Here is a 131,825-nt window from a genome sequence, read left to right on the forward strand (position 1 = left end):
GTTGTAAAAGTAACCATTTCTAAAGAAATAAGAATGTTAAAATTAATTTTTCATAGTAAACTGTATAGATTATTGCACCTAAGAAAAACTCATATTTTGCAATGTATGAATCTCTTAAACTAAATTATATAGTAATAGTATCGTAAGTTTGAAAAAACTTGGAGTCAAATAACAAATTGGATGGCTGCCTGGTCATGTGGTCATATGTGCTTTTGACTGTCATCATGATGGTCCAAGGTTCAGACTCCATCAGCTACAATCCCCCATCATTCAGTGGGAGTTTTTTTGCTAAGATGTAATAATCTTCCATTCTGATGAAATATCCAAAACATGTCAAACAAACAAAAGCAAATCAATTTTAACATTAATTACTTGATACCTTTTGCTAAGTCATGTTCACCACACCAAATCATTATAGCTTTTACCAAAACTGCGTTAAAAACCCTGCTTCTGGGCACCATGGAAAACACAACTTAATAGCCTACTATTTACATTCAGAGATAAATTGTGGTATTATGTTATTTACAATCAGTGATAAATTGTGTCTTATTTTCTTTACACTCAGAGATAAATTGTGGTCTAATGTTACACTCAGAGATAAATTGTGGTCTAATGTTACACTCAGAGATAAATTGTGGTCTAATGTTTTTTGCACTTTGACTAATAAATTACCATATTGTATTTAGCACAAGATATTCATGTACATTGAAAAAAAAAATGCTATGTACTAATACAAAAATGTTTTTCTTTTTTAATATTCTTACTGTATAAGTAGAATTTGGATAAAATTCATTCATAATTAATTTGTTTACCACAAGAAGTATTTTCTCTGCTTTTGCAAGAGAACATTTGGAATGAGTTGCCCACAGCATTAAGTAAGGGAGCCAGTATAAGACAAGTCTGACAACTCCACATGTCAAGAAGTAGCCAATGTAGGTGAGATAGACTTTACATTTGTTGATTCTGTAAGGAACAATTTCCTGTAGAGAACAATACAGTGTACTTACTGTCACTTTATAAAAAAAATGCTAGTGTCAAGGTCAGGTCAAGGTCAGGTCAACAAAAAGTCAATTACCTGTCTAAATCATAAAACAATTTTTAGATTAAAGAAGTAATGATAATGCTATTTTGTTTATTTCAATATGTTCTCTAGGCTTGACTAAAAATAAAACAACAACAAAGAAACTTATTTTACAATGTAAAAACATAATCTTAAAAATACTAAAACTGGGATAAGAACTAAAACAATATATTATGAATATAAACAAGAGGAAAAATCTTTAAAAAACAAGACAATTAATACAGCCTACATCAGACAAAATGTTCAGTTATTTAAAATAAAAAAGGACATAAATCATAAACATACGAGACAAAATAAAACATGCTTTAGGTTGAATATCATAATTTTATCATTTGCCAATTGTAAGTAAAAAAAAAATGAAATTGTGTTACCATCTGGTCTTCTTCTCCATAGTTAACATATAGTTGATTTTTAGATTTCTGCTCCATTGGAAGACACAAAGATTGGATTCAGTTATTTATTCAATTCTGTAAATTAAAAATGATTTTCAGTAGCACTAGTAGTTTTTAACTTTATCTTGCTATTTTAAAAAGCTTACTGAATAAGGTCAGATGCTTATGATAATACACTGAGAAAAATATGAAGTTATATTTCTAAAAAGTAGTTAACTAAATACAAAGATAACTATAGAATCGCTAAAACCATAAAATTTTATCACAGGAATAATGTGTTATTAAAGATAGAGTCTTTAGAAAATTGTATGTTCAATATAAAAAACATAACTTTACAAACTAAAAGAACTAATCAGTTCAAAATGTTTATTGTGTTTGCAAATGTCATAACAAAGAAAACTTAATACATATGTGTCATCATACCTCTTATCAAAAACTAGGAGGTGTGTTCAAGTGTGTGAAACAAGTGCAAAGCTTTCTATTAAAAGGTGACAAATTTTATCTCATTACTTTCATTATCTTAAGTAACCAAAGTACAGCTATTACCAAGTTGAAGGTCAAAGGCTGATTTGAAATATAGGTCTATTTTTTTTTTCGTTAACCCAGTACATATACATTCTGGCTAGTGTCCTTTAATTTTTTTTATTTTATTGATACATCTATTTTTATTTTGGGGTAAATTTGTTAAGAGTTTTGACAACTTTACAGCTATGTTTGCAGAGACCTACATCGCCATTAGCAATATCAATATAAATATCTTGGTTATTTCGGAACCATTTGTTGGTTGAAATAGAGAGGGGCTGCATCAGTTTATAATGTCCCTTTGATCAGCCACTCTTACAATTAGAAAAAAAAAGGTTATATGGTATGACAATGTCAAATGGCTATAAGGGTGGGGCTTCTTTAAGAAAAGGCATGAGTAACATTATCTGGCATCAGTTTTATAGTGAAGACTGGCATTTTGTATTTTGGGATTTTTTAGGGCGCCCCTGAGGCCACCAAGCTCAAATGGGTAGGCCTACTTGAGTTTAATTAGGGAAAGTAAAAGCGGTTGGTTGTTGTGCTGGCCACATAACACCCTGATGGTTGGCCAAAGAAACAGATTATCTAACATTATCTGCCCTATAGATCGCAACGTCTGAAATGGGAGCTTTATTTTTTAAAAAGTTGTATGTATACAATTGATTAGATTTAGATGTTTTGCTAACTGACTGAATATTTTCTATCGTCATTTCTTATAATCAGAGAAAGATTTTTGAACTACAATGGCAAGGGTTATTCTTTTCTGGACTTAACCCGCATGACAATATGATTGGCGAACATAGAAAACAAACCTCAACATGCAGTAGACTTCCACAATGCAGAGTTCATTGTACATGGAGAGGAAGAAACTCACTAACCCTTGTCCCATCTGGCAATTCTTTCTTCATTAGGGCCACTCACTCTGGTAGCAAACTTCTCATGGTTTGTAGTAACCAGTGCTTTTTTTTGTACAAACAAAAATAGGTGCCGGTACTCAGTGACGGATTGTTTAACTTTTAACTACTCATAAATTAATCATAAACGTAAAAATACAAGAAAGGTAATATTTTTTGCCCACATTGAAAAAAGTGCCGGTACGCCGACCGGTGGGTACCGTCACAAAAAAATACACTGGTAGTAACATATCGTCTAGAAATATGAAAAGTTCCTTCATTGTTCTTGGCCTATAGCCTTACATGGTCAGGGGGAAAGAAGCAGGCAGAGACTTTCAGAGTAAGCCCACATACATGACCCCACAAAAAGTATGTATTTATTGATCATCTAGTTGATGGGACAATCTCTTATAATTATTCCTGGCGTTTGAGTGAAATCTTTCCTTTTGGTCAAGGCTATCACAATCTCATTACTTATCACAAGGGAGTGAACAAAGATAAAGTTAGAATATGACTTAACTTTTACCTTTCCCAAGGGGAATACAAATTTTACTTATTACAACTAGATATCTAAGGTGACCAGATATTTGGGAAGCGAAAGCGTGACAAATGTTGATTATGGCACCAAAATGAATAGGCTCAGATTTTTTTCGAGTTTTCAACAACTTAGACGTTATTACAATACATCCACATGACATGTCTAAGAAAAATACTGAATGTGAAATAGTGAAACAAAATACCAGATACTGAAGTCCTTCGAAGAGAGGGTCTGCAACGCATACACACAATCATGATGCAGTCTCAGCTGCGATGGGCAGGACACGTCTGCAGATGGGAAGACCGCCGCGTCCCTAAACGACTCTTGTATGGTCAACTAAGCGAAGGAAAGCACTCGCAAGGTGGTCAAAGAAAACACTTCAGGGACACCCTCAAAGCTTCTCTGAAGGCGTTCAGCATAGACCCAGCCACCTTGGAGACAGAGGCATATGACAGAACATCATGACGTCGCGTTGTGAAAACTAGCGCATAGTTTGCTGAGGAATAGAGAACAATGCTGGCAGAAGAAAAACGCCAGAGACGAAAAGCAAGGCCAATGACACTAGCTCCAGCTGGAATAACCTGCCCAGTGTGCAGCTAAACATTCCGGGCTCACATAGGTCTCATCAGCCACATGAGGAGGCATAAAACCCCAGTGCAAAGCTCTCAGCCCCCTGGATGACAAAGTGGTCATCATCGAACCACGATGGACGAACTATATTTATAAATACATCACAATGTACACATACAATAATTAAAACAATTGCAGGCTTTCTGAAGCGTTTTTCCAAAATTGATCATCTTTCTGTGCGATCCATCTGACAGCGTCAACTTAGAAAGTCGCAAAGGTACTTCTTTGGGAAGGAAACTGGTCAAGTTTTGATGCTTCTTTTCGTGCTTTCCTAAACTGATTCGTCAGTGGAGGAAAATACTTCATTCTGTCTCTCAATAAACAGAACTTCTGCATGGAAAACTGCTGCAATGTTGTGTGCAAATGAAACCACAATGCAGCACACGGGTTTTTAAAGAGGTTTTTGATTATGGTGGAACACTTCTCTTGTAAAAAGAAATACGATTTCAAATAAGGATATAATATTTAGTCCTTCCACTTAAGGCTTTAGAACTAAGCACCTGGTCTTTCCATAGCCCGAATTCTGCTACATTCTAAATTGACAAATTTGCTTTTTCCTTTTCTTCTTGAAATCCGCTAAGAGTGGCACAATGGCTTAATCCACATTTGCAACAGAAAACTGTGATCGACATTTCTACTGTAGTTGTTGATTTTTTATGCCCTCTTTCTAAACGAGAGCTCTCTCTGTAGGTCCATATGAAGTTGGATGTTTGTTTTGTCCCCGATATTTCTTACCCTGTCATCGACTTGAACAGAAGAGAAAGCCAGTCAAAGAAATTCTGAATGCTGGAATTAATTAACAGAATCATCGAGAAACTTGCGGAAATGAAAACGTGCTGACGGATGTTGTAAAGTGCTGGCAGGATGTTGTAAAGTAAACACAAACCAATGTCTCTCAGGAGCCTGCGAAGCAACGAACATAAAATAAAAAATCAAGAAGCAAACGCGGTAAAAGATAAAGAAAAATAAAAGCGTGACATTAACACACTTTTTTGGTATGAAAGCAGGATATTGGTCGTCCCGCCAGGACATTTTATGGTAAGCGTAACAGGCGGTCAAAAGTGAGACTGTCACGCTTAATAATTGATTGACTAATTGGTTAATTTTGTAAGTGATTCATGTTTTATTTGGTACAATAAATAATTGTTTAAATTGTCTACTTAATCCAAGATTGGGTGTGGGGAAATAATGTGTACAATCTAAGGGGACTGCCGTGTGCGCGTGATGTTTTCTTTTTTTGTTAATAGTTGTGTTTTTTATGTATAGGAAGTAGTTTGTATTGGGAGTGTTTTGTTGCCAAGAATATGAGCGCTATTAGAGCATGGAACGGGTTGCCTGAGCCAGCCAAGAAAACCAGTGACTTTGAAGAATTTAGGTCATTGGTTAACATGCATGACTAAAAGCAAGACGAGTAGGACGAAATCATCTTCTTTTTTGAAGTAACGTCTATATTATATAAGATAAAATAATATTGTGTGGAGCCGTGACTGATTCTTGATTCGTATTGTAGTAGGGCTATTTGAAGCTACCGAGCAGCATGGCCGAAAAGCATGCTTGAGATGTGTTCCCTTATAGGGCAGATGATGTCAAGGTCATCTGTTTCTGTACTTTCAGTATTTGTATATGTTCGGAATATTATTTATTTCTATTTAGCTTTAGTATTAAATATTGTTCTTGTTCAACTATCGTTGACCATTTATTCATTTTTCAGTATTATACAACTTGCTTGCTGTTGCTCTGTGATTACTGCATTAGCCTGTTAAGGTGGGGAACTTGGTTAACTATATCATCCCCTAGATAAATTATTGACTAATTGTTTAATTTTTTCATACTAAATTTCGTAAACCAAACCATTTTAGCTCTCATCTCAAGTATTACTTACTCAAGTAGATCAAGAGACTAATGAAGCGACTTCAAAGACGAAGGATCTCGATAATGCAAACTTTATAGATCAGGCAATGGGTGCGCTCCGATGAGTATTGTTTTAGCCGCTTAGCAGCAGCACCAGAGTTTTCATTCCGGGGCCATTCCTGGGCCTTAAATAAAGGGGTCATGGGTGGTCCATGCACCATGATCCATCTCTTGACCTTACTGCTGAGATCCAAAGGAACGCATCGCATTACATTTGGCACCAGCTCAGTTGCAGAAGCTGTCATAGTTGCCTAAGGGGCTTCACACCTTATTTTTCCTCGAGGTTGTCTCCAAGGCAGCGGGGGTTTGGAGTCAGAGTACCCCTCTCCTAGATGAATTGCCTTACTAGGCTGACTAGCTCCATCTGCCCGAATTCGAAAAGGGGCTTTTAGTAGTCAGAAAAGAGAAGTAATTCATACAAATTTGGAACTGGAGCAAAAGCTATGTTACTTCCCCTGTCCATAACTGCACGAATTCAGAACTCTCAAAACTGATTCGTATATTAACATATACATAAATTACATTTAACACGTTTTTAAAAATATATTTTTCAGTTTAAAATCTTAAGTGATAACAATCAAGATGCTTTATTTGCCTTTATTGCTCCATTTTCGCCATTAAATCCTATGTGGGACTGAGAAAGTTGGACTCTATTCAGTTTGATTTTGTTATAACTACAGACCTATATAGCTCTGTCCCTGCGCTGGTAATATGGTGCGCACAAGTGAATCATATAGAACTGGGCAAGACAGCAATCTTTGTAGAAAAGAAGTTTCTTTCCACCCAAAAGTGTCAAGAAGGAAATTAAAGTCTGCTGTTCTGGAACGAGAGGAAAAAAACGACATCTGTCTAGTTACTTCGGAGTTTATTGTCGTGTACAGGAAATGTGTTTTTGGTGCTGTACAGCGTGTGCATGAAAAGTAGACAGGCAGAAGGGACAGGTGAACCTAAGAACTAGGCTCTGTGTGGAACGCTGTGGTAGAACCAACGTGGGTGGCGGAAGTGAACCTAAGAACTAGGCTCTGTGTGGAACGTTGTGGTAGAACCAACGTGGGTGGCGGAAGTGAACCCAAGGCTGAAAGTCGATGCTTTGTGTTCCATTGTGATCACCTCACCATACACGTCTTCTTTATAAGTAAACATCCGTTATCTAACCTTACCTTGCTCCTTTTTAGGGTGTTTTTTAGGACTTAATTAGTGTTCAATCAATAAAATATAATCTACAGGGCTGCCGCGAGGGTTGTGGCCGCCTGTGTGCGAAATAAAAAATGCCGCCCCCCCCTTCTTTTTTTTTTCTAGATAAAAAAAATACAAAATTACTTTAAGACTGAGCTGGACACTGTTCCAAAAGTTCCCTTTGGTTTAAATTCATTTTTTTGTAGACCATTCCATTTTTTTTCTTTCATATTCGCTCAGTTGTTGTATCCCTCAAGGCCTCGAGTATAACTAGGAATGATTGACTAAGAACAATTACGGAGATACGCACTTTCTTTGTGATCAACATTCAAAATTGATTTCGTTCTCGCTTATGCGGCAGTCTGTGTAAACATAAATTCAGATTCTTCGACCATCAAAGGGTCCATCCATGGGTCCATCCATCCATAACTATGAATAGTGTAAATGATCATGATCTATATACAATTTCTCAATAACCATGACTGTTCAACAGTGTTATGGTCTGGACGTGAATGTTATTGTACGTTAAAGCATAATCCGAAAAAAGGAGCTCGATATGTAAAAGATATTGACAATGAAACTTTTTCAACGTTCCATACACTTTCATAAAAATTATCACGTTTGTAATTTGGAGAAATGTGCATCCACAATCATCTGATATACACGGTTTCAGAGTTGCCTACAAATTTATCCAACAACTGAAGCAACTCAGCGCTGAATATTTTTCTTGAGTTTAATACAAAGTAAATAATCCAAAGTAAAAGTCATTTATACAATGACTTGAAATAAAACATAGTAAGGCAGTGTTTCTCACATTCGCGGGTAACGACTCCCTATATAGCAAAATTTTCGTTCGAGCCCCCTATAGAAGCTGAAGCTGAGAAGAGCGATGTAGGCTTCCACAATGAGGTCCGTGAGTTTTTTTTTTAAGAATGTAATAAAAAAGAAAAGAAACTTAGTCACAACTTTTAGGTTTTATTTTTCATTTACATTAATTGAACACTATGTAAAGATTCCAAAGCTACGTCACGAAAGTGCATTAAAACTTTGTTGTCTTTTCTGAAATTGTATTGTCTACATAATTTTTAAGTATTAAAAAAGTTCTTCCTTGAGATAGAATTTAAGATGCGGTAGGTTTCCGTTCAAGTCGGCAAGGGGTCTGAACATTTTTTTTGCCGCCCCCCGCACCCTGTTGTTTGTCGATTGTTGGCTTGTAGCTCCAGACAGCTTGTATAACTAAACCGATGAAGGCGGTATATATTTTTTTCGAATAAATAAACTTTAAATAACATGAACACACTTCTTTGTGGACAAAAACTCAATAGGGCCTATAACTGTTTTTATTCATGATTTAATTTGAGATGAGATCTAGATCTAATAGTCATGAAATAAACTGAGATTGAAACAAAATCTAGCTCACAACAACAATAAAGTCGATGTCTTAAGATCGTCTCACTTTTGCAATAAGTACGTTAATTTCAGCATTGTCACTGCATAACCAACGATCAATCGCTTAACCTCTTCTCACCGGGGCTTAGGAAAAACACACTCCATAACACCTCTTTTTGTCAGGACGTTACGCCCCTTTTTGTCAGGACGTTACACCCCTTTTTGTCAGGACGTTACACCCCTCCATATGAAAGGAAATAGTGCCCCCCCCCCGTGAAAATGTTTTTAAAATTTACTTTTTTAATTATCGGTAAGAGATCTAGATCTACTTACAGGGCGGGCGATTCGATTCAAAACAAATATTTCAAACAACCCGCGAAAATTCAAGGCTAGAAATGGAAAAACCCGTGGGAATCCCTCGCACGCTGCTCTATTTTATTTGTTCTAGTTTCCAAAATAATCTCTTATGTACGAATATCGTTTATATTTTCAAAGAATAATTAAAATGTATTTAGAATATTTAAGTAATTTTTTTTAAAGTAACCTTAGAATAATGATTTGGTCGCCCCCTAAAGTCGGCCACCTGCAAGCAATGCACACATTGCACAATAGGTAGCGGCGGCCCTGATTATCTATTTTTCATCTTTATGCAAGCTTTCTTGGTGCTAGATGTCCCTTTAATACTAACTTCTGCTGGCATGTTAGAAAATATAAAAAGCGATGTGGCAGACTAGGTAGTCCGTCATTTGATCAAATGTCATTCTCTCTCAGTATCATTCTCTCTCAGTATCATTCTCTCACCCAATTCTTGACATTTCTCTATTATACATGTCAGTTTAAGAATGCTATGAAGAAGGCAGAGACTTTTCACTTCTAAAGGAATGTAGGATTTCTTGTATCTTCTCATGACACTTATTAATTGAATGAGTTGATACTGGGCTGGACTCAAAGAAAACAAACTGATAAGTTTAAAGGAAATGTTAACACTATGAAGGAAAGGATCAACTTATGCAGTGGCTTCAGACTGAAAGAAATTAGAATCTTTGAGAAAGTTATGATAATACTATTACTAAATGAGTCAAGGATCTAGAAAAGGGACTATACACAATGTGACTATACACAATGTGATTTGGTTAAAATCTGACTAAGATGAACAGTAACTTAAATTGTAAAGGTAGATCACTTTCCTGGTTTAGAAATGTGTAACAAAGTGGAGATGTCCTCCTTCTGAAATATAGGGCTAAATATAATAATGGAATTTTAACTAATTCATTCAGATATTGTATTTTGTTTTGCATCTAATATTGTTATTTTAAATCAAAATACATTAATTTCAAAACAACTTTAAAACAATTTAAAAATGTTTAATTTCATGATTTGACAAAACCCACAATAAATATTTAGCACCTAAACATGGGCAAACCTATGATATATTAATTGTAACCATATTAGTTGAGACAAAAACAAGTTGAAAAGTAGGCGAAACAAATCCAAACAGCACACTTTATTATAGAGAAAAATAAAGTTGAGCTGATATTATGACTGTTCTGATCAATCTCTATGAATTCAAGAATGTAAGTTTAATCAGAATACAATTTCAAGAGAACATTCTAAAAGTCTCCATTAGGTAAAAGCAGAAAATATCATAATACTTGTACATGATGTAGTATTGTTATTATTTTTAAACTAAAAAAATATAAAAATATCTTAAGCAAATAATTAATTTTGTTTAAATGTGCATACATACAGTAGAGAGTGCAGTCTATAAACTAGGAAAAATAACATGTGAGTCACCAAAAAGGATGCAATTGTTGCATTGAAAAATAAAGAATTTTTTTTAAAAACACTAAAAGAATGACAAAGAAATTAATGGAACATTTTGTAAATGTTGATCCTCACCCAACAACATATTTTAAATTTCTATTTCACATTAAAAACAAAATTCTAAGTAAAGTACCTCTTTCAACATTTAGCAAAATAAAGTCAAATTTTAAAGACAGTTCCAGTTTTGCAAAATTTTGCATCAATGTATCATGAGTCTTAGTTGTCCCTTCAGTCATAGAACGGCCATGGCTGCTCTTGTAAAACTTGTTCATGTGACTGTAGAGCTCTTTTCTGGAAAGGAATTCCTTTTACATGTAACACTGGTAAATGTAGCATTTGCTTTGGCAGTAAATAACTATATGTTTTTATTTGACTTGCTTTTCTTCCAGATATGAGGACAATGTTTGTGTCCACTGCTTTTTTTTTTGTAACCATCTCTCTCTACATGATAGTCTAAAACTATGTCTTCCCTGTAGTCAACATCAATGTCCACTACTTTGAGGTCCTGTTTGATTACATTCACATATCAGAGGAGGGGATGACCAGTTGTGCCTATTGCCAATTGTCCATAAATATGACTTTTGGAAAATGGTCATCCTCCATTGGACATGAAGATGGATGTTGGGAAGACCTGTTTGAGCAAGTATCTCAGTGGTACATATTCTTTCTGGCCATTGATTTTCAGGATCCTCCAGAATGAATTTAATTTTTGCTCTTCATGCAAGTAATCAGCAACTCACTGCCATACAATAGTGGGCTAAAATCACATGCCTTGTAAACTTCCATTTTGGTATTAGAAGTGAGCATCATCTAGCTTGTTTTTATCAATGAGAAGGAAGGGTGGTTTTGTAATAGATGGCCCCATCACATTTGTTTTCTTTATGCTAACAGTTAGCCAATACTTTTGCTGGCCTGAAAGAAGATGGACATTTAGTAACTGACGTTCCTCCTGCGTGTGTGCCACCAATGCTGTGTCATCCATGAAAAACATATCTCTTACAAAGTTGGTTCTGATTTTAAGAATAATACTAATAATAATAATCTTTATTGTCCGTATGGAAATTTGCCTTACAATGTGTGCATTGCACCAAACAAAAAACATTATAACTATAAGAAACCAAAATGTACATTCACACCAGACTCACTCATTTTAATTTACATGTGACAAAGTTTATAACAGATTGTTCCTATTTAATGATTTGATTGCCAGGGGAACAAAAGAGTGTTTGTGTATGTTTGTCATTGCTAACAGTGTCTTGTATCTCTTTTGTGATGGTAAAATCACAAAATCCTGACACAAAGGGTGATTTTCAATTTCTAGAATCTTTTTAGCTTTCGTTTTAATATTTATATCAAACAGCTGCCCTAATGTTGTTGATTTTTGCCAATGACTTTACCAGCAGCCATTAAGATTCTATGAAGTTTATTTTTATTTTTTATGTTCAGGAACTGACTAAAGAGCACAGCTTTATAGTGTATTCACCACATTGCTTCTTACTTTTCATAACAATATAAAGGCCAGTAGTAGGCATCCTTGGGACCCCGAGATAGGATCTGTCTTTGAGATGTGGGAATAGCATACCAATCTAAGAAAAGCAACTTTCAGTTTTGAAACACTTTTTCAGCAAGGCCATAATAAAATAGAATTATGACCTCATCTGGTCTAAACTAACATAATGGACATTTGCTAGACTTGGCTGTAAACCAAGTAAATAAGTCTGTAATTAAGTAAATGAGGTCTGAATAAGATATGTGATACTCAATAAAGAAAGGAAATAGATTCTGCTGGAATTTTTATATCACTGCTAGAGCCCTCAGATAAACATCACATCAACAAGTGGACCAGCTGCTTTATTGGCTTAATCCAAAAGTGTAACAAAGGTGTTTCTGTAAGGCTTTTAAAATTAGCCACTTCAGAAATATAAAATAAAAATCTCATTGTGATTATAATAAAAGAATACAATAGGTACATATACTGTAGTGGATACCTAAATATACATTTTTATCACATGGTCAATAAATTTAAATAGATCTTTTCCTTCTAAATATCAATAGCTAAAGGAACATTCATCTCAAAGTGAAGTGCTTGTTACAAGGCTGTACTATAACCCATAGAGTCATCCATGAAGGCAGGATTATCAATTGCTGAGTTTGATCTAGAGGTAGCACCAGGACTTCCATTCAACAACATCTGAGCACTCTGAAAGATTTTTACACACAAAAACCTGAATACTTTTAGTTATTAAAAGTAACATCAAATGAAATAAATGTTCTTTTTTGTGTGTGTTTAAATAAATTTTAATACACAAGTAAAATAAATGCATTTGTCAATTTATTTTTCTGAACACGCTGCTGGTTAGCAGATGAACTTATGTCATTATTTTAAATTTTATATATAATTTCATTTAATAAAAAAAAAACAGTGAATAAGCACAAAATTAAGAAACTTTAAGAGATGTCAATATTATTTAAATTGTATTCACTAACATTCTTATATAAAAATATAAGAAATGAATAAGGTCCTCTTCAACTAATTTCTGAAAGATTAAGTCCTCAAACAATTATGTTTATTTTACTATGAATATATTATGTAATCATGTGGAAGCTGAATGTTTAACTAATATAAGATAGCACTGAGCTCACTGACCAAAGCAGGTCTTTAGTTATTTTGGCATGCTGTTTTGTAAAATTATTGTTTTATGCAGAACTTCAGGGAGATAACTATTTTATCATTGAATCACTTCTGTTTGATTACACCAGAGTATTTCATATATTCAAAAAATTTAAATTATTTGTTACTAATGTCAAGGTCAAGTTCATGAAATGAATCATTTAGCTGTATCTTTTTTTTTTTTTACATTATTTGAAACTGAGGCAGCTAATTAACATAAACCATAACATTTTAGGGATTCTGTGATAGACAGTCTAAAATCTTACTAAAGATGCACTAAGGTAAAAGTAGAGAAATAGAAATTTGGCTTCTAATTTAAGCATCAATTAGACAGAGATATGATATACTTATTCTACCTAATTAGGTTGTAGACCTAGATGTATGATGAAAATTTTTTTTTTCTTTAGCTGATAGTTAAAAAAGCATCAGAAATCAGCACAATAACTGAATTGAATGTCAAGACTGGAGCTGGACAAGCTCTGGATGAGCTCAGGGATGTATTTAATATCTGAATAAAAATATTCTAACCTTAGATAGGACTGGCACACACCATATACAGAAGCTAAGCATAGCCCACACAAATACTCAGAAGTAAATTTATTTATTTAAAAAAAACAAAAACATGTATTCTACCTCATCAGTTTGACTGATGTCATCATTAAAATCTTTGCCCAGCACATCTTCCAGGGAATTTCTCATCTCTTCCAAATTATGTGTATCTTGTTGTACATTATCTTGACGTTGAAAAATTTCTGCTAAATCAACCTTTCAGAAATAATGCAAGAAAAAATGTTACTAGATATTGACATTGGCTGAGAAAAGTATGATTTGACTTCTACTACTCAATACTTGTTTCCAAAACAAACCTGTTTGTCAGAGACTGGAGGCCAGTCAGGATCATTATCAATTTCAGATTCAATGGTATTGTAGACCAGGTTATGGGAAGGTATACAATTCTTCAGACAATTGGAAATTTTACGTCTCAATACATCATTGTCAATTATAAATTTCTGAAGCATGAAAACAAATGCATAGTTGTGTTTTGAATGTATGAATACATTTTAAATATATTAAAGTATATGTATAATTAAAAATGACATTTTTTAATATAAAAAACAAATAATTATAGAGCACTTTTTGCACAATTAAAAAAAAAATGTTCATACTCAAAAACCCTTTTTAAATTGATGGATGTAAAAACAATAAGAAAAAAATCAAGTATAACATTCTTAGTGTCTTCCACAGCAGAACTCCTACAATGTGTGGTTGACAGTAATAATGAGATTAGCAAACATTGGATTATAAAAAGTTTCTATTTAAAGATCATTTTTAAAATATATAAAGAAAATCATAATATAAATCTAATTCTTCAATATATTAAAACACTAGACATATGTTACCCGCGACCCGCGGGTCTTTATTTGCGCATTACTGTCGATATAGTCACTGAGAGTGTTTTGTAAACAATTAAACGAAATAATAATGTAATAAGTAAAGCGAATGTGTCAATGTAAAAATAGTGTGAATGAAGCTATCAAATCAAAATAGCTAATAGGCTTAATTAAATCCATTTTTTTTTCAAATTAAAACATTTGCTTGTAGGCCTACATATATTTGATTAAAATTTGAGATGAATAGACTAAATTTTGTATGTTCATGTGTATAAAGTATAAAGTAGATCTTGAGGTAAACGTAGATCTAAATCTACACTAATCTAGAGTTCTGTGCTGCGCATGCGTGACCTTTTTTCGTGAATGAATATAGGCCTATCTCAACACGGCTACGCAGCTTTAGCGAACAGCGAACGAATGTATTAAAAATGCTTTAGAAAAACAAATTTGAATGTTAATTTGATTAAAATATCAAATGAATGGACAATAATTAGTATGTTTATGTGTTAAAGCATAAAACTATCTTTGCGAAAAGAAGTTTTATCATCTTAGAGTTCAGTAAGAGTTTTAGACCTAGGCCTAGGAATAGACTCAGACCTCAGAAGAGAGATGTGTTAATGTGTAACCATTAGGTAATGTCTAATGAAATAATGTTCGCCAGGAAATCTGTAGTCACAGATATCAGGAACTAATTTATGTAAAAAATGCTTTTGGGTAATCTAGTGGATTGGATTTAGATGTATGTTAAACGTAGCTAATGATCCTTTCACGTTATTTCTCTTTCGCTACGAAAATAAAATTAGTTTTGAGAAAATGGGTTTACCCGAAGTCGATACATTCTTATCTATTAAAAACGAAAAGAGCGATAGCTTTGTTAAATGAATGGGATTATAAAGTGAACAATTAAACGAAATAATTTTTAGTACGCGATTCATGAATGAATATAGATCTAGGCCTATCTCGACTCGGCTTCGCAGCTTTCGTAAACAAATGTAGCTTTAGAAAACCAAATTTGAATGTTTATTTGATCAAAATATGAAATGAATGGACTTTAATTAATATGTTTATGTGTTAAAGTATAAAACTATCTGTGTGAAGAGAAGTTTTATCATCTTAGAGTTGAATTAGAGTTTTAGATCTAGGGATGGGATTATAAAGTAAACAATTAAACGAATTAATATTTAGTACGCGATTCATTACGGAATTGTCTAATGAAAGAATGTTCGTCAGGAAATCTGTAATCACAGATATAAGGAACTAATTAATGTAAAAAATGCTTTTGAAACACAAAATTGAAGGTTAATTTTATTATATAATGAAATCAATGGATCTTCTTTTGTCTTTTCATGTGTCAAAGTAAAAATTTATATGCGCAAAGTGTATTTCTTAAAATTAGATCTAGGTCTAAATCCTTTCTATCTTTTCTCATGTCAACATTGTAGACATGGCCTAGATCCATAAAATACTATAGCTGTAATAGAGTCGGACAACTTTTTTTTTTTTGAGGGTCTTACATTTGTTTTAGGGCTACAATACATTCACTAAGGTCTAAGTTGGTACCCAAGGAACATTCCTGCCTAGTTTTATCAAGATTGGTCAAGCGGTTTTGATGTCTATAAGTAACATACATACATACATACATACATACATACATACATACCCCTCACATTCTACTTTATAATATAGATTTTAAAGAAGGTTTTGTTTGTCTCTTAAAACATTTTAAAAAGGGTTTTGTTTTAATCAGTTTAGAAAAAAAATGCATTGTTTATGTTGGATAAAAAGTAAATAAAGAAGATACCTCAACACTGTAGGCTAGAACAAGTTGAATGAATGCAATACCAATATACATGGATCTATATTTTATGGAGGGTAAGATGGCAAGCTAAAGAAAAAAGATCATATTTTATTTTATTACTATGATATAGAAAAAGAAAATATTTGTAAAGATTCTTTACATAATCTTGATAGATGTAACATTATACATTAAACTGATTAGTTGCAAACCTACTTTTTTAAAGAGGAATTTTTCTCTCTGAGTATCAAATCCCTTTTGTAGGTAAGTGAAGATTAACCCAAAAATTTTTAATTTTGCAGAAGGATAATAAAGGATAATGAGAGATTTGATAGATATGGTACACATAACTTGTCCTGAATAATAGTCATTAAAGAATTATGAGAATATGTTGTTTTTTTAAATTGAGAATTCTCATGTAAGCAGAGACAGATGGAGGAGAAAAAACAAAATAGAGAAAGTGGACTAGCATTTTAATGCAGACTTGTTGAGAACAGCTAAGAACAATTAATAGATATGGTGAAGATATGTAAAAATGAGCTTTTCTGGCATAATTATCGGCCCTCATAATGTTAGAAAATTGAAGAATTATATGTAAGCATTTTTTAGATAATTATTAAATTTTTTTTCTTAAGAAATTTAGGAAATCTATAATTTAATTAATTCTAACCCTTTTGTTAAAGACCAGCACCACTTTCTAGCAAGTTTTAAGGAATTAGTTTTTTGTTTAAATTTAATGGGACTTCCGTGACCTATTGGTCTATTTCTTTCATCTCAAGACATTTCCAAAAGTCAGATACAACCACAGTTATCGCATTAGAATGAGATGATATATTTTTCTAATCAATTTACTTATATTAGAATGTGGTTAACACATTCCTTGCATTAAGTTCTGTTTAGGTTTTTGTTTTCATTACTTACTCATTGTGGTCATTATACTGTTCACAATGAAGAAAAACATTTAAATTATCTAGAAGAAAAAAAAACTCTTACCAAATAAATAGTTCTGATTTAAAAGGTTTTAAAATTACAGAGAAGAATTAACTTGTTGGACAAACTTAAAACCATATTCAATATATTGTTGATGCTTTGATTAAATAAAAATTATACCTGGAAATGAGATGCCAAATCTTTATCAGGATCTATTGTTAGCCACATTGTTATAGCTAAAGTAATTATAAGATTTAACACAAACCACCCTGAAAAAAAAACAACATTGTTAAGTTAGATTCGACTGTAGGATTTTGAAGCACAACCTTGGAAGTCATCAAGATTATTTTGAAAAAAGCATTCAGAATCCAACTTAAAAGTTTAAAATGTTATTTTTTCCAAAAGGTCAATTGGGCAGGCTATTTAAACTTTGTTTCTAAGACAAACAGTAACTGAGCATGACAAGTAGACAGGCAACTGACTTTGTATATGTACAGCTTAAATCTCAGGAAAATTGGAAATGTTAAAAAATTCTAAATCAATCTCTCTTCACAATTTAGACTTGATTAGGCATCTAAATAATTAACCTATTCAAATATAATGCTTCATTAGCTGACATTTTATATGATTATTTCCTGTAATGAAATAAAAAATATTTTTCTGTGACACATCATTTTTATATTTGTTGATAAAAAATGTATAAATATGATTTTTATAAAATTAACATTGAGTCAACTAAAAGAGGCTGAGAGGGGACTTTACTGATGTAGCCCAAGAAATCTGAAATGTGTTGTGACATGCAGAATTATGTTGGCATAGCAAAATACTCCTTGTATATAGGTATAAGAAAATGTTGGTGCCCCCCTCCAATAAGACAAATTTAGTGTGTGGCCAAAAAAAAATCATGTGGGCCCCAATTGGTCAAGAAAGAGCCATTTGCCCAAACACAATGAAATCTAAGCCTGCCATGGTTAGTATGTCACATAATTTGGACCACTAATAGTAATGGGCGAATGTTCATTGAACCCCTTCATACAAGGATGATATGCCACTGGCTGACACATAAGTGTGATTGGTAGAACTGAGATGACTATTGTGATAAGAAATTCAAAAAGAAGAATGTGATATTGTTTTAAATACTATGTCATCTTTGTAGAAACAGAACAGCTTAAATCTAATCAGAATTAAATGTGATGGAACATGACTTGACTATAAACTGACTGAAATTTTATATTAAGATTAGTTTGTATATACTAAATTGTAATTGGTAATTGCAAGAATGTTATTAGAAAGCTAAATAAAAACAAAAGCATCTTACAATTGGTGAAAAATGCTTTTCTATATGGATATCCTTTGGCAAAGACAATGGCAAGGATAGTGTACTGATACATTGACATGATAAATACTGCTGAATTCTCATGACTTGTGTAGTCATTTTCAAGGTTAGATCTGAATCCAATAAACCTGCAAAAAAAGGAATATGTAAATTTATGCTAGGCAATGGTATTTAAATTATCACTAATTTATTATAGCTTTAATTCATGCTATATTTAGTAATTGTTATAACAATAATGTACATACAATGGCTTTTTTACATTCATTCACCATTAAATGTATGCACAAGGAAAAGTTTATCATTATATACTTCAAAAAAAATCAATGCTTAAGAGGGATAACTCAGAATGGCTATAGTTGACATTTGAAAGCCAAATAAACAAAGAAATATAACTTACCAAGGCTGCATCTGGACATGAAAATAGACAAAGACTTGGAAAGCAGTTACAAGACACACCTGGGTGATAAGGCTCAGAATAGGACCTGGACTTATTAAGCTGATCAGTGGACGATCCACCACTAATTCTTCATAGGGTGCAGTTCTGCTAACTTGAAATCAATCAATCAATATTTAGCATCAAAATAATAGTAATGTCTGAACATGGTTTTAGTTTAATTTTCAATAATGCATATCTCTCTCTCACTCTCTCTCTCTCTCTCTCTATATATATATATATATTTAATTTGCTTTTTTGCACTTTATCTTATGTAACAGACATTTCTTTTAGAAACGTCCTTCTGATATTCAAACCTTCATGCTACTGTTTCAATAATCAGAAGTGAAAAACCTATGATCCATTTGTACACCATTGCTTATGATTTTTTTTATTTTTTTTTAACAGCCTTAAGAGTTAAAAGCCTATCAAAGGTTTAGCATTTTCTGTAACTTTATAATTGTGTCAGACTCTTTTTTACTTTCTATTCTATAATTTGATGTTTGCACTTAAAACAAACTAAATGATAATTGAAAGTATTTTCTTGTATTTTCACTAGTATAAAAGCTTAATTTTAAGACTGACTCATATTTGAAGGTGCCTATATTCTATGTTCAAGAAATATTATTAGCTAACTAAATAACATGCATTATGATTCTCTTATGTAATGTTTGATATTTCTCCTGATATGAGAAGAACTAAAGAACTCAAAATGACTGAAGTACTTACAAGTGATGCTGTAGGTAGATGTCAAGAAGATATCAGCATACAGGAACTCATCATTGCTCAGGTTACAATTTTTCTGGTTCATAAAAAGTAGAAAAATTTGGGGGCTGTTGCTTATGTTGGCTGCTTTGTTGTGAAGGATATTTTTAAATATTTCAAATAAAAAAAATATAAAAAAAGTTTTACTATTAAATAGGACCTATTTTGATCTGTTTTAATTATATTAACAAAATCTTAAGGTAATTAATAATAGAAATTCTTTTATTGTTTACACTTTTTTTTTACAACATATTTACAGTTATTAGCCAGGATTTTTTTCAAAACTAAAGAGTACTGGCTTTCTTCAGTTATGAAGCAACTATTGATCATCTTTTAGAAATGAGATAAATGCTTAGCCATTAGCTATGGTCAAAATGATATACATCAGCACCCCCTCTCCATGCAGCTGATGTATGCAAAGGAAGGGCAAGTGCAGATACAGTTTAGAAATATGGTGTGCTACAAGCTCCCTAAGGGTTGCTGGCTCCTGATTTTTCTTCTGGGCTGAATTACAAAGTCTTTCCCTTATAATGTAATGTCATGTAATGAAGTAGTTGGAAAGCCTATTAAAACTTACCCAATACAGAATGAGGACAGAAATAAACTGTGTCATACTGTAACATGCCATGTACTTGAAGACACCAAATGCTGTGACCAATGAACATCGACCTTCCCTAATGACACGAGATCAAATGTTCTAAGTTCATCAACTGTTAATGTTTGGCTTTGGCAAAATAGATTTAGATAGCAAATGATGCATTTAAGCCTTTTTCATATCATTTCAAAACATATCTAGCGTTTGTGACTCTAGGGTGTCATCAACTCTTTACTTCTCTTAACCAGCACCACTTTCATAACATGTGACACTAGTAAAGTGGCTATGGTAAAGTGACTATGGTAAAGTGATTATGGTAAACAGGTAAAGTGACACTGGTAAAGTGATATTTAATCATTAGCAGATGAAGGCCTTTGGGGCAGAAAATTGTTTATAAGTCTAACTTTTTGAGTTTTATAGACAATCAAAAAAAACTAATTATAATGTGTTAATTGAAACTTTAAATGATTAATGGATATCTAATTTATAATGTTTAAATCCACCCTTAGAATATCTACTGGAAATAAAAAACTAATGGGTAATCAAAATTAGTCAAAGTTTATCATAAAGGTGAAGTGTTACTATCTTTCTTTACAATGAATGCTACTCCTTTGCATTATAAAATGGTAATAAATATTTGAAAGAATGAGTTGCTTCAAATTTAGTTTGTTTATTGGAATTATTATTTTAGGGTTCTTTGTAATATCTGGATTTTCAGTGCCTATCTAAAGGCCTTAGAACATTTTACTGAATTGCAATACCATCTTAATTATCAGTATATCAGTAGATGTGATATGTTGCTTCTACTTTTGCAGTTAATTGTAACACATCAGTCTTTATGACTTTTTACAATCAGAGATTTAAACACATATGAGGTTTAAAAAAGATGTTACATAAGTCTATACTGACAACACAAAGTTAAAAACACATTGCATTACAGAAATAGTTCAATCTGATGTTAATACTTGAATCATTAAGAACACTTTCAATGTTCTGGGGTAAAAGGGAAGACTGCTGAGTAAACACTTACTTAATGACAGTAGGAACACATTCAATGTTTGGAGTCTTTGAAGTGAAAGGGGAAGCTACTGATGCTTCAGCTTCAGATAAAGATATTCCCATGTGAGCAGTCTTAAGTGCACCACAGTCATTGGCCCCATCTCCACACATACCAACTGAGTAGCTGTAATAGAGAATTTAATTTTTATTTTTAGAAACTAATTAACCATAAAGTATGTGTATGTGTGAAAACTAGGTTCCAAAAGAAATAAAACAAACAAGGATGCAGACAAAAGGTCAAGTATGAAGTTAATAAAGATATTTAAAAAATATTGCTGCAGGAAACCTTGCAGAACCAAATGAAAATGAAAGCCTAAATCAGTTACGTCTGGACTGAAAGTTCATTTGTATTTTCAATGTTTTAGAATCTTGCTGCAATAATGAAATGCCAAAAATAGAAAATTCATTATTTCAAACATATTCCTATAAAAAGAGAAGAAAGTTTCCTTTCCCTGCCTTATTACCTGCTTTGTTCTCTCTGTCAGGTTTAAAATTTTGTGAAACCAGTCCCACCTGCTATCCATTTTCATAGAATCGTTTGGTTTTTATTTCTTATCACAAACAATAATCAAAAATATTTGGACTGAGGAGTTCTGGTTATTAGCTTACTTTGTGTTCATCTTTTCAGTGTTTCTGCAGCTGCCAAAGACTTGCTAACCAAATGTCCTATTTTTTTAATAATTTTATTATTATATATCATTAGATTGAAATAATAAATAAACACCTTAGTATAAATCATGAATTCATATTACAAGAAAAAAATTCAAAAGATAATTTCAATTGTTCTATCATTTGCATCAGTCCAAATTTATCTGGACAGAATATGATGTTGCACCCTGGAAGACCTTAATAAATTTTCTAGACAATTTAAAAAAGAATAATAAATTATTTTATAAGGGCATAGTTTTCAAAAGCCATACCCTATATCTTGTAGAACTTCTACAAGTTGACCTTTCTGGTCCGGTCCCATACGAGCAAACACAGTACCCTTGACTGCTATCTTTCTTAGAATGTCTGGACAGTATTTACGTAGTACAGCCCATGTCTTTCCTGTGACAGCAAAATGAAAACGTGGGTTGTCTAGATCTATATGAATCTTCTTTTGATCTTCCTGGAAAATTAATGGATAAAAATTAAAATTGGTTAACATTTAATATTTTCATGTAAATTAAAGTTTTAATGGCTAAATGCAGAGATGGGTTTGCAAGTGTGGATTGAAGCAAAATAAAATTACTAACCAATTCTAACCTTTAGCCTAATATACAATGATGACTCTATATGACACTATAGATTTGCAAAGGATATAAAAACTATTTTTAAAGATAGATACAATATTTAATATGATATGGGAAAAAATCATTATAGTTGTATAGTTATACAAATATAAAATATTTATTTTTATGAAGTGATCAAGATTTTAAAACCTTTCTTTTGGAGCCTTTTCCCTTTTAGTTTGTCATAAAATCTAAATAAAAATAGTCACCAGTGTAAATGCTTCATCCACTTTTGTATTCTTGTCATCTGCATAAACAAAATCAAAGGTGACATCTGAGTGATCTACATCAGGAGGGTAGGCTTGTACCAAGATGATTCTGTCACTTTTTTCCACCATATTGCATTCTCTGGCAACACTTAGTGCAGTCAACATGTTGTCTCCTAGATAGGAAAATGACACTGTTAGACATTAATTCTGATCAACAAAGTTTCTTTTGTGCATCGTATGAGAGAAAGAAAACAAACCCTTCACTACAATGCTATATCACTTTATCACTAACTAACTAAATCAATCTGGACATGGGAGCGTACTTTTTTTTTTTTAAATCTTTTTTTTTGTTACATGTTTTTTTTCTCTTGTACATACCCACAGTGTCTGCATACACAGCACTCATTTCAGTGAAATGTATATATTCAGTATGTTTATGTATGTATAAAAAATAATTGTTTAAATGCATTTCATAGATTTAAAAAAATCATTGTTTTTACCAAATACTGTGCTGTATTTGAATGCCCCTTCCTAATGCACCTTAGGCAGACCATCCTACCATTACAACCCAACATATTTCATAAGATAAGACATAACAACCACTCTTTATGGTAGTGCTGAAGAAAACAGCATACTATTTTTTCTTTGGCCCAGTCTTCAAAAGGGCTTTCAGCTCAGCAGCAAAAGGCTGGCTAGAAGAATAGCAGATGTTTACATTCTAATCAAATAAGTATTTAGAATTCAAACAGTAGACTGTTTTTATATGCTTTTGAATTTTTTTTTAAAAAAATTCCTTTTCAATACCTGTAGTCCTACTACACAGGTACAGCTAGAATTGGTAGAATAATGGAAACAGTTAATAAACAACATTGTTTTATTAACAGAAAAAATTGATTACATTACAGGACAGAACAGTAGTCCAGAATGTCAAGTCACTCAGAATATGAAATTTTTTTATACAATGAAAATAAATGGTTAGTCATCTAGCCTCTCAAAAGTTTGAGTACAGAGATGTCGTTAACTGATGACTGCCTGTATAACACTTATTAAACCTAACAATACAAATATGTTGATTGGGTTATACTGAAACATTCAACATTTTTTTCTAGATGATTTGTACTTTGCCTACCAAGAAGAAACAAATAAACAAAAGTATTTTTGAACAGGTAAATGAATAAGTCAGAAGATATTTTTTTACATAGCCATCTAATTATTTTAGAAGGCTCTCAAAATCTAACATTAATTTAAGATTATATCAATACAATGTGTGAGAAGAACAGGCAATAGCACATTTCCTAATACACACACTTCCCAACACTTTAACAATGCTGCAGAGATGCAGTAGCCAATACAAAACCCGAAAGAAAAATATTACTCTGGAATAAATGTAACCTAACACAACTACACCAAGCTGCATTAAACTTTCAACAAACATTCTTATTAGAAAAATACATTAACCAACCAGTCGATGACCTCTGGAATTTCATTAAAAACCATCTTAAAAGCATTATAGAAAACCATATACAAACTAAATACACATCAAACAAAATAAATAAATGCTGGTTTAATAATAGACTAAAGAAGCTTTGTAAACAGAAGGAAAACCTATATAGAAAATTTAAAGAAACCAAGGCCGAAAGAGTTTACAAAAAGTATATAAAAATTAAACACCTAACCCAAAAAGTAAGCAGACAGTTGCAGAGTGAATACATAAACAATTTAATATCTAAAGATAACAACAAAATCCTATGGTCATACATTATGTCTAAGAAAATGGAAACAACAGGCATAGCGCCATTAAAAGATGAACATAACATAATACATAATGATAATGAAACTAAAGCAAACATCCTAAACAAATACTTTGCATCAGCATTCTCAGCCCCAGGAGACAAACATATTACTTAATTTGAACCAAGTAGAAAACATAGAAGATTTAGTAGTACAAGAAAATGGAATTCAAAAACTATTAGCCAACACCAAACCAAATAAAGCATCTGGACCTGATGGTATTCCAGCTAGATTACTCAAAGAACTAAGCAATGAGCTAGCCCCAGTGTTCAAAATACTCTTTCAGGCATCGCTTAACCAGGGCAGAGTACCAAAGGACTGGAAAGAAGCTAATGTCACACCCCTATTTAAAAAAGGAGAAAAATCTGACCCAGGAAACTACAGACCAGTATCACTAACCAGCATCACATGTAAAATCCTAGAACACATAATATGTAGCAACATCATAAACCACTTAGACAAACATAATGTCCTCACCCCATACCAATATGGCTTTAGGAAATATAGATCATGTGAAACACAACTAATAGGACTAATTGATGATTTTTCAAAAGGTTTAGATAATAGTGAACAAATAGATGCTATCTTACTAAATTTTTCCAACAAGGCTTTTGACAAAGTTCACCACCATAGTTTGCTTAAAAACTTAAAATACTTTGGCATTATTGGTCCACTGCATCAGTGGATTAAAGATTTTCTGATAGGGAGAGAACAAACTGTAATAAATGGCTCTAAATCAACACCGATAACAGTAAACTCAGGTGTACCTCAAGGAACAGTCTTGGGTCCACTACTATTTTTAATTTACATAAATGATTTACCAAATTGCATTAGTTCAGGAACAAAAGTCAGATGATTTGCAGATGATTGCATAATATATAGAACAATAAAAAGAACACAAAACACAGATATTTTACAAAGAGAATTAGATGAATTACAGAAATGGGAATCAAATTGGAGCATGTCTTTCCACCCAGAAAAATGTCAGTTGTTAAGAGTAACAAAAAAAACTAAAAAAAATTAATTCCACTTATCTTATTCATGGCAAACCAGTAACACAGACTAAAAACGCATAATACCTAAGTGTTATAATAAATGAAAAACTGTCATGGAATCCACATATTGATGAAACAATTAAAAAATCCAACAAAGCATTAGGGTTTATTAAAAGAAATTTCTATAAATCAAATAAGAACATAAAACTAAAATGTTATTTAACCTTGGTTAGGTCAATAATAGAATATGCATCCTCCGTTTGGGACCCCTCAACTCAAGAAAACATTAAGAAACTGGAACAAACACAAAATAGAGCAGTGAGATTCATAACAAAGGAATATTCACATTTGACTAGAGTAACACCATTAGTAAAATCACTAAATTTAGAAAGCCTTCAGGACAGAAGACTCAAAAGTAAAGTAGCAATTATACCTAAAACACTGAACCATAATCTTCAAATACAAAAACAAAATTTAATAAAATACTCTGAAAGACACAAAAATAAAGGCACATTTCTCATCCCATATGCTAGGACAAATTTGTACAAATACTCCTTCTTCCCTAGTGCTATTAGAGCATGGAATGGGTTGCCTGAGCTAGCAAGGAAAACCAGTGACTTGGCAGAATTTAAGTCATTGGTTAATATGCATGACGCGTAGGACGTAATCTTCTTCTTTTTTGAAGTAACGTCTGTATTATATAAGATAAGAAGATAAGATGTGAAAGTTTTACCTGTCACCATAATGGTTCTAATATTAGCATCTTTGAGTTCATTTATTGCTGGTGTAGACTGTGGCTTCAGATGATTCTCCATCACTAGGAGACCCAGAAAGTTGAGTTCATTTTCAACTTGTTCTCTAAATGAATAGGAAAAAAAGAAATGAAATTTTTAAAAATAAAAAATTAATTAATTAAAAACAAGACCAGTAATAATTTTTTAATACAAGCGAGAAAAAAGATAAGAATTGTTGATAAAATAAATAGTTTCCAAAATCTTGAGTTTTCTCCTCATCAACATGTTTTCTATTTCAATCTAGTGACATGGAAAGAGAAAAGAGAAATTTATTCTTTAGAGGTTTACTACAAAAACAAAGAGAATATTGAAAATCATCTTAAAGAAAGCAGAGCAATGTGTCACATAATGTCACTTTCACACAATGTAATGACATCAGATTATGAAACACACAGTGACAGAAATACACTACATGGATGTTCAATTTCTTTAGTCCTATTTATGTGGTGGCAGTATCATCATACAGGTAAATATGATGTATATATTGTAATAACTTAAGTGAGGCAACTCAACGAGACATAGACGTTTATTTACACGACATCACAGGTACACAAAACAACATCTATCTTAGGCACAATCTCTCCATATTGGCTCTCTACTTGGGTGGAAATCGTTCTCCTTTCTAATGTTGACATACTTTTAGGTCTAGTCTATCACAGTGCGCACTTTCTAGCACTAGCCTGGATGGCGGTGCAAATTGCAGAGTTATAACAATATATATGATATATGATCACTAATAAGACATGCCTGTTGAGTCTTTGAATTTTGACAAGGTTCAGCTTACTGGAAAGTTCTTTCCATGCCAGAGCAATGACTCTGTAACCATGTTTTGTGTATGACTGTAAGACTTCTTGGAAGTCATGAGGAACTGAAAAAGTAATTTTTTTATATGCTAACATTTGAAACTAAAATTTAAAACAAGAAAAAATTACTTTTTCTTAAAACAAAGCTTATATTGAGCGTAACTGAATTAATTACTTTGGATCAGTCATGTTTTTAAATTAGTAATAGATATAGACTGACTGTAATAAAAATGTGCGATTACAAATATTTTTATCAATTGTTTTTCTTTAGCACAATTTCATTCTGAGATTAGGTCTGGGAGAAATAATGTGTACAAACTTTTTATCAGACAGAGTTTTGTAAAGCTTTGTAAAAACAGCATGAAAAATATAAGAATAAAAAAACTTTTTCTTTAACTCACTTGTTTCTGTTTTAGATAAACTTGTGATCATTTCTGGAGAGCCTTTCACATAGAGGTCAAAGTTCTTGGCCCCGAGCCTACGTGTAACAACAGACATTCTTTGTAGTGAGGAGGAGAATGGAAACTGACGCACAATGCCTATGTCTAGTCCTGACAACTGGAATCAATTATTACATAGAAAATCTTTAGTCACTTAGCAAGAATAGATTAAGAAAAATATATGTTGCTAATTATTAAACATAACAAATAAGTCATTGTAAGATAGATTGATATTGAATAGCTCCATTTGAGACTTAACAATAACAATCAACAATGACTTTAGTAAGGATCAGGCAATGACACAAGAATGTTAGGAATAAGAGAAAAAAAAGAATGAAGCATGTAATTTGACAGCTCCAAAAGTGTCAAAGAATTATTCAACATATTGAAGAGAACTGACAAAAATTGAACAATAAAAAAAATGTGCAAGTTTTAAACTAAATTAACTTATATCTGTTATAGTTTCATGGTTATAAAGTTACTATGTGATGACTGACTAAATTTAAAAATCACTCCTAGAAAGCTTTATTAACTTCATCAAAGAATTTTTTCCCATCTAAAGCTCATAGATTAGCTACACAGTTAAAAAGCCATTATCTTTTTTTTTACTTTTCTGTTTGGCTGATGTGTAAACTTTTACATATACCTCCAAATTTTAATTCTAAAAAAGTAAGAATAAATTATAAAATAATGTAGCTTATAAATGACATTACATGAACTGGTGAATATAGTTTTTCATCACAGATTAATAAGAAAAAATAATAACTTGAGTAATCAAAATATTTGTAATGTTCAGTCTTGTTGTTACTCTTTATCTCTGAAATAAATGTTGATTATGCCCTCCACCTAGTTGCAGAGTATGGGGCAAGTCATTAGATTCCATCAGGCACCATCAAGAAAGTTTTTAAAATCATCAGCACTGTTGACTTGAGCAAACTGGTTATCAACTACAAACCAGCTCCAAATGTTTTGATCCTTTTCTGTCAATCTAACTGGTTAGAGGTAAGAAAGGGAAGTTGATACTGTTCTTTCTAAGTTAATAAAATTTCATCAAACAAACCAACTCTTATTAGCAGATCTAAAATTAAAGACTTAACTGTTCCAATAGATGAAGAGCTTTTATCAACTTTAGGATGAACTATAGTTGGCGTCATCATGTCAAATCTTGTTTCATCTGGACCAGGTTCCTCTAAGTCCTAATAAAAAAGTAAGTCATCTTAAAATTTCAAATTGAGAGAAAAAAGGTTTAGCAATTTAGAAAAATAAACAAAATTTATATTTTTAGAGTATTTTTGTATATACTCCCTTAAATTAATATTAAAATACTGAATGTATTCATCAGATAATCTTATTATTTATTAATATATAAGTTCAGATAGCTGATAAAAAACAATTTAATATAGTACATTAATAGATCTCAAAGTATAAATATAAAGATAATTAAGAATAACAACAAATAAAAGTCAACCAAGATCATATAGTGAAGAATGACATATGGAGAAATGTTAGAGCCAAACTCAATAAAGAAATGAATGGTCCAATAAAAATAAAGAATAAAAAGAAATAGTCACTTAGTAAGAATGCATAATAATCCACCAGTCCTGAGGGTAAACAACATCAGATGCTCAGGAGTCAGAAAAGAAAAAAAGTGTTCAAATAAATGAAAGGTTACTTGTAAAAGTAAACAAAGTGTGTCTCATAAATAAACAAATTTACTGCATTCTCATCCATCAACTTGAGTTTTCCAATACAGTTACTAGTTACTAATATATTGGTATTTATAGTTACTAATATATTTTTAAGGAAAGAAAACATTTTGTAAAAAAATGACATGTAAATTTTCTAACCCAATTAGTTGCTTTGAACATAATAATATCCATGGGATCCCCAATTATTTCATTGTCTATGATTGTCAGTGAGTGACAACAAGCCATACAAAAAAACAAATCATCTTTAGGAAGCTGGCTCATATCTTTTAGTATTGACTCAAATCTGGAAAAATAAAAATTGTAGATTTATATAATTGTATATAATTTTAGCAAATATTTGTGATATTTTGTTTGTAAAATAATTTGTGCAATGAAAAATTAATACAAAACATAAAATACTATTTCAGTCTTTTTATTGATCAAAAATCTTTGAAAAAGTAAGAAATAAATTAAAATAAACATTGTTAGTATAATTTTGTATCAAGATATTAAGAACTTCAAAGAAAGTAAAATTGCATTTTAAAATCTTTTCTGCTTATTTTGATTAAGAATATATAACAATGACTGAAAGCCATTTCTAGACTAAAATATAATAAATGAGTATTACTTATTCTTTTCTGCTCTAACAACACCATGCATATTTAATCCATCTTCAGTTAAAGTTCCTGTCTGTGGGTGTAAAAGGCAATCAAAGGATGATATAAACAACTAGCTCTGAACTTTTTTTATTGATAGCCTATACAGTTTAGAACAAGACTATGAGAGATAGATTGAACTGGCCAGGGTCAGCATTTTCTTGTAAAAGGGATAACATGACCTTGAGAAACAATGCCTGGTCCCTTTCATGTGCTTCAAGAGGTTAATTTCTAACAAGTTGTTTACAATTTAAAGTGTATACCATATGATTACACCAGCAGTTCAGTTCTCCACCAGTGATGCAGTTGCTAAGAGTCAATTCTATAATAGTTGTTGAGCAAGAAACATACTATATTTATTTATCCACATAGTGAATTAATATAAAAGTTTAAATTGGTTTTCTGGAGTCCAAGAACAGAATAAAAGTAATGTACCCCTTTCAGACCTTAGGATCTATAGGGCAGATGATATAAAGATCATATGGTTCTATGGTTCACGAGGATGTCATGTGGCCAGCATAACAACCAACAGCTTTTACTTTCCTCAACTATGTTAGGTCCCATAAGATTTGGGTGGTCTCATAGGCCTCATAAAAAATTTCAAAATTCAAAGCATTAGCTACCCAGTTTGAGTTGTAAAGAAAAGTTTCTAATTAAATTTTTTTTTTTTTACCATAATATGTGGTATCTTGGAGAATTGACATAAACAGGGTTGTAAGTAAGTGGTTGCATAATTTTTTATAATGGCTAAAAATTGAAAAATGCTAAAAAAATAAATCAATTCGAACATTCTGTGAAAAACAGCTAGTCTAAATAGCAGATTTCAGGCTGAATCTATGTGTCTTTAGCACAAACAAATATCAATTTTAGCTTTTGTGAAATTAAATACAAAAACAGTTAATTACCTTATCAAAACAAACGGCATCAATTGTACCACAGATGTTCAAACTTCTTGGACTGATGCAGTAGATATTTTTAAACTTAAGTCGTCTCTGTGAGAAAACCATGCCCACTGCCAGGGCAGCCGGTAGTGCAGGGGGAATGATGATGGTAATGAGATCTAACACCCTGATAACTATTTCAGAATCTGGGTCTTTCCTATCTATCTGTTTTAAGGAAATATAACTAAATTAGTTATTTAGGCTATTTCAATATGCTGTTGTTGTTTTTTAACAATCTATTGTGATACTGAATTAGTAATGTGTATTTATTTTAAAGATCTTTGAGTTGATGGCATGCAAAGTATAGAAAAAGTAATAAAAAATAGTTTGAAAAAAAAACAACTATACATACAAAAGGTCAAAAGTATAACATATTGGTATTTATGTACATTAGCACACTAGCATGACAATGCAACACAGCTAGTGTTATGTAATAAATGGATTTCAAATTTGTCTTCTCACACAAAGGCATTTCTTTTTTATTGTATTGCATAATTACTTAACAGACAGAGAGGTTGCCTGAAAATGTGGTAACAGATCAATTTTGTAATACAATGATCTAAAATTTAAACAGTTTGCAAATAAATGAACAAAAAGATAACATAAATTTGAACATTTAAAATAAAGAAGGAAATGCCTGTATGAAACATTTAATATAAGTTGAGAAGGGGTAAACCTTTTATAACTTTTGGTATAACATAAAATTAAAATACAGCTTAAAAAAAAAAAAAAGAAAAAAATGAACAGAAAGATGAAATTGTTAACATGAGGGTTCCATTACAGAACACAATGGTAATGGTAGGAAGTGTGTCTCCTCATAGGCTTGCCCTACTGCCTCGTATGGGATGGGGGTACCCCTTACATTGGCTCAAATAATCATCATGTTTACAGGGGCCCCCAGACAAAAGGGTCTGTGGAGAGCCAAACCTTCATTCTGGCTACAGGATAACATCCTTTCTGGGGTCAGAGGTTCATAAAAGGGATTTATCTAAAACTTCTTTGAACACCAGGAAGAGGAGTTAAAGAGGAAAATTAAATTTTATTGATTTACTAGAATAAGATTTCTATGATCAAATTTTGAAATAAAGATTTTTCAAGCAATGGCTGCCTGGTTAAAAGAACAGATTGTAGTATCACTTTACTTACTTTCAAAACTAAAGTGTAGATCATACCACATAGTGCTATTAAAGCTAATATTCCTATGTAGTATAAAGCATGTCTTTGAAATTTGAAATCCAGTGGTTTTGGATACATGATAGATCTAACTAGTTCTCCCTTGGAGGTGGAAAAACCTGCAGAATGAAACAATGTAATCTCCACTTAAGAGATGAATGCAATGTTGATGTGAATATGTGAATTCTAAATATCATTTCTAGTTTGATATTCTTAGACTTTCTTTAAATTATTTATATAATTACATATTTATAATTTGACTTCTAACTTATAGCTTTGGGATATTTTTAGTTCTTCAAGCCATGCACATATATAAATCTTTTCAGGCTTGGTGGTTTACTTATTTATGATCATCTTTCAAAGAATTTTACCTTCCAAAGGCTGACAATATATATATATATATATATATATATATTAAATAAAGTATATGTTTTTGTTATAGTATAAATTAAAGTTTGTTTCTTGCTTTCTTTTTGCTAAATGAGTTAGTTTAGTTTAGCTGTGTTGTCTGCTTGTTTAAGCCACTCTACTCCCTTGGTCGAAAACTGAGGTGCACAGACAGACCCACCCAGTAGCTTAACCATCTGAATACTGTATAATTCTAGATAGCCCGAGCAAGACCTGACGTAGACTGACCCGCTAACATTACATTGGTTACAAAAGATCATTTTCATAGAGTTATTTGCTACATGACAAACATTAAAAGGATAAGAATCTTGAATCATTTTTAACACTATTTGCAATGACTTACACCTATGTCACCTATATGAATTTAAATGCAGCCTAACTGTAAAAATGTTTGGCAGAAAAAAAGGAACACAGAGAATTACCTGTCCTCAGTACAACTGCCTTGACTTTCTGATTGCCATAGAATCTTGTCTGGATAACATGTGTACCACAAAATAAAATATGTCTAGAGTGAGTTTTAACAGTCACCTCTGGATCATTCTCTAATCTCATACCATTTGTATTTGGTAAAGATGTTTTAGTCACTGGGACACTCTCACCTAAAAAGAATCACACTTAAGCAATCACATTAATTGGATTAAAAAATTCAACAAAAACAAGTATCAAGAAATAAAATTAATAGTGAACTCACCAGTCAACATGCTTTCATTAACAATACAGTTGCCAGTTATGAGTACAGCATCACATTGCATGTCACAACCAAAGCGTGGAATCTCTATTATATCCCCAGGTGCTAACTCGGAGGCAGGAATATTTTCAAAACCTTATCCAATAAAATCATTAAAGAAAAGAAAACAATGCTTTATTTGCAGAAAATAAATTTAGATGGGGTAAAATTATTCTGCAATGAAATAAATCTTACTTTCATTTGCTCTCATAACTATAGTATTATCTGTTGAAGTTATTGTGTTTCTCAAGGCTCTCTCAAACTAAGGGAAAAAAATTAAAGTCTGTAAATATAATTTCTTGATTACATACAAATTTATACTATAATAATTGTGCAAAATTTCTACTTGATCCGAAATTGAGTTTGGGAGAAATAAGGTGTACAAACTTTTTACCACACAGTCTAATTGAGTTGATTTAAGCTTTATAAAAAAAAATGGTTATCAATTTGTGGCCTTTTAGCTTGATAGCATAATGAAAAATGCTCACAATAAATTATTTAAATTTTCATTTCTTTGTGACTATGATCAAAATCTGTGTTAATTGAAAACAATTTCTTTTTAGAGAACATTTTCATAAATGTTAAATATAAGGATTAAGGTTTTAAAACTTCATAAAATGTGATTGTTACTCAAGAAAAATAAACTTTCGTAACAACTATTATAAGATATTATGAAATAAATATTTTAACAATTTTCTCACTAAATAAGACAAAAATAGAAAAGGTAGATTTAAAAAAAAATAATAATTTTATCATTTTAAATTTACCATTCTATCAGGGATTTTTAATTTTGGGATCTTTGTGCACCTCTGAGTCCACCCAGATCTAATGAGTAACTTAAATTATTTAGGGAAAAGTAAAGGTAGTTGGTCATTGTGCTGGCAACATGACACCCTCATTAACTGTAGGCTACAGAAAGAGATGACCTTTACATCATCTGACAAATAGACCACAAGGTCTGAAAGTGGAACTTTTGCTTCTATCAAGTAACTAGTATTCTGAGAAGAAGCCTAGTACAATACTCTAATCTGAAAGGTTGAACTGTACCTGTCTAGTTTGATAGATCTGTATAATAAGAGAGATGACAGTGATCACAATAATACACACAGCATAGATCCAATAATTCTCAGCAAACCATAGGCACACTGAGAATAACTGAAAGGTGTAAAATGGGGATGCAAGCTGGGGAAATAAAACAAATATTCACATTAAATCTTGGCTATTCTGATCATAATTTTTAAAGTGATAATAAGCAAAATATTCAGATAGTATAATATATAAGGATAAAATATTATATATAGTATAGATATCCAATTTTGTTAAAAACTAAAAGGTCCATGTAAAAGGATTAATTCAAAAAGAATTTCTTGTAAAAAAAATATTTTGTTATTTTCTTTTAATTACTTGGTAATGCTTACCTCTTTAAAAAGAATAATTATAATTGGTGTGACATGCACATCTATGACATTGGAGCCATATAACACACGCCTAGGGAGGTAGGAAAGATAAGATTGGTTTATGTGTAGATTCAACAGCAAAATAATAAACAACAAACACACACAAGTTGGTGCTTATGATGGAAATACAGTAGCTCTCTAATGGGGAAATGTACTATAAACATTATATAACATACAAAATCATGTTAGCATTTTTAGGTGATAATCTGACTCCATGATTTAGCAACCTTTTTATTATTTTTGAAGTAAGGAATCAATACAATCAATTACAAGTTTTGTTGACCAATAGCATAAAATGAATTAACAAGCCCTTTAATTAACAGTAACTGATCACCAATGGCCAATATAAATTCTAAAGCTCATATGCAACTAATAATAACATTAAGGCAAGGTGAAATATAAAAGAAGAAGTTGTTAGAATGGCTGATCAAACTAGAAATAGGAAATATTAACATGCAATCAGCTGCTTAGGGTAAAACACAGTCTAGCTTCAATGTCTTAAATTATATGAAATGACATCTATTGCATTTAAAGAATATTTACAAGGTATCACTACCTCTTACTCTGTTCAGCTATTGTTAATCCTGTGATATTGTGAAAATAAGATTGTCTGCAACCAATGTCAAGCCCTCTAGAAAACAATGAGAAAGAAATAAAGAAATGTACTGATATATTACTCTATACCATTCTTTAAATTTAGAAAAACTTACATACTTGATAAGAAATGTCTCTCATTTTTTAAAATTTCAAAAGTACAAATTTAAGTATAGTTATTATTTACAATTTAAAAAGATGTAAATATGTTACAACCAACCTTAAAGGTATATAACTAGCACTTTCAGAATCCCAAACATATTTCACTCTTTTACATACAAAGTACCGTAAAAGTGAATCATCATTCTTCAAAAGAAAAAATATTTTTTTAGTAAATGAAACATTTCTATTCAATAAATAAAGAACTTTAATTACAAACAATAATAGTTTACATAAATATAAACTGACCTCAGGTGTATTGTTAGTGTCATCATATTGTTGGGGTTTTCTAAACAATTTTCTTTTAGGTTTACGCACTTTAACACTGTAAAGAAAATCAAGTTACATTCACTAACAATCAAATTTTATATTTACATCTGGACTATTTTAATATATAAAAGTAAATAGAAGATACTATGTATGGATATCAAGTAGTTAGATTTAAGTATTTTGTTCTTACCCAGTTCCTTCTCTGGTCATAGTTTTAACTGTGACTACATAGTACATGTTGTAGGCATCCTGAAAGGTAATTGGTCATTACTGGCTTATAAGAATAAAAAGATATGTAAAGGACAACTAAAGTGAATAAAACACCATTCATGATGATGCAAAGAAAATGTTGAGGATGTGATAGAATCTCCTGTTTCTTTGCTCAACATACTTAAAGTCAGTGTTAGTAGATAATTTTTCTTCTTCTTCTAGCCAGCTTTTTGCTGATGAACGGTAAACTCTTTTGCAGTTTGTACCAAGAAAAATAGTGTGCTGAATTTTTTCAGCAGTTCCGCACCCGCATACAGAGTCCACACTTCCACACAGTCAACAAAGAGTCCACACTTCCACCAAGAGTCCACACTGAGTGTTTGTTATTCTGGGTTGTTGTAGTAATAGGGTCTACCTAGGGTGAATTCAATTGGGCATTCAAAGATTGACAATTTTTAATGGGTATCCACAGTATCTACAGAGAGGTGGATGTCTTTGTTTTATTCCTTTTATCAGATAATACCAAAATGTATGTAATTTAAACAAATGTAGTGATGGAAACTTAACTATTTCTTAGATTTAAAAAAAATGTCTTTTTGTAACGATATCTATATTTCTAATGCTTTTATAAATCCCTATATATAACAAGTACTAAAGAAAATGTCCTCTTTAAGTGTTATAGTGTTATCCCATGTGTATCTGATGAATTATTACGATCAGAAGATTGCATGTGTCGGACTATGCAGGTGTATTAATATCAAGTTTGAATATATCAACAAACAACAGAATACATCTCAAGAAAGATGAACGTCTAGATGTGAGTTCTAATACTTTAATTTAATATGAACAGTAGTCTGGACTCATTCACTAAAATAGAGATGAAAGTCTAGCATCAACTCTTTATCTCTAAGCTACACTTGGACTCAGTCACTAAATAGAGAAGAAAGTCTAGCATCAACTCTTTATCTCTAAGCTACACTTGGACTCAGTCACTAAAATAGAGATGAAAGTCTAGCATCAACTCTTTATCTCTAAGCTACACTTGGACTCAGTCACTAAAATAAAGAAGAAAGTCTAGCATCAACTCTTTCACTGTCCAATGCCTAATGTGCGTCATTATAATGAGTACAGTGAAAGTACAACAGTCTTGTCAATATTTTGCTTTGCTATAGATCAAGAAAATGTAGTTTTTTTTTAAGTTTGGAGATGCCTGCCTGGTTTGGCTAACTGAGCATACAAAATAATTACCAAAAAAAACCCCACAAAAATGCTATATTCTCTAATTCTGCTAGTAAGACTTGACCACAAACGAGCTTTAATTGGACACTTATTTGAGAAAAACAACCTTAAAGTTTTAAAAAAAAGATTCTGAATGAACAACTTTAGGGACTTGATCTAAACACTGTCCTATCACAGAGAAAATATGTACCTAGAGAGAGAAGCTACTGATAGAAGAAAATGAAGAACTGTTTCGTTAAATTATTGAATAAAAAACCAACGAGACTATTAGAAGAATGTAAATTTTGTTTATAAGTTTAGCATTTTGTTATGTGTCAAGCACTACTGTAAACAAATACCATCTAACATGATAAATATTAATAATGATTATTATTATTTTTAGGTAGAGTAATTTGATGAAAAGATTTGGAATAAAATGTTTATAGAATAAGTACTGTAAATTTACCTTTAACATGATTTGTTCAGCTTTTACAAGAGGACATGGTGAATGAGTTGCCTTCAGCATCCAGTGAGGCAACCAGTAGAAGACAAGTCTTAAGATACCACAGGTTAAAACATAACCTACAAATGTGGCATAGAGCTTGATCCTTTTTAACTTGTAGGCTGAAATTTCCTTTAAAAAAAAGACAATTAATGGAAATGATTCAAACCAACAAAAAAAAAAAAACGCTTATAATCAAATAGTTGTAAGGATGCACAACTAGCCAATACATTTCTCTACACTGATAGAATAAATATTAGAATCTAACAAGATTTTTTTTAAATTATGTAATCTTCCCCATACTCATGCTAGAATGTTGTCACGGTTGTGTTTGAAGACAAAACTATGTTGTATTTTCTGTACAATCATCATTACTAAGACTCAATGAAATGACAGTGTTAGATATGATTTTCTTGAGTTTAATACCTTGAAACTCAAACGTGAAACAAATATGATGTGTAGATACAATGTACAAACACTGAACGTAATAATGATTAATAGACTAACCAGCCGTGTACAATTACAAGCGACCAACTTTTTCTCTTTCTGATTCTGTGGCCCCTCGCTCCTTAAATGTTCCCGTACCAAGATGCTTTGTGTCTTGACCCTTTCTGTTGATGCAAATTGAGAGTGCCCGTCTTATAGCTCCAGAACAGGCTGGTTACAGGGCTGGAATGTTCGCTATAGACCAAGACAACATCTTTGTGCGGAGCGTAGCAGATGGATTCCAAAGGACCGAAAGCACATACGCAGTCTTCATTGACTTAAAACAGGCATATGATAAAGTATGGCGGCCTGGTTTGCTTCATAAGATAAGAGCCGTGGGGGTGCGGGGACGTATATATTACTGGATTAGAGACTTCCTACAAGAGCGTACAATAAGAACAAGGATGTACGGAGAAGTCTCAGGGGAAATGACCCTCGAGCACGGCCTCCCCCAGGGCTCCGTCCTGTCATGTGCCCTTTTCACGGCCTTCATAAATGACCTACCGGCTCTGCTAAAATGCCAAAAGCTGCTATATGCTGATGATATTGTCCTTTGGAAATCCGGAAGGAGCGCAACCTCTAAACAAAAAGTGTTACAAGAAGATCTCCATACGCTCTGATCATACACACAAAAATGGAGGCTAGAAATAAATACCTCCAAGACGGTCTATTCTCTGTTCACGCTCGGGACTGGCATTCTCGGGCAACCTTTCCAGCTCTCCCTCAACGGAGTGGCTCTCAGCATGGAAAAGCTACCCAAGTACCTTGGTGTAACTTTAGATCGCAAACTAAAAATGTGTGAGCATATCCAGGATGTTGTAAGAAAGGCCTCAGGGAAACTTTGCATTGTGCGGAAGCTGGCATCCACGAAGTGGGGAGCCCGAGCAGACATGCTCCGATCCCTGTATTTAGGAGCAGTCCGATCACAGATAGACTACAGCCTACCTGTGCAAATTTATGGCTATAGGACTGCTCTTGAACAACTTGATAAAATACAGTCCCAAGCACTAAGATTTGTCTGTGGAACCTTTAGGACAAGTCCAGTAAATGCGGCTGAAATAATGGCTAATATAGGTCCATTAAACCTTAGGAGGGAAAGGTCAGTACTGACCTGCTATGAGCGGTATAAAAGGCTGGATGAATACCTCTCAGCTAGAAAACTAGTGGATGGTTGGAGATGCAGAAGACGTATCCAGATGCAGTCTTTTATGCATCATGCCACTAGACTATCTGATGAAGCTGGCCTCTCCACAAACCGACAAAACATTCAACACTTTCATCCCCTTCCCCCTTGGTGTCGCCCAACGACCCCAGACATACGCTTGAAATTAGTAGACCCTAATGCCACTAAGCAAAGCGTTCATCTAACGACCTTCAAATCCTAGCTCTGGAGACCATTAATACCTTCAAGCCCAGTGCTATTTTTGCATACACTGATGGGTCGGCATCAATAGATTCTGGAAGAGCAGGCTATGGTGCCTACATCGACTTTCTTTGCTCTTGCACAGTCAAAATCTTTGGACCATGTGGTAGTGTTTGCAGTTTTGATGCGGAGACCATGGCAGTCTGTGAAGCCTTAAAAGTCATTGACTCTCAACTCGGCGAGGGACATTTGAGGGCAACACAGATTGTTGTGGTCATGGTCATTGACTCAAAATCTGTACTACAGGCTTTGCAAAGCCCCGGAACATGGCCCCCCAATATCAACACTGTCATCATGGCTTCACATAACATTAAACAACGATATGGCACCCCTGTAATTATGCAGTGGGTACCGAGTCACATAGGTGTGACTGGCAACACAATTGCAGACTCTTTGGCCCACCATGGAGGGCAAATTCCACCCACTGAACAGGCTATAAGCTTTCATCAAGCCCTGGCTATAATACAAAAAACAGAAATGGAAAAGTGGTTTGAGTGCTGGGACAAGTCCCAAAAAGCCCGTGGAGTCTGGTAGCCCATGAGGCGCCCTGACCGCACTTCCCCGTAGTGGAGGCTGTCCAGGCCTGAGCAAGCTATTATAGCACAGTGCAGGACAGGCCACTGTCCTGTTGGCTCATATTTCTCGCGGCTATGGCCAAATTTTGATTCACGGAGCCCCCGCTGCGGGGAAGAAGAGGAAACCGTGCCTCATATTCTGTTTGACTGTCCCAGACTTGCTGATCTCCGTCTCGACAGGTCTGGAAAACCCAAAATTCTCAACCTGTATGGCGACATTGATGCACTACGCAAGACAGCAGTGTTTCTGTCTAGGGCTTTTGCAAGAGAGGATTTGAGCCTCTCAAGCCCTCACTCTAATGGAATTTGATGATGATGATGATGATGATGCAAATTCTGGAAGGGTCTGTCGTCTTTTTGCCGCGCTTTTGTGACGTGAACTGATCTAACGCACATTTAACCTCCTACTTAAAACCAATCAGGAAATTCTTCCACATTTTTAAAGGAGACTAAAATAAGAATATTTAACTATGTCCAGGGCGTTCCACTGTATGGTTCTGAAACAAGGAAGACAACTGAAGCAACAAACTCACCAAAAGTAAAGAGCTTCATCCCCAGATGTTTCAGTGAAGTCTAGTGGTACGAGAAGAAGAACACAATCAACTGTGAGAGACGGGCAGAGAAATAGAGAGTTGCTGATCTTAGAAAGAAACTCTTGAGAAAACATGCCAACAACAGAGCTAGACAGACCTTAGCTTGGAACCTCCTAGGCACAAGACACAGAGGAAGACCAAAGAGAAAAAGGTGACATAGTGTACTTGATGAAGCAGAGAGAGCTGGGAAGCCATTAAAAACTAGCAAGAGATAGTGGAGAGTGTCGTGTTTTTACTGAGGCCTTATGCTCCATGAGAAATACAAAGAACATGAAGATGATTATGAGCTTCCGACTGATGAAGCGTGCCATCTCTCGTCCAACTTACACACTGGAGTGTGACTAATATACAAAAAATATATCAATCTCACGAAGGTTGCTGGACACTTTTTTTGAGACACACAGAAGTGCTAGAGACAGATACGAGGAGAGTCTGGGTACAGACGGCGAAAAGTAAATTTAGATAGACCTTTGGCGAACAACGGTTTTGTCTGCATTGGATGTGACTAAATGTGCTTTTCGCAACTGGGCTTGCACTTACCCTTGATTAATTTTCGAAATCGAAGACCTTATAGACTTATAGATCTAGATCGTGTAACCACGTAGGGACATCTAATTTTCGGAGGATAATTTTGGCGCCTAACTTCAAAACTCACTTTGGAATGCTCATTCTAAGATATGTTTTAAAATAACTACGTCGACGATTCTTTTGACAGCTAAAAGCAGAACATATAGAGATATAGTAGGGGCTAGTTGTCAAAATTTTCACATTTTGATGTTTTAAACATATAGAATTCATTGATTCTCACCAAACTTAGCATGTTGTAACTTAAACATTCAGACAACAACTAGAGCAAATGAAATGAACTTTATCTCTTTATTTATAAGAGTTATACAACAGAAACGTGGTTGGGTTAAGGTTGTGACATCTTGCCCCACACCGGGGTAAGTTGACACAGGGCATGGGGTAAAATGTTACACATTTAAAAATAATCGCCATATCTTGCTTTGTCTAAAAGAAATAAGATATTTAGTCAAGACTTTGTTCTTGTAGAAGTTTCCCTTGACTTGTCGTCGTAAAAGAATTATATATTATGTGGAAATTCTGAAATGTTTTGGACATAACAAGGAAAGCTGTAGGTTTTTCTTCCAAATAATGTTTATTTGTTTCTATATTTCTGTATGTTTCCGCGGGCCGCATAAAACATTCCGACGGGCCGCATGTGGTTGGCGGATCGTAATTTTCTCACCCCTGATCTAGATGATATGCATCTCTATCTTTTGTGATAAGGCTGCCAGAATCACCTAACTGTTTTATCTGTTCAATATATTTAGTATATATAATAGAAAACAAAAAGATGTCTAACTTAGAATTAAGAATATTGTTTCTCAATTACGTTGTTGCACCTCCTTTTCGGCTAAGGGGTCGAAGGGGGGGGGTGCTACAAGTTCCCCCCAGTGGGGTTCGGGGGAATCCCCGACGCCAAGCGTTTTCTTGCATTCTTAAATACAGAAAAACTTTCTTCTGACATCTACAGCATTTTTTTATCTTTTTAAAAAAGTGTCAAATTAAGTAAAATAAAGTAACGTGGGGGTCACAGGCCGATTCCGATGTTTGACTGACAATTAGTCATAAGTAATGGATGTCTTTATTAGGCGCATTCATCTTATTATTATCTTGATTTTAAGTGAGACCTCTCTATAGAAAACATCGTTTATGTAAATTAAAAAAAAAACTGTAATAAGAATGCCTTCAAACGTTCTTTTGAAGAAAAAAATTTCAATATTTCTCCGCCGACGGGATTTTACGTTTTAGTCAAGTTCAATTTCTCTAGAGCGTCGAAAAAATCGTTCTTTTGTCATCTTCTGCGTAACCAAAATGATAAAAGTTCTAAATCTCTATTTAGTTCTTCTGAAAGACGCAGTGTGATACAAGTGTTATTATTGAATAATTGCATTTTATTAAAGCTTTCGAAAAGGTATAAAGACCTCCACAAAAATCATGTCTCGGGGCCTCCACATATTTAAATCCGGCTCTGCGTTGGTCAAGTGTCTGAAACAATAACTTATTTTCAAAGCGTTTTTCGTAAATATTTTGTTCTCAAGCAGATTATTGTATTCCCCTACTTCCAGCTATAACTTGTAAAGTCATTTTGAAACTATTCAGTTAAAAAAAAGGAATTCAAGAACTTACCATTTCATCTTCGAGTCCCTTGTTTACGTAATGCACCGGTTCCTTCATATTTATCTCATATAGAATCCTTTCTGAAGTCTTTAGACTAACACTATTTTGTCTTCTGGGAATTTTCACCAAGACTTTATGAAACTATGAACTGCATTGTTTTATCTGCTATTCCAATCCTGTTATAATCAATCTTAAAAATACACGTCAATAAAATACAATATCCAAAGGTGAACACAGTATTAACATTTGACAACAGAACTAGGTCTGTCACTGGTGTACATGTACAATCATTCACGAATGTTTGCTTTCAATCTATCTAGACAGGCAAACACAGAGTGGAGATAAGTTTCTCATTTTGCAATAGGTACTAAGGTACCTTAAAGCTATGTCTCTAAATCTAGTAAGCTTATACTTACTGATGTCTTACTGCAATAGGCAATTAATTGTATTTCAAACGTCTACACAACATTGGCTCTTGATAGCCTGCTAAAAAGTTATTTAACATTGCAACCTAAAGCTTGTTCTACTGCTTTCCTCTAAATTGTACAAAAGATCAATGAACCGATAACTGAGAAAAGATATTAAACGTAAATAAAAGACTCGTTTCATTCAGTTCTTGAAGTTATTCTAAAATTGGACATTGGTACAAGAACTCGATTTTAGTTGTTAATGCTGTTAATTAGCATTTAATAACAGTTGAATTTGTTGTGTTAAAAAAAATACACTGACAAAAAGTATCCTATAAAGTCGATTATAGAAACACATCAATCTCATATACTGAGATATCATCAGGTCTACAAACACAACAATCTCATATACTGAGATATCATCAGGTCTACAAACACAACAATCTCATATACTGAGATATCATCAGGTCTACAAACACAACCAAAATTCGCTATTCTAGCCGGATATACCGTTACGCTCCGCTAAGCAACGTTCAGGTCGTCAACACATTCCGTGTACCTGGGTTTAATGTGTGTCATTAAAAAAATAAGACAAGGACTCTCACTCTCTAACTCATCATCCGCATTTGTAGCCTTCAATTTAACCCTCAACTCAAAATAGATTTCTGTTTAAATGCAAAACAAATTTTAAAAACCTTTACTATGTGTGTTAATTTTTTAGATGTACGAACCTAACACATTTACATTGTAATTTTTTAAATGTGTTTCTGTACGTAATGTACAAGCCACTGTGATGTATATTTAGCAGTGCGACTCTAAAACTTCAACAAAAACTAGCACTGAAATGTAGGTCAATTTGTAAGTTATCCTCAGCTGTGAAAAGACTAGACTGTAAAGTTCTATAGACTAAAATAAATGCATACACTCAGACTTCTTACCACTACTACTAAGATAATATATAGACTAAGTGACTAAGACTTCCTAACACACTCATTAAAATAAATAAATAGACTATGGCTTTCCAACACATAGTTCAAAATAAATATATATAGAGAGAGAGAGCTATAGACGAAGTCCTAGCTTGAGAACCTTAGAAATGATTATGGTAAATTAGTACTGACCTAATTTCCAGGAGAGCGGGGACTAGGAGATGTGTCTGTCCCTACATTCAAAGGGCGAATAATAGAAGTATATATTCATTCCTCTCAGCTAAAGCTTACCACACAAAATGTAACTATTAATCGTATCTATTTGACGTTGACTGTAATATTGATTTCATAGTAAGTGAACAGGAAACTAAAATTACCTTCATTTCATTTTTTTTTCGCAAACTTCAATAGGACCCATTAAGAGTTAATTGTGCGTAATGAGTGCACAAAAGCCAGACTAAATATTTAATAGATCCTCTACCTTCCAATGTTAAAAAGAAAAAAACACTTTTTTTTTATTTCAGCTTCTATAAATAGGCCTTCTATTTACAACTTTGTAGGCCTAGTAGGCCTACATACCACAGTCCTTTCAGAATTAGGTTTTGCTTTTTTTTTAATCCTAGGGCGATATAGCGCATTGCATTTAGCACACAATTCGATTGTTGTGTTTGGTCGGTGACGCAAGATGTTGCATCTTTGCTTCATTCTCTAAAATCCATTTAGTTAATATTTCTTGAGTTCTTCTAGAAATCTTGTTTACTAGTTAAAATGTCTACCTGTATAAGCAATGGACTAGACTCACTAGACAAGGGTTGGATCTCAATGTTCAATACAGAAGCTTCAAACTTGGGCGAAATAAAAGGATATATATATATGTCGCCATGACCTGAGCCTTGACTGCACAGACCGATTTTAAAATATCTTTCAAGCTGGATCCTATTGTCTCCCATTGCCTCTTTAGTTTTTTTTTTCTCTCATTGCGTTGGTCTCTCTCCAAATTTAACCTCACATTCTGTCTCTACTCACCCCCCCTCTCTCTCTCTCCCTTTCTCTTCAACATTGTCTACGTCTAAGTCATGAAGAGCAACAAAGAGTCATTGTGTGCGTGTATCGGTCCTACACGCTTGTCTCCTGCCAAACTTGCATACAAATAAATGTCAATAGGCCTACTACACAAGTCAGAAACTTGAGTCTCAATTCTACACAGAAAAAGATGTTCGCAGAAAAGACCGAAGTCCATAAGGCGATTAGTACGGGATCTATTCACTAGAAGAAAAAAAATGTCAATGAAAGGAAAAGACAATAAACAAAACATTGAGGACCGCCGAAGATCTAAAAAAAAATGTGTATAAAACGCGGATGCTTGCTTTGTCCTAAGCTATGAATGGATTGTGAAAATAAAAATACGTTTTATGAGAAAGTTTAACAATTGAAAAGGGGGGGGGGCTGCGGGTACTTAATTGCACGAGATAGTTTTCAGACTACGATTAGTGCTAACCATGCTATGAGCTAACTATAAATATAGAGAGATGTAATAACATACCACAATTTCAACATTATTTTCATACGAACATATTTTCAAGTAGTTAGTAAAAGGAAAATGAGTTTAAAACTTTGAAATCTAGCAGAAATCGGACTTGTTATAAGTTATGTCCCCGACATGAAATAATGGACTAGTATCTAGATCGAATGTCGGGCGATAATATATACAGTAAGGGGAGATAATAAATTACCACGTTTGCTTGAATGAATCTAATACATGGGAGCAGTGGTCTTCAACCTTTTGTGGTCTACCGCCACCTTCTCGTAATTTCTCTTTAAAAATATCCACCAGCGTCAAATGGTTATAGGAACCACATTGTCATGAGTTTCTTTCAAATCATTTTAAAGTTATTGAATATTAGGGCCTAGTAAAAGTACTAGGTTTAATTTAAAATTTCTGAAATTGAGCTAATGGGAACCTTCTGACAGTCTGACAAAATTAGAAATGTCTGGCTTTAAAGAAGCCAAAGTAAGTCGAAGGTCCAGTTTGACCATGTACGTTATGGAAACGCTAAAAATAATTCCATTTTCGACCACAGTTTTTTGGAATTTTACAGGAACATTTATTATGTTGTGCCTTTGTATTAACGTTCTTTGTTTTTACTGAAGCCATAATTTAGTAAATCTTTTTTCCTGCAATACAATTGGAACATCAGTTACAGATGTTTACAAATTTTTATTTATATTTACATTTTTAAATGTAATACTACCTAGAAGTTAATTGTCATTTCTTCATTGGGCGTTGTTAGTATATTTGCATAGATATTGATGTTCTTAGGCATTCATTTGTCAACAAACAAGTTATGTGAGATGTAAAACCCTTTAAAATAGATTTAATATCTCAATACAAGAGAAAATGATTTAATCAATGAATGGCAATTTCTATCCTTGCATTCTTTAGCATTAGATGCCTACCATGTAAAACACATTTTTTTAGCCTGCTTTAAGTCATTGCCAACCGTTCAATCTTCCTGTTTTTCATCGAAATTCCACAATTGTATTAAAGAGCTTAACAAAACGAGCATTATAAATCCCTTTCCAAATGCAGCGAACCTTAGTTTACAATAACATGCTGCTCATGATTTGTTGCACAAACAATGTTGAAAAATGATCTAATTTTTTTGCTTGGGTTTGAATTTATTTTAGAATTTTATCTAATGAGATGGAAATAGTAAGGAAATTGTGGGCTAAAATGTTAAGAAGATGTTGTCTGTGAATCACAACTTATAAGGTGAATGGTGGATAGATATGGATTCTATTTATTCTATGGCACTTATGAAGCCTTCGTAGCGTCCAACCACTGATGGTGGACCATGTGTCACAATAAGCTACATAACTACACAATTTTGAAATAATATTTCATCACAAACCAAAAAAAAAAAGGTATTTTTGTGTCACAGATAAATTTTTAACAATTTTAATTTAATTTTAATCAATTTTTAAACAACATCATAAGACTTATTATTATTATTTTTTTTTTTTTTTTGCAAAGGAAAAGCTATGCAGTTTTCTAAGAGGCCACTAAAACATTCTGCTTTGTCATTAAAAAAATAATGTTTGAATAGAAGATTTTTTTTTCATTGTTTATGAATATTCTAAAATTACTCTTTGGATATTGCTATATGGTCGTGAAGCCGACTTGGTTTCATAACCTAATTTAGAAATGTGGTCATTCAAAGTAGAATATTGGAATACTTTTTATCTCACGACCGACTATGTCATGCAGTGTTTTAATTTTTTAACTGTTTAAATTATTCTATTTGAATGTTAGCTTTAGCGGGTTTTTTAAATTAACAGTTACACATTAATATATATTAGCATGTAGATAAGATAAGCTATAATGTAAAAAAGCGTATTACCTAGTTTGCAAGGGCGTAGCCAGGAATTTTCCATCATTTGGGGGCCCGGGGGGTTTGACCTCTTTGGGGGCCCCTGCATTTTGCAATATTTAAATTTAATGTAAAAAAACACTAATTTGGGGACCCCCTGAATTGGGGGCCCGGGAGAATTTTCAAATTCTCCCCCTCCTCCCCTAGCTACGTCACTGCTAGTTTGTTTATCAAATCAAAAACGTTTAAGCGCGCATGAACTAAAGACGATCGATAGCCTAAAATTAACAGAGTATGAATTTAAACGCAGAATTGCAGTCAGTATTCCCGAACTCAAGTTCAAACGTTGCTCCTGAAGCAAGCTTATTATAATTTGTCTATATCTAGTTTGCTTTATATTTGTTTTGTTTTAGTGCGCCTCGAGTTTTTTTCTTTTATTCCTACGTCCCCCTTTTATTCCCCGCGCCCCCTACCGCCCGTTTGGCTCCCAGCGCGCATTGGGGGGCGCTAGCGTCCCCGTTGAAGAGCACTGCACTAGAGGAGCTAGATAATAAATGACCACGTTTGCTTCAATGATTCTGATACACTAACATGCTGTGCATTGCGTGTGCGTAGCATATGTTAGAGTAAAATTTTCTAAAGAATAAATGTTGTAAATAGAATATTGGCTGCATTTTCTTTTGTTTGTATTTCAATCATTTATTTGGGAGAAAAAGAAGTCTCGATACAACGACTTAATCCTAGCTCGTTATAGAGGAATCGGAAGATTCTCATTAAACTGAGAATCGAATAATATGTCGATCAAGTTTGTTTACTTAAGAATTTAATCCGTGCGATAGCATTAAATGACTATTTGAAAAATGTCAATTTATTACTGAATTTATGCACTTGAAATAGGTGACAGCCATAAAGGCTAAGTATTGTGGTATATTAAAATAAATAGCTTTACATTCTTACCCATTGCTGATTTCACTAATTCGAAAATATTCTTTTCAAATCGAAAGACACATTATTACTATTATCATTAATCTTTGGTACATAAAGCTTAGAAGTTAATAAAACAGCTATGTAGGCAGAGTCGGGCAATTGTTTTTTACTTAGTACACACACATAGACACATGTCTATGTACACACACAATAGACGTCACACTGCGGAAGAGGCTATGGTTACTCGATCTACTATCCCAGCCAGTCACCGCGGATACATTTTTTACAGCAATCCTTTGAATTTTGCATGGTTTCCGATGAAAGAAAACAAGTTACACTTGCCTAGGCCTGTGGTGGACTGATGAAAGAAAACAAGTTACACTTGCCTAGGCCTGTGGTAGACTGATGAAAGAAAACAAGTTACACTTGCCTAGGCCTGTGGTGGACTGATGAAAGAAAACAAGTTACACTTGCCTAGGCCTGTGGTGGACTGATGAAAGTCTGTACTCTATGTGGGAGTCTATTCATTAACAGGATTGATATTATTAATTAAACGTTGATTGCACAATTGTTATTACAAGATGGTTGCTTAATTAAACTTTATTATTGAAGAATGTGGATCATTAGGACGTCTACAAGTTCCCAATGCATGGGCCTAAAAGGATGAAGCAGTGAAATAAAGGTGTGTGAAATATAATGGATTAGGTCTATGTAATAGAGAATAATCAGGGCCGGATTTAGACTTGATATTTGAGATATGTGGTCATTTATTTATAAGTCCAAATATTATATATCAGTATAGAGTATGCTGTCCACATAAACCAGTTGGTGCAATGCCACAAAATGTTGAATGCAGTCACGGAATATTATTTGTAAGGGACGAGTACACTTTTTAAAACACAAGCCTACAGAAAGAAACAAACAAAAGCACGGAAAGTCGTTTGCACTTCGTAACATGTGTATCTCCATTAAATCGCTACAAGCCGAGATATAAGTATGGCGGGCATCAATTCTACAATGTAGCATTGTAACAGAGGTACACAATGTTTTTTCTCTGAATTTTATTTTTTTACCATTTATTAATTGGTATCAAATAAGATTCACTGCTTTAATATGCAATTCCTGCATTTGAGTGCCCTAAGTGTACAATATCAAACGACATTACGCTAATCACAAAAAGGTGTATGATACTTACACCGGGAAAATGAGGGATGACAAGCTACTGGAATTGAAAAATAGTTTTAAAAGGCAACAAACAGTATTTGTTAAACTGAACAACTCGAGTGAGTCTGCAGTGAAAGTCAGCTTCATTTTATCAAACTTAATTAACAGCCATAGCAAATCATTTATTGAAGGTGATTTTATTAAAAAGTATAATCTATTCAGAAAAAGTGAAAGCATTCAGAGAATAACGTTAACTAGGAGCACTGTGGCAGATTGAATAAATGACATGTCAGTCAGCTTGCGTGAACAATTAAAGAACAAAATAGCTGATTTTAAATTATTTTCTATGGCTAGTGATGAGTCAACTGATGTAACGGGTGTAGCACAGTTGGCTCTATTCATAAGGACATGTGACAGGAATGTTTAAATACATCAAGAATTACTTGAGCTCTGTTCTATACATACTAGGCTTACCACAACGAGCGAGGATGTTTTTGAGCAATTACAGGAGGAGATATTGCAGTACAATTTACCTTTTTGTAAAGCTAGTGGTCTAGCAACGTATGTCGCATCAGCCATGATTGGGGTTAAAAATGGTGTTGGTGCTGCTTGCAAAAATAAATTTGCTCATTTTAAGTGCAAACTTCACCAAGAAGCTTTACGCCCAAAGCAATCACACTTCCAACATGTGCTTAGACCAGTTTCAGTCGCTATCACTTTTATTCGTGCAAGTGGCTTAAATCATTTCCAATTTTCAATGTTTCTGTATGATATTGGACACGAATTGGATTGTGTTTCCTACTACACAGAAATCCGCTGGCTCTCATGTCATAAAGTATTGAAGAGATTTTTTGCACTGCGTGAGGAAATTGTATTGTTTCTGAACATGAAAGGTGAACCTGTTGAACATTTGCAAACTAACGAATGGGTTCAGGATTTGGTATTTGCAGTTGATCTTTCTGGTCACCTGCAAGACGTATGTGAAACTATAAGGTAAAGACAAAATTGTCACAACTGCTTGTGATGAAGTGAAGTGCTTTCAAGCAAAGTTACGACTGTAGATAAACCAAAAATCTAGAGAAAACCTTGTTCACTTCTCAACGTGCCAGGAACTAAAAACGTTTTCGTGACTTCGTTTTATACGAGCAAGAATTTTCATTGTATCTCCATTTTCCTGAAAATGCTGCTGATAATACGCAACAAGATCTGATAGAATTGCAGTCAGATACTTTGTTGAAAGCGAAATTGTTTTGCCAAACTTTTACAGTTATTTAACTGAACGGTAGGTTGAATTGCGGAAATTTGAAGCCAGAATTATTGCTATGTTTGCAAGCATCAGCAGTTTGAGTAGTTCTTTTCCAAAATGAAAGCTACAAAAACACCTCACCGTTCTAATACAAATTTGTCATCAGTATTGAAAGTCTCAGGGCCAAACAAACTTCAACCTGACATTAATAAACTTGTTTTTCAGAAAAGATGTCAAGCATCAGGACAACGAAAATAATGCGTAATCATATTAAATTTTTAATAGCACTATAAATTTAGCTAACCAAGGGTACAGGTATTTCGTTAATTTTTGTATTCTATTGTATCGTTTCAAATTTACATAAAACTAGTAGGCTAAAATTTCAAGCTGACTTTTTACTGCGGCCCTTCAAGTCAAAGTAAGTTTTTAATGTGGCCCATACACCTTTATGAGTTTGACATGCCTAATTTAAGGAGAAAAACATTTTAAAAAATACTTTTTAACAAGATTACAAAGACAGTTTGTGTGGAAACACAAACTCAAAATCGGCCCCCGAAGTGATCCACCCAGGCAGGATTCAATATTTTCAGAAAGAACATCCAAATGAAATTATATCAAAGACAAAGGAGAGATAAGCATGGAGAAAGAAGATTGACAGTTCTTGTGTAGTGCCCCAACGGTAAGGGATAGGTGAAAGTGAATGTAAAGTTAGATGTGAACCTGGCCTAACTAGTTCCCCTTTCAGACCTTGTGGTCTATAGGGCAGATGATGTAAAGTTCATCTGTTTTTGTGGCCTACGGTCACGAGGGTGTCATGTAGCCAGCACAACGACCAACCACCTTTACTTTTCCACAACTAATATCAGGTACCCATTGGAGCTGGGTGGACTCAGAGGTGCCTAAGGATTCCGAAGTTGAAAATCCCAGTCTTCACCAGGATTCGAACCCGTGGCCCCCGGTTCGGAAGCCAAGCGCTTTACCGATCAGCTACCGCGCCTCTACTGGCCTAACTGAAGTCTTATAATAGATATAATTGTTTTGAAAAGGATCAATCTCTTTTTTGAATGCTCAACAAAAAAAGGAGAAATCGTTTACTCTGGAAAATTTTTTTTTACGAAAGTGATGTTTACAAGATTACTATTCGTTTTAATTCTAACTTTTAATGCATACTAATTAGCTTTTTCTCTTTAAAAAAATGGTTGCATAACTGATTTTAAAAATTTAATTTTTTTTTTGCTTTCAGAAAAAAAAAAGTAGCCGTTGCATCAGAACTTTGAATGGTCTAAAATATTGTGATGTCTGATTTTCAATATCTTTTCTAGTTTACGAGATCTAAACGGGACGGACGGACAGACGGACTTTTGACCAGATAGAAAGAAAGTTGATAGAAGTGTAGTAGGCCTAAAAAAAAGAATTGTGAAGTTCAAAATTAAGGTGTCTTTGTGCCATTTTGAGCTATTGAAGAAAGATAAGTATGAAGAGTCAGGAGTCTAATACCGTATATTGCTTGCATTAAGATTAATGTAAATAACCAAAAAATAAGGGAGGTGGGGGGGGGGAATCAAGTTCGAAATATAATATAGATTGAATTAAGAAGCCGAAGAAAAGTCATAGAGTGTACGAGGGACTAACTTTTTGTTTTAGGCCGGGGGGGGGGGGATAAGTGAAAGTGTTACTAAAATTAACGGGCCCAAAAGATGAGTGCGTGTATGTGTCGGGGCGCATTATGAAGCGAGTTTTTAGAGGGTGAAAGAGAGAAAGAGAGAGAGAGAAAGAGAGAGAGAAAGAGAGAGAGAGAGAAAGAGAGAGAGAGAAAGAGAGAGAGAGAAAGAGAGAGAGAGAGAAAGAGAGAGAGAAAGAGAGAGAGAAAGAGAGAGAGAGAGAAAGAGAGAGAGAGAAAGAGAGAGAGAGAAAGAGAGAGAGAGAGAGAGAAAGAGAGAGAGAAAGAGAGAGAGAGAGAAAGAGAGAGAGAGAAAGAGAGAGAGAGAGAGAAAGAGAGAGAGAGAGAGAGAGAAAGAGAGAGAGAGAAAGAGAGAGAGAGAGAAAGAGAGAGAGAGAGAAAGAGAGAGAGAAAGAGAGAGAGAGAGAAAGAGAGAGAGAGAAAGAGAGAGAGAGAGAAAGAGAGAGAGAGAGAGAAAGAGAGAGAGAAAGAGAGAGAGAGAAAGAGAGAGAGAGAGAGAAAATGAAAGGGGGGGGGGTGCAAGCCGTAAAATTTCTTATAACAGATCCACTCATTCACGGGCCAAACTGTATACACATCAAAGAGAAATGGAGCAGCTGTGTGACGTCCTTCACCTACCCCTTAGTCTGTTGGACCGTTGGGGCACCACGCACGATCTGTCGACCGTCCATTCCTTTTTTCCTTAGATAGAACCTCATTCAATGACAGGCTGTCCAACTTGAATGTTCACATAACATCTTGTGTAATTTTATTTGCTATCTTACTATTTTCTACACTGTTTCCCAACACAAATGCAGATTTTCTTTTTTGTTTGCTTTGGGCTGGAAATACAAATCTCTACTTGAATGTTCATTAAATACTGACTGCGAAAGTCAAAAGTTTTCGCCCAGTTATCATTATGGAGACCATATCTCACAGTCTGAACCCCACACGAAGTCAGTAAAATTTCATACATTTTAATCACTATCGTTACAAAGACTCGTCCACTTACTTGATTCCCACACCATTGGCAGGTCTCAACTTTGTGACTCTAAAACAATGGTGGCATCGATTTGAACGTTTCCACTTGACCGCTTTCTCCCTTTACTAGAAAACAACATCAGCGTCAGGTTCAGTTGTTTAAAGATAACTTACAATTAGTGTGGTTCAATGACGTGTTGTATATGTTATTAAAGGCTTTCTATGCATGGCTTTTGTTCTTCCATCAGCTGTTCTCTAACATTTTGTCCAACACGTTTATCATACTGACGTAAAGAGACGAATCATGACTCGAGAGTGAGTCGTAGATCTTTTTTCAGCGGCGGGTGCATAGTTACTTGTTGAAAGGCATCGTGTGGGTTCAAGCCCAAATCTCCATTGTTTTGCCGTTATTGTTTCTTCATTGACCTACGACGTGTGTGTGTGTGTGAGAGAGAGAGAGAGAGAGAGAGAGAGAGAGAGAGAGAGAGAAGGAAAGAGAGAGAGAGAGAGAAGGAAAGAGAGAGCGGGCCGTAAAACTTCATTGTAACAGTTATACTATTTCACGGGATAAAGTCTGTTAGGTTGATCGTTAAAATGATCACGTTTATTTAAAAAAAAAAAAGGAAATAGTTCTGAGAGTTCGGACTATAAAAAAACAATATAAAGGCTGTGTAAACATTTACAGGCGTAGCCGTGTGTGTTCTGCTAGTCTCAGATATAGCCGAAAACTGCGTATTACAATTGTAGGCCTTACATATAAAGGCCCTGTAATAGATAAGTCAATGTGTTTCAACGTGTAAACGTGTTTCGTCTTGTCTAATGATATGTCTCACAAATGTCAATGGACGTTCGGTCGCCACTTCCCTAAGATGGCGAATGCCTGTGTGCGAAAAGATTTCTCTATTGGTAACATTATCTCGGGAGGATTCGTAGGATCCTTCTCAGCTATCACTACTCAGTCTCTTTTCAACCATCCACGCCTCGAAGCGTAGACAGCCGTTGGGACAATGATTTTATTTAGTAGGTCGATTTTAATCTCCAAGCTAATTGATTTGTTTGCTCAGATAGGCTGTACTTATTGAAAGACTGCCCCTGCTTTCCAATCCGACATGCAACACCATGATATATATCTCCATCACTTAAGATAACACTGCCTAAATAGGTTAACTTATCTATTTGTTCAAGATCTGTTTGACCCATGTTGATCGGGAACTGGATAACCTGCACCCTATATTTATATAACTTTGAGGGCGTCTTAATCCGTCATCTCGTGTATACATTTAATTGTATTTCAATGTAATGCTATGTCGTCTGCAAAATCTAACTCGGTTTGGTTTACACCATGGGGACCCGAATACAGCCTGTTTAATGACATCCTCGATGGCTGCAAGAAAGAGAAATGGGGATAAGATACACCCTAATCTCATATCCGTATCGATGTTGAAGAATTCCCCCGTCTGTTGAGACAACAGCTTGATTTGCTTTAGACATGTCGCTGAATCTGGACAAATTGTTGCAAGATGCCTTACTCTCTTGCTATTTTCCAGAGTGATTCCAATGGGCGCTATCAAACTTTTTTTTTTAATCTTCAAAACTGAATTTTTGTCTTTTTTTTTACGAAGTTTCGCAGGACGTAAACCTGTTCAGTGCTTGATTTATAATTTAAGACCTTCTCCTTAAGGAGCTCTTAAATAATCTCTAGTAAAAAATATTTTCAACTCAAGGTTCCTCAATTCTATGATAGTACATTTTTAATTTATACAATAACATTTGATAAGCTCTCATCCGAATCACAAGGAAGATGATGCCTATTATGGACAGGATCAGCGTCTGGTCTTTCGACTCGGGACCGGACGCAGCGGAGTGGGGCAACATATGTACCGGAAGCTCAAAATTGGAACCGGTGAAATCTGCCCGTGTGGAGTGTCACCAGAGAATGCTGACCATGTCCTCCAGGAATGCTCTCTTTACTAAGAGGCCCGTACAAGACACTGACCCCAAAAAACCTCAATACAAAGAAATTTATATGGAGAGCTCCCTGATTTTAAACCACTGCGCAGTTCATCTCATATATTGGTTTAGTCATCTGAACACTCCAACAGTTCATCTCATATATTGGTCTACTAATCTGAATACTCCAACAGTTCATCTCATATGGTGGTCTAGTCATCTGAACACTCCAACAGTTCATCTCATATATTGGTCTACTAATCTGAACACTCCAACAGTTCATCTCATATATTGGTCTAGTCATCTGAACACTCCAACATAAAAATGAGAACAAAGAAGAAAATTTGATAAAATGTGCAAAACAACGACATTTTAAAATAGAATTGAAAACCATTTTTCGAGTCTAAACAATTGATTAATTAGCTGACAGTTTTAGTGTTCATAATAAAGAAAGATGTTTGTTTTTGAGGGGAAGATTATTTTTCCTGAGGGGGGGGGGTGACACCCCGAGCTTACCGCACAGGGTGACACCGACCCTAGTGATGTGTTAATATTAGAAGATATTATGTCATTGTTTGTTGTTTATGTTTTATGCGAAAGCAAAGAATCGGACGGAAATAAAAAGTGAGTTATATATGTCTACCTTGATAAAGACACTCTCGTTATTATCATTATTAATTAGTAACGTCTACAGTAATTCATTATTAATCTGTGACTACAGAACATGGTGTCAGATTTGTTTTCAGATCTTGTGTCAGATCTGGTGTTAGATTACGTGTCAAATCTAGTGTCACATTGCTTTAAAGTGCTGGTAACAGGTAGATTTAGATCTAGTGGTTTCTAAATTGCTAAAAGTACATTTTATTTGTGGTGTCGTTAGTTCATGTTGTTAGATCTAGATCTAGACATAGAATCTAGAATCTGTACGAATAATGGAATTATTCGATCATCCTAAACCGTTGTCACTAGACGGTAATCTATCTGAAAGATGGAAAAAATGGAGACAAAGTTTTGAACTGTTTATGGTCGCCACTGAAAAAAATACGAAGCCCGAGCCAGTGAAGAAAGCTTTATTGTTACACCTGATCGGTGAACCCGCTCGAGACATCTACAATACTTTTCAAGTATGTGAAGATGAGACTGTAGACAAACTCATTGAAAGGTTTCAGAATCATTTTTTGCCTAAGTCCAACACTGTGTATGACAGATTTAAATTCTTTTCAAGAAAGCAAAAAGACGGAGAAACGTTTGAACATTATTATACTGAGTTAAAGAATTTGGCAAAAGAATGCAAGTTTGACAACCTTCGAGATGAACTCATCAGAGATCGATTGGTATGTGGCATACAGTCGGATCGAGTGAGAGAGAGACTTCGGAGAAGATGTAAAAAGAGAAATCATTTCGCTGCAAAATGTCGTTCGAAACACTTCAAGGCTGTTGATTCACTGGAAGATGAAAGTCAGTCATGCCAAGTAAATGAGTTATGGTTTGAGGCAATTGGTACTGACAACAATGTCAAAGTTTGGATGGTTGATGTCAATATTATGGGAAAAATAGTCAAAATGAAGATTGACACAGGAGCACAAGCTAATGTGATATCAGAGTCAACGTGGAACAATTTAGAAACTGATACTCAGTTAAAGAATTCAAATACTACCCTACGAGCATTGGGGGATGAAGCATTAGAACTGAAGGGAGTTGCATCGGTCACATTTAAAGTCGGCGATGTAGAAGTTAAAGATGATCTGTACGTGATCAAGAAAAGTATAAATCCTATACTAGGTCTGAAGACATCTATTGCTTTAAAACTAATTGAGGCAAAGAGAAATGTCGAAGTACACGATGTCAAGCAACAAAATGAAGTTCCACAAGTGTTGATGAAAAAATATAAGCAAGTATTCGAAGGACTCGGTACATACAAAATGAAGTATCACATTAAACTGACGTCAGATGCAAAACCAGTTATTCAATGTGCGCGCAGAGTTGCACCATCACTCTATGAAGAATTAAAAAGAAAACTCACACAAATGCAACAAGATGGAGTGATCACAGAAGTTGATGAACCAACAGAATGGGTTCATAACTTGGTTATAGCAAAGAAGAAAGATAATTCTTTGAGGTTGTGTTTAGATCCCCGAGGACTGAACAAATATATAATGAGAGAACATTTCACTATACCAACATTTGATCAAATCAATAGTTCACTGGGAGCAGCAAAAGTGTTTAGTATACTTGATCAAAAGGATGCATATTGGCAAGTTGAGTTGGATGAACCAAGCTCTTATTTATGTACATTCAATACTCCGTTTGGAAGATACAGATTCTTGAGAATGCCTTTTGGTATATCCTCAGCTAGTGAAGTATTACAGAAACGTGCTTATCAAGTATTCGGAGACATCCCAGGTGTACATATCATGTCAGATGACATGCTGATTGCAGCAAAAGATGAAAAAGAACATGATCAAATTTTTGAAAATGTTCTGGAGAGAGCTAGAAAGAACAATGTAAAGTTCAACAAGAACAAGATACAATATAAACTTTTTGGTGTTAATTATCTCGGAAGACAAATTGGAGCAGATGGTATTCGTCCAGATCCAGCTAAAATCAAAGCAATAATGGAGATGCCAGCACCAACAGATCGACCAGGAATTCAAAGACTCCTATGGATGTTGAACTTTCTGTCAAGTTTCATTCCAAACATGTCAACAATTACCAGTCCATTGCGTGAATTGCTAAAGAAAGATGTATTGTGGCAGTGGAATGCAGAGCAAGAAAATGCTTTCCAACTAATAAAGAAAACACTTAGTGAAGCTCCAGTTCTGCAATTGTTTAACCCTGAAAAGCCAGTTAATATTCAGTGTGACGCTTCTTCTAAAGGGTTGGGAGCATGTTTAATGCAAGAAGACAAACCAGTTGCGTATACGTCAAGATCATTGACAGAAACAGAGTGCAGATATGCACAAATAGAAAAGGAAATGTTAGCTATAGTGTTTGCAGCTGAACATTTTCACCATTATATTTTTGGAAGAACTGTGACTGTACAATCAGATCACAAACCTTTGCAAACTATTGTGACTAAGCCTTTACATAAGATTTCACCAAGACTTCAGTTGATGATGTTAAGACTGTTGAGATATCAATTAACAGTAACTTACACTCCAGGTTCAAAAATGCAAATAGCTGATACGTTATCGCGTGCGTACATCAATGGTCAAGAACAATCAAATTCAAATGATGACATGGTTATGAGAATTCATAGCGCAACAGCACAGTTTCCGGGAAGTGATCAGAAGATTATTGAAATTAGAAGGAAAACTGAATCTGATGCTAAATTAAAACTTGTAATGAATTATGTCAGAGAAGGTTGGCCAAAGATAAAAACTCAAGTTCATGAAACAGTGAAAGTGTATTGGTCATTTAAAGACAGTATTCATGAAGAGAATGGAATATTGTTTTATGAGAACAGAATTATAATTCCTTCAAGTATGAGAAATGAAATTCTCGACAAGTTGCACATAGGTCATTTTGGTCTTGAGAAAACCAGATCCAAGGCAAAACAGAGTGTGTTTTGGCCAGGATTGTCTAAAGATATTTTTTCGACAATAATGAAATGCGCAACATGTGCAACGTTCAAAAGAAATAATGTGAAGGAAAAATTGTTACCTCATGCTGTACCAGACAGACCATGGAAAAAGGTTGCGACAGATTTATTTGAATGGCGAAACAATGACTATTTGATAGTTGTGGACTATTTCTCCAAATATCCTGAAATAAAACGACTAGAGAACAAAACAGCAGAATGTGTTATCAGGGCAATGAAAGGTATTTTTGCTAGACATGGCATACCAGAAGAAATAGTGAGCGACAATATGCCATTCAATAGCTATCAATATAGAGAGTTTGCTTCTGAATGGGGTTTCAAGATAACAACATCAAGTCCCAGATACCCTCAATCAAATGGACAAAGTGAGGTGTATGTTGGTATCGTAAAGCAGATATTCAACAAAGCATACAAAAGTGGGAAAGATCCATATCTCGCTATGCTCGAGTATAGAAATACTCCAATAAGCGGACTGCTTTATTCGCCATCACAACTGCTGATGAGTAGAAGACTCAGGGACATCATTCCAACTGATCCCAAACTATTGAAACCATCGGTAGCTGAAAATGCAGAGACATTACTCAACGAAAGACAGAGGAAAAGCAAATGAGGTACGATGCAAAATCAAGGTTACCTAAAGACTACTCTGTCGGGGAGAAGGTGAGAGTTCGTCTAGGACAAACATGGCAGAAAGCAGTCGTCATTAATAAACATCCATCACCCAGATCTTACATCATAAAGACAAATGATGGGAAAACATACAGACGAAATCAACGGTTTTTAAACAAGAGCTACGAAGAAGACATCTCTGGGTACTATGACACAGACGAAGACAATGAACAGCAAACTGTTAGAACAAAAGAAACAGACAATTATAAACCAACATCTAGAGAACTTGCTGTGCCGGTCAAGACAACCAGAAGTGATCGAGTTGTCAAAATTCCTTGTAAATATAAGTATTAAGAACTTTAAAAGGAAGGATGTGATGATAGCTTCAAAAGGAAGGATGTGTTAATATTAGAAGATATTACGTCATTGTTTGTTGTTTATGTTTTATGCGAAAGCAAAGAATCGGACGGAAATAAAAAGTGAGTTATATATGTCTACCTTGATAAAGACACTCTCGTTATTATCATTATTAATTAGTAACGTCTACAGTAATTCATTATTAATCTGTGACTACAGAACAAGTGACGCCACTGATATAGCCTACATTAACATATACATGTACTTGACATTCCAATTCAAGGCATTTAAAGCTGGTTCGGTCATATTGTTTGACACGACTCGCTGTCAAAATCATCTATAATAAAGGTACAAAAGTAATAAAATTACAAAGAAAAGCTAGATGATCGACGTCAAACAATGAACCTACGTTTGTCTTCATTTCTACTAAGGATATAGCTTCTAATTGGGAAGAGTGAAGAAATTTTGTTACGCTAACCTTTAAGGGTCAGGTGATGATAAAAGTAGTACCCTACCAAAAAAAAAAAAATTAAAAAATATTGCAATTTTTAGTTATTTATTAATTAAAAATTATTTTTAAAAAAAAATTATTTAAGAAAAAAATCAGTTAATAAGAATTTAACACCTAATATACCTTTGAAACGAACAGCATGCGTTCTGTTCAAGTGCCAAACGATTAAAGGACAACGAAATTTGAGGTTATTGATATACTTTGAATTAAATTTCTTTCTGAAAGTTAAATCTACAAAATATTAATTCAGTATTTTGTAAATATTGTTTTAATATGTTGACCTTTATCTTTATTTTATATTTTAAAAATATTAGTAGACAAAAGAAAGAGCACGTTTAATGCTGACTCTATATTTGACCTAAACAAATTCTTAATTTTGTAAAGCACACAATAACTATAATAAATTAAAAATAGTTGTCATTCTTTGCAACAGTTATCTAACTTTAAGGAATGCCCATATGAGAAAAGAGTCCTTGTAATCACAACAAATTTCCGTAAGGATCAATAAAGCAGTCTTAGTCTTAGTCATAACATATTTATGTATATGGGAATGCCCTTTCGGTTTTTTATTTTCGTAGTACAACGACATAGAGAACTCTTTAGCTGCTTTAATAAGAAAACTTTTCATTTTATTTGATAATAAATCTTTTTTTACAGTGAATAGTCCAAATGTAATAATATTAGTAAAATGTTCTTTAAATTAATGATTACAAAAATTTTACAGAAGAAAAAAAATTGTAGTAATAAAATTTAGATTTTGGGAATGCGGTAGGCCTACATTTCTAATGTAAACGAATATTACTTTTATTATTTTATTTATATAAATAGAAAAAGGTGCACAAGTTATAATCTATAATGTTACATATTAAATTATGTCATGTAATCTGCTAGGCCTATTAGGAATCGCAGAATTTAATTAATAGAAATTAAAAAAAGATAGACTGTATAATTCGAAGCATTCACGGCAGTTTGGAAGGCGCCCCTACACCCAACTCTAACGGGTACCTGACTTTAGTAGGGGTATTAAGTAAAGGCGGTTGGTCGTTGTGCTGTTTGTTAACCATTGGCGAAAGAAACAGATGACCTTAACAGATCGCAAGGTCTGAAAGGGGAATTTTATTTTACTCACAATTCTGCTTTCTTAATAACTTGGAAACATAAGTTGACTGTCTGCATCTTAGAGTTGGCTACACACACAACAGAACATTAAGTCCACTTGTTTTACGTTCAGTAAACCCTCAATGTATTTCAACCTAAGGATACATCTTTGTCGTCTTATGGCGCTGAGCCTGTTCATTCATAAACGCTGTCATCATAACGTGTGAATCTCTAGTGCTTACGAGAAAACATTCAAAATTTTACTACATTTTTTTGCACAGGATTCTAGCAATAGTCGCTTTTTATCTAACTTATTTTCTGCTCCTTCTTTTTCGATTCCAATCAACACATTTCTACACTGTTGAAGATAATAATTATGATTTATAAAGGACTTCGTAACAGCTACTTATTGAGATCATGCGATAACTCCACCAATCCAATATTAATTCGTATGTGACTGGACATGTCATCTATAGAACTTAAAACGTTGTTGGTCTCTTAGAGGAATGGAGATGAATCTTGCGTGGTGCCCCAACGGTCCAGCAGACTAAGGGATAGAGCTAGAGCTGAGCTGATCGAGCTGAGCTGGTCTCTTCATAGAGCCAATATCCGATTATATTCACACTAACGTCAATCTCTATAAGAAATAATGGCCTTAAGTTTATGTTTATCGTTTAACTGGCATTCAATGCTGCCTTTTAGGTGGCCCTACCGGCCCAATGGGCATTTGCCCGAATGCCTATATAGCCAGTCCGCCCCTGCTTGTAGGTAACTCTGGTAGGCCTATTGTAGTATCACGTGTATCAAAGATAAAAATAACTCAAATTTGCGTGTCTAAACAAGAAGGCTAGCAGAAAACACGTTACTACACTCACACAGTCCGAGTCTAGAACTTTTATTACTATCATGACGTTATATAGATATAGTCTGGGTGGTATATTATAATCTCTAGAATCTATCTAGAAATGTATAGATCTCCCATCTTTCTACCTCTAAAATGAAACTAAGAAATAAACTAGGCTTAGATTTAAAAAATCTCTATTTTATACAGTAGCCTACTATTTAATTCTAGAATCTTGGTTCTATAGACATAGAAATATATGTAGGTCTGTGTTTTGGTCTAGAGATCAATGACAAAATCAAACAAGCGAAGTGTGACAAATGCCTTATAATCTTCGTTGACAAGCAGTTTGTAGTTTGTTTAAAAATGGCTGCCAGACGAATAAATCAACACTTTTCTAAAAGTTTGTAAGCTCGTACTAGATCTAGATCTGTCCATATTGGACCATATCTTAGTTATTTGTTCGAAATCTTAATAATTTCATCTAGATCTAGAATCTATATAGATTAGTAGAATTTAGTAGATATTTAGATTTTATTTAGAATTTATTAATCTATAAGAGGTCTAAGCAGAATAGCAGATATATGTAACTGCCTATACCGTATACCGTATTAATAATTAATACGGTATAGATTGATCTAGATTAGAAATTAGAATTAGATCTAGCATGCTAGATTTTTTAGATCTAGATCTAGAAAACTAAGCAATGTTTAAGTATAGTGAAGTATATAGTGGATATTAGAGTCTAGATATTTATTTTCATCTAATGAATCTAACTAATGCATTCAGTATTCACATTGCAAACTCATCAAATAAATAATTTAACTTTGACTGTTGCTGTTGACTTGAATTGAAACTAATTAAAATAAATTATGGCAATAAAAAAAAAATGATCTTAAGTTGTAGATAGAGTCTGATTGACTAGATCTAGCTAAACTTATTTACTTACTCCTAAAGTCTATTATGTGACTGTTCCATGATTTAGGACTATATATATGCCGCCGCTAGTATAATCGATTTAATTTATTCTAAATCTAGAATGACTAGAAGAATTGGTCTAGATCTAAGTTAAGATGTAAAGTTAAGTTAATATAAGTATTTAGATAAAGTTTAGTAATAATATTATATAATTTACTATTCTATATTCTATTTGTTGTTTTGTAAAATGTTTTACATGTTTTGGTTATTCCTTCATATTCTGAAGATAATTGCATCCTAGCTCAAACCTCTCTCAGGATCACGAAGGATGGCAGCGGGAAGGGTTCGAACCAGGGACCTTTAAGATCACCTAACCAAAGTTGATATGGCATGTCACACAACCAGGCATTATTCATCTGAGATTGTAACCTATATATATATATATAAAAGATTCTTCTAGATTCTTTAATCTAGATTATTGATCTAATGGGTGTAACTTTACATTAAAGGCCCCCTTTGAAGAATATTATACAAGTGGCAGTGCTCTATCTATCCCTAAGATCACAAGGTTGCTAAAAGAGGAGAGAGTGAGATAGTGACTGGGCATGCTCCACTAGTAGAGTGCGCATGCGCAATTGAGTTCATGTCAATGTCAGTACTTCAACATAGTGTGGATAGCTGCCAAATTATTGTCCTGAAAAATCCAGGGCCTTCAGTGGAAAATTTTACCATCTAATATCAAATGTAGTGAATCTAGATCATACTGCAAATACTGATTATATCAGCAAAAAAGGGCAGCAAAGATTACGATTACTAAGAAAACTGTCCTCGTTTAATGTTATCGAAAAGGCCTTGGCTATGTTTTATCACTCTCACGGTACATCTGCAATATTTTAAGTTTCAATATCACTGCCTGGTATGGCAATCTGAGCATTAAAAATAGGAATAAACTTTATAGAATCCTAAATGCTGCTGGCAAAATCATTGGCAAAAAACAAACCTCATTTGGGCAGTTGTTTGAGACAAACATCTATAAAAAAGCTAACAAGATCCTCGAAATAAAGAATCACCCTTTGTGCCAGGATTTTGTGATTTTACCATCACAAAAGAGATACAAGACACCGATAGCAAAGACAAACAGACACAAACACTCTTTTGTTCCCCTGGCAATCAAATCATTAAATAAGAACAATCTTGTATAAACTTTGTCACATGTAAATTAAAATGAGTGAGTCTGGTGTGAATGTACATTTTGGTTTCTTATAGTTATAATGTTTTTTGTTTGGTGTAATGCACAAATTGTAAGACAAATTTCCTTATGGATAATAAAGATTATTATTATTATTATTATTATTATATTCTAGATGTAAATAGATGTACACTATTATATGATAGGCCCATAAAAAAAAAGTCTAGTCCAAATTTTAAACAATAATTTTAATAAATAAACACTTATTAATGTATTCTATATTGAAGACTGAGTATATTACATGATAAGGAATCTAGATTCATCTCGAGACCAGAGGTTCTCAACCTTTTTAGCTTGGCAAACCCTTTTTATAATGCTCCAGTATGCATTGACCCCCAACCAATTATTTTCTTTAGTAAGCATTAGTAACTTTTCTTTTGCTAATGTTAGAAAGTTGTAATCATAATGTAAATATCTGTTTGGCCTTGTATTATAAAAACTTTTTTTAATCAAATAAAAATATATGTGATTGTATGTCAGGTTAGGCATTTTCTCATTCCCCGTGTTTTGCAAAATTATTTTAATGGAAATGGAAGAAGAAGGCGCAACACAGACAAAACAGGATACCGATGCAAACACTTGATCCAGCATTATGTAACTGTTATGGAAGTAAAATAATTTTTCTGTATCACTTAGTTTTAATGTCTCTGGAACATCTTTAACCTTGACTGTAAATCAACTTCTGGTAATTGTGAATGGTATGTCAGATACATTTGGAAAGAGATTTCTTTCGCAAGCATTTGCAAAAGTTCTTTCACAGAAATTATCATTAAATCCGTTTGCCAGGTTAAATGTTATTTTCCAAATAAAGAGTAGATATGCGAACAAGTGAATATAATTTTCATTTAATTTTGTTTACCAAAGCTAAAGTTAAATAAGATATTCTTATAATAATTGAATAATAAATTTATAAATGATGTCTTATTGTTTAGACTACACAGAATAGTAAACCATTTTTTTTAAAATATGTATGCATTGTATTAAATAATATTTTGATGCTACAAATTACTCTAAATTTAATGATTATGTATAGTATTTTGAAACAAAATGACCATTATGTATCATTTTGTCATATAATATTCTTAATTATTTCTTTTAGTTCTTTTTTTTTTTTTTTGACAGAATATATGCAGCCATTGTGCGGTTAGAAAAACGTTAACTGAAATACATTTTAGATCTATATGTGAAGCCTAAAAATGGTAGGAATAATTTGTTTTTCATATAGATCTATGTGCAATAAGAGATTGTAAATAAAATGTATAAAGCTAATAATGTCATATTTTTAATTATCAGTTTGAGCCAATTTTGTTAGAAACATTTGTTAAAAATAAAGTGTTTGTATTTATGTAAAAATTAAATCTTTACATACTTTATCAATATTGAAATAAATCTATGGGAGGCAACTCAGTAAGGATTAGCAGTAAAAGATCACAAATCTTTATTATAGTATAGGCAAATAACATAGACAGTGAATTAAAGCCTTTCAATACACGGAGTCAAGTTCCAGCAGTCTTTTCTGCCAAACTTTTATCCAAACCAATGTCTCCCTTTCCTTTGTCACTATTTAAGTACACAATCCAGTTCTCAGTCTTCTATTTCTTTGATTAAGCCTGAAGAAAGCTTCTCTTTAGTAACAGTGTGTTCCTGTCCAATGTTGAATAGTGTGTGCTGGTGCTGGGCAAAGTTACACCTATATAAAAGTACATCTACACAATATTTTTTCTGTGACTGTTTTAAAAAGATGAATAAAGTAATAAATTTTCTTGTTTTGATTTTGTGATTTTGTTAGGATAGTCCTAGAGACATCCAAAACCAGATTACAGTTAAACTAACAGAGGATGGCTTGAATCCTGTGTCCAGTGATTTGGAGAAATTGTTATTTCTATGGAAACTTTATCAGCAGCTGAAGGTAATGGAGAAGATTTATTCATTTTAGAAACAAAAAGCAAAGCAGAAGTAAAACATTGGAAGGTCGTCTTGATTTCCTTTGCAATTCTAGTTACACAGCTAGGGATTATCTTCCTTATATAAATCAACTGTGTTTTTATGCATTTTTAAAAAATTAAAAGTTCAACAACGCAAACTAATTTCTTGTGTGAACATTTTATTAGGATGAACTACAAATATCACACCAGAATGAAGCTAAAATGAAAGAAGCCCAAGCAGAAGAGATGAAGGAGGTAGAAAGCTATGTTGAACACATTCGCCAACTTTCAGATGATAGAGAAGCTCTTATTCAGGACTTGGAAAGTGAAAATGAGGCATTGAAAATTCAAATCTGTCATTTAGAACAGGAAACTAGTAGTGAGTTATTGAATGAGTGTATTACATATCTCACTTTGTGCTACACTAATTAAAATATTAATTAAAGTTTGATGTTCTTTTTTTTTTTGTTTCAATGTGACTTTACTTAATCTTTTTGACTTCCAGTAGAGCATAGTGCCATTACAGAAAGGGTTGCATGAATCAGCCAGGAAAACCAACAACTTAGCAGAGTTTAAATCATTGATTAACATGCATGACTAGATTGACACATGAATTATGAAATGCATATGGCATAATTTTCTTCTTTTTTAAAGTAATGTCTGTAATATATAAGATAAAAGTACATTGTCATTAGGCTATTTTTTTGGGCAATTCCCCTCATAGGGTCTGTGTCCATCCTGCCGTCTTTGCTTCTTGTTCTTCTGATCATCTCCATGTTTGCATTGGTCTCCCAGCCTTTCTCTTCTCCTATAGTTTTCAATCAAGTTCCAGTTTTTTTTTTCAATATTTTACCTTTTCTCTGCATTGTGTATACAATCCAGCCCCATTTACATCTTTTGATTTTTTTTGTTCTATTGTTTGCTGTTGTTTCCCAGTTAAAGATTGTCTTTGGTCAACACCCATTATATGTCACAAATATTTGCTGGTGAATGCCTGGAGCTTGTCTGTACTGCAACCATACATGTCTTGAACTTTTGATCTGATTTTTAACATCAGCATCTGTTTTCATCATCTTTGTTGTTGATGCTTTCAAGATAAACTAAGCTGTCAGTTTCTATTATGTTTTTTCCTGGGTTTTATTCTCTTCACCTCAGTTTTTATTTTATTGATTTTTAAACCATGCAGTTTTCTCTTCTTAAAATTTTGTCTGTGATTTTTTGTAAAAGGAGGCAGACATCATCTGCAAAATCCAGATCCTCCAGCTGTTTTGTTATTGAATGTCTGTGCTGCCAAAATCCAGATCCTCCAGCTGTTTTGTTATTGAATGTCTGTGCTGCCAAAATCCAGATCCTCCAGCTGTTTTGTTATTGAATGTCTGTGCTGCCAAAATCCAGATCCTCCAGCTGTTTTGTTATTGAATGTCTGTGCTGCCAAAATCCAGATCCTCCAGCTGTTTTGTTATTGAATGTCTGTGCTGCCAAAATCCAGATCCTCCAGCTGTTTTGTTATTGAATGTCTGTGCTGCCAAAATCCAGATCCTCCAGCTTTTTTGTTATTGAATGTCTGTGCTGCCAGCTATAGACCTTCTGATTATTATTATTTATGAGGTTTATAAGTGGTAGTCCTTTTTTTCTTTTTATTTGCAGCCACAGCTCAAGCAGAAATAATAGAAATGCTGTCAGAACAAGGACTGGCTGAGATTGCTAAGTCACCCCCAGGAGAACAAATAGCTTACCTGATTGTAGAGAGAACACGCTTGTTAGAGGAAATAGAAAAGCATAGGAGTAACTCCAGAACAGATGATGGCAAAAACTCAAACATTAAACAACAGTTGGAACAGGTACACATTGTTTTGTGAACCTGTACAACTTGTTTTCATTACTTCAAAGCTTCTTATGGTTTTGTTTTTTTCAATATAGGGGTTCCAAATAGGAACACATTGACCAGGAGCCTATTCTTTCCACACAAAAAATAAAAAATTTTGATACCCATTAGAGCTGGTGGGATTTTTAAATGATTGGAATTTTTTATTATTTAATTATGTATTTGCACAATTTAACATTTTGAGAGTCTATTAATTCATAAATTTACTTATTCTGCACAGATAAATTTTATTTGTCTTCTTTTTAAAAATTTTTTTTTATAATCACATAGGAAAAATATTTCTAATGGCAATGTTTTATACAGTGGTCGATTATTTTATTGGTATTCCGTTTTGGTTATGTTTTGTTTTTTAAGGAAAGAGCAGAATTTGAGCAAGAACTAAACCAACAAAGAGAAAGTGATAAGATACTTCGAGACCAACTGAAACATGAGCATGAGGAAGAAATTAGTGCACTGATTGAAGAGAATGGAAAACTTGAAGATGATTTGCAAGATGCTGAAATGAGGGTAACTGAAGCATGCATAAATAAAATTTAAATATTGATAAAAATAGAAAAAGAGCGCTTTTTTTTTTTAGACCTTTGAGCTGATGAGAGTGCAGACATTAATGTAGTTTTTCTTTTCTTAGATTTTTATGTGGCCATCAAACTCATAACCTAATATCAACCTATAACCTAATGTTGCTAGGTCATTAATGTTTCAGAGCTAAACATTTTAATTCACTAAACTTTGTATAAGTTTATATATTTTGACCTGGAATAAAGTCCTTATATTTTTATTTGATACCAAAAAAAAGTTTTATATGGACTATGTTTGTGTTGATAATTTTAACCACAGTTTGTCCTTGCAACTAGTAAGGTAAGCTTTGTAAAACATCTTAGGCCTATTGTTTCAGATTAGAACATTTTTCTAGTGATAAAAATGAATTGAAACAAACAAAACTTATTTTTTATTGAACTTTTTAAAATACAAAATAGATTAAAATGAATTATTTTTATTTTGTTAATATGTTTTTCTCGTTCCTATTCTACCTCAAATATGACTCTTAACATAGACACATTGTTCCCACTCACTACTTACTCAAACATTTTATGTTCCCACTCACTACTTACTCAAACATTTTATGTTCTCCATCAGTGTTAAATTTTTAAAAAAGTTAAATAGGAAAATAGTGTTCATTTTAATACATTCCTGACCTGGGTTTTTTTTTTTCTTGTTTAAGATTTCTCAACTTAAGGCTGAATTGAACAAGTACACAGAAGGAGATGAACTGGAGACCAGTGGGCAAGGGAGATTATTTCAATTACCTGGAAGGGATGATATCAAAAGACTGGAAGAAGAAAGAAATGAGTTGAACAGAGAAAAAGAAGATATGGAGAAAGAGATGGCTGAGATAGAAAGTGATAGAGCTGATTTTCAGAAAGAGAAGGATAGCTTTGAAAAGGAAAAGAAAGCATTTGAGAAAGAAAAGTATGCATTAGATTTCAATTGAGTAACATAGACACTATATATATAATGATGCTTTCCCAAACCTTGTACCTATACAAATATCAATCTATTCATAGGTATATATTTACAAATATATTACTAGATATTTTTAGGAGATAATATTTTCCTTTCAGGTCCTTAAGACTTCTTATTTATTTTTTAATTTTGTAAAGTCTACATTTAACACTGCATACCATACTCAGTTTGCATTGGTCCTATAGTATCTATAGAAATTTGACTTTATCAGCTTGTGAAACACCTTTCTGCCCAAGTTAAATTCCAAATAAATAGTTGCTATTATCAATTAGGGATTCAAACTTGCATACTTTAGTGTGGTATCCTAGCAAAGAAGAGAATAATCATATTCACATGCTTCCTCATCAGTGGTGCTTCAGTCTATGAAGCCCTCTGACCTGCTTCTTACTGGTTTCTCACAACATTTTTGGTTTTGTTTTTCTCCTGCCTTAGTTCTTTAGCTAGTACAGAATTCCCTTATTCTCTGACATTCTGACAAGATGACCCTCCCAACCTAATCTGCTCTTTTTTATTTCATTTGTGTCACCATAGATGAGGTACCATATAGGTTCTATAGTTTCTGATTGGTGTATATCCACCATCCACATTTCATTTTGTATTGTTCCATATTTTTCCTTTCCCCAAATAAAAACAGGTGTTCTGTTTTATTCTTACATAAATGATAAGTTTTCATATTCATGAGATTGTTTTACTGTCTCCAGCAATTCTTTACATAACTAATGTCATTAAATAATTTTTGGTATTTTATGTAATAGATCCTATATATTTAAAGTGTTTATTTTTTCAAACAAGTGGTCAGTAGTTGGAATAGTTTTTACTTCTATTTGTTCATCTTGTCATACTCCATTTTACCTCCCTATTGAAAAGTATTTTCTAGTTTGCATATTAAACATTTTTACAAAATGGGGTTCCGAAAATCTGATATATTTTTAGGGTATGTGTCCCTGGTAGAATGTAACTTTGAACACTTATTATAGACTCAAAGTTAATGATTTTAAAAAAAATTATTGAAAAGAGAAAAAAAAAAAATAAGTTTGTACTTTATTTCAGTCATTAAATGATTAAAGAAACAAACATCATTACAGGTCTCAATTACTCAAAGAAATGACAAGACTAAAAGATTTACAAGAAGAGATAGAAACTGAGAGAGATGACTTAGAACTGGACAAAAAAGAAGTGGAAAAAGAAAGGCAAAGTGTAAAAGCACAAAAGGAAGAATTAGAAAATAAGAAACAAGAAAAGGAACACAATACAATGACTAGTCAAAAGTCAGTTGATGAGACAGATGAAAAAGATGGTAAGTATTTTGGTTTTATGAAAATCAAACTTATTTTGAAAATTGGTATAGTAATAATCTTCTCAATAAGTAGCAAATATAGGAACAAAATATTGCTAATAAAAAACAACCTTCAGTTTTATGCCTCATTGCACAAGCAATGCAAGATAGGGCTATAGTCATGCCTCAGTGCACAATCAATGTAAGAGAGGGCTATAGTCATGCCTCAGTGCACAATCAATGTAAGAGAGGGCTATAGTCATGCCTCAGTGCACAAGCAATGTAAGAGAGGGCTATAGTCATGCCTCAGTGCACAATCAATGTAAGAGAGGGCTATAGTCATGCCTCAGTGCACAAGCAATGTAAGAGAGGGCTATAGTCATGCCTCAGTGCACAATCAATGTAAGATAGGGCTATAGTCATGCCTCAGTGCACAATCAATGTAAGAGAGGGTTATAGTCATGCCTCAGTGCACAAGCAATGTAAGAGAGGGCTATAGTCATGCCTCAGTGCACAATCAATGTAAGAGAGGGCTATAGTCATGCCTCAGTGCACAAGCAATGTAAGAGAGGGCTATAGTCATGCCTCAGTGCACAATCAATGTAAGAGAGGGCTATAGTCATGCCTCAGTGCACAAGCAATGTAAGAGAGGGCTATAGTCATGCCTCAGTGCACAATCAATGTAAGAGAGGGCTATAGTCATGCCTCAGTGCACAAGCAATGTAAGAGAGGGCTATAGTCATGCCTCAGTGCACAATCAATGTAAGAGAGGGCTATAGTCATGCCTCAGTGCACAAGCAATGTAAGAGAGGGCTATAGTCATGCCTCATTGCACAAGCAATGTAAGAGAGGGCTATAGTCATGCCTCATTGCACAAGCAATGTAAGAGAGGGCTATAGTCATGCCTCAGTGCACAAGCAATGTAAGATAGGGCTATAGTCATGCCTCAGTGCACAAGCAATGTAAGATAGGGCTATAGTCATGCCTCAGTGCACAAGCAATGTAAGATAGGGCTATAGTCATGCCTCATTGCACAAGCAATGCAAGATAGGGCTATAGTCATGCCTCAGTGCACAAGCAATGTAAGAGAGGGCTATAGTCATGCCTCAGTGCACAAGCAATGTAAGAGAGGGCTATAGTCATGCCTCAGTGCACAAGCAATGTAAGAGAGGGCTATAGTCATGCCTCAGTGCACAAGCAATGTAAGAGAGGGCTATAGTCATGCCTCAGTGCACAATCAATACAAGAGAGGTCTATAGTCATACCTCAGTGCACAAGCAATGCAAGAGAGGGCTATAGTCATGCCTCCGTGCCAAAGATAGAATAGAGCAGAGCAAGTTATAAAATCTTATTGGGCAAAAAAGAGCCATTGTAAAGCTTCCTAAAAAGGACAACTTGGCAGATTGCAACAACTGGAGGGACATTACCCTCTTCTCTTTCCCGTGCAAAGTTTTCAGCATTGTTCTGTTGAGATGGCTTCAACAGTCAGTAGACTAGAGGCTCAGAGAAGAGCAAGCAGGCTTCAGAAGAGGCAGATCATGTGCAGAGTAGATCTTCGTTCTACAAAGTCTTGAGTATCAACAATGGTTAGCGATCAGTTTCGTAGACTTAAAGAAAGCATTTGATAGTGTCCATCCTGAATCACTATGGAAAATAGTTAGAGAATATGGTATCTCAGAAAAAATTGTCCTGATCCTATGACACCTATACAGTCAATCTAGTTGCTGCATTAAAACAGAAGAAGAAACAAGTTTTTTTTAGCATTGAGACAGGTGTGAGACAGAAGTGCATTTTATCTCCCTTTTTCTTCCTCCTAATCATCGACTACATAATGAGGAGAGCAATGAATCAGACTGCCTGGACTTGATAGACTTGGACTTCACAGATGATGTTGCACTACTCGGATCTACATATAAATACATACAAGAAGTGATGGAGAGCCTAGAGAGAGAGACACCCAAAATTGGCAAAAATGGCTAAGATAGATTTTAGGAGTCAGTTATAGAGATCAGGTCTCAAACAAAGAAATCCTTTGCCGAACTGGGAGTTGACCACTTAGGGAGGTTGTGACAGAGAGTCACATGAGGGTTACAGGACATGTTCTCAGACAAAATGAACTACGCATACCAAGAGTCGGGATGACATGGCGCCAATACGAGGAAAGCACAAACAGGGACGTCCTCGTATAACTTGGTGCCACACTTGAAGGACACATGTAGGACCTCAGAACAGTAGACACCAGCAGTGGACACCAGGTGGGAAGAGGCTTCAGATATTGCTAATGTAGAGACAACTTGCCGCCCAATGCCCAATGCGCCAAACTAAGTCTAAAAGGGTATGTTTAAGAGGAGGACATATTTAATACTATGCTGAATCATCTTGAATATGTGGTTTGTCTTGATACCTCCTATGGTTTGCTGTGTGGTGGAAAGCTCAAGAAAACAAATAGTACTGATGCAGCACAGAATCTTTAATATACCTGTAAACTATTGTGACAAGTAAGCAGCTAAACTAATTTGCTGATACCAGTAATGTTGAAATGTATAGACTACAATGCATGCGATACATCTACAATCAATTGCTAGTCTTACTAATGTCTCTGTCCTTGCTGTATTTTGTGAAAGGATTGAAGCTTTTATAATATTCAGTCTTCTTTTAATAAGCTAAGCATGTTGGCAGCAACAGTTGGCTCATAAATCAACTCTTCTCATACAAAGGTGCGGGTTTGTATGATTTTTTTATACTTATTTTATACTTGTGCAAAAATACAGTAGTCACATTTAACTTGCAATTGAGAATAATATACAAGTACAATTTCCTTGACACATGTAACATACAAGCAAGTAAAAGGAACTATTCACTAAGAGGTATTGGTTTCAGACCAACTGTGACAACTACTAGTTTCTATCTATAACTAAAATGTTCACTACTAATCCTGACCTTCACCTTCACCTTACCCCAACGTTTAATGAATTTACCCTTTACTCAAGATAATATGAACTGTAATTTACAATTAATGATATTGCTTCACAAGTTTCTATTTATTTCTATATAATAAATATACATATGTCATAGATGTGAGTATTAGTAGTCAAATGTGTCTATGAACAAGTGTATTTTATAGTCAAATGTGTTCTATGAACAGATGTATTTTATAGTCAGATGTGTCTATGAACAAGTGTATTTTATAGTCAGATGTGTTCTATGATCAAGTGTATTTTATAGTCAGATGTGTCTATGAACAGGTGTATTTTATAGTCAGATGTGTTCTATGAACTAGTGTATTTTATAGTCAAATGTGTTCTATGAACAAGTGTATTTTATAGTCAGATGTGTTCTATGAACTAGTGTATTTTATAGTCAGATGTGTTGTATGAACAAGTGTATTTTATAGTCTCTTCTATAATCAAGTTATTCTATTTATCAGGTACTAAATTAAGAAGATCCTCTAGTGATGTAATGTTGAGGAAAGTCATTGAGGATAAAACAAAGATTGAAGGGGAGTTGGTACAACTTAAATCACAGATGAGATCATTACAGAATGAAAAGGACGGCCATGATGATGTGGTTAGTTAACATCTTGTCATGTTGATATCATGGAGGTTTTTATTACAATTTAAGTCATGCCAATCTTTTGTGGGAATGTGTTTGTAGTTTATTGTACATAATCAGTTTTTAAATATTTTCAATTTTGATACTTTCGTTGATTGTTTGATAATGTTATTCTAAGCCTGTAAATAAAAAAACAACAAATTTGCACAGGTGAACAGTTTAAAAAAAGAATTGGAAAAATCTCTTTCTCAACATCAGCTTTTGCAAATGAAAAACAAAAGTTTAAACTCTGAGCTGGAAAGTCTAGAATCTCAATTAGATGAGATGGAGGTAAACAGGAAACAAACAATTAAATTATTACTATAGATACTAAGAAAAAGAGAATATGTTTTAAATAAATGTATTTATACATTAACAATTGTCTAAGTCACTATAGAAACTTTGAAAAAGATAAATTATCACTAAATAAATGTATTTAAAGATTAAAAATGTTCTAGGTCACTATAAAAACCCTGAGACAAGAAAAGCTATCTCTATGTAAATGTATTTATACATTAACTATCATCTAGGTCACTATAGAAACATTGAAACAAGAAAAGCTAACTCTGACATCCAAAAATGAGTCTCTCTATGCTGAAGTAAAAACCCTTCGTGATGAGGCATCAAAATCTTTTACTCTACAAAACATGGTGGAAATATTAAATAATAATAACAAACAACTAAATGAAACTTTGGAATCAATCAAAATGAAATATGAACAAACAGCCAGCGAGAAGGATATGTTAGCCACTCAGAATCAACAGTTATTCAAAGGTGAGCAAGACTTGACCACTCAGCTTGAGACATTAAAACATGAACTGGATAAAGTAACAAAAGAAAAGGAACAACTCAGTAACCAGGAACATGAACTCTTGGCAGTCACCAAAAAGCAAGAACAAGTAGAGAAGATGCTAAAGGCTGATTTAGAAGATTTAAACAAGGTATTATAAGAGAACTTTTTTAGAAGATAAATAATTAGTTATATTAATTCATTTTCAAGAAAAATTATGCAATGTAGTGTAATTAACACAAAATAATGCAGTTTATTTTAAATGTGAATTTATGGAGAGATCAATAAAAAAATTAACTGGCTTTATAACAGCTACTGTCATAGCACAAAAATAACAAAGATTTACTGCTGCAGGGGTGAATGAAGGTCTCGTGAACCACTGTATAAGTTTGTTTTGTAGCTGATGGTCCTGGAGAGTTTATAGTATTCTCTATACTTTCACGTGACACAGGAAGTGTTTAAAATGATTTTTATTCTTGGTGTCAAGTAAAAAGTAAAGTTACCCTTTTAGAGCTTGCGATCTATTGGGCAGATGATATTAAGGTCATCTGTTTCTTTGGCAAACGCTTAACGAGCAGGGTGTCTTGGCCAGCACAATGATCAACCACCTTTACTTTCCCCAACTAAAGTCAGGTAACCATTAGAGTTGCGTGGATTTAGGGTTGCCCTAAAAAAACAGAAATTCAAAATGATATTCATTGAGATTCCAGTCCAGGACCCCAGGTTTGCAAGCCAATAAGTACTTAGCCACCACACCCGCATTGGTGTACTTAAAATGCAAAAGAAAACTGTTTTTTTTTTTAAATTGTTCAAATTAAATGAATTTTTTTTCTTATCTAACTTTGAGCTCAATACTATTTAAATTTCAAAAGATTAAATACAAATATAATTAATTGTCTTACTGTAGTAAGAAAGTTGTTATTTTTTCTGATGCTTTGAATTTTTCTTTTTTTAACAAAGACAAAAGAGAAGTTAGTTCAACAAACAGAAGTCTTAACTAAAGAAAACAAGGATCTTCTAAACAGATTAGATAAAGCCAAAGATGAAGTTGAGGCAGCCAAGCTCCAAGGCCAAGAAATTGATAAGCAAAAAGTAATTTATTTATAGAATCAATCAATTATGTAAAAAAGAAAAAGATCATGCTCTTTTTTTAAAAATACTTTTTACTCTAATTGTAAAAAAAAATAATTTTGTATATAATAATTTTAGAAAAAACAAGCTAGTCAAGAACAAAAATTCTGTATTTTGAGTCATTATATAACAATAATGGGTGCTCAAAATCATTTAAACATATTGACAAACTAGCTGGGTTTTTTTACAGCTTATAATGCAACAAATTGAAAATACATTTTTTCTTTATATATCTCTCATTAAAGTATCTCTAGCAATAACTTTCTTTTTACTTTCCATTATATTGCATTGATTATGTTTTTAATATCTGCTGATTTATTGTATTTTGTTTAAAATGAGATTTTTTCTGAACAGATTATAATTGCTCATCTTAAAGAACAAAATCAACAAATGCAAAGTCAGTTGAAGGCAGCACAAACCGAATTAGAAAAATCAAGAGAAAGAGAGACAACACTTATTTCTAGTCAGGTAAAAATAATAATTATTATTTAATAGTAAATTTCCCTTTTTTAGAACTTGTTTTTATGGCCGATGGTAAACAAGGATGTTAAGTGGATTAAAGCTGTGTCCTGAAAATTCCTTTGTCAGAATCCTAGTCTTTACCAAGATTCAAACCCAAGTCTCCTCACTTCAGAAGCCAAGCACTTTACTACTCAGTTACCACTCTCCTAATTATTTTATTGATACAAAACATTTCTTTATTATCCTTGTGGACATTGGCTTTTTATATACACAATTATTTTTTTATTGCAATTAGAGTATAAAGTATTTTAAAAAAGAACATGATCTTTTTTATATATATAGAAATGTATTGATTTTATAAAATACCAACAAAATGAATATTCATACCACAGCTCACTATATTATTACCTATGAAGTTTACAAGAGACAGTAGACCTTATTCAATAATGTATATACCAGGAGTGGTTTTAGTCATTCTATAGAATGCCTAGACATTATACATTCCGAAGAATGCCTAGATAAAGTAGAAATACTAAGTGTATCTGATTTAGTTTAATCTTCAAAGAAATGATTATCTATCTGTAAGTCGATGCATATGAAATACAATTTTGTTGTTGTTACTATTTTAGCACTTGTTACAGAAAACTCATGGTGATACAGAAAAAAGGTGAGGCATTTTATTTTGTAAGAACTTGATTAATTTTTTTAGTTATTTTTTATATATATATGATGGATAATGCTAGCTCTTTTTTTGTGCTAGCATAAATTGATCTGAGGTATTTATGAACTGAGGTTATGTTTTATCATAAAATCATTTTATTCTTTTCATAAAATTCATTTATTTTATAAATTGACCTGAGATCATTATGTCCTATCATACAGCTATACCATTACCTCTCTCTCTCAGTGCCCATTACCTCCATCTCTCAGTGCCCATTACCTCCATCTCTCAGTGCCCATTACCTCCATCTCTCAGTGCCCATTACCTCCATCTCTCAGTGCCCATTACCTCCATCTCTCAGTGCCCATTACCTCTCTCTCTAAGTGCCCATTACCTCCATCTCTCAGTGCCCATTACCTCCATCTCTCAGTGCCCATTACCTCTCTCTCAGTGCCCATTACCTCCATCTCTCAGTGCCCATTACCTCTCTCTCTCAGTGCCCATTACCTCCATCTCTCAACGCCCATTACCTCCATCTCTCAGTGCCCATTACCTCCATCTCTCAGTGCCCATTACCTCTATCTCTCAGTGCCCATTACCTCCATCTCTCAACGCCCATTACCTCCATCTCTCAGTGCCCATTACCTCCATCTCTCAGTGTCCATTACCTCTCTCTCTCAGTGCCCATTACCTCCATCTCTCAATGCCCATTACCTCCATCTCTCAGTGCCCATTACCTCCATCTCTCAACGCCCATTACCTCCATCTCTCAATGCCCATTACCTCCATCTCTCAACGCCCATTTCCTCTATCTCTCAGTGCCCATTACCTCCATCTCTCAACGCCCATTACCTCCATCTCTCAGTGCCCATTACCTCCATCTCTCAGTGCCCATTACCTCCATCTCTCAGTGCCCATTACCTCCATCTCTCAACGCCCATTACCTCTATCTCTCAGTGCCCATTACCTCCATCTCTCAGTGCCCATTACCTCCATCTCTCAGTGCCCATTACCTCCATCTCTCAGTGCCCATTACCTCCATCTCTCAACGCCCATTACCTCCATCTCTCAGTGCCAAGTGGAATGTTTGGCTGATTAAGAAAAACTGGGGGTTCAAGTTCAAATCATACTGTTTGCTGAGCACCTTAAGCCAGCATGGAACTCCTCCCACATGTCCACATAGACCATAGCACACTGAGCCATAAACATGAAAGTTGTGCTCTATGAAAGCTGTTTAAAAAAAACAACTTTTTATAATTCAACAGACAGGCCTTGAACCTTTAGTTGTATCTCTTTGATTGCTGATATTTTAACTTCTTTTCTTTAATAGTGAATATAATTTTGACTTTCAGGATAAGATATTTTTAGGAATCTAAAGAAATAGAAATTTAGTTTTATTACAGAGTCATGGTTTTATTTTTGTAAAGATTAGATTTGTATGACAAATAACATACACACACACACAAAACAATATACAAAAAGAAAAAGACAATGCAATAAGATTCTTTAGTTTGTACATTGTTAAGCTGGGCACTGCATACACATTGGATCATCCTTTGTTATCCTTTAACTTGCTTGTTGAAGAATCAAGGGGGAAAATTTATTATTGTTTGAAGATTTTTAATAAGTAGCCTTAGTCTTCACTAAGAATAAGTAAACACACACTCATGCTTATTTAGTTGTAAAAAGTGGGGAAAAAATAGTTTTGACTAAATAATTATTGAACAAAACATATTTATTTTTTCCAATATGAATGCATCAAGTTTTGCTGAGTAAGTTTTTATATCCTTAGGATAATTTGCACTCAGTTTTATTCTATTTACTTCAGTATTTTAGAGGAACCTTTTTTTATTTCTACTTTCTTCAAAAATATCAGTTTTAATTATCTTTTAAAATGATGGCATTAATCTCTAATTGTATTCTTGTGGCACACATTGAAAGTCAATTGAATTCATTCCTGTGGAATATTTTAAAAGTTTGTTTCTTTCCATTTTAAGAAATTTTAAAGCAATGGCAGTAGGACTCTGGGTAACCTGTAATCATTCATATTTTTATTTCAAACTAAAACTGATCACTTTCATTTCAGTGTTCAATTCTTATATTTATGTTTTAATTCATAATTGTTTGTTTCTATATTTTTATTGATTTCAGATTTTGTTTCAGTAGACTTAGCTGTAGAAATAGTTTATTAGAATCACTAAATAGATATTTTTTTTTTTTAATTCCGTGTTCTTTGTGGCTGGAAGAGAATGTGATCACAATTTTTAAAAATTTAAAAGCACAATTATAATGGAATAAATACAGTTCCCTTTTTTAAATTCCCTGCTGAGCTTTTTAAACAAGCTTGCTATTCTGTTATATTTAAAATAAATCAAACTCTTGTATTGAATTTTTAATGGCTTATACATTGAATTGTTTGATTGTTATCAAAGTACATAAACAGAATCACTTAACTGTATCAATTCCTATACAGCTAGAGTAATTGTATAGAATGTTTGATAGATATAAAATATATTATGAAGTATTCATTCATTTCTTTGTTTGTGCAATAGCTTTGTTTTGAGCAGAAAATAGTTTATTTTATAATTATTAAAACATGTCTGCAGCTAATTTCAGCAGTTGAACCTTAAAATATTTTCTCTCTACATTCCATATAAATACTACATATACTGGACATATGTGGCATACACTTTCAGAAATAAAAACATAAAACATGTACATATAAGAGCAGTATTATTGTAACTCAATGCTGGTTATAGCTCAACATTAATTCTATATGTTCAAGACAAAAGGTTTAATGAAAATATAAGCTATCAATGTTTGTTGTCATTTGTCTTAGTATGTTTTGCATTTTGTAAATGTTAACAAAAAATCAGATAATAAGATCATGTGGAGACATCAGTTTCACTTCTGTAAGTTTGCGTTTACATATCAAAGATGTTAGATTAATTAAATCAATTCCTTAAGATTAATTTTAAGCATTTTGGTATGTTAAAAAAAAAAAATTATAGGCTACAATTCATACATCATAATTTTTTCTTCCTCTTGCATTTTAAAATTTATATACTTTTTAGTTTCTTTTATGAATTCCTCTTTATGGATTAATTAGTAGATTTAATTAGTCTATATTTATAATTAGAGCTTCTTACATTTTTATGTTGTTGTTTTTTTTAAATTAAGTTCTGAAAAGTGTTTTTATATTAAAAGTAACATTTTGAAAGTATACTTGTAAAGTATGTATTTTATATTTTTCAAATATATTTTTTTTTGCTGGATCTATCAACTTTTATGTAAACTTTCAGACTATAAAGATTAATCTTTATCTGTATGATTTCTATGGTATACCTTAGATTAAGTGCTGACCTTGAGAACATGAAAGTGAAACTAGAACTGACACTGCTTGAATTGTCTAAAGCTAGGCAGTATGGTGAGGAACTTGATTTAGAGAATAAAGATCTCAAAGTATCACTCAACACAGCCCTTAAACATGAAGAGGACCTCTCTGTGAGTATCATTGCATTGACTTTTTTTTTTTACAAGAGAAGGAAAAAAAACACACTTTTATTTAAAAATAGAAAACAAAAATATTAGAATTTCATAGAAAAAAAAAGAGACTAAAATATAAAATCTCATCGTTTTCTTTCCAGAATAATTTGAAAGAAGAAAAACAACACAACAGTCAATTGACTCAGGAGATGAATCAGCTCAAACTGCAATTAACTGAAAAATCAAAAGTTATAGAGAAATTTGAAGATGAGAAGAAAATAAGATTAGATTTAGAAGCAAAAGTAGAGGTCTATGGACAAATTGAAGAACAGTTGAAAGTGAGTTATTATGTAAAGTCAATAGTTGTCATTTACATAATTCTATTATATATATATATATTTTAAATACTTTCGTAAAGCATATAGCTATGTGCACTCTGGTCCAATCTCTTTTGTGTACATCTGGAAGAGGGGTTATCTGGGAGAAGGTTTCTGTGCTGCCTTTAGGGGCTCTGCAAACACAACTCAGCTCAAGTTGAAAGTCAAATATTATTTCCCATTTCTCTTAAATTCTTTACAATTGAGAAATGTTTTATTTATTTGTTCTCTCACATATTAATAGAAAGTAAAACATGAACTTAACATTGAACAAAACAAAAGACAAGAACTTGAAAAAGCAACAGAGAGACTCAGACAAACTCAAGAGGAGTTGGTAGCTGCTGAAGAAGAGCTTCACAAAGAACAGCAACTCCATACACAGCTTAAGGTGAGAGTGAAAGAACTTGAGCACCTAGTCAAAGATCTGGAGATAAGCAAAAAATCATCAGAAGAGCTGCTTGAGAATGAAAGAGAAATCAGGAAGAGTTTTGAAAAACATATGAAGGATTTACAGGTAACTCTGCTAGTCAGTTGGTCAAGATTGTTGCCTATTGTACATTGAATCTAAAAATGATATTTATCTGAGATAAAAGCCCTGAATTCTTTCAGCTGTCATTGGATAGATGTTGTTAGTTAGTAAAATATAGAAACTGGTCTTATTACTCCCTTGTTAGCCATTGCCTTTAAATTAGGTGCTTTCAACTTCATCTTGTCTAGTTATTATGTGGATTTTATTTTCTTCATTAATGTGTAGGTTATACTTAGTATCAAATATTATATCTATTTTGCTACAGCTCTCTATCTTGCTCTCTGTTCATGACCAAATTCTACAACTAACTCAAGAACTTAAAAAACTCGAATTTAAGTTGTGTGGTACCTTTAACTGTGTGTAATAACAGGCAAATACTTTGCAATTAGTAACATGAAACACTGATTGTACAATAGCTTAAGTTTTAAGGAACTGAACTGTATTGTGTTTTAATGAATTCTCTTTATATAATGTCCCAAAAGCTACTAGAAAATGATAGAAATCTCACAAGCTTGTTGCCAATCCCTTCTAGAAGATCACTTGACCATATCATGGGTGGTCTGCAGGCTGAGTTTTCACATGAGTCTGTATTTGAATATCTTTAGTCACTCTTGACAGCTTGCAGTACCCTCACATGTGTCAACGAGTCATACATAGCCACCCCTACTTGTGGTCCATTTTATTTTTTTATTTTAGTTAATTATTAAGAAAAAAGCTTTGAATAAAATGTTGCATGTAAAGAGTTTCTGTATAAATATAAACTAAGCATGATGGAACTAATCTTAGCTCATACATCAACTATAGTCTCTCCTCTTGTAAATATGCATTTTCTAAACAGCTAACAAATCCTTTCTTGTACAACTTTTAAGATGGCTACAAGCCAACATGACACACTGGAGGAGATAGCCAAACTTAGAGAAGAGCTCCACAAAGAGAGAGCAACTCTTCAAGAAATAAGAGTGTCAGAAAGTGATTTGCAACTGTTATGTAATGAGCTGGAAAAGGAAAGAAATTTAACTGCAGAATTGAACAAACAAGTAGGGCTAAATGTTTACATTGAAAAGAGTATTACTAAAACACATTCTTTAAAACAAAAAAGAAAATATTATATAGAAGGTATAAAATGTAAAACATGTTATATTTTAAAGTAACTGAGTGTCAAGATTTTTTTGCCATTTTTAATATGGGACAAATGTACTTTGATTTTTTAAAACAGATTTTTTGTTGTAATAAATACAGTAACATATTCGTATAAGGAATTAACTGAAGTAGTTAAAGAGTTTGCAATCATTCTTGGCTACTTTGACACAGATAACAGCTTTAGAATCTGCTAATAAAGAAACAGCCACATCCACTCTGAAAGCTGCTCTTGATGAGCTAGACAGAGAAAGACGAGCTCGAGCTGAAAATGATTCTAAAGTGATGGAACTGGAACAACTTCTAGATGATCAGAAGATAGATAGTGAGAACATGCAGCACAACTTAAATGGGAAGGTTAGTCTTGTGTGAGAAATAGATATCTTAGACATTGTACATTAAAAAATGGGATAGATTAGCTTGATGATATGTTATGAAACATTGTATGAATTAGTCTTTTTATTTTCAGATTGTTTCCTTACAAAAACAAGTGCAAGTTTTAGAAGATGAACTTTTGACAATTCAAGATAAATACCAAGACTTACAGGACAAATATAATTTGGTATGTTATTTGTACTTTCATTAACTTTTGACTCCATAATGCCATTGCTCTCAATTTGAGACAGACTTTTCTGTTGGCTCCATCAATGTTGCTTTGAAATGTATTTAATTGCTCTAAACAAATTTTGTAAAATGATACTCAGAACTAATTGGTCAAGAAAATGTTGAGAATTTTGTTTCCTTTTGTTGTTTTCTAGGTTTCTAAAGAGTTAAAAATAAACCAATCTGATGTGATGGAAGTAGATAAAGTAGACAGCAGTCAGGCTTCCTGCAGAAAAGAACCTCCATCTCCAGATAATGTATTAGAAAAACCTAATTATAATTTTATTTATGAGTAACAAAATTTCACATTTTCTTTTACTGTTGAGTTTTTCTAAGTTCAGTTATACATTTTGTAATTAATAAAGCTTTTTTTTTTAAATATACAAATACAATTGTAGAAATTTCATTTTATTTTCTGAAATTTATGCTAATATTTCCTTTAATTTAATTTTTTTTGAAGGATTTGGAGAAATCTCTTGAGTTCTCTACAACAAAACTGAATGAAACTCTGAATGAACTAAACAAAGTCAAGACTAAATTGTTTCAGACTGAAGAAGAGTTGAGAAAAGCTGAAGCAGACAATACAAATCTAATGTAATTTTTGTTTACCTATAATTTTAAAAATCTTTCTACTATGCACTGGTTACCTAATAATTTAAATTAGAAATTTAAAAAAAAAATTCATTTATTGAAGAAATTTATGTTCCATTAAACCACAAAGGCTGGGCATAAACTTAAGTTCTCTAGACATTGTACTTGCTTTTAACTTTTTCATTAAAAAGTGTTTGCAATTTTTTTATACAGATATGTTCATTTTTGTTAATTTAGCTTTTCTGAATGTCATCATTTAGGTCTTCTTAAAAAAAAAAAGTAATTTGAATCAGATATTAAAATGGAATGCATTGAAGCTGTCTGTTCTAAATACTCTACCCTCCCACCTCACATGTACACCTTTATAATTGGTTTTTATTTCAGCCAAGATTTAGGTTTGCTGAAGCAATCTGTGGAAATGTCCAGCAAACATTTAGACCAATCAGATAGTGAGCTCAGTACACTCAAACATGAACTGATTGAGACTCAAGGTACAGACAACTTTGAATGCATGGTTTCTAAATAAAATAAAATTTGGTTAACTATTAATGAAAAATTTTTTTCAATATAGTTTAAAATTAAAATTTTAATTTTTAGACACGACCTTGTTTTTTTTTTAAGCTTAAGCCAAATTTTTAAAAAATTTAGTGTTTTTTAAATTGCTTTCTAGTTTATGTCTTTGTGAACTAAATGAGCCAATTGTCTGTACCCTGTAACAGGGACACTAGCTGTCACCCAAACTCAGATGAAAACTATGGAAACAAAAATGGAAGTGTTGGTCAAAGAGAGAAGTGAACTCATGAGAAACGTTGACACTTTCAAGGAGTCACAACAAAATACCTTGAACTCCTTGCCCTACTTTGAGCAAGAGAGAAAAAATTTACTGGATAAAATAAAAATCATGGAGAAATTATCTGAAAAGTTGGAGCTTGACAACAGAGAAATGGCTCAAAAGGTAAAAACTTCTTAAACATAAGATAAAATGTATATCTACTGAAATTCAAATTTATATATATATATTTCCTATACATTATAAATAAATATATTCTTTTCTTTGATAAGACTTACATGTTAGGGTATAGACATTTATTGTTAATGTGTGAAATAGCTCATACATTTACACAAGTTACTGTCAATAGTTATATACTGTAGAAAATAAAACTTTTTTTTAGCCAATGTCCCAAAAATATGAAGAAAATCAAAGAAACACAATGCTGATGTGATCTCTTTTGAGACTTGGTCCTGGTTAGTTGGAAATAAGAGATTAGCCTTGACATCTGCTATTTGTCATATCGGTAGTAGTAGAAAGTGACATGGAGATCTTATAAGCTATGGGGAACATAGTTGTTAACTCTTCTTTGTTTGTCTTATGCCAGAGGGATTCAAAAAATAATTTATTTTTTTTTAGTTAACAGAAGCTTCTGCCAAGGCCAACAGTTTGGAAGCTCAGCTAGAAAGAGAAAAATTGACGAGCTCTAGTAAGTTAAAAAAAAAACACTCAAAACTAGTGTTTTTGTTTTAGAATTTAAATATTTCTTTAAAATAATATTTTTAGAATAGTATTTACATTTTTGCAGGTAACTCCATTTTTCACACCATAGCTGTTTTTGCCTTTTTTATTTAGTCTGTATTCTTTCTAGATGTTTTAAGTCAGCCAATGATGTACCACTGAAATCACTACTTATTTATTTTAGAAGCTACATTTCCTATAATAAAAGTCATCTGATAAATTAAACTATAAGAACACATCTTACTTGCAACTTGCAGCCATTTATTCTGATTTATGAAATATTTTTATGAAATATTCTAACCACTGGATATCAAATCTAATCTCCATAAGTACAATCAACATATTTATTTTTTGATTCTCTTCCACTTGGAAATGCTGTTGGTATCATAAATTTTTACAGATGTTTAAAAATATAATTTTTATTACCTAATCATATCAAGTCTTGGAGATTAAAAAGAATGATTCACATTTGTCTTGAAAGGGTTATTGCTTAGAGATCAAGAGAAAGAGGTTTTAAAAAAATTCTAATTTCTTTTTGCAGACAAAATCCACCAGGACAGACACTACACAGAACAATTAGAACATGACTTAGATACATCCAACAAATACATACGACAACTGCGTGAAGATTTACATCAGCATCAATCTAAAACCTTTAAGCTTGAGTCAGACAGTCTAGGTCTCACTGTAAGCTCAACTAATACTTTGTTTACATTGTTTGAGTTCTTTATTTTACTATCAATTAAGTATCATAACTAATAAAACTAGTATTCAGACTGCTTAATTTAAAAAATCACATAATATTATCTTTGAAAAGAAGTTCAAAACAAAACTAATTAACAAAATATATATCTACAGCAATTATACAATTTTGTTTTTAAAATCTCTACAAATGAGAGATATCAGATTATGTCGGGTGTTCTTTTTTTTTTTTTTAATTTGAGGTATATATAAATGAATAGGATTACTTGTCTATATAGTTTGCATATGTTTGAATAATAACACAGTTAATTAAACCTGATTCTTTCATTATTATCATGATAAATTGTTTAATTTGCAGGCCAAATATGAAAGCATGATTGTACATTTAGAAGAAAACATTCAAGATTTGAAAAAGAAGCCTACACAGGAGCTCAATGTTTTAAAGGGTCAGTTTGAATCCATTAGCAAGGAAGCAAGGGATTTAAAACATCGAAACAAAAAACTGGAAGAGGTCAGAGAATTATTTCATTCATTCTTAATTACCTTTGTAATGAATTTTGTTAGGAGGAGGTGCTGCTTAGACAAGAGGCTACCTACCTTTTCTAATCATATCTTATAAAGTACAGATGTTACTTCAAAAGAGAAGATGATTAAAGTCCTACACGTATCATGTGTCAATCTAGTTAATCAATGACTTAAAAACTCCTTTTGCTAAGTCCTTTCTTTTTTTTTGGCTGATTTTGGCAAATATTCCATGCTCTAATGGCTTTAAGGGAAGAAGGAGCACTTGTATGATCATCTCCTTAGCATATGGAATAAGAAATGTGCCTTTATCTTTGTGTCTTTCTGAGTATTTTATTAGATTTTGCATTTGTAAATTTTGGTTCAATATTTTAGGTATTAGTGCTACTTTACTTTTTTTTCTGTCCTGAAGCATCTCTATATTTAGTGATTTTATTATGGTGTTACTATAATCAAATGTGAATATTCATTTGTTGAAATCTCATGGCTCTATTTGCATCTGTTTTTAGTTTTTTTTTTATGTTTTCCCTATTTGTGGGTTCCCAAACAGAGAATGCATATATTCTAATATTCTAATATAATTCTCTAATTTAATATACTTACAGAAAGATTCACTTGTATGCTATGTTTTTTTGCACAGGTCTAGAGATTAGTTAGAGACAGTTTAAGGAGCAATTCATAGATGACCAAATATTTAACTGATGGGATTGTGTCATACTCAAAGAAAGCATATAGTGATGGTTATACTATGACTGATCCCATTATATGTAGTATTAATATTTTTGGGTTGCTTTTGATGAGTTTCTTTTCGTTTTAGCCTCTTCCATCCTTCAGAACTGAATTAAAATTGAACTGACCCATTTCTATCTAATTGCCTCTTTTCTTCTTTCTGCTAAAACTCTATAAATATCAATGTATTGATGGCTAAAATCCCCAAAAGTCTTAAGAGAAAATAAAATGATGTTTTCAGGATGTGAGCAAGTTGACATGTGATGTTTCAAGATACAAGTCTAATGTTGAGAAACTGGAGCTACATCTGCAAACAGAAACTCAAATAAAATCAGAGGTTGAGAAAAGAAATGCTGTGATAGACATAGAGTTGTCTAAGGTCAGCTGATAAAGTCTGTATTGGTTAAAAACTCAATTTTAAAATAATAATTTAAAAAATCTTTATCAACAGTGTAATATATTAATAATATTTTATTGCATTTCTGTATTTTTAGGCCTACAGCCAGATAAGAAACTTGATGGATAAAAATGCAGAACTGGAATCTCTGAAACGTTCTTATGAACTAGATATTACAATGGTTAGTAAAATAGAATTTGTAGTGACACATTTTTAGGATATTCTATAGATTTGAAACTACAAAAATACAAACATGAATACATAATTATTGTCTTTATCCCATTTTGAATTAAATACAGCATAAATCAAGCATTCGTGACGCGGAAAGCAGTATATTAAAAAAAGAAGCCACATATGAATCTTCAACCAAAGCTATTGTTGCAAGAGCTGAGGCGGCAGAAAGAAAGGTAAATCTATTGGATTATTCAGTCTTAATATACATGCATTTATCAATTTTTAAGCCCAGTGTTGGATTAATTATAGAGTTTACAAAACATAAATTTGGCTGAATTTTTAATTCAGCTAATAAATTCTTATCCAATGAATCTTATATTAATTTGATTCATTTGGTTGTTTAATGTAAAAATGATATTGAATATTATGCATGCAGTCTTAGTTTGATGAACTAATATGAATGTTGGCAATGAATTTAGGCTAGAGAGCTTCAAAGAGAATTAGAAGAAGTCACACAGAAGATGTTGCACATTGAAGGACTCCTAAATAAGGCAGAAATGGACAGAGGATATGTTGGAGAGACTCAAGATAAAATTGTCAATATAAGAAATCAACTAGAAGGAGAAAAATTACAAAGGTTTTACAATTTTACAAATGTTTATTTGTTTGATGCAAATCAGCTTTTATTATAATTGTTAGATTTTAGCTGCAGACATTGTCAATAATAGTAAATTTTAGATGCAAAATAGTAAAAAAAAAAGTAAAGTTGCCCTTTCAGACCTTGTGGTCTATAGGGCAGATGGTGTAAAGGTCATCTGTTTCTGTGGCCTATGGTTAACGAGGGTGTCTTTTGGCCAGCACAACGACCAACCGCCTTTACTTTTCCTTAACTAATGTCAGGTACCGATTTAGAGCTGGGTGGACTCAGAGGTGCCCAAAGATCATGAAATTAAAAATCCCAGTCTTCAACTGGATCTGAACCTGGGACCCCTGGTTGGGAAGCCAAGTGCTTTACCACTCAGCCACCGCACCTCTAGATGCAAAATAGTTGATGCAAAAAAAATTTTATTTTAACTATTCATACTAGGCCTATATGTTGATATTATTTTCCTCCATAGAATTAGTCCATGTCATTTAATTAAATTTCCTAAAAAGAGACATATTTTGTGTCCTGATATGTGGAATAGAGAAAATCTTTGCACATTGAAGCCCTAGCTTTAACTAAAGGGTGTGATGGAAAATTTGTTGTTTCATTTTTCTGTGTATTGATTCTTTTAAAACTCAACTTCTAAAAACCTAAGATATACTATGACTGTCAAAGTAGAGTTGACCCTAGGATCATGAGAGTAGCATGCAGCCAGCACAATGACCATAGAGCTAGCTATATTTTCTTGCAAAACATTTTGGACTTAGAATAAGTTATGCTATTACAAGTCTATCCTACTTAGAATAAGTTATGCTATTACAAGTCTATCCTACTTAGAATAAGTTATGCTATTACAAGTCTATCCTACTTAGAATAAGTTATGCTATTACAAGTCTATCCTACTTAGAATAAGTTATGCTATTACAAGTCTATCCTATTTAGAATAAGTTATGCTATTACAAGTCTATCCTATTTAGAATAAGTTATGCTATTACAAGTCTATCCTATTTAGAATAAGTTATGCTATTACAAGTCTATCCTATTTAGAATAAGTTATGCTATTACAAGTCTATCCTATTTAGAATAAGTTATGCTATTACAAGTCTATCCTACTTAGAATAAGTTATGCTATTACAAGTCTATCCTACTTCATTTTTGTTCTATAGAAAATATATTTTTTTTTTTTAAACATTTGATTTGTCTTGCATTTATTTCCAAGAACATTCCTGGACCAGACAGTTGCTGAACTTAAACACCAGGTGGCATTTCTGAAAGAGAGGGAAGTAAAGTTAAACTTAGAAAATAGAGAGCTTCATCAAACTATTCTTGACCTGGAAACACATTTCAATCAAATACAAAATAAGTTTTCTTTGGATTTTGAATCAGTAAGTAGATATTTCAAAACACAATCATGTATCATTCTTATGGTTGAGTTGAAAAGCAGCTCATCAAGACTCAATACCAGAACAATTTTAAACTAATTTGTCCCAGCTGAAGATATTGTTTTCATCATTTTGGTATCTGTATCTCTATGTATCTTTGTCTATTGTTTGGTTGTTTTTAAAATTGATATGTACAACAGGGTTGATTGACATAATTGGAGAGAATAGTCTTGAACAGAAAATGGTAATAGCCCAATTGATATTTCCTTTTGTTTCCCTATTTCTAGAGCCATTTCTCCCATTCACAACCTAGTTGGCAATTTCAATGCATGTCTTTTGTTTGTTTTGTGATTCATTTAGCCTACACCAGAACCCAATCAACATTCATTGATGGACCAGATAGCCAGACTTCAAAGGGAGGTCAAAGTTTTACAATATGAGCTGACCAATGTCAGTGAAAAGAGAGATGTAGACATAAAAAAATATGAGGAAAGAAAATTGAGGACCAAGTCTAAGTTAATTAAAGCCAGGTAGGAAGACTAGATACTAGCATACACTTTTATGTTGTATCAACAGGTAGGAAGACTAGATACTAGCATACACTTTTATGTTGTATCAACAGGTAGGAAGACTAGATACTAGCATACACTTTTATGTTGTATCAACAGGTAGGAAGACTAGATACTAGCATATGTTGTATCAACAGGTAGGAAGACTAGATACTAGCATACACTTTTATGTTGTATCAACAGGTAGGAAGACTAGATACTAGCATACACTTTTATGTTGTATCAACAGGTAGGAAGACTAGATACTAGCATACACTTTTATGTTGTGCAAATACTCTGACAAAGATTTATGATGGACTTCAAAAAATCTATTTGAATTAAAATCTACATATTTCAAACCATGTAATGTAAAAGAAAATGTTTCAATATATTTTTAATTCAAGTGCTCTGATTTTGGTTTATGACTGTCCAATATTATTGATACAATTTTTTTTTCTGCTTTAAAAGAGATGTGTTAGATTGACCCTATATGTTTTTATTAAGTACTCTACAATAAAATTTATTTTTTTTCTAAGTACTTTACAATAGATTTTAATTTTGTTAAAGTACCTTACAATAGAATTTATGGTTTGGCAATGGCCATGTCTTCGATCACAAAGATTAAGGATGAGTGCAGTGTTTTACAAGATTATGCAAAACCAGTTGCCACCTGCATATTTTTTTCAGCATCTCATGCAGACAAAGTTGTTGTCTGCCAGCGATCTTAGAAATATCATGTTTGTTTTATTAAAAATCTTACAACATAATTTATGTTTATTAAGTATTTTACACCATAATGGTGACATAAGAATACAGTCTCATTGTCATTATTTGGCACATTAACATTTAGACTGTTGTAATGATGGGATTGTGTGGTCAAGACAGTGTTAAAAGCTTTGTGGGATCTACCCTTCAGAACAATGTCTGATCATTCAAACACCATCGTAATACAGGAGATACTAATTTAAAGTATGAACTCAAACAGAAATAAGCATTTATTCTAGAACTATTTTTGGCATGTTTTGAAGATTCTAATGTTGTCTTAGCTTCAACTAACTACTGTAAACATTTTCTTGCTGGGCAATTACTTTATGTTCTTGAAATACACCAGTGACAAGCAAAACAAGTTTATTTTTAAACATATGACCTTGACAACTGCATATACAAATAACTTTTTACTTGGTTTGGACATAGTTCATTGTCTGGATTAATAATACATGAATACAAATCTTATAACATACAAATAATTTATTTTAGTATTAGTTGTCTTTTTGTCTCTATTCAAATTGTATTGAATTGTGTCTGTAACATAGAGAGTTTTACAGCAATGAAAAAAGTAAATACATGGATCAGATAGAACACATGAATGATGACCTCAGACTAACCAGAGCAATGCTGGACAAGGAGCTGGAGTGGAGAGAGAAAATGGATGAAAGCTACAAGCAACTGTTGAGAGAGAAAAGGGAGTTAATCACTCAGTAAGTTGTTGAGTTACCTTCCATGGTCTAAGTTAGTGTTGTACTGTAAATATTTCAATCAAACAGGCCAGCCAAGGGAATCTTCCGGTTGTGTATAGTTTTCAGAGTCCTTGACTTGATTATTACCACAATTACAAATAAGAAATCTTTTTTTTTTTGTAGTAATTTAGTTTTAAAGTTATTTTAAACATTTTTTATTTTATAATTTGGAACATACTAATACACTTTCATTCTGCGCTGTATTACTTCATACAATAGCTTTTTTTTTTTGGCATCATGGTAATCTAGTTTGCAACTGCTGACAGCATATGTGTTTCACTATTCACAAATGAATGGGTGTAGATCACTGAATGTTGATTGAGTTGATGTCTATTACATAGTGTTATAAGAATAGTGAAATCTTGAAACTATTGTTTTTATATATAAGGAAATAGTGTGTATTAGAAGTGTAAAAGATCCTTTTCAGACCTTGCAATCTATAGGGCAGATGATGTAAATGTCATCTGTTACTATGGCCAACAGTTCATTGTGACCAGTACAACATCAAACTGCCTTTACTTTACCCAACTAATGTCAGGTACCCATACAAATTGGATTAGGTATCCTGTAAATCCGAAAATTAAAAATCCGAGTCTTTTCTGAAATTTGAACCTGGGACTCCTCGGTTCTGAAGCCAAGCACTTTACCACTCAGCCACCTTGCCCCTGTGTTTTGGAAATTAATTTAATTAAAAGTATACCTACAAAAACAGACTGTTTGAAAATATATGCTTATAAGTTGTCAATAAAACTGTTTGATTTCTACTCTTCAATCCCATATTGAGACACATTATTTATTTAAGGTAAGCATTCAGGTTTCTTTTAGATATGAAAACTAGCACAGTACAATTTCAAATATATTTATCCTATACATTATATAATATGGATTTATTTTCTTGCACTATTTATTGAGTTTTGGGATAATTATGCAATTTGTACTTTTAACATATTTTTGTGATATTAGAAAATAAAACATAATAAGTGAATAAAATAGAAAGTGAAAAGTCAGAAATATATATATAAAAAACTAGATTCAGTCCTTGAACAATAAATTGACAGTATTTTATTGTTTTGCAAAACATTTAACCCTTTGAACCTTGAATTAACATATCTTATATTTCCATACCTTGATAACTTAAAAAAAATAATTTAATTTTGTTTCAAAGTCAAAATAAAAAAGAGACAGGTAACAACCTTTACCTACCTCAAATCACATTGCATGTTTCGTATTTATCTGTACATTAAGTAGTGAAATAACCAGACAATCATTAATTAACACCTAAACCAAAAAAGTTGGCTTCCAGATTCAAAAGGGTTAAGTTTTGCTTTAAAAGAAAGTTTGTAGTCATGGAAACTTTGATTGACAACAATATAACACTAATGTTTGCCCATATCTAAAATTGTAGTTGTTTTTTTTTTACTTTAGTAGACTAGTGCTTGTAGTGATCATGTAACTCCTGTGTTGACCCTTCACTCTTAAAGCGCAGTCAATGCTTTCTGCTGTAACACATGTAAATGTAGCCTGTAGAAAAATGCAGTGCATTATTATTGTTTAGTGGATAAATGGAAAATAATTTATAGCTGCACATTTTTTGTTAAAATTATCTACCATTAAAATACTAGTTATAACACTTTGTTAAAAAATTAGTTTTATTAAATTTCAACAGTAAATATACAATTCAACAACATTATGAAATTTAAAAAAATGAAAATTATTATTTTGTGTAAATTTTTTGTTGAATTTTTTATGTGGATTAAAAACTTTTAAAGTAACTGTTGTCATGTTTTTTTACTTGAAAGTTATAAATTTATTACATATAAGTCCTATATTGTATGCATGGTTTTGTTATGTAATCTATTGGTGCATTTTTTTGTTTAAATTTATATAAAAAAAATGTATCTCAATGTATAGCTTCTTATTGTGTTCCCTGGCTACTTGGTTTGTCACTGGATATTCTAGTTTGTGTTCTGTCCCTTTCAGCTGCCCACTGGGCATGTTTCAGATTGTCAGAGATGGACGAGAGTGTGAGGGACCAAGGTCGAGTCCTAACCATGACACAGGCTCGACTGGAGTACTTGGAAGAAGAGAATGCCAATTTGCAAGATTTACTTGAAGTGATGACGCAAGAAAAATATAGTGTGGATAAGTTATTAAAGGAGGTAAAAAGTTTGATATTTGCTCAATTCTCTATTGGGAGTTCTTAGTTTCATTTCTAGTATTAGATTTATTTATAGATACAAGTTCATTTCATGTCAATCAACCTTTTAGAGTATGTCCATATTTAGATCACTCACTACAACAACTAGTTTATTATTAAATCTCTTTATTTAATACTAGTTGAAGTTCTTTTAAAATTAAGATTCTGTTTTTGACTTTGTGTAAGAGAAGGAACAAAGTCAAAAAATTAGTCAACGTTTAAGTTTTAATTCCATCCAACGCCTGTGTAGTTTTATTTCTCCAGATCTCTCTTCAGTTCCATTAGTCAAGGTTTATTTATCTAAAAAATTCTGAAATTTAAATTAGAAACCAATAAAATAGATAGTTTGAAACTTGGTTTATACATTTTAGTCACTTCTAAGGCAAGAAATTTCTATTTAGACATTGACCTAACATAAGGAATGATTCACATCATTACAAGTGAGTAGATATATAAAAAAAGTCAATGGTCTAAGGCAGTGGTCACAAACTGCACCTCTTGAGCTGCATGTGGCTCTTTGAATCCTTGGCTGCGGCTCATCCACAAAAAAGCGTTCTTTGCAGGCATAAAATATTATTGACTATTTTGCTTTGTAAAAGACAAGTTAAAACTTGATTGAAATGCAAACCTACAGAAAAGATAAAAGAAGTGTAATTTTAGAAAGCACAAAAAGCATACGGATAGTCATTCACAAACATGTGTATTCTTATTTCGGCTGGAATTCGGCAAACAAAGCTGCATAAGTACTTAGATAGGAACACATTTTAAAATTTATTGTTGTACCATTGGGTGATTGGGGCAGCGATGCTGCAATGAAGGGGCATGCAATTATCATTTGAGTTATTATCTCCATTAAAGGCTCTAAAGAGAAACTTTTGGGATTAGTATCTCAATTTCATCAGGTAAAGTGAAAAGTCAGACAAGTGAAGGAAATAGGTATGTTGCTACTTTGAAAGAAAAAATTCATCTTTTTGAGATACTTGTATCATTCTTTGTTCATGAGGAGGCACTAAATGTGGAGACTTTTCCTGAAGAACTTTGCAAAGTCATGGAATTGGTGATTAAGATGATTAACTGCATTGTAGCTAAAGCTTTTTGCCATCTCCAAGTTAAAGCATTTCTAAATGACGTATAGCGTGAGTATGTAAATCTTCTACTGCATTAGAAGGTTCCATATTAATTATCAAGAGGAAACATTTTAAAACATTTTGGTTACTGTTTATTGAAATGAAAGCATTGCTTCTTGAAAAGAGAATTAACTATGCAGTGTTTATATGTGGATCCTGTTGGATTTTACCTCTTAATTACAAGGAAAAGAAAACACAATGTTTTTTAATGTTAGAAGATGTAATTTTATTCAAAAAACTAATTGTGAAACTGTTAAATATGAAGGAAGCTTCTCTCAGCAGGTCCAAAAAACATAAGAAGCCAGAAAGTGACGTCTTTTTAAAACAACAACTCAGACTGCCACAGTAACAAAATACATTTTGCACCATTTAATATCGATGTTAGCAGCTTTGTTTTGTTGGATCAAATGAAGAGCTGGAAAGTTCAAAGTTCGAGAGACTTTGTGCTGAATTAGAACTATTGGTGACAAATAAATGTGAAGTAAGTTTTACAGCACAATTGGTCTGAAAGATCTGGAGAAGGAAGATATGTTGATTTTTACCCCAGGAATACTGACTTGTAAGATCAAGAGAAATAACTAGCGTTTGGGTCTACATATGTATGTGAACAATCATTTTCAAGCATGAGCTTTATTAAGAGTAAATTAAGCTTAAAGATGAAAAATTGGAATTGTGCCTAAGATTAAAAACAATAACAAGCAAACCTGACTTACTTTAGTAAAGCATTTGTAGTTGTTTTTTTTTTAAGGATACCTATTATTCAAAATTATTGAATTTTTTTTATATTTTAAAATAAATATTATCTTTATATATGTATGGTACTAAGTTTAATTTAATGTATTGTTAGTTAAACTAAGACATGTCTAGCAAAGGTAAGCTCAAGATTTTACTTTTAATTCTAATTATTTCTATAAAAATACTCAACTAAAACATTTTTTTATTAAATCTGTAATTGGTAAAATTTGGCTCTTTTCGTTGTCGAGTTTGGTGACCACTGACCTAAGCTATACCTCATGTGAATTTGAGTGATTCAGTTCTATCAATATTTCTATGTATTACAAATTCTGTAAATTATTATCTACAAGCATTCAACTAGTATTTTATCAGTATCTAGAATTTGCTGCTTTCTATATGCCAATAATGCACTAAAAGCTTTTTACTTAATATCACTTTTATATAACATTGTTTTCATCCTCTGTACTAATCTGACTGTATAACATTTTCTATTTAGCATTCATTACTTTTTAATTTTAAAATATTTCTTTTTATGGACTAAGATATTATTTGGTTTGTAATGTAAAAAAAATATGCATGTATATTTTTTTTTGGTTGATTTTTACCCCTTGGATTATTCAAACTATTTCTATTTGTTTTTCAGAAGAATTTATATGAAACAGATCCATCCGTGGGGATAGGCGCTTTTGGAGTCTGCAAAGATTCAGAATGGGACTCTTACGACCACGTAGATCAACAATGGACTGTTCCTATTGAACCGCCTGCTGATTTTAGAAAACCAAATGATGAAGTAACTTGCTTGAACCAGAATAACAATAAGAGCAGAAGAGCTGTTCACTCCAGTGAGAACTTTGAATTTCTTCCACCCACAGCCTTAAACTTTCACAGGTATTCTCAAGTTGATGATTTCAAACTCAGCCGGGATGATTTCTTTGATAATGGCGATGAGTTTGAAGCATAGTTAATTTGTATGTGTGGGTTTTTTTTATGTGTGCCTGTGAGTTTAGTTTTTTTTTGTTGCATTTATTGAGTGAAATTTTGCTTCAAAACAATCAAAATGTTTCACGCTAGAGGTAAAGCTAAATATTTAAGTGCAATCGAATTTGTTTCATTTCTTGAAATTAAGATTTTTAAAATGTTACATATGGTAGTATTTGTACAATAGAACTTGGTGTTGAAAATTTTAGTTGATTAAAAATGTCAGTAGTGTAGTTATTGCATTTTTTATTTTTTTTTGTATTTGTTGTTAATGTTATTTGCAAGTAATTATTCCCTCCTACTGATTCCATCCAGTGATACTGCTTATATTTAATTGTGTTAATGTTTTATATACATGCATAACATTTCTACTTTTATCTGTGATATTGTTTAAGTTGCCTTCAAACCTCAGTTTTTAATCATGCTTTTTTCTTATTTCATTTATTTTTATATTATGAAAATATTTTTACAACAATAATTGTTTAATATAAAAGTTATTTTTTTTAAATGCAAACGGTTTGTAAACTTTGAAATCCATATAATAACTAATCCTATATCAGAATGGTATGCATTACATGGCACGATAAAACATTTACTCGGAACTAAGTGAAAATAAAATCTAAAATGGTTTTGTCCGAACCTATTTATACTCCACTTCCATCTTTGTGCACATAGAAAATGAGATTAAGCTTATCTTTCATCAGTGTTAAATAATATTGGAGAAGTACATGTTACAAAAAAAAAAGTCTCAAAAAGATTTTTTATTCTTTATAGTATGACAATGAAAAAATAGGAAATTAATGTTTATGATGACTTGAGATTGGATCAGAGGGATTTGGCATTAAATGTTCTGGTGGTGTCAAAGAATATTTTTTCTATAAGTTTTTATGATGACTTTAAAATTTCACATTATATTACTAATAATTGTTTATTACTTTAGCATAACTGATTGCCTTACAAACTATCAAGGATTATATGCATCAGTTTATTCAGCTAAACTGATGGCCTTACAAACTATCAAGGATGATATGCATAAAACTGATGGCCTTTCAAACTGTTAAGGATTATATGAATCAGTTTATTACTTCAATGATTGTATGCATCATATATTTATATTTAATATCATGATATTGAGCTTTCAACAAATATAATATTATAAGTATTTCTAAGAATATCTTAACACTTAGTTTGCTTCCTCACCTTGTGATTTTTTTGTAGTTTGATGTTAGAGTTAGAGCATTTACAGTTTTATTTGAATTAATTTTATGCCTCTATAAATCATCAGAACTTTAAGCATCTGTAAATAGAGAAACAATAGAAAGAATCTGCTGAGATTCTAGTTTACATCATACATATGTCATTCTTGCTTTGTGATTCAAGTTTTTTTTTTTTGGTGTTTTTTTAACTCTTAAAAAAAAAATACTTAGTGTCCAATGTAAGTTTTGAGAGTTCAATTTATTTGTTTGTTAAAGTTAGGAAAATATTTAAAATACAATTCCTTATGAAATACATTTCATGGTTGCCAATATTTTGTGTGAAGTTATTGTACCGCAAAAAGGTTTAGAACAATAAAACATTTCTAATTTTCAGGGTTTAAAATATCATTCACCAACCTATATAAACAGGTTCATCTCTATGGGGATTAAGACATTATTGGATATGTGGACTCAGGGGTAGGCAGGGAACCAAATGGCATATGGGGCTGCTGCTGAATGGGACACTTAAAAATTCAGGAAATACAATTTTATGATGGGCCTTTACCTTGCATTATTACAGAATGTACAGAGCTATTCTAACACATTTTTTATAATAATGGATTGTCCTTTACCTATTACTGTATATCTGGTGAGCTGCAATCCCCTGTGAGTGATTAACACGCAACATATTAAGCACTATATTTTTATGATCCAATAGATTGCTTTATCATATTTTCTGATGAAACAAACCCTCTAGTTATAATTCTGTAATGATTTTCCCTGGTGTCATTTTGGGACTAAATAAATATAAGTCAGTTGAAACATACAGATGCTAAATTTTTTTTGTTCTTTGTAATTTTTTTATATTTATCAGTATTAAGCCATTTGGTTCAATCTAAATTAAAATTATTTTTTTTAGTTTAGGAAACATTGTGGAAAAAACTTTTCTTTAGTTACTGTTACACATTTTTTCCACTGTAAACTGTTTAATTTCTTACATTTTTATTTTAGTTTTTATTGTGGGCACTTTGACTGAATAAGCAGTTTGTCTGTGAGTCTTTGATGATTTTTTAATGAAAATAAATTTTATATTCTAGTGATTATGATAAATCATTTAATGCAATCACTGTAATTATAAAGTGAACCTTATTGAATGAGCCATCCTGATTTTTTCAAAACTCATAATACAAATGAACAATTGCTGATTACAAAAGCTTGGTGACTGGGAATTTCTTTCTTTGTTTAACATTAAATTGTTTAAGCTTTAGATTTTATGGGGACTTTCAAAGATTTCACTTCTTTTTCATGTTAGTATCAAATGCTTGACTAGAATTACATGAAGATTAGAATGTAGGGCCTGCAAGAAATTAGCAAGTCAAGTTTTCTGTCTTTTTTTTTTGTTCAATGCCTCTTTAATATTGTTTTTTTATTATGTAATCTAAACATTCAATTTTATTCTTAAACTTTTGAAATATTTATTTATATTAGTAGTCTAGATCACAAGGTCTGAAAGGGGAACTTTACTTTATTTTATTTTTTTAGTCTATTGTTTAATTAAGATGTTTTTCACAAAATTATTAAAATGTATACCTAATATTCAAATTTTAAATAGGCCACATTAAAATAACAGATTGGAAACCACTTTGCAAACATGAGTAAAACCTGGTCTCTATATTTAAGACCTACCTAACTTCATCTATTGACATTGTAAGTTTTGCATAAACACCCTGTAGAGGTGTGTACCAGATGAATGTGGGTCTAGGATTAAAGTGTGCAACATCATCATGACTTGAATGCGTCCTTTTCAAAATAAAAGACTACTTAAAGTATTTTGTTGGCTAATGCTGTTAGATAACATACATTCCTAACACTTCAAAGAGATTTTATTCTTTTACCATTAATCTAACTGTAAGTATTTTTGTGAATGTATTTCTGTATAATTGTAATGATCATAATTATATCTTTGTATTTAAGGTTTGTATTTATAGTCCAACAAGCCAAAATAAAAGATCAATATTAAAGATCTTCATGTTTTGTTATAGACAGTTTTTTTTTTCTTTATTGTCATTAAGTGTAATAAGTACTACTTTTGCTTGATAAATTAAGAGCCATAAAGAAACATGAAAGCTAGTTTCAAGTTAGGCACTGTCTCAAATGTTAATTTGAAAATAAGACATTTACAGACGCTCATCGTTATTTCATTTTTAAATGCTCTCGAAAAAATGTTTAAACTCTGAAGTACTTTTCAAATGACTAAACAAGGTTACAAAGACAGTTTGTGTGGAAACACAAACTTAAAATCGGCCCCCGAAGTGGTCCACCCAGGCAGGCTTCAATATTTTCAGAAAGAACATCCAAATGAAATTATATCAAAGACAAATGAGAGATAAGAATGGAGAAGGAAGGTTGACAGATCTTGTGTAGTGCCCCAATGGTGCTGCAGATCAAAGGATAGGTGCAAGTGAATGCAAAGTTAGATGTGAACCTGGCCTAATTAGTTCCCCTTTCAGACCTTGTGGTCTATAGGGCAGATGATGTAAAGTTCATCTGTTTTTGTGGCCTACGGTTAACGAGGGTGTCATGTAGCCAGAACAAGGACCAACCGCCTTTACTTTTCCCCAACTAATTTCAGGTACCCAATTAGAGCTGGGTAGACTCAGAGGCACCCAAGGATTCCGAAGTTGAAAATCCCAGTCTTCACCAGGATTCTAACCCGGGACCCTCGGTTCGGAAGCTAAGCGCTTTACCGAGCCTCTTCTGGTCTTTACATAATGTAATTGTTTTGAAGAGGCTTATTTTTTATTTGAATTCTACAAAGCTATTTATAATAAAAAATGTTAAAGAAAATGAAGTTTATAAGATTACTATTCATTTTAAATTAGGTCTAACTTATAATGCATACTAATTAGCTTTTTCTCTTTAAAAAACTGCTTGCATAACTGATTTTAAAAATTAGATTTTTCGCTTTCAGGAAAAAAAAAAGTAGCCTTTGCATCAGAACTTTGAATGGTCTAAAATATTGTGATGTCGTATTTTCAATATCTTTTCTAGTTTACGAGATCTAAACGGGACGGACGGACAGACATTTCGCACAAAACTAATAGCGTCTTTTCCCCATTCGGGGGCCGCTAATAATCTAAACTCTATAGTTCTCATCAAAGGGCCTGGGAACAAATTAATAACTGGCCTTAGTTGTGTTGACCTAAAGTTTGATTTCTAGCTCAAGAAAGTAGCGGCCTAGAAAGATTTTAAAGACACTTTAGGGTAGGCCCTATTGATTGTCTATAGCAGTGATGCCCAACCTTATACAGCCTGCCGGCCATTTTAATTCCCGACACTCGAGTCGCGGGCCACATTAATGAAAAAGAAACATCCCGTGGATGCAGTAGATCTACTTACACCCATAAGTCAATTACGTAACAAGGGTTTCAGGTGTCTTGTAACTGAAAAGTTTTTCTACTAAAGTAAGTGCTTGTAAACATTGTGATCATACCCAGCAATTGTTTTCGGAAATAGAAATCTATGTCTGTATTGCTCGAAATTTCTCAAGCAGTGAAGTCTGGCTTTGTTAAGTCAATCAGTTCCAGTTGGTGTCACTCTTTAGTGGCGATAGTAATTATTTCACAATCTGCTGCTCTGTCATTTAGTTTAAAATGGAGATTTTCACCAACATCGTCCGCTCGTTTTGCAATTGTTATACCAGAAAGGCGGCACAGCTTCAACTTTTTGTTTTCAGGACGATTTTAATTATTCCTTCACTTCTAGCAATCATTTTTTTTATGCTTCATTTTAAAATGTGATCAACTCTGTAGCCTCCATTACAGCCGCGACTCAGTTTCTTGACTTTTGGTAAATATTATCGTCCCTCGCTCAACTGTAGACGTCACTTAGCGACTCTTTTCTTAGCGGCTCAAACCGACAGTGCCTCCTTATTTTTGTAGGCTAATGATTTGTTTTAGAATGTCTTTTTATGTTACGTTCTTTGTTCTCGGTACAAATCAAACAAGTTGGCTTGTTAATTTAGATTGAATAAAGATCTGTCCACTTGTCCTGGAAGTTTCAACATCCAATTATCGTTTCTTCAACACTCCCATTTCATTAACCTACAAATGTTACATGGAACGGCACCTATCGTGTTGATGTCAGAAGTACCCGAACCAAAATGATGTAGAAAAGATGCGCTAAGTTACACACATGAAATGTCAAGGACACGGCTAGCTCAAAACAGCCGCAGCATCGTCCAAGGCTCTAAAATAATTGTCAATTCTTGTCGCCGAAAAAACAACAACTTGTGTTCTTATAAAAAAAAATGAACATGAATAACTAACAAGACAATAGATTAGTATGAAATACATCAAAGGAAACGTGAGAGTCCTAACATAAATTTTTCAACCTTTTTTTTTTATAATTTTGTTTTTTATTTTCTACATTTTGTGTTGATGTTTTGGCGGGCCGGTCAGAACAAAGTCGCGTGCCGGATCTGGCCCGCGGGCCGTAGTTTGGGCATCACTTATCTATAGAATAACGGATAATCCAAAAGGGGATAATAATAGCCTTATATAGATCTAGGTCATATTGAATTAATTATTACGAACACTTCCTGCTGATGACTACATCTTAGGGTTAGATAACAGCAGCCATTTTATAGGTAAGATTTTATAGATATAGTATAGATGTTTATTATGTCAATGGGAAAATAATTTATTTTCTTCTTCAATATAGGCTTAATTCAAGCAAGTTGCAAACAGTTCTGTCTTCATGTGTTTCACTGGTTTATCCAGCTTCAGATCATTTTCATTTTATACCAGATTAGGCCTACTACTAGACTAGAGATAGCGCTAGATCCAGTAAAGACAGATCAGACTCAGAGATCTACTAGATAACTAAGATATCTAATCTAAAATAGATCAGGAGCCTATACATTGATTATATCTAGATCTGGATTTGATTGTTTGCATTTTTTTTTCTGAAGCTTAAATTATACTGTTGGGTACAATACATACACATTTTGAAACCAAATAGATGTATGTAAAGATTTTTTAAATGGCACATCATCACCAGAGCATGGTTTTATTATACAGTTCTGGATAGCTAATTTCATCACGCTTATCAACAAAAACTGTCGAAAATAATTAGGCCTACTCTTATTTTAGATAGGCCTATATACTTCGATCCATGTCTAGTTTTATACGAGATTTTTTAAAAATGTAATAAAAATCTAATTAGACTTATCGATATTTAATTTAGAAGGTTCACCAATTACATTGATTAGTTAACAGAAACTTCTACCAATTACACTGACTTTTAACATATAATGAACTTTTCTGTTGTAATGTTTGCATACACGAGTAAATCGGAAATGGGAATTTGAATAAATAGGCCTAATCTTTTTGCTTTTATAGAAGAGTCTCTATAAAGTTAAAGAAATTGGCTCGAATAGAATGGGGAAAAAAAAAGACATGTCCTTTTTTTGTGTTCAGCAGGACCGCAGCTGGCTAGGTCCTCCAATTGGAGGGGGCCTTGCACAGTAGGCTACTCCTAAAAAAAAAGAGAAACTTAAATCTAAAACACTGGAGTGCTCTTTGTCTCTACATGTATCAAAGCCTAGCTCTAGAATTAATATTTAGTCACGAATGTTTAGAGCCACTTGCTAGACTACGAAATATATTAGAAGACAATTAATGCTTCTTTTTGGAGAAAATGTCAAAATGTTATACGTATCATACCCGCCTCCCGTAATGAAATCTCCCCGTAGGGGTTGGGGTTTGAATTTGATCACTGTTGTTTTTAAATTTTCTTTACTATTGGTGATATTTTAATGTTAAACTATCACTTGCCCCAGCTCAGGAGGGCATTGAGTTTGACCACCTTCCCCGGGTCAATAAAAGAAAAAGTAAAGCAACCAAGAGTCACCAAATTTCATCATTAGCGTAGCCAAGGGGGGTTATGACTTAACCCCCCCCCCTTCCAGAGCCTATTGACGTTAAAAACCACCATTTCAATATGAACCTAAAGCAAACTACAGTCACCAAACTCTACGAGCGTTGCCCAGGGGAGGGGGGTCTTCGAGTTTAAAACCTCCCTACAGAGAGTTTTGAGATTAAAACCCCTCTTCAATATTAAACTAAAGCGAAATGAATTCACCAAATTCTAAAAGGGTAATCAAAGGGGGGGGGGGTGAGCTTTAATTTAAAAACCTCCCATCAAAAAGATTTGACGATAAGAATTTTCTTTTCGATTAACAATCTAAACCAACTAATTTCATGAGCTCAGCAAAGAGGGGTTTTCAGATTCCCCCCCCCCTTTTTCCAACAAAAAGAAAAGCAAAACTACAAATAGGGCCTACTAAATTTCATGAGTGCGGCCAGGGGTTTTGTGGTTACCCTTTCCTACTCCAACAAAAAACTACAGCAGCAAAACTATAGCTATCGATTTCTACCAGTCGCTGTGCTCCATTAGTAAAGTGCAGTGAATAGCAGATTTGGTTTTTGTCTGACAATGTTTTATTAGAAAAGTAGCAAGAAAGTGCACTTTAGATACCTATGTAGGCCTATCATTTTTTTTTAGTTTCAAATACCGGAAATAATGCTTCGCCCGAACCCGCTGGTGGCGCTCATGGGCTCTCACGATCGCATAGCTGGCAAGGGCGGCATTTTTACTTTTCTTTTCTATGATTTAAAAAAACTTTCCGAAAGAATGATGGGTAAGAATGTAATGAAGATTAATTAAAACACTCAAACCCTACCCGAAAAAAAAATCTTGACTACGCCCATGTTATATGGACATTTAACTAACACTAGACCAAAAGTTCTGATTTAGAACTCTTAATTAACATCTAATCTATCTATAGTTCTAGATCTAGATGTAATCTCTATAAGATTTTACGTAAAAATATAAGCAACGCTTATAAACTTCAATAAAGTTAATTGAAGAAACTTTAAATTTAATGTCATCGCATAATTATGGTAATACGGCAGACTACGCCGTTTTGGCTCTAGACATAAATATAGTCTAGCTCAAGCCAAATTTCTTTTTTTTTTAACTTTGAAAAATTATAACGGTCAAACTAGAGTTTTTCCCGTGTGGGAAAAGAGCTTGTAATTCTTTTCTCAGCTTTTAAATTTTCTAGGAAAATCGTTAGAGCTATTTTTGAGATCCGTTGTCCAGGCTCCTGAATCCATGTTTCTGAAGGTTCCACGAAGATCTCACTTGAATAGAGGTTTTGTAAAAAAAAAAAAAAGAAAAGCCGAGGAGGAGTTTCTGTCAACAAAGAAGGATGCTTTATTGACTTTCGTTACTTGTCAGCCACTGCCAAATATAGCAGTAGTCCCTATCAACTTGGGATAATCATAATGAAGATCGTACACGATCTTCTTTCCAATCGCTTACAAGTGGTCATAGTAGTCAGATGCCTTTAGATGACATGGGCACGGTCACGGCCACTCTCCTTACCGGCATTTGCAAGAACGTCGCTGTTTGCGGTCTTGCCATTCTATGTCCATGATGTCGCAGACATCTTTGATAAAAGCGTTCAAGAAGTCTTATTTGCTTTCTGTATAATACCCATGTATTCCTTCATTCAGCTCGCTGCTCAAACATGCAACTTAAGAGGCATATATGAAGGAATCAAAAAGATTCTGCCTAAAAAAGTCAGCACCTCTCAAATCAACCACTGGGGAAATTATCACAGACAAGAGCGAACAAATGCACAAATGGGTCGAACATTACTGCAAATTCTATGCCACAACCAGCTTAGTCTCTACCTCAATCCTTAACGATATCAACCAATTACCCACAATGTATGAACTAGACGAAGCACCCACCTTATTATAACTCAACAAAGCCATAGACTACCGGTAAAGCCCCTGAATGCGACGGTATCCCCCCCAGATCATCTGATACAATGCAAAACTACACTAAGCCAACCTCTACATGAACTGCTCTGCAAGTGTTGGCAAGAAGGTACTGTGCCACAGGATCTGCAGGATGCAAAGATCATCACCCTGTGACAGAAGCGACAGCATTAACTTCAGGGGAATCTCCCTCCTAAGTCTTGTAGGCAAAGTCTTTGCTCGAGTGATACTTCCCAGGTTACAAAAACTTACTGATTAAGTTTATCCAGAATCACAGTGCGGCTTTCGTTCAGGGAGATCCACAATTGACATGATTTTCTCCATCCGTCAACTTCAGGAAATGTGCATAGAGTAAAGGATGCCTTACATTGCATTCATAGACCTCACAAAGGTCTTTGATATTGTCAGCAGAGAAGGCCTCTTTAAAATCTTAAAGATAATAGGCTGTCCACCCAAGCTGTTTAATATTATTGTCTCTTTCTACCATAATATGATGGGTACAGTGCAGTTCAACGGCGCCTGCTCCGAAAGTTTCTGTATAAACAGCGGAGTCAAACAAGGATGTACCTGTCCACAACCCTCTTTGGAATATTTTTCAATGCTAATCCACCACGCGTTTGACAAATTCACCGAAGGCATATATCTTCATTCCAGATTTGATGGCAAACTTCTAAATATTGATAGACTGAGGGCCAAAACTAAAATCAGAACCACCCTCGTAAGAGATATGCTCTTCGCGGACGACGGAGCGGTAGTGGCACACTCACAAGAGGAGCTTCAGTCACTAATGTCCCGTTTCTCTAAGGCTTGCTAAGAGTATGGCCTAACCATTAGCACAAAGAAAACTAATGTTATGGGGCCACCTGCTACAGCACCACCCTCCATCCTCATTGACGGTAACAAGCTAGATGCCGTAAATGAATTCTGATACCTCGGATCTACAATTCAAAATGACCTGTCACAAGAGGAGGAGATAAAAAAAAAACACATATGGAAGGCCGCATCAACCTTCGCTAGACTCTGACCAAGAGTTTGGGAAAACCAGAAGCTCACCACAGCGACCGAAATGGAAGTCTACAAGACATGCGTTCTTAGCACACTACTGTACGGTAGTGAGTCGTAGACTACCTACACAAAGCAAGAGAGAAAACTAAACTCATTCCACTTGCGCTGCCTTTGAAGGATCTTAAAAATAACAAAAAGAAAGAGTGTTTAATACCGAGATCCTCGCGAGAACGGGTCTTCCCAGCATCTTTACAGTCATCATGCAACGCTGCCTGAGCTGGCTTGGACATGTTCGCCGGATGAAGGACAATCGTATCCCGAAAATCCTTCTGTACGGGCAACTTGCGTCTTACTCAAGAAAAACTGGTCGTTCCCACCTCCATTAATTGGATGTGATAAAACGGGATCTAAAATCACTGAACATCGATACTGACCATTGGGAAGACATAGCCTTAGACCGCACTAGTTGGAGAGAGACGGTGACCAAGAAAGCTATGGACAGCGAGAAAACATGGGCCTCAGCTCTTGAAGAAAAGCGTGCCACACGGAAAATGGCCAGCATCTCTACCACCAAAGCGAAAGCCACCTTGTCATGCAATATATGTGGGCGGGGGTGTCTCTCCAAAATAGGACTCCACAGCCATATGAAAAAGTGTTCGAGATGTACCATAGTCGTTCTACGACTAAAAGAAGCCAATGTATATATATATATATATATATATATATATATATATATATATATATATATATATATATATATATATATATATATATATATATATATATATATATATTTATTTATTTATTTATTTATTTATAGTGCCCGTTTCTCAGATTCATACAAAAGGGTTGAGAGAACCACTGCTTGGTAGACACTTGGTTTGAAAACTGGTGTTCAAAATGTTGCTATAACCTTTCTTATAGCATTGGCAGTTCCAATCACTTTTGCATCGGGGAAAAGTAGTTTTTCCAAGCTGAGATTCATCAGAATAGCTAGGAAACAAACACTCCCGAATAGTCTTTTCAAATGAGATATCACCAGCTCTCTTGATTATTCACAATTTATTCGAGACTCTGCTGCCATTAAAAGTTCATATCTGTTAAAGGTTTATGACAACTGCGCGGATATGTTTGAAGCTTGAAGCTTACGGAACGTTAGTTGACCACTATGAATTATGCTGATTAAGATAGATATCTTAAAGGTAGGTTTTTAATAATTAATCTCTAAAGCAGTGGTTCTCAACACACCTTTGTATGGCTCTGAGACCTGGGTGCTCTATTGGAGACATCAAAGGCTCCTCAAACGCTTCCATCAAATGTGCCTTCACTCCATAATGGGCCTAAGCTGGCAAGATTACTGTATAGAGAACCACGTTCTGCTGGAGGCCGGTGGGATAGACAGTATAGAAGCACTAGAGTTGCACATTTACTGTCATATCTCTTAATACTGCAAGATTCATTTCCTTTTTTTCTATATAAAACAAAATTAATTATTTAATTACCACTATTTAATTAGTTGATTGGTTATTTTTTAAATTGATCCATGGGTGTCATCGACAATGGATAATTGTGCAAAGTTTATAATTTTCATCACATACTGTCCTCATGCTTCAGGAAAATGAAGAAAAAAAAATACAACAAAATCTTCGATTAGGCACAATCTTGTGTCGCTCTAACAATCAAACTTTTTTGGAAATAATCCTATTTTGAACACTGTTTTTTTTAGGGCCTACATAATTGTTATTGCTTTTATAGAATTGATTGTATGGATTGTAAAAGGGGCTGACCTAGATTTGAGTATCTCCTGTAGAAGTATTGGGGGGAAGATGTGCGTGTATGGACACAAAAAGACCTGACAAGTGACCATGAGCTAAAGAACAATAACTTATACACTATTTTGAAACAGTATTTGTTTCTATTTATTTATTATATTATTTTCTATCCTATTAGATTGTCCTATCTGCTAAATGGAGGACAATGTTCTACCAATATGGCAAGTTAAGGCTGTGTTCCTACTATGGGACATCAGAGAAAATGAAACAATCCGAGTCAAAGTTTTTAATTTACCGGCTGTTGAGAACAAAAAGAAAAAAGTCAAGAAAAAAGTTTTTCCCTTGAGATCAGATTTCCGTGTTGACACAATAAAACCCGACATAGAATCTTCAACATTGATCTGGCCACAACGCTTAGGGATTGAGACTCTCAAAGCAAGCCGAGAAAAAACGCTTGATTATTTTGATTATTCTGAGTTGGCATGGCATAGTAGCAGACGACTAGGACAGCAGACCTGCACAGATACTCAAGTAGTACACAATGCAGTCCTTCCTTACCAGCATAAAACTTTAGTTTTGAACATTTTAACTTTGCTAGTTATTATCAGCAATAGATTTCAACTATTTGGAAACTCAAAACAAAAAGAGCTGACAGCGTTCCATCCATCGCTTTACAATTGTATACTTCATGATACCTTTACAATGCCTATTCTGATAGCTCACAAGTTTATACATTTTCAAATCGTCAATATCACTTTGAAAAGATGTGAATACAATATGTTAAATAATATTTTAGAATACGCAATACAATATTTTAGACCGTTTAACACTTTATTAGATATTGCTCGCAATATTTATGTAAAAGAAACTATAAATAATGAAAATGAAAGGGGTATCGCTACAATACAATTTGGAGACTCCAAAAGGAGTCAAAAAGAGTTAAAATCAATCGATTGGAAACAAACAAGTGATGATAAAATATTAACTCTACCAAACATGGTGACGCGTGTCAAAGGAATCTCACGCGGGGGTCCCCCTCTATTACCTTCACCTCACCAGTATAGAACTCGCCCAATTCTAGCGAATCCTTGGCAACAAACGCCTTTTAGAATGACTGCTAGAAATAGACCGAACTTCAATCTTGCGGACACTCACTCGCTTCAAATACTCGATACACATGTCACACACAATATACAAGTTACACCTCACACACTTATACACAAAGCAAGCGATGTCCAGCTAAGCCTTAAGTGTCGCCCCTCAAAACCAGAGATAGGCGCTACTGATCATACGGCAGTTCCAACAGAGGCGCTGTACGTGTCTCCTACAGCGATGACGAGCACACAATTTAAACGTAAACGCAGTTCAGAGGCGACTAAAGCAGAAGTTTTGAAAGACAGAGAAAAGTCAGACAGTAAAAATATCCCCTGTCGCACAGACTTTTCAGTGCAGCAACTTCATTTAAAGAATAGAAATCATCCTAAACAACGTCCTTTAAAGACTTGTAGCAATCATCCCAAACAACGTCCTTTAAAGACCAGTAAAGCTAATCCTGGTTATCAGAAAGAGAGTAGTGACCAAATGCAAGCTTTTAGACAAAGAGAAAGACACAAATCTACATCTAATTCTCAGCTCTCTGAAATAAATCTGCCTAACAAGAGTGGAACAGAAGGCATGATTTGTTATAATTACGTTACAATCAAGTAAGTCATTTATATGAAATCTTTAAGTGTTACTATAATAAATGTGAACCTCTGAGATCCTCATACGTTGATCAGGACCTCCACAAGTGAAGTGAGATTAAATTGACAAGAATTCTATTTCTTTCAACTAAAATGCTTTGAGATATATAATATTTTCATTCATAAGTGAGTCTTTATTAAAGTTCTGCAAAAGTCAAGCTCTCACATAACCCAACCAAACCTTTGCTACCCAGAAGTCAAGAAGTCAAGACCCACCCAAACCTTTGTTACTCAGAGGTCAAGCGGTCACATGACCCACCCAAACCTTTGCTGCTCAGAGGTCAAGCGGTCACATGACCCACCCAAACCCGCCAACTCAAAGATAAAATGATCACAAAGTGTAGATCTCGATTAAATGTTGTTGTTTTTTTTCTGATAACGTATTTGTTTTATTATCCTCTACGTTTTACTTGCCTTTTCATTACCAGTGGCGTCACTAGCGTGGGTGTCACCCGGTGCGGTAAGTTCAGAGTGTCACCCTCAAGTTTTTCCTTCAAATCTTCCGATAAAAAACTTATCTTTGTTTAGTTCATTTTGTTGCATCATAGCACAATTAGCAAATGACTTTCATTCGTTGATAGTTGTTACTGAAAGTTTAAATGAGTGTCAAATCTATTTTAAAAAGTCATTGCTTTTAGAAACAGATTTAATAATAACTGAACACATGGGCGTAGCCAGGATTTTTTCGGGGGGGGGGGGTTGGGGGATTTTTCTATCTGCCCCCACCCCGCCATAAATATATATATATATATATATATATATATATATATATATATATATATATATATATATGTGAAATCTATATTACAATCTGACCATTCATTCTATCGGAAAACGTGTACCCTAGATTAGGTTCTTACTGGAGTTACTGGAAAAATTGTAGACACCGCGCCCTTGCCGGCAAGGGGGTCTGGGGAAGCACTGTGAGCTCCGCCGGTGGGGTTCGGGGCGGAGCCTAGCCGCCAAGCACTATATCTGGTATTTAAAGCCAAAAAAAATCATATTCTGGGGTATCTACAGAACATTATCCTGCTATTAAAAAGTCTTTAGTTTGAAATCCTAATCTGCTATCTTACTTACTTAGGACTTAGTTCCTCCCGCGAAGTTCGGCGCTTTGCACGGCAAGATGCCATAAAAGTGTGGCGCCAAGTTATACTAGGATGTCCCTGTTTGCGCTTTCCTCGGAATGGCCTCCATGTCATCTAAACTCTTGGTATGCGTAATTCATTTTGTCGGAGAACATGTCTCGCAAACCTTATGCTATGCTCTGTCACAACTTTACTAAGGGGTCGACTCCAAGTTTGGCATAGGATTTCCTTGTTTGAGACCCGATCTATATAACTGACTTCTAAAATCCATCCTAGCCATCTTTGTTTTAAATTTCGGCAGATGACAATGCACTGCACTTTATTAATGGTAGAAATGTGTAACCTCTCTTGACTACGCTCTTTGAATTAGGTGACTGTAGTTTACTTTAGATTTTATATCGAAAAGGGAAGTTTTATCGTCAAAATCGTCTTGCTGGTTGGTTTTAAACTAAAGAATCTCTGGCCTTTTTTTTTTAACAAATTGAAAACCTCCTTAGCTACGCTCATAGAATTTGGTGACTGTAGTTTGCTTTACAATAATATTGAGAGAGGGGTTTTCAACCTCTAAACTATCTGTAGGGGGGATTTTAAACTCAAAACCATCTGGAGGGTTTTAAATTTAAAGCCTTTTGGAGGAGGGGGATTTAAAGTCAAAACCCCCCTTGGTTATGCTCATAGAATTTTGAGTGTGTAATTTGCTTTTTTTTTTATATTGAAGACATATTTTTTAGCTTCAAACTCCGCTGGAGGGGTTTTAAGACTCAAAACTATCTTGAAGGGTTTTAATTTAAAGTCCCTGAATGAGAGAAGGGGGGGGGGGTTAAACTCAAAACCCTTCTTGGCTACGCTCATAGAATTTTGAGTATTAATTTGTTGTTTTTTTATTTTGAAGAGGTGATTTTTAGCTTCAAACCCCGCTGAAGGGTTTAAAACCCCTCTTGGCTATGCTCATAGAATCTGGTGACTGACGTATGCTTTAGTCTTATATTGAAGAGGGTGTTTTATCGTAAAAACTTTCGGAGGGGGGTTTAAAATCAACATCTTCCTTAGCTAGGCTCTTGGAATTCGGAGATTATCGTTTGCATTATTTTTATTTTTTTTTATAGAAGAGGGGGATTTAACCGCAAAACCCCCTGTTAGGGTTTTAAGCTCAAAAACCCCTTGGCTGCGCTGGGTCAAGTGATGTTTTAATATTGAAATCTCACCTAAAATAAACAAAATCAAATAAAAAAATCAGTCACCATATTCACTATATTCCTTTTCGGGGGGTGGGGGTCCTGGCTACGCCCATGACTAAACATGCCTTCCTTTGTTGACTTTAAAGAGCTTCTAGCGAAAACAGTTTTACATTATAGTGTTAGTTTTGTACCGACAACGAATAATCGGTACAAAATTATTATTTTATTATTAAGCTTAACATTTAAAAGCGTACAAGAACCTTCCAGGATTTCATACTTTTAATTAACTTCAGTTTTTGACATGATACCATGTAGACATGCCATCAGCAAGAAGCTGTTGAAAGCTCATCAAAAAGCTTCTTTAAGATTAACTTTTGTTGCCTTCAGATGTATTTTGGTTTTGGCATTTCTGTTGAAATGTCTTGTCATTAGGCTCAGTATAAAAGAGATCAATGCTCTCTAGCACCAACCACTTGTTCTCTACCTGAATAGTGAATCCGGCATCTTGAGATTTCTAACGTGACATTATCATAGTGTTTTAACTTATTTTTCTTTTGCAATAAAATCTTGGTTTGATTTGACAAGGGTTTAGAATTGGCTTGATCAGTCACTCCAGATTCTTCCCCATCTCAAGACTTAGCCAAAGCCAGTGACTCATCTCGGCGCATCCATTGTCTTCCGAGACGGAAGGAGCCGTATATCTTAATATAACTTTTGTGTCACACTTTTTTGAGGGGAGAAATCAATGAAGCGCTCTTGCTGAGCCACCGCTATTTAACCCATTCATTGGAAGTAACTCTTGTGTAGATTTGACCTTTTTTTCAAAGTAAAGCAATGATAGGTATAGAAGGTAAAGAAGAAAGCTGGCAATGGTCTTTGAGCTGTCTGTATTTTCAGAGCGGTGCCAAAGAGCTTCAATCGCCGTCACACATTCATGAAATTGTTCTTTCACGAGTCTTACATAGAATGGTAAACGCGGCAAAGAAAGAAAACATTTTTAGAATACCCCAAATGTTACACATGAAGCATTTTCTGATAAGGAATTTTAACCACGTAGATTTATGTAAATAGTGTTCAATCTATTAAAATTGATGTTCTGTTGTTATTTAATATTTCCAGCACTCTTTAATGAGATTCAGACATCAATAAGTCTAGGCAATTTAAGATATCAGAACAGGTACCATCAGCTTTGTTCCCTTTTGAAGCCTTCAAACTTTTCTATCCTTTGGAACGTTCTTGTCTGGTGTGCTGTGAATGGCTGTGATACTAGAGACCAACTTTTCTTTACGTTGATATTAGCAATGAATTGCTTGTCAATTTTTTTTGTAGCCTAAGTCCGGCTGCAAAGGTTTTCCAAATTCTCTAGATTTATTCTTGTTCTTAAGAGATTAACACTAACTTTGGACATGCCCACTATTTATAAAAAAAACAACAAAAGAAAAAAACAACAACAAATGAGTTGTTATTGAATTAGTCTCCATTAGGCATAATTTATACACAAAATTCTGTTACTTTTGAATCCTTTTACTGTCACATTTTTTTTTATAAATGTCCGTTTTAGCAAAAGTGCTCTGTTTCCACTAGTGGTGTGACGCGGTGCGGCCAGACCCCCGCACCCCTAGTGACGCCACTGTTTATTACTACATTTATTGTTTTTTGACTTAACATATCTTTTTCAGTAATTTCGTAAGTAACAGCAATAATAACAACAATAATCAGAATGACTTTAAAGACGTTAGCGGCAATTTGGTCATTGATGGACATGTCAACGATAGCAGACGTCACGTGACTCGAGAAGATATGATGGGCATAGACGATTGTTCACTCTAAAGTCCAAACAACAAGGTACCAACAGCCATAGCAGACACGCTAGTACCAACAGCCATAGCAGACACGCTAGTACCAACAGTCAAAGCAGACACGCTAATGTGATGAGTGTCTATATGTTTTTAAGTGTCTTATGCAATGCAAGTGAACATCAATAGTACATACATTGACCTCAGTAAGACTAAATTACATAACATTTTAAACAGTTCAGACATTTATTTTCAATGACATCTCAAAGCAAGAAACATTTGATCAAAAATCACCTTTGCATTGCAAGCTGTATATGTCAAAGAAAAACAACAGCCAGGTCTCAGAAAAGTTTCAGGAAAACTATTTGATACGCAAACCAAATCACTTTCACATATAACCAGACCATATGCTAAAGTTTTCCTCCCTGGCGTATGTATTGTGATTTACGGGCTACTAATTCATAATTTAAATCAACAAACACACTCAGTGCAAGATCTCTAGCACACAATAAAATAACAATAAACACTTTATTTACAGTCCAAACACCTTCAGGTAACAAGTCCCCACAATTTATTTAGCCCATTGAAAATTGTTAGTTTTCTGTGTAATGTATTGTCATTGATATTCATTTTATTATATAATTACTTATATTTTTAAAAATAACATATTCTCATCATTTAGACATTATCAATTATATCATAAAATGTTTTTTTAAACATAAATTTTATCATGTCATAGCGCACAGTGGTTGTACAACTTACAGCCTTGGGCGCCATGTTGTCTCGCCATGTCATTGTGTTGATGATTTTAATATGCGAAGCTGCTGTTAATATGGCACTTGCTTTATAATTTTCAAGGTTTATTTTTATTTAGTAACTGGATTGCAAATTGAAGATGATCTGAATGTACCTAGTTAACATCAGAGATTCATACGCTTTCTCCATTATCAATTATGTCCTAACATATATTTTATTATGTTTTTGCGCTCAGTGGTTATACAACTTGTAGCCACAGACGCCATTTTGCCTCGCCATGTCATTGTGTCATTGATTTTTATATGGCACTTGCTTATCATTATACAGGTTTCTTAGTTCTTTAGTAACTGAATTGCAATTTGAAGATGATCTGAATGTACATAGCTAACATCAGAGATTCATACGCTTTTCTCCAGCATGTTTCCGCGTACGAAATTATCACAGTACTTAAAATGTTCTTCATTGTTATAAATATGATTACAGTTATTTGGTCGTACTCTTGATGACTTGTATTTGAGAAAACGGCATAGAAAACGGTTAGGATTTTAAAAAAATGAATATACTGTATATGATGAACTTTGATATACGGTATCATTCTCAGAAATGATAATCATTTGGTATGATTGTAAAAACAATGGTACTAGGTGTTGTAAGATACACAATCATTCAAGGTACATTCGTCTATTTGAAAGTTTTGCTACCAATGCTGTCAGCTTGGCGTACACTAGAACCAACTAGAAAGGTTTAAAATTTCTGAATTGCTGCATAAGGGCTTGATGTTAAGATATATGTCATATGTACTGTCAACTTCACATGCTAGGTTTGACAGAAACTCAGTGTACTGAGTGCCATGGACACGTCAGATACCCTCTACCTGGTTTAGCCGGCCAGTCAAAGCCGTTTCCGGGGTGTGGCCGCTGCGCATGCTACAGCTTCTGGGAGCCACAGGTGAGAGTTGGGTACCGAGTGGGGACTAAGAGTGAGCCAAGCTACCCTCAAAGAGAGGGTACGACTGCCTGTCCACTAGAGGTGCTACCCCTCCTAGATACCCCATACACCAAGTCTGGACTTGGCGGCCTGTGCGTAACGTCACAAAACTAGACTAATCGGACAGAATGGCAAGTACCAGCACAGTGCTGTGGAGTACTCAAGAGCAGGACAAGACACACAGAAAGTCTCTGGTCATCCACTGCACCCAAACTTGTCCCCGGACGTCTTGACCAAATCTTGCTTCCGGAAAAGGACGGGCTTTAGGGAGAGAGAGTGAGGTCGACGTGTTGCGCGAATCCTCCTCACTTTAATCCAAATTCCCCCCCAACACAACCAAACCAAAGTCCTGTGGAGACAGGCAAGCAGTGAAGCGGTAGGTGTGGGCACACTGGAAGCCGTAGCTGCAACCCTGCACACAGGCGGCTCAGGCCATATGGTCGTTCATCACTGACACAGAGCAGCAGTGGAGTCCGGCAGCCCCCTGAGTGGCTGAGCAGCCCTATTTAGGAGTGCACTGCTCACCTCCATAGCTTGAGGACAGGGCTAGAAAAGGTGCCCCAAAAATTGCCTGCTCAAAACTACCCTAGCCAGCCTACCGCAGATGGCGGGAACCCTACTCAAGCGGTCGAAATTCAAAGAAAAAGACGAGGATAGTTCCTCTTACCATAGGCGCATGGAATGTGCGCACACTACTTGACAACGACACATCTGATAGATACTGTCAAGCTCTTCTATATTCACTGCGAGCCCACTGGCGGATCCAGCGGGGGGGGGGGGCGGTAGGTGCGATCGCCCCTCCCCCCACTCGGCCGATCCCCCGGGGGGGGGTAATTTTATTATAGAATTCACACAATTTGTATACGAATTTATTACTTATGTTAAAAATAAATACTAATTATTTATATTTCAACCTATTTTTAGATTATTTCGTCCCCCCCCTCTAGTCTGTTGGCCGATTGGTGGGGTCGAGAGGGGGCGGTGGTATCAATCCCGCCCCCCGCCCATACACTTTCGAGTGGGGGGGGGCGGTCCAATTTTTTTGTAGAAATCACAGCTTGCTAATAGAATCTATTTAATATCTATATCATAAAGACTTGTTATTGATTTTTAAACAGATCTTTATATTATGTCGTTCCCTGTTTGCCGATTGGTGGGGGGCAAATACTTCTACTGCCCTTCCTACCTAAACCCTTTGAGTGGGGGGGGGGGGGCGGTCCGTTTTTATGGAGAATCATAGTTTGTGAACAAAATTAGTTGAATTAATATATACATTTTATATTATGTCGCTCCCTTTCTGGTATTTTGGCCGATTCGGTGGGGTGAGGGGGGGGGGGCGATTGCATGTACTGCCCTCCCCACTCTAGCCCTCTGAGTGCTGGGGGAGGGCGTTCCTATTTTTTCTGGAGAATCATAGTTTGTGAACAAAATTAGTTGAATATCTATATAATATAAACTACGTATTGATAACCCATTGTATATTATGTCGTACCACAATCTAATCTCAAATAGTAAATGTAAGTGAAAAAGGGTTGTACCAGGTGGGAGGGGCGATACATGCAATCGCATTTCCCCCATCATAATTCATATACACTATAAATTAAATTCTTATATTGAGTCGCCCAACCCCTATTTTTTTAATGCCAAAAGCAATCTTTAGCAGAAATTATTAAAGGAGCGAGGATTAATCGTTTTCACTCTACCGCCATTCCCATTTCCAGACAGAGTTTATTTAATCTCAGATGAATTTATCATAATTTTTAAGTAAGACTTTGCATTGGAAAAGTTAGAATTCAAACGAAATTTTTCAGTATAGAGCCATGATTGAGATGAGTTATATATATTTATTTATTTATTGAATAATTTTTTTTTTCGGCGGCGATCCCCAAAGCCAAAATCTAAATATGTGGGGTATCTTATCTTTTCAAGGAACAAATCGGTTTTATTTGCAATGTATTAATGGCCTATAAATTCATATTAAAATAATTTTCAAGTACAACATTATTCAAAAGGTGCTTTTTTAATAGTATGAATAATGAGCTTCGAACTCAATTGATGAATAATGAGCTGTAGATGTCAGGAGAATACGTTTCTGCAGTGAAAAACTCTTATGGCGTCTGTGCTTCGCCCCGAACTCCATTGATATATAATGAGCTGTAGAAGTCAGGAGAAGGCCCTTCTGCAATGAAGAATGCAAGAAAACGCTTTTGGCGTCGGGGCTTCGCCCCGAACTCCATTGATGAATAAAGAGCTGTACTTGTCAGGAGAATGCGTTTCTGCAGTGAAGAATGCAAGAAAACGCTTTTGGAGTCGGGGCTTCTCCCCGAACTCCATTGATGAATAAAGAGCTGTACTTGTCAGGAGAATGCGCTTCTGCAGTGAAGAATGCAAGCAAACGCTTTTGGCGTCGGGGCTTTGCCCCGAACCCCACAACATGACTTTAAAGCGCTGCCCCAGTTGTTTTGTTTTTCGCTGAAGGTTGAGAAATGCTGCTTTTTTTAAATTGTCATATATATATATATATATATATATATATATATATATATATATATATATATATATATATATATATATATATATATATATGTGTGTGTGTGTGTGTGTGTGTACTGTACGCACGTTTATGCATAGGGTTAGGGTTTACTGGGCGTTAGGGTTAGGGTTTGGAAAAAAATCGCCCCCCCCCCACTCCAAAGGATCCGCTAGTGCTCAGCTGGGTCAGTGACCTTATATCTTTCCTGTGTCCATCCATTGTGTAAAAAAAAATTCATGTTGTAAAAAAAAATAAACAATAAAAGTTAAAATATTTAAAATAAATTAAATGCTTTGAAAAAAAGTTTTGGCTAATGAGACATTGTAAATTCAACTAAGGGTCATGTGTGAAGTTTGTATCAATGTTTTTACTCGTTTTCAATAATATCCATTAAAAAATACAAGAGTCAAGTTGTTATGATTTTTTTTTTATAATAATTGACAAAATGTGTGTGTGTGTGACACAGAAAGATAACTCTAGCTTTCAACAATGAAGACAACATAAGGAATTCTAAACTAATTGTTAAAACTTAATTTCATTAATAAGAAACGAAAACAAAAAAAATGGAGGGGGGGGGGGAGAGTGCGGGATTTGTGTATGGGTCAACACTTTCAAATAATATTAAACTATACTTAATATAACAAAAACAACAGGATTTCTTGCTTTGAAGCTGTTCACTCTTTCTATAGATTTGTGTTAAAACCATAATAAGTAAAACTCTAGCTAAACTGCCATTCCCTAGGATTTTAAAATATCGCTTTACTTTTGTCCAATTTATAGATGTGTAAAAATAGTTTATAAACTATTTGTTTAGTACAATTGAAACCTATGAACTTTATTTGTACAAAGCTTCTCTCCACTCACTCTCTCAATCTGGTCCACAAGTTAGTTCTCCTACTTCCCATTCTCGGATCAGTTTGAAACTTTGCACAATTGTTTAATGTCCCTAACAAAACACGAAGCAATCAAAAAATTAACCCATCAAGTAATTATTTAGTGGTAATTAATTGATTTTGTTTGATAAAGAAAAAAGGACATAAATCTTACATTATCGAGGTATATGGTTGTTCGTTCCCTTATAGAAGTATTAATTATCGTATCTTTAGATTCTGCTAGTTATCGGATTCATTAACAATGTCGTTCAATGTTCTTAGCAATCCAACATTGGATAGTAGTTTTCATCATCAATTCCTATAGAATATAACGAAGCAAATGTAGGACTGATCCCATTTAGGACTTGTAAGTACCAAAACTGTTAACTAATACAACTGAAATGGCTGCATTTAGGACAATAAACGCAGAGTGTCCAAGAATATTATTTCCTTAAAAGTACTTTGACAAACTACAAATTTTAACAATTACAATGACAGAGAAGCAACAAATCTAGTCTACTAAATTTACCTCGAGAAAAAAATCGCACCAGAATAATATCTGTTAAATATCTGTTAAATATCTGTTAAATATCTGTTACAATGGTTGCTGTACTTCATTAAATCCAAACGGAATCAAAAACTAAAAAAAAAACATCAAAATGGACACACAAAAAAATGCGATGAGAAATCAAAACATTTTAAATTTCAATTAAAAAACATTCAAAGCAATAAGATGAACACGAGAACTCGTGAAAAGAAATAGGAAGTTTAAAAGTCACAATTTACATTGTTTTTTTTCCATCGTTCTACACAAACAAACAATTCTGCTAGAGTCGAGCATTTGTCAACAGATTTTTCTAACAATTGATATTTATGTCACTGCGCCCAACGTTCTTTTTCGAAATTCAATTTTGTCCTATCAAAGAGAGTCACTTTTTTTTTTCCTATTGTTCAACATAAGCCATCAGTTCTGTTCTGTTCAACTAATCCCTGCTTTAACCACGTCACGAGGTGACACATGGCTAGAATCTATTTTTAAATATTAGCCAATAGTATAAAAGCATAATTGATATTTCCTCAACACCTATTCAAATCTAGAATACAGTTTGAAAAATCGCAAAGCAAAAGCTTTACTGCACTGAAGGTAAGAAAACACTTTAAAAATAAACAAATGTTAATACATAAATATATCGATATTTTTTTTAAATGTGTTAAAATAAGTTGTATTAAAATATTCAATTAAATAAAAATTCACCTTATAGTATAGAACTATAAAAAGAATAATTCATACATAGATAGATACATAGATAGAAAGTGTTACCTTTCTCGCTCTCCTAATCAGGCGTTCTGTAAACACTGCTAAACACACAACACATCAAGAACTAAATTTTTATTCCAGAAAATTTAGAAGAGTCTTATTTTTTATGTCTGTTTGCTTATAAATAAAAAAAAATTGTTGTTGTTTTTTATTTTATTATATTAAATGATAAAAACAAGACAATTCCTGGTCCATTAGTGAAATTGACTGGGGCAGCCTCTGAGTTTCTTAAGCTTGTTTTAGGGCTACTATACATACGTTGCGGCTCCAGTTAGTACCCAAGGAACATTTATGCATTAAGTTTTATCAAGATTGGTCAAACGGTTTTAATTTTATATATATATATATATATATATATATATATATATATATATATATATAAATCATGCCCCCCCCCCGCAGATGGGGATCGGAATTTAGTGACTGTTTTTTTGCTTTGATTCTATTTTTTTTAGTTGAGATTTTAATACTAAACCATCAGTTGCCCCAGCCAGTCCTGGGGATTTTGCAGTCTATTCATAACTTCTATAAATTAAAGCCGAAAAAAAAGAACGCCAACGAGAATCCCCAATTTCTAAGAGCACAGCTAAGGAAAATTTTAAAACCCCCTCCGAAATTTACGATAAAACCACCCTTTTCAATACTAGACTATCCATACATCAGTCACCAGATTCTATGAGCGTAGCCAAGAGGTAATTGTGTTTAAAAAAAAACACCAGCGGGGTTTATAGCTAAAAACCACCTCTTCAATATAAAAAAGCAAATTACATACTAAAAATTTTATGCGCGTAGCCAAAGGTTGTTTTTTTTAGCTAAAACCCCCCTTCAGCGGAGTTTGAACTAAAAAATACCCCTTCAATATATAAAAAAAAAGCGAATTGCACACTAAAAAATCTATGAGCGTAGCCAAAGGGGTTTTGAGTTTAAACCCCTCTTCAGCGGGATTTGAAGCTAAAATATACCTCTTCCATATAAAAAAAAGCAAATTACAAACTCAAAATGCTATGATCGTAGCCATAGGGCGTTTTGAGTTTGAACCCCCCTCCAGCTGGGTTTGAAGTTAAAAGTATCTCTACAGTAAAAAAAAAAAAAAGCAAATTACACACTCAAAATGCTATGATCGTATTAGTAGGTAAAGAGCATTTCGAGTTTAAACCCCCCCCCCCTTTTCGGCGGCGTTTGAAGCTTAAAAAATACCTCTTCAATAAAAAAAAAAGCAAATTACACACTCAAATATCTATGAGCTTCGCCAAGGCAAAGGGGGCTTTGAGTTTAAACACCCTCCTCCAGCGGGCTTTTTTTTTAAGTTTAAAACCCCTCCTGAAGGTTTTGAGTTTAAATACCCCCATACAGAGAGTTTTGAGGTTGAAAACCTCTCTCTTCAATTTTATTGTAAAGCAAATTACAGGTACCAGATTCTATGACCGTAGCTAATGGGGTTTTGAATTTAAAAAAACAACTAAGTCCCCATATTTTTTCGTTAACCCCCCCCCCCCTAAATGATTTTGACGATAAAACTTCCCTATTCGATATAAAATCTAAAGCAAACTACAGTCACCTAATTCTAAGCGCGTGGCCATAGAAGTTACACATTTGCTACCAGTGGCTGGACTCCATTAATCAAGTGCAGTGAATAGCCACTTGACGAAATTGAAAAAGACTAAATGTGGCTCAACAAAGATTGCTAAGACGGATTTTAGAAGTCAGTTATAGAGATTGGGCCTCAATCAAGGAAATCCTATGCCGAACTGGGAGTCGACCCCTTAGTAAGAGCGTCGCATGAGATTTGCGGGATATGTTCTCCGACAAAATGAATTACGCATAATAAGAGTTGCGATGACATGGAAGCTGTTACGAGGAAAGCGCAAACAGGGACATCCTAGTACAACGTGGCGCTACACTTTCATGGAGATCCTCATAGCAGTGACAGACTTTTGTGGAAGCAGCTTGCCGCCCAATGCGCCGAACGACGAGGGAGGATATAAGTCAGTAAGAAAAGCACATAAGGTTTTTAAAATAAAACTTTTTAATAGCAGGATAATGCACTGTAGATACCTCAGAATATGAATTTTGTTAGCTTTTAATACTGGAAATAGTGCTTAGCAATGGCGTGGGGTCTACAATTTTTTCATTAAATCCAGGAAGAACCTACTTTAGGGTACAATAAACGTCTTCCGAAAGAATGAAGGAATTATTTAAGTACATTATTTAAGTACAGACACACAGATAGATAGATAGATAGATCATGGGCGTAGCCAGGATATTTTTTAGGGGGCGGGGGTTGGGGGGAATTTTTCTCCCTCCTCCCGCAAAAAAAAATCATATGCGTTTGTGTGTGTGTGTGTGTCTGTACTTAAATAATTCCTTCATTATAGATATATATATTGTTTTATATAAACCTGGTGATGACACAGATGGAGGTAGTGTTGTGTGTTTTTAGACTACGCAAATCACCCAAGGACAACGCTAGCCGAGTGGTCAACCGTGACGAGTGACAGTACACGCCAGTTCAGCTAGGACCTGTGTTGTAAATATTACGCACGCAAGTCACGGTGAATGTGGTCAACCTGACTGGTCAAGCGATGTTCCATCCGGTTACAGTAGGCCTGTAGGGACCCTATATTACTCTATATATTCGCTCGGTTCTAGAAGGCCTGTAGGGACCCTATATTACTATATATATTCGCTCGGTTCTAGAAGGCCTGTAGGGACCCTATATTACTCTATTTATTCGCTCGGTTCTAGAAGGCCTGTAAGGACTCTATATTACTCTATTTATTCGCTCGGTTCTAGAAGGCCTGTAGGGACTCTATATTACTCTATTTATTCGCTCGGTTCTAGAAGGCCTGTAGGGACTCTATATTACTCTATATATTCGCTAGGTTCTAGAAGACCTGTAGGGACTCTATATTACTCTATTTATTCGCTCGGTTCTAGAAGGCCTGTAGGGACCCTATATTACTCTATATATTCGCTCGGTTCTATAAGGCCTGTAGGGACCCTATATTACTCTATATATTCGCTCGGTTCTAGAAGGCCTGTAGGGACTCTATATTACTCTATTTATTCGCTCGGTTGTAGAAGGCCTGTAGGGACTCTATATTACTCTATATATTCGCTCGGTTCTAGAAGGCCTGTAGGGACCCTATATTACTCTATTTATTCGCTCGGTTCTAGAAGGCCTGTAGGGACCCTATATTACTTTATATATTCGCTCGGTTCTAGAAGGCCTGTAGGGACCCTATATTATTCTATATATTCGCTCGGTTCTAGAAGGCCTGTAGGGACCCTATATTATTCTATATATTCGCTCGGTTCTAGAAGGCCTGTAGGGACCCTATATTATTCTATATATTCGCTCGGTTCTAGAAGGCCTGTAGGGACCCTATATTATTCTATATATTCGCTCGGTTCTAGAAGGCCTGTAGGGACCCTATATTATTCTATATATTCGCTCGGTTCTAGAAGGCCTGTAGGGACCCTATATTATTCTATATATTCGCTCGGTTCTAGAAGGCCTGTAGGGACCCTATATTATTCTATATATTCGCTCGGTTCTAGAAGGCCTGTAGGGACTCTATATAAGACCGAATGTGTTGGAGTCAAAAACCTCACGTTCTCGCAATGTGACCAGTACGAGGCGAAGTCAGAACCAGCAGATTGTTTGTAGACGGTCTCGGACAGAGGCAAGGTTTTTGTACAGTATTATCCTTTTGCCAATAGTACAGTATTGGCTGTGATGTATTTGAAATTAAACTGTTACTGTTACATTGGAGCCCTGAGTTATTAATTAATTTCTTTGAATTAGTTGTGTCGTGTGGTGCAGTTTGCAGAGAGCCTGGATAGTGAGAAACGTAATGTGAGCAGGTTCAGGCAGGCGCTAAGTGGAGACCTATTCTCTGCTCAACATTAAATTTTAAAACAGTAGGCAGATCTTAGCGCTACTGGGTGGGTTTCATCTGTGACACATCAGTCTACGACCAAGGGGCTAGAGTCGCCTAAGTAACCAGACATACTAGACTATACTAACCTTAACTAAATGAAAGCACCAACGAAACTTTAGGTAAGGATAAATAAAACAAAAAGATACTTTATTTACATAAAAATAAATCAATAATAAAATATAATATAAACACTAACCACTACAACTGAACAGAGCAACTAACTAAAATCCTCTAAATCTACGCCACTACCAACACCAACAAACCAACTATCTAACACCAACTGATTAAACCAACTATCTAACACCAACTGATTAAACCAACTATCTAACACCAACTGATTAAACCAACTATCTAACACCAACTGATTAAACCAACTATCAAACACCAACTGATTAAACCAACTATCTAACACCAACTGATTAAACCAACTATCTAACACCAACTGATTAAACCAACTATCTAACACCAACTGATCAAACCATTTATCTAACTAAATCACTACAATCACAACTACTACACTAAACCTAGATCTACACAAACACACTACTATAAACTAGTCTAGATCTACAATATCCTACTACTACAACCAACCCATAACACTAACACTAAAACAAGAACACCTTAGTTAGTAACTCACTACTATTAGTAGTACTTCACTAAGACTAAGAACAGACTAAGTTCACTAAGACTAAGGCGTCTAAGGCAACACTACACTACGTCTACTACACTCTACAGAAACAAAATAACACTAGTCTAGATCTACAACAGCAATTATAGCAGCAATATTAGATACAGCAGCAGGTATTTCAGCAGTTAAAACAGCAGTAATATTCAGCAGTAATATTCAGCAGTAATATTCAGCAGTAATATTCAGCAGTAATAATAGCCTGCAATACATAAATGCAAAACTATAAATACAAAATAATGTATTCTATTAGATCTAGAACATGAACAACATATTCATATCAGGCTAAGCTGGACGCCATTTTCAATACCGCATGTTGGGAACAACTGTCAACTCTTTTGAAAAATATTCCAAAAAACTAAATTACGATATATCTAGCATAATTACACATAGTGTGACATAGATCTAGTAAAAGAAAATAAATATAAAATAGTTATAAACTTACAGGCCGTCCCAGGTACATAATAATAAAATAATTAGACGACAGACCACAAAGATCTTCAGCTGTCACACAGACAGAGATACTATACTGACCACTGGTCAAATGTACACTCAACTGTTTTAAGACAGCATGCACATCCTTTTTATACTATCCCGCACCAACCTATATAACAATAGGGGGAAGTACAAATAATAAATTTGGCACTAGCCTATAAAAATAGAATACACAAAAATAGCTAAAATTACATATAAAAATAGCTCTGGGAGCGCAAGCTTACAGTAACAATATATAGTCTTAAATCAAGTGGCGGACTGATGGGGTTAATGCGTGTGCGACCTACTGGCACACGTGGCTCAGGCAAATCACATAGGTCAATGGCTGTCTAGGGAAATTACTGCTAGCAATCTTTGGCATTTTATGTCTCGAGAGACGATCTTTTCCTTTGCTACTTCTTGTGTGACTTAAGAGACCAATCCTTGATACACAGCTGCGATCGCAGGTTGGGCATATGTAATCACCAGGCGCCGTTGCATTTTCAGCCTTCTTTCTGCTTCTGTTGTGTATGACATCTGCAATCCGTGACCCTTCCTTTATGCTCTCTCTCCATGTGAATCTATCCAGTGCCATCTCTTCCCAGCTGCTAGTGTCGATTTTGAAGAGCTTCATGTCGCGTTTGCATACATCCGTATAACGTAAAAGTGGGCGACCAGCGGTTCTCCTGCCTTCTATTAGATCGCCATACAGAATGTCCTGTGGAAGTCGACCTACTGGCATTCTACGAACGTGGCCAAGCCAGCCAAGGCGTCTGCTGCTGATAACAGAGCGAATTTCCTGGCACCCTGATCTTCGTAGCACTTTCTCATTGGTTATCTTATCTTGCCACCTTATTTTAAAGATCCGTCTTAGGCATCGGAGGTGGAAGACATTCAGCTTTTTTTCCTGCCATGAGTAGGTTGACTATGTTTCACTATCATACATCAAAGTGCTCAACACACAGGTCCGGTAGACTAGGGCTTTAGTACTGCTAGTCAGCAATATGTTGTCCCAGACTCTTTTCTGCAACCGTGACATGGTGGCCATTGCCTTGGCTATCCTGTTGTTAATGTTATCCAGTAGAGTATTGTTGGATATGATGGAGCCAAGGTAACAAAAGTGATCAACAATTTCTAGTGGTTGGCCATTAATGCTTACTTGAGGTGCAGTGTTTATGTTTTGGACAAGTTTCTTAGTCTTACTTTGACTGATGTTTAAGCCGAACTTCTGGCAAGCAGCAGATAGTTTGTCAACCAGGGACTGTAGCTGAATATCAGAATCAGCCACAATAGCTGCATCATCAGCATACAGGTGTTCCCTGACGAGTAGCTTCCTAGCCTTGGTTTTTGCCCGCAGCCTTGATACATTAAATAGTTTCCCAGAGGATCTTGTATAGAGAAACACACCTTCGTTTATGTCGTTGTACGCATAATGCAGTAGACAAAAGAAGAATATGCCAAACAGAGTAGGTGCGAGCACACATCCCTGCTTGACACCACTGCAAACCTCAAAAGGTGCTGATTGGGCTCCATTGAATTTGACAGTACATTTAGTTTTCTAATGAAAGCACTCAATGAACTTCAGTAGTTTGGGAGGGCAACCAATTTTCCTCAGGAGTTTGAAAAGGCCACTTCTGCTGACCATGTCAAAAGCTTTAGTCAGATCAACAAAAACGATGTAAAGGGGTCTGTCTCTCTCTCTGAATTTCTCCTGCAGTAGTCTTAGAGAAGATATCATGTCTATAGTGGATCTACCACTCCTGAATCCACACTGAGACTCTTGGTAGACTCTAGAAGCTATCACTTGCAGCCTGGATAGTGCAACTCTAGCAAAGATTTTGCCCACTATACTGAGGAGATAGATACCCCTATAATTGTTGCAGTGAATCCGATCCCCTTTGTTCTTGTATATTGTGACTATAGTTGCGTCACACATGTCCTGTAGTCCAAAATGGCTAGCAATAATAATAATAATCTTTATTGTCCGTAAAGAAATTTGTCTTTCAATGTGTGCATTACACCAAACAAAACATTATAATTATAAAAAAAACAATGCACATTCACACGCAAATATGAACCCTGCTATAGTCGTGTGATCGAAACCTTTCGCGGACCAGAGACAGTGTGTAAGAAAAGGATTTTAGTCCAAGACAACTAGACAGGACGGTGCGGTGTGAGTCCTCGAGAATGTAGCTGTATGAGTCCAGAGAGACTAGTAGTGTTTGGTTAGGCAGTTCTGTTAATTAAGAACAAGAAAGCATTTGAAGTAAGCGTAACCAGTTGTGTTGATTTGGCTGTTGGTTTATTTGTGATTAAAACGTCACATTTTTAATTGAAACTCATGTTATCAAGTTCTTGTATTAGATGTGTAGTGTTGAGCAGTGTTTACAGAAGGCCTGGTAGAGAAGATCATAACAATACATATATATTGAGACCAAAAGAAAATCCGCTGACAAGGACAAACGCAAACGGCGAAAAGAAAATCTAAATCGACCACCTGCGGACAATGGTTATGATTGCCCTGGATGTGGCAAAATATGTAGGTCACAGCAGGGGGAAGCAGCCACGGGAAATGCTGCATTCTTCATCTTTGGACTCGAGTACAAGCCTTATAATATATATACAATAAAGATCATTTTAAAATAATTTTTATCATGCATGCATACGTTTTTCCATTGTCAAACTAATTTTACTATATATATATGATATATATATATATATATATATATATGATATATATATATATATATATATATATATATATGTATATATATATATATTACAACTTAATGGCCAAGTGGGTAATGTAAACTTTATCTAGGTAATATGCACATTATTTTGAAATGTGAAAAAAAAGAAAATATCGCACATTAATGGATTACCCTAGTCAATCTGCACAAATCTAGTTAATCTTTTGAATAAATGATTTATGCATTTTAGCGGTAACATATATATTGTTACGAATCTCACTATCCAGGCTCTCTGCAAACTGCACCATACACCACCAACTTAAAGAACTTGACAACTCAGGGCTGCAAAGTAACTAAAACTTTAATAGTTGAATAAATAACAGCCAATACTGTACAATTGGCAGCACGTAACACAAGACTGTACAAATATCTCTACGATAACACCGTTCCACCGTATCAACTCTTGCACTGGCCTCTCCGTTTCGTTCCGGGCTTGCACTGGGTTCAACAGTTCAGGACTGACTTCACACACTAGGCTCGTTGTGTCGGACTCGATCGCAGACCAAGATCAAGACGCCGGTCGTCTCAACTGTACTTGACAGTACTCCGCACTGAACCGTCGTAATGCTCCGTACAGAACCACACCGTTGAACTGTGCTGTAGTCGACCGTGTTCTGAACCCCTGTCGTGAACCACCTCTCGTGAACCTTCTCTCGTGAACCTTGCTGTATTGAGCCTCTTTTCTCAACCGTCTTGACTGCGACAACTCCGCTCTTATATAGGGTCCCCACTGGCCTTCTCGAACTGGACAGAACGCCGCTCGACGTTTCTAGGTGGTCAGATTACTACAACTCTCGTGACGCTCCTGAGCTCTGTTCACGACGTCGATCCTTCCCGAACCGTCGTGTTGACACTCGTCTCGGCTGACCGCCTTAACTCGTCACGATTGACCGCTCGTCTAGCGCTGGCCTGGGGCGATTTGCGTCGGCTGACTACACTCACACCACTACCCCCATCTGTGCCACCACCAGGTTTATAACAATATGTCGTTTCAATTCGCAAAATGGATGGCCACACTTATAGTTTCTGAAGTATTTTTTAATATATATTTTGCTTGTTATCAGATAAATTAATACTATTGGTCTATGTTCTAACTTCTTAGCATGGTAATCAAACATTGAATAATATATATTTATATATAACTAGGTATATACGATTCTGCAGAAACTGAAATGCCAATATACAAATACAGTCTTCATTTAAACAATTATTTTAAGGTAGAGTATTGTCAAACAAGCTAACAGACAGAATAAAGAATATGTGAATAGTGAATCCCTCTATAAGGTATAAAGGCAACATCTAGAATACTAAAAGTGTATTATTTCTACTGCATCACCCTCAACGACTTTTGATATTTTTATCTTCTGCAGGTAGTCTAATTAAGGCAACGTGTTTGGTTTTCATGGATATTTCCTCTCTGCCAAAATGGGGGCAATACGCAGTAACGGTAACATGTGTAATGTGTGGCTATGTGACGTTGGCACTTCTACCAGATACAACAGAATTAGATTTATCTATTTTCTTGAGCATTGCTTGCAATGTCATGGCGATCTTATATTGTACGACGAGCTATTGGGTAGGCCAATGGGTTTACATGTACTGAGTAATAATGGATTAAGTGCACGGTATTTGGATCCTATTCGTTATACTTTTGGTGGTAGTAATGAAATATTGCGTAATACTATATCTGGCTTTTATCGTTGTTCTGATTTAGATGTTCAGAATAACTTTAAAGTATATGCTGCTATTGTTGATAATGCTGCGTTTGTAATGCGAGATAACAAGCTAGTTACGAAATATTGTATTAGCAAGTACTTTGAGTTCATAGTTAGCACTAAATTATCTGATAAATATCGTTATTTAGTTGCTAATTGCAGTAATGGATATAAGGATTACATTGAAATTAAACATACTGAAAGTTTGTTTACTAATATATATTCCGAGATCTTGGGTAGCACTAAGTTATATAATGGTGTTTGCATTGAAGCTGACAATAGAACTAGTTTGTACAGCGATGTACAGTT

At 34.0% G+C, this 131,825-nt stretch overlaps 4 protein-coding genes across 19 annotated transcripts in view; 2 read left to right on the forward strand and 2 right to left on the reverse strand.

Annotated features, from left to right (window-relative positions):
* The window catches only part of LOC106070926 (polyamine-transporting ATPase 13A3-like), a 21,360-nt gene extending 19,401 nt beyond the window's left edge, over positions 1 to 1,959 (reverse strand). Inside the window, exons 1-3 of one of the 3 annotated variants that reach the window (XM_056008506.1) lie at positions 1,897 to 1,959; positions 1,453 to 1,548; positions 813 to 980 (exon numbers count right to left, since the gene is read on the reverse strand). In XM_056008506.1, coding sequence (XP_055864481.1) covers positions 813 to 980; positions 1,453 to 1,509 — 225 coding nt within the window. In that variant the 5' untranslated portion in view covers positions 1,510 to 1,548; positions 1,897 to 1,959. Of the gene's footprint in view, positions 1 to 812; positions 981 to 1,452; positions 1,549 to 1,739; positions 1,759 to 1,809; positions 1,874 to 1,896 lie in introns of those variants that run through there. The other 2 variants (XM_056008508.1, XM_056008509.1) reach the window with 2 other exon arrangements.
* Positions 1,960 to 9,875: 7,916 nt separating this feature from the next.
* LOC106069836 (polyamine-transporting ATPase 13A3-like) lies at positions 9,876 to 48,771 on the reverse strand. 7 transcript variants are annotated; one of them, XM_056008015.1, is made up of 32 exons: positions 48,566 to 48,771; positions 42,911 to 43,077; positions 37,605 to 37,772; positions 35,901 to 35,959; positions 35,690 to 35,765; positions 35,502 to 35,587; positions 35,244 to 35,318; positions 34,649 to 34,718; positions 34,278 to 34,412; positions 33,426 to 33,492; positions 33,195 to 33,326; positions 32,926 to 33,102; positions 32,069 to 32,214; positions 30,887 to 31,087; positions 29,954 to 30,015; positions 29,485 to 29,629; positions 28,735 to 28,833; positions 27,599 to 27,755; positions 27,142 to 27,262; positions 26,334 to 26,458; positions 22,815 to 22,987; positions 22,252 to 22,442; positions 21,303 to 21,455; positions 20,255 to 20,351; positions 19,642 to 19,714; positions 18,877 to 19,027; positions 18,462 to 18,607; positions 17,324 to 17,412; positions 16,220 to 16,303; positions 13,894 to 14,037; positions 13,661 to 13,792; positions 9,876 to 12,556 (listed from the first exon to the last, which is right to left on the reverse strand). In XM_056008015.1, exons 2-32 carry the CDS (start codon positions 42,956 to 42,958, stop codon positions 12,446 to 12,448), a joined length of 3,693 nt encoding a protein of 1,230 aa, XP_055863990.1. In that variant the 5' UTR covers positions 42,959 to 43,077; positions 48,566 to 48,771; the 3' UTR covers positions 9,876 to 12,445. The 7 variants fall into 7 exon arrangements, with proteins under 7 accessions (XP_055863990.1, XP_055863988.1, XP_055863989.1 ...); XM_056008013.1 differs by having other exon boundaries at positions 42,911 to 43,091; XM_056008014.1 differs by lacking the exon at positions 48,566 to 48,771 and adding an exon at positions 44,430 to 44,564 and having other exon boundaries at positions 42,911 to 43,091.
* Positions 48,772 to 62,703: 13,932 nt separating this feature from the next.
* LOC106077027 (putative leucine-rich repeat-containing protein DDB_G0290503) lies at positions 62,704 to 101,075 on the forward strand. 8 transcript variants are annotated; one of them, XR_008774540.1, is made up of 37 exons: positions 62,707 to 62,960; positions 65,843 to 65,919; positions 66,510 to 66,629; positions 66,832 to 67,024; positions 68,293 to 68,486; positions 68,885 to 69,037; positions 69,753 to 70,000; positions 71,140 to 71,351; positions 74,758 to 74,897; positions 75,093 to 75,212; positions 75,452 to 75,862; positions 76,672 to 76,803; positions 77,197 to 77,310; positions 77,934 to 77,971; positions 81,316 to 81,469; positions 81,613 to 81,789; positions 82,073 to 82,342; positions 83,227 to 83,394; positions 83,669 to 83,851; positions 83,964 to 84,056; positions 84,253 to 84,354; positions 84,558 to 84,691; positions 85,073 to 85,179; positions 85,408 to 85,643; positions 86,097 to 86,166; positions 86,740 to 86,885; positions 87,259 to 87,411; positions 88,393 to 88,530; positions 88,646 to 88,729; positions 88,848 to 88,955; positions 89,202 to 89,359; positions 90,588 to 90,753; positions 91,111 to 91,280; positions 92,612 to 92,776; positions 94,796 to 94,974; positions 96,987 to 97,011; positions 97,518 to 97,650. XR_008774540.1 is itself a non-coding variant. In XM_056009081.1 (37 exons), exons 2-36 carry the CDS (start codon positions 65,917 to 65,919, stop codon positions 96,993 to 96,995), a joined length of 5,226 nt encoding a protein of 1,741 aa, XP_055865056.1. In that variant the 5' UTR covers positions 62,707 to 62,960; positions 65,843 to 65,916; the 3' UTR covers positions 96,996 to 97,011; positions 97,518 to 97,650. The 8 variants fall into 8 exon arrangements, 7 of the variants coding, with proteins under 7 accessions (XP_055865055.1, XP_055865053.1, XP_055865054.1 ...); XM_056009081.1 differs by having other exon boundaries at positions 94,818 to 94,974; XM_056009080.1 differs by lacking the exon at positions 96,987 to 97,011 and having other exon boundaries at positions 62,704 to 62,960; positions 92,624 to 92,776; positions 94,818 to 94,974; positions 97,518 to 101,075.
* Positions 101,076 to 103,623: 2,548 nt separating this feature from the next.
* LOC106073535 (uncharacterized) lies at positions 103,624 to 120,168 on the forward strand. The gene is made up of 3 exons (XM_013234129.2): positions 103,624 to 103,696; positions 109,857 to 111,381; positions 115,366 to 120,168. The coding sequence occupies exons 2-3, from the start codon at positions 109,874 to 109,876 to the stop codon at positions 115,514 to 115,516; spliced, it is 1,659 nt and encodes a 552-aa protein (XP_013089583.2). The 5' UTR covers positions 103,624 to 103,696; positions 109,857 to 109,873; the 3' UTR covers positions 115,517 to 120,168.
* The last annotated feature ends 11,657 nt before the right edge of the window (positions 120,169 to 131,825 follow it).

This window comes from Biomphalaria glabrata, chromosome 13 (genome assembly GCF_947242115.1).
Source record: "Biomphalaria glabrata chromosome 13, xgBioGlab47.1, whole genome shotgun sequence".
Classification (NCBI taxonomy): Eukaryota; Metazoa; Mollusca; class Gastropoda; family Planorbidae; genus Biomphalaria; species Biomphalaria glabrata.

Excerpts from the sequence above, each read along its gene's own strand:
- LOC106069836 (XM_056008015.1), bottom strand. The coding sequence starts at position 42,958 with ATGAAGGAACCGGTGCATTACGTAAACAAGGGACTCGAAGATGAAATG. Across the intron at positions 35,588-35,689 it reads ACACTAACAATACACCTGAG|AATGATGATTCACTTTTACG; the intron begins GTCAGTTTATAT and ends TTTCTTTTGAAG. Across the intron at positions 33,493-34,277 it reads AGATCTATCAAACTAGACAG|TTTGAGAGAGCCTTGAGAAA; the intron begins GTACAGTTCAAC and ends TTTTTCCCTTAG.
- LOC106077027 (XM_056009078.1), top strand. Across the intron at positions 86,167-86,739 it reads AGAAAAATTGACGAGCTCTA|ACAAAATCCACCAGGACAGA; the intron begins GTAAGTTAAAAA and ends TTCTTTTTGCAG. Across the intron at positions 87,412-88,392 it reads GAAACAAAAAACTGGAAGAG|GATGTGAGCAAGTTGACATG; the intron begins GTCAGAGAATTA and ends TGATGTTTTCAG.
- LOC106073535 (XM_013234129.2), top strand. The coding sequence starts at position 109,874 with ATGGAGGACAATGTTCTACCAATATGGCAAGTTAAGGCTGTGTTCCTA. Across the intron at positions 111,382-115,365 it reads TATAATTACGTTACAATCAA|TAATTTCGTAAGTAACAGCA; the intron begins GTAAGTCATTTA and ends TATCTTTTTCAG.